The 143,158-nt window shown below is 41.1% G+C and overlaps 12 protein-coding genes and 3 pseudogenes across 16 annotated transcripts in view; 14 read left to right on the top strand and 1 right to left on the bottom strand.

Annotated features, from left to right (window-relative positions):
- Nucleotides 1–820: 820 nt before the first annotated feature.
- On the top strand, nt 821–6,025 carry LOC102705178 (cysteine-rich receptor-like protein kinase 10). The gene is made up of 7 exons (XM_006658591.3): nt 821–1,734; nt 3,364–3,501; nt 3,611–3,738; nt 4,554–4,761; nt 4,854–5,091; nt 5,193–5,343; nt 5,448–6,025. The coding sequence occupies exons 1-7, from the start codon at nt 930–932 to the stop codon at nt 5,721–5,723; spliced, it is 1,944 nt and encodes a 647-aa protein (XP_006658654.2). The 5' UTR covers nt 821–929; the 3' UTR covers nt 5,724–6,025.
- A 13,962-nt stretch (nt 6,026–19,987) lies between these two features.
- On the top strand, nt 19,988–26,006 carry LOC102715404. The gene is made up of 11 exons (XM_006657736.3): nt 19,988–20,100; nt 21,240–21,409; nt 21,583–21,764; nt 21,857–22,645; nt 22,773–22,829; nt 23,413–23,770; nt 23,849–24,048; nt 24,420–24,496; nt 24,729–24,830; nt 25,066–25,261; nt 25,632–26,006. The coding sequence occupies exons 2-11, from the start codon at nt 21,247–21,249 to the stop codon at nt 25,719–25,721; spliced, it is 2,214 nt and encodes a 737-aa protein (XP_006657799.2). The 5' UTR covers nt 19,988–20,100; nt 21,240–21,246; the 3' UTR covers nt 25,722–26,006.
- A 774-nt stretch (nt 26,007–26,780) lies between these two features.
- On the top strand, nt 26,781–30,694 carry LOC102704905. Of its 2 annotated transcripts, none has more exons than XM_040526062.1 (3): nt 26,781–27,636; nt 29,358–29,432; nt 30,376–30,694. In XM_040526062.1, the coding sequence occupies exons 1-2, from the start codon at nt 26,818–26,820 to the stop codon at nt 29,403–29,405; spliced, it is 867 nt and encodes a 288-aa protein (XP_040381996.1). In that variant the 5' UTR covers nt 26,781–26,817; the 3' UTR covers nt 29,406–29,432; nt 30,376–30,694. The 2 variants fall into 2 exon arrangements, with proteins under 2 accessions (XP_040381996.1, XP_006658653.2); XM_006658590.3 differs by having other exon boundaries at nt 30,311–30,694.
- A 1,233-nt stretch (nt 30,695–31,927) lies between these two features.
- Nucleotides 31,928–36,366, top strand: LOC102704631 (cysteine-rich receptor-like protein kinase 10). The gene is made up of 7 exons (XM_040525738.1): nt 31,928–32,847; nt 34,215–34,355; nt 34,441–34,571; nt 34,657–34,867; nt 34,951–35,188; nt 35,553–35,703; nt 35,825–36,366. Exons 1-7 carry the CDS (start codon nt 32,010–32,012, stop codon nt 36,167–36,169), a joined length of 2,055 nt encoding a protein of 684 aa, XP_040381672.1. The 5' UTR covers nt 31,928–32,009; the 3' UTR covers nt 36,170–36,366.
- Nucleotides 36,367–37,744: 1,378 nt separating this feature from the next.
- LOC102704352 (probable long-chain-alcohol O-fatty-acyltransferase 5) lies at nt 37,745–38,886 on the top strand. The gene has a single exon (XM_040525740.1). The coding sequence runs from the start codon at nt 37,745–37,747 to the stop codon at nt 38,789–38,791; it is 1,047 nt and encodes a 348-aa protein (XP_040381674.1). The 3' UTR covers nt 38,792–38,886.
- Nucleotides 38,887–46,353: 7,467 nt separating this feature from the next.
- Nucleotides 46,354–48,501, top strand: LOC102715126 (annotated as a pseudogene).
- A 14,715-nt stretch (nt 48,502–63,216) lies between these two features.
- Nucleotides 63,217–65,690, top strand: LOC102714843 (glucan endo-1,3-beta-glucosidase 12-like). Its single transcript, XM_006657735.2, has 4 exons — nt 63,217–63,372; nt 63,485–64,801; nt 64,902–65,156; nt 65,313–65,690. The coding sequence occupies exons 1-4, from the start codon at nt 63,234–63,236 to the stop codon at nt 65,348–65,350; spliced, it is 1,749 nt and encodes a 582-aa protein (XP_006657798.2). The 5' UTR covers nt 63,217–63,233; the 3' UTR covers nt 65,351–65,690.
- A 16,043-nt stretch (nt 65,691–81,733) lies between these two features.
- Nucleotides 81,734–83,715, top strand: LOC102714569 (annotated as a pseudogene).
- A 2,630-nt stretch (nt 83,716–86,345) lies between these two features.
- Nucleotides 86,346–89,303, top strand: LOC102703794 (annotated as a pseudogene).
- Nucleotides 89,304–102,862: 13,559 nt separating this feature from the next.
- LOC102703509 (glucan endo-1,3-beta-D-glucosidase-like) lies at nt 102,863–105,405 on the top strand. Its single transcript, XM_006658588.3, has 4 exons — nt 102,863–102,938; nt 103,032–104,354; nt 104,460–104,717; nt 105,195–105,405. Exons 1-4 carry the CDS (start codon nt 102,863–102,865, stop codon nt 105,227–105,229), a joined length of 1,692 nt encoding a protein of 563 aa, XP_006658651.2. The 3' UTR covers nt 105,230–105,405.
- Nucleotides 105,406–106,714: 1,309 nt separating this feature from the next.
- On the bottom strand, nt 106,715–109,909 carry LOC102714302 (putative receptor-like protein kinase At4g00960). The gene is made up of 8 exons (XM_040525739.1): nt 109,362–109,909; nt 108,843–109,270; nt 108,586–108,711; nt 108,385–108,506; nt 108,093–108,303; nt 107,580–107,817; nt 107,333–107,480; nt 106,715–107,186 (listed from the first exon to the last, which is right to left on the bottom strand). Exons 1-8 carry the CDS (start codon nt 109,796–109,798, stop codon nt 106,854–106,856), a joined length of 2,043 nt encoding a protein of 680 aa, XP_040381673.1. The 5' UTR covers nt 109,799–109,909; the 3' UTR covers nt 106,715–106,853.
- A 4,368-nt stretch (nt 109,910–114,277) lies between these two features.
- Nucleotides 114,278–117,311, top strand: LOC102703232 (cysteine-rich receptor-like protein kinase 6). The gene is made up of 7 exons (XM_015839181.2): nt 114,278–115,186; nt 115,454–115,588; nt 115,684–115,823; nt 115,917–116,127; nt 116,231–116,468; nt 116,571–116,721; nt 116,822–117,311. The coding sequence occupies exons 1-7, from the start codon at nt 114,319–114,321 to the stop codon at nt 117,104–117,106; spliced, it is 2,028 nt and encodes a 675-aa protein (XP_015694667.2). The 5' UTR covers nt 114,278–114,318; the 3' UTR covers nt 117,107–117,311.
- Nucleotides 117,312–124,197: 6,886 nt separating this feature from the next.
- Nucleotides 124,198–127,331, top strand: LOC102702956 (cysteine-rich receptor-like protein kinase 6). 2 transcript variants are annotated; one of them, XM_006658586.3, is made up of 7 exons: nt 124,198–125,059; nt 125,267–125,392; nt 125,487–125,626; nt 125,703–125,913; nt 126,020–126,257; nt 126,355–126,505; nt 126,767–127,331. In XM_006658586.3, exons 1-7 carry the CDS (start codon nt 124,201–124,203, stop codon nt 127,067–127,069), a joined length of 2,028 nt encoding a protein of 675 aa, XP_006658649.2. In that variant the 5' UTR covers nt 124,198–124,200; the 3' UTR covers nt 127,070–127,331. The 2 variants fall into 2 exon arrangements, with proteins under 2 accessions (XP_006658649.2, XP_015694811.2); XM_015839325.2 differs by having other exon boundaries at nt 126,717–126,798.
- Nucleotides 127,332–128,317: 986 nt separating this feature from the next.
- Nucleotides 128,318–130,914, top strand: LOC102702676 (glucan endo-1,3-beta-glucosidase 12-like). Its single transcript, XM_006658585.1, has 4 exons — nt 128,318–128,390; nt 128,675–129,982; nt 130,091–130,345; nt 130,862–130,914. Exons 1-4 carry the CDS (start codon nt 128,318–128,320, stop codon nt 130,912–130,914), a joined length of 1,689 nt encoding a protein of 562 aa, XP_006658648.1.
- A 4,404-nt stretch (nt 130,915–135,318) lies between these two features.
- Nucleotides 135,319–143,158, top strand: part of LOC102702397 (cysteine-rich receptor-like protein kinase 6) — an 11,979-nt gene continuing 4,139 nt past the window's right edge. For 2 of the 3 annotated variants that reach the window (XM_015839364.2, XM_015839363.2), the window contains exons 1-2: nt 135,319–136,186; nt 136,618–136,749. In XM_015839364.2, the coding sequence (XP_015694850.2) occupies nt 135,355–136,186; nt 136,618–136,749 (964 nt within the window). In that variant the 5' untranslated portion in view covers nt 135,319–135,354. The remainder of the gene's footprint in view (nt 136,187–136,617; nt 136,750–143,158) is intronic. The other variant, XM_015839365.2, reaches the window with a different exon arrangement.

Raw genomic sequence — 143,158 nt, 5'->3', positions numbered from 1 at the left:
TACCACGTACTAATTTGCCCTTGATGAGGCAGAAATGCACTCACTCAGTGGCACAAGATAAACACATATATACTACGTGCAAGTAATTTTTTAGCACACTTTAACTAGGGGATTTTTTTTAAGAAAGAAGAAACATGTAAACTCTGTACCAAACAGGGATCAATGAAGACAATCATTACAAAATACCTAAACGCTAAGAAAAGGATCAATGACAAAAGTCACAAAACCTTATCAATGTTAAGGTTGATCTAGAAAGGAGTGGAAAATCCATGACAACGAGATCTTTAAAAGCTTGGCCTTAGCGATAATGCCTCCAAGAACGAATATAAGCAGTGGATATAAATCCATGTTTTTCCAACAGAATTCCACAAACACGAATGAGGACGGAACAACTGCCGTGCATTCCACGACGCGGTAGAACCGTAGAACATAGTGTGGGGGATTGGAATGATCCACGTGATATCACCGTGAAGTTGCGAAAAAGATGTGTATGTGACACGATCAAACCATAATGAGTCAGCGGAAGACCGAATAATCCAATCATAATCGTTTTCTTAGCTTGATACATTATTGAATAGTACTCCATCCTTTTTAGGTTATAAGTCGTTTTGACTTTAGTTAAAATCAAACCACTCTAGACAAATATAATAACATATACAACACTGAATTAGTTTCATTAAATCTATAATTGAATATTTTTTTTATAATATGTATTTTTTAAGTTGTAAATGTTACTATTTTCTTATAAACTTAATCAAAGAGTTTAGTTTTGACCGAAGTCAAAATGATTTGTAACCTGAAACGGAGGGATTATTATTAATCGTCGATCTTATTTACTACAAGCTGATGGTTTTGTGTCTCCTCTCCCTATTTACGCGGTCTTATCCAGTTCCCGATCCTCCTCTGATCCTTCTCTTCTCCGTCACGCCATGCGTGTCGATGAACTATTATTCCTCGCCGTCGTCGCGCTCCCGCTGGCTGCCGCCCAGTGGGAGATCTGTGGCAGCAAAGGCAACTACTCGGCGAGCAGCACGTACCGGTCCAATCTGAGGCAGATCTCCACAGACATCACCAAGAATGCTTCATCTTCCCCGTCCCTCTTCGCCGCCGGCACGGTCGGCGCCGTCCCAGACATGGTGTACGCCCTCGCTCTCTGCGTCAGCGACAGCAACTCCTCTGCCTGTGAAGCCTGCGTCGCCACCGCCTTCCAGGACGCGCAGCAGCTGTGCGCCTACGACAAGGAGGTGTCCATCGCCTACAACCTCTGCTACCTCCGCTTCTCCGACGCCAACTTCCTCTCCTCCACGGACAACTCCGGCTTGATCGATCTCTACAACGAGGGAAACATCACCGGCGACGTCGGCCGCTACAACCGTGCGATCACCAGGCTGATCAACGCCACCGCGGTGGAAGCAGAGGTGTCGCCGCGGCTGTTCGCGAGGGGAGAGGTGCCGTTCGACGACCCCCAGTACCCCAAGATCTACTCGATGGCGCAGTGCTCGCCGGACCTAACTCGGGCACAGTGCGGGCGGTGCCTCGACAACCTGATAGGACGGTGGTGGCAGACGTTCCAGGCGAACACGGTGGGCACGAGGAGCATCGGCACACGGTGCAACATGAGGGCCGAGCTGTACTCGTTTGCGTCTGGGATGGTGCTTCTGCCGCCCGACGCAGCCGGGCCAGCTCCGCCGCCGGTGCTCGCTCCACCGCCGGAGGACCCGAATTCTACAACAGGTGATTTATCGATTGACGAATATAATACCGCTAAAAAGCCTAATATTAATCATAGCCATTCACGCTAAAGATTTTAACCCACGTCTTTTCTCTTCTGTTTATACTTATAAGACAAAATTTAAATCTAGAATAGATCTTAAGGTTTTCCATTAGAGATTATTTTTCAGTCTTGACTTTTAAATCGCTAAGAACGCGTATATAAATTTTTTATTCCCACCTTACCTTTTATTTGCAAATATGCCGTTTGACTTTTTTCTAAATAAGCCAAGCAATCACCCCTTTAACCACTGGTTTGATTTCAACGAAAAAACAAAGCATTTCAATTTCTCATCATTAATTTTTATAATTTTCATTTGGTTTCTAGAATAAATTATAGAAAAGTCAAAGTTTCTTATAACCTATAGGAGAAAACATTGAAATTTTTTGTTGACTTAAACCTTCTGAAAAAAAATTGGTGCACGCATTTATGTTCCTCTGCATTCTCTGAGTCCATGTGTTGAAACTCTGTAAGTATCTATTTTCCGGATCGAGAAATAGTTACCGCTCTCTTTATTCCAAAATATAATTATTTGTGAATCTTATACTTTTCACAGGCATTATCTTTTCCCATATTTAAGGTAAAAAATCAAACGATGTATGTACAAACGAAAAATAATTATGAATAAGATTTTTATATACGTGTTCTTGGTGATCTAAAAGTAAAAGAGGGAAAATAAACAACGGTTGAAAAAAACTCAAAATCAACTCCAAATTTAACATTGAAAATCAAATTTTGACTTATAAACATAAGAAAAAGCGAAAAGATGGGGTGATAGTATTACTCGTCACAATAATTACATTTTATCAAAATTGCTTCTGTTTTATACCACACCTACTGTTCAACCTCTATCAATGTAATACCCCAGTCAAGGTAGTGTTTTGGTCCGTTTGTGTGTTCTTCGGCTCCACCATTCTTATAGTAAAAAATATTTAAAAATAAACTATGATGAAAAAAACCAAAAACAACTCTAAAATTAAGTTTTAAAATTTAAATTTTTAACTATGCTTATAAGCTAAAGGGAAAACTATGGAGCCATAAGTCTTCCAAAGAAACTATTTTTACTCCTGTCAACTTCGCTGCACCTACTAAGCTAGCACATTTTTAACATGTTTCCTCCAGCAAAAATATATGTAATAATTTTGAAGGTGTTACTTTAATTTTTTTATTACAATAAGTTTATCAACTCTTTTAAGTTAGTGATATTATGATAATATTTTTCAAGACAAGTCTACATATATCATTTTTATATTTCCAAACTAAATTGATCAAATGTTATAAAAAAGGGCATATATTAATGACCATGGAGAGTAGCAAATATTGGACCGTACTTTTTTCTTATTTGACGACATTGACTTTGAGTTTTATATTTGACTATTCATCTGATTGATTTTTTTTAAATACACACAACTATAAATCATGCTTAAAGTATCTCTAATGATAAAAAATAAAAAAATAATTAGTAATTATATATATTTTTCATAAGACAAATGGTTAAAAGTATAAAAAAATTAACAGTCTCAAATGCAGGTTATGAACTCGTTAGGTCACCCATAATATTTGAACTTATTGATTTCCCAGCAAAAATGCAGGTAAAAATAAGCCGACAACCAAAATTCTGGTCATTATTTTGCCAGTAGTGGTCATTGCTTCCGTTGCTGCAATTTCCCTCCGTGCGTGGAATATGCGCAAGAAACGAAGATGGAGAAGAGCAGATAATTTCTCCGGACGTATGTCATCTGCACAAGTTGGCATAAACTCCTAAGAAATTTCAATTAGCATTAATTCTTTATGATTTGTATTTATTAACAGTTTAACATATCCATGCAAATTTTCCAGTTAATACGGCTGAGGACTTTGAAACCATCAGGTCAAACTTGCTATCTCTGTCATCACTACAAGAGGCAACGGATAACTTTGACGAAAACAAAATACTTGGTGAGGGAGGATTCGGTGCAGTTTATAAGGTATTGCAGCAATGATTGTTAATTTATCTTTTAGATTTGGCTTTAAGATCAATAAGAATACATATATGAAAGTTTTGTTTACAAATTATTTTTTATTTGCAATATGCCTTTGACCTTTTCACTCGAAAAGATAAACAATCACCCCCTTAGGCTTTATGAAATTCAGCTACTTATACAGTAATATATGCACTGCCATTTACATACATCTTCATCGGTAATTTTATTCAATATTACAAATTAATAAATATCAAGTTGAATTATTCATGGGCATACTCATAAAAAGCAAATTATTTCTTCTGTAATTATCGATTCTATTTTTTTGGTCTAAAAACATATGTTCCTACACAAATTAATTTACTAAAAATTGTTGTAGCTAGAATCTTTTTAATAAACTTTTTCAACTTCATTAATAATTATTTTCTCCATTCCATGTTATAAGACTGTCTGACCTTATCTAGATTTATTATTTGTGTGCTAATAAATCTAGACACATATACAAAACATATATGTTGATACATTCATAGATGTATACAAACCCAGAAAGTCTTATAATATAGAACGGGGTAATACAACATTAGAAATTAAAAATTATAAGTTCATTACTTGATTTCCACACCATATATTGAATAATTTTTCTTGGTTCATTACATATTATATAGTAGATCTTGCTTTTATTTTGTTATGGATTTGAAGTTCAAAAAATAATTAATACATAGTTGTACGGTCTTATTTTTAGTTCCTTGTTAGCTTAAATCATTCGGAATTAGAGGGTCAACTACTTGGATATTGATTATTTATTAAATCAATATATTTAGGGACTTCTTTCTGGACAAGAAGTGGCGGTGAAGAGGCTGTCAAAGGGTTCAAACCAGGGGCTAGAAGAGCTGAAAAACGAGCTAATTCTGGTGGCCAAACTACATCATAAGAACCTTGTTCGTCTTGTGGGGTTTTGCCTAGAAGAGGGAGAGAGGATGCTTGTCTATGAATACATGCCCAATAGAAGTCTCGACACCTTTCTTTTTGGTACTATTAATATTTGTGAATTTAGATATATATACCCTTTTCATGTGCAGCAATGACATTACAACAATGGGTTCTTATCTGGTGTTAATTAGATGCGGAGAAGAGGAGACAGTTAGACTGGGCAACAAGATTTAGAATTATAGAAGGTGTCGCACGGGGACTACAATATCTTCACCAAGACTCCCGAAAGAAGATCATTCACCGTGACATGAAGGCGAGCAATGTCTTGCTAGACGCAGACATGAACCCTAAGATAGGGGACTTTGGCCTCGCTAGGCTCTTTGGGCAGGACCAGACTCGAGATGTTACCAACCGTATTGTCGGGACATTGTAATTCAGTCCGTTACTCCATTAAACACCTAACACCTTTGTGCTTATATCTGGCTAAATGAACTGACCATGAAATATATTTTCCTTGTTGCTGCAAGCAGTGGTTACATGTCTCCTGAATACGTCATGCGAGGGCAGTACTCTATGAAATCGGACGTGTTCAGCTTCGGCATCCTCATCATAGAGATCGTGACAGGCCAGAGAAACAACAGGCCACACTTCTTTGAACAAAATGAAGATGTAGTCAGCACAGTGAGTATCTCTGCTAACTTACAGAGGAATATATATTGCCAGTAGCCGTAAATGCATGTCGTTGCCACTGAAAACTGAAAAGATATGTGTGCAAATAATGGTAGGTTTGGAAGCGCTGGTCAGAGGGAACAGTTGCGAAGATGATCGACCATTCCTTGGGTAAAAACTACCCCGAAGCCGAGGTGCTAAAATGCATCAACATTGGACTCCTATGCCTTCAGGAGAACCCTATAGATCGACCTACAATGGCGGATATCATGGTTTTGCTTAACAGCAACGCTAGCAGCTCTCTACCGGCTCCTGCAGCTAGGCCAACATTTTTCTTGGTGGATGGGAGCTCTCGCTACTCCCAAACCATAACACAGTTATCTGCCAGGTAGGGGCTAATTGCTAAAGCATATCTAGCGGGCATCGCTGGTTAATTGTCGCCTATCGTTTCGTATTGGAATTGCATATAGTATTATCAACTTTGTAATCCGGATAGCAAGTTCAGTTTTCGAGTGGGGTAAATTTGGTTGAGCCGAGGTGCAGCCCACTTCCTCTGCAATGCAGACTTGGATGGCTGATGCGTGTCTCAGGGTGAGAATGGTTAGATTCAATCCGTTTATCCGTTCGAATCTATCCATAATATTATCCAATGGAATTGAAATGGTGCCCCTAAATTTTAATGGACCAAATGGTTCTAACCTTAATAACCTTAAGATCTATGATCCATCCTTCTACTTGTTATTTTCATTTTAAGAATTTTATTCATACTCATTTTACCCATTTTATTCATATTTATTTAGTACGTATAAACTCAGATCTAAGATTTTAAACTCGCGTTCACACTATAAAAAATTATCAAATTTGACTAAAATTTAGTGAGATAGTTTATTATGTACAAGAGCAACTATGTAAAAATTTTGATCCATTTTTACATGTGAGACCCACATATGTCTTTTCTCCTACTAATTAGGTTATCCATTTGATTATACATGTATAACCTATTCACACAATGTATTTCATTAGCGATAATGGATTCCATTTTATCATAGCCAGTTTCCTCCCAATAGTCCAAAGGAAGATGCATATGCTTCCGAAATTTAATTGGGAGTATCATTGATGAGGTATACAGTAAAATCATCACTAAAAGACTTAGTCCTTATTTGTCTCTTGCCCCTCCAACGAGCTCCATTGTTATCCTTCTCGATAAGAAGTTAATGTGTATGTTCAGTTTGTTCTAGTGGTGTGATTGAGCTAGGAATTATTTTAGAATGTTGGCTAAAAATACTATGTGTATTCTTCATTGAAAAAATGTTCACAAAAAAGGTAGAATCACTAGACACCATATTTGTGCCAACATGCATGTCCGGTACCTCAGATTTAATTATTAAAAATCTATAAATACTGTTGTGGTGAGCATATCCCAGAAAGACACAATCCGTAGTCTTAGGTCCAAGATTACACATCTTAGTTATTGGTATATTGACTTTTTTCCAAACAACTCTGCATGCGCAAGACAGGTACTGGTTTTCTCCCAATCCATATCTTGTATGTGTTTTATTATTATTTCTATTAGAAACTCTATTTAACACATGATTTGAGGTCAACAATGTCTCCCCCACCATGCCTTGGGTAGTCCCATAGTTTTCAACATGACATTCATCAAATCAGTCAGCGTGTGATTCTTCCTTTCGATAATCCCATTAGACTCGAGAGAACAAGGTGATGTCCTCTTATGTATGAAACAATGTTCTTGCAGAATAAGTCCAATTCATTTGAGAAAAACTCCCCACCATGACCGGAACTAAGTCTTTATATCTTCTTATCAAGTTGATTTCGTCTGCCTTATAAATTTTAAAATAGTTTAGAAGCTTTCATTTTTAATAAATATACATAGCAAAATCTAGTAGAATTGTCAATCGATGTCATGAAATAACGTTTTTCATTCTTCGTCAACATCCCATTAATTTCACAATATCCAAATGTTGGAGTTCTAGAGATGCCAAGTTTCTCTCCTCAACAGTCTTGGGAGGCTTGCGAGATTGCTTGACAGCACACAACTATGACACTTAGAACCTTTGACAATGAAAAACTTAGAAATTAAACACATATTGAAAAACGAGACATCAAGCCAAAATTAATATGACATAAACGTAAGTGCCAAATGTTAGCCTCATCATCCGCACTGCCACAAATATGTTCACGGATATATTATAGAAATCAGAAACGAAAAAACAGAACAAGTCTCTACAGTCATAACCTTTACCAATAAAATATCCATGTTTAGACACGACTACTTTATTAGACTCAAATACCAACTTAAACATGACTACTTTATTAGACTCAAATACCAACTTAAATTCATATCTACATAGACGGGGCCACTAATGATATTGTTGTAGATAGTATGGACATGTTGGACTCTCTTCAACTTCATGATCTTTTCCGAAGTTAACTTCAAATCTACTGTGTCAACACCATGAATGGAGACATATGACATGTTTCCCATTAGGACGGAAGAATCCCGTGCAACCTGATAAGAAGAAAACAACAAGATATCAACAAAAAAAAATGTACATTGGCCCCAATATCAATCCACCAGTTGGTAGATTGATTAACTAAAAAAATAGTAGGCAAATTACCATAACCGCTTCTGTCTCTAGTGTTGCCAATGGTCACATAGGTATATTTAGTAGTCTGCCCTATAGGTGCCTTTATCCCCTTGTGTTGTGGGAACTTCCTGGCTAGATGACCAAGCTAAGCCACACACAAAGCAAGTTTTATCATTCTGGTTTAAATTGTTGTCATTCTTCTTCTTGAGTTGTTGGCATGTTTGGCTTTGAATTTCCATTTATTCTTGTTTGGGGCCTTGTGCCCCACATTGGCACTAAACTGTCCACCATCACCCATGGATGTGGTGCTTTTTCCCGAGATTTCTCTTTAACATATAGACGCTATCACCCTTAAACGGAGTACTCTTGTCTAGTGTAGTACCGAAACTTTTTCATGAAGTACGTAGTTTTGCAATGAAACACCCAACCACAAATTTGCCTAGTGAGACACACTTAAGTCATTCGAGATCTTTAGGCATGGCATGAATCTCATGAGCCCGCTCAACTACAAAACGATTGATAGCCATCTTGTAATCATTGAAATGCTCCATGGCATATAGATCACTACTAGCATCAGTGACACCGAATTTGACATTCAGTGCATTTCATAACTACTTAGCATCCTTCATGTGCATATATGCCTTGACCAGACAATCGCCAAGAATGCCTCCACAAAGATAGTAGTAGTCTACTCGAATTCTTTTTTTTAGCCGTAAGAACCTTAGATTTGCCATCACTAACCTAGAAGCATTTCATGGCTATCAGCTGTCACGCCCTGAGTTTTACCCTAACCAAGAATTAATTAAATAATACATTAAAAATATTTTTTTTAATTAAAGTTCAAGAGAAAATCCGGTGTAATTTAATTTAATTTAATTGGAAGCTTTTCGGATATTCTAAAATGTCCCGAAAACATTTTAAATTAATAACAGGATTTAAACTTGAATTGCAGTCAATAAAATTTGCTCAAATAAACTTAATAAAAATTGGCAAAATTGGAAGTAATTTCTTTTTTTCCTCCTTCCTTTTTCTTTTCTTTTTCCCTCATTTCTTTTTTTCCTCCTTCGTTTTTTCCCACCCGTGGCCGAACTCCTCCTTCCCCCTGTCGCACCTCCTCTCCCCTCCCTGGAATTGCGCGATCTCCCCACCTCTCCTGGACGCACGTCTCCCTCTGCCTCCAAGCCGTGCACGATCCCAACTCTCTCTCACGGTAAAACAAATCTCTAATCCACCACGACTCCAAATCTTATCCCCTTTGAAAACTCTATCTACTCCTTTTTAATGGGAGATGGATTCCTAGATTAATCTCTAGCGTCTCTCCTATAAATACCCCCTAAAGTCTTGCCTCTTTTCCTGTCTCTCTCTTCCGTGCACCTCCAACCGTCTCCTGTCCAGCAGCTGCACAACAAGTCGCAGCCATATTGCTCCCCGGTTGCATCCCTGTTCGCCGCAGCCCCGATCGGTTTTTCGCCACCAAATCTCAAGTTTGCATGTCTTTTCCTCGTGCGAATCAATCTAAATTAATCTACCGTTTAATTGTTTAGGTTTCCTAGCCGAACAGCGAGGAACAACAGCAATCCGTCGTTGATCTCTCCACCAAATCTCAGGTTCACGTATGTTTTACTCATGCGAATCAATCTATCTTTGATCTACTGCTTAATTACTTAGAATTTCTAATCTAATTAGCTAGCGTGAGATTGATCTACAGTATGAAATTCAATTTCATACACGTAGATTGGTTTTACGTTAAAGTCGTGAGATCCCTGTTTAGCGAGTGGTTAAATCTCGATTTAACGGGTCGTTAAATCCTATCGTTGTTCCGCTAACGGTTAACGGTTTCGTGTTTCAGATCTAATTCGTCGTACGAATCTCTAATTCGTGCACATTTTAATTCCATTTTGCAACTGTGCATTCTGTTCGCAACTTTCCCGAGCCGTGGCCCAACCCGCGCTCGAAGTCGCCATCGCCTCCTTCGGCCCACTCCTTTTCGCTCTCCTCCCGGCCACCCGGCTCACTCCACTTCGGCCCATCTCCCCTTCTCCTCTCTCCCGGCCTGGCCTGCTCTCCTCTTCTCTCCTTCCCTCTCTCCCACTGGGCCGGCACAAGGGCCACGGCCTGCTCCGCTCGCCTCTCTCTCTTTTCCCTCCCCGCGCCCGAAGTCCACCTTGGCCCCTCTCCCTCACACGGGACACCGATAGGTGGGCCCCACCTGTCGGGATCTACTTCAACCTCAAGTCGGCGCTCTGCCCGCACGTGCCGCACCATGCTGTGCGCTGCCGCATCGCCCCGCCGTTGCGCGCACATCGTCCTCCTCCAGCCCGCTGCTCCGGATGCGCTCCGTCACGCCCACGCCATCAGCATGCCCTCCGTGTCCTCCTGTTGCGCCGCCACGCGCTCGTGCACCGCGGCCGTCGTTTCGCCCACGCTTGCCCAGTTGCCGCACCGCGTCTCGACCGCGTTGCGCCCCCGCACACGATCGTTGGCGCCATATCGCATCCCCGCGCGCGCCCGCGCCCTCCCTGCCGATGAGTTCACCCGCTCACCTCGCCACTCGCGTCGTGCTGTCGCACCAACACCGCATCCGCCTCGCCATGCCGCGTCATCGGCCGTCACTCGTGCCGCTGCGCCGCCGAGCCGAGCCGCGTGTGCTCCGTAGCTGCGCCGCCGCGCTCGCTCGCGTGAACGGCACGTTGCCGCCTCCTCTGCCCGTGCCAGCCACACCCCGTCGTGTCCTCCTGCCACGTCGCCACCGCGCTCGTGCCAGCCCAACGGCCGTGCCGCTTTTCCCGCTCGCGCCGTGCAATAGCCGCACGTGCCATGCGCGTGCCCGCCGCCAACTACCTTCCCGTCTCCTCCGCGTCCGTGTGCCGCCGCTACCAACTACCCCTGCCCTACACGGCGCTGACGCGCTAGCCTCCCCCTTTAAAACCCCGAGAGCGTTGCCACTGCTCCCCCTTTGCGCCGTCGTTCCCCTTCTCTGCCTCTCACGCTCGCCCATCGCTGTCGCCGTAGGACACGGTCCCCTCCGTCGTCTCGCGTCGCGATGGCCGTCATCGTCACGCCGCCCTCGGGTTGCCGCCACTCCGCGTTGTCGTCACCGTCGCGCCATACCGGGTGAGCTCCTTCTCTCCTTTTCCCTTGCTCCTCCTTTTCTTCTCCATCCCGGCTGCCGTCACGCGCCGTCGTGAGCGCGTGTGCCGTCGTTGTTTCGTCGCCGGTCACCGCTCAGTGTTGCTGTCGTGCCACGCGACGTCGCGCTGTTGTTGCGCCGACACCGCCGCCTCTCCCCGGCCGCCGTCGCCACGACTTCCCCCCTCCCTCCATCCTCCTCTGCCTCCCCGCGCAAGCACTGCGCCGTCAAGCCGTCTAGCCGCGCCGCACCCTGTCGCCGCGCTGCCTAGGGCCGTGGCTCGCTAACCCTCTGCTGGCCGTCACCGCCATCTTCTTCCCGGCCAACGTCGCCGCCGTCCCTTTCTCCTTCCTCGTCCTCTCCTCTCCCTCGTACCACCGACGCCGCTCCGCGTCGCCGCTGCTCTACCCCGTGGTCGCCCTGCCGTCGATCGCCGCCTCCCTCCTCGCTCTTCCTCTCTTCTCCCCGTCTTGCTCCCCGCGCATCGCCTCATCCCGGCTGCTGCTCTTACGTCATCGCCGCCGCCCCCTCTTGGGTCGTCGCCGCGCCGCCGCATGGCCACAAGCGTCGTCGCCGCGTCAAGCCGTGTCGTCGTCACCGCCCGTTGGGCTGCGCCGCCGCCGCCCTACTCTCGAGCCGTCGTCGCGTTGCCGCGCCGCCGCGTGTGCATGCGCGCTTAGCCCCGATCTCTGGTGCCACCGCTCCCCGCCGACCATCGCCAGGCGTCCGCCGTCGCCGTCCGCCACCCCCGCCACTCGCCGTCGGCCACCACCCACCACTCGGTCGCTCTCTATTTGACCGAAGCAGAGCTCCCTCTTCCTCTCTCTGTTTTCCTCTCACCACCAAGTGGGCCCGGCCCGTCAGCCTCTCGCCCTCCTCTCTCTGACCGGTGGGGCCCGCTTGTGAGCAAGCCCCCACCGACAGCTCGGGCCCGCGTGTCGGCCCCCTCTTTCCGCCAGGTGGGGCCCGCTACGTCAGCTCCCTCCACATCTCTCTCCCCGTGGGCCCCCTTGTCAGCCCCTTTTCCCCTCCTGTCTGACTGTCCAATGGGACTTGGATGTTAGCCTCCTCTCTTTTCTGTGCTGATGTCATCGCCTCCACTTATTGCGTAATAATTTAATTAAGGTTTTCTGTTTAGTTTAAAACACACTTAATCTTCTAAAATTCATAACTAATTCATCTAATCTCCGTTTAGGCTCATTCAAGTTTCATTAAATCCAGGAAAATTCCAAGAATCTATTAAAAATAGTTTCTTTCTCTGTTTTAGTAGTTTTATAGCCTTTTTTACTCTGTTTGTCGTAGGTTTTTCGCCTATCGAAGCGCCGTTCGTTCTCGAAGTCGTCGCCAAAGTTTCTCGTGGGTCTAAACAAGGCAAGTAGCACCCGTCTTTGCTCATATTGAACCTATGATTATAAAATCCCCTGCTTTTACATTCAAACATGCATTATATTTTAATGTCTTTACTTTATTTATTTATTGGGCATTTACCTTTATATCTGTTGATTCCCACTTATTATTATTGTTATCCCAGGGTTAATTTGACTAGAAATAGGCTTAGGTAATGCTTAGCCTGGCTTAGTTCAACTAGCGCACCAATTATTATTTAATTATTTGTTAGACCTTGATAGACCTTTAATGGTTGTGATCATGATGAATTTCCCGATGTGAATTAAATACAACTAAAATATTGTTTAAGGTAGGCTGTGGTTGCATGGTTTTGAGAGTCGCACCTATGGCAATTAAGGACGGGTTCTCGGGAAACCCTGGAAGTCTTACCTGTACTAACCATAAGCCGAAATGGGTAACGTGGGATTTGAAGCATAGCTTCGAACTATTTGATGTACGAAGGCAAGGGTAGGCGTGATGGAGTATGGACGGGCAATCGTGGTGTAACGAAAGCCTCTGCTACTTCCGGATCTACCAAGGCACAAGAAGGGACTGCCCGACTTGGTGTAAAGGAGGGGGTGAAACCTGAAGTGCGGTGCAATTAAATATGGAGAGTTATGTGATGGGTCATATCACAGTTTCCTTTCCGTGGTATCGTGGTGATACACCGGCGCACATTCAAATATAGTGGAGCTATGTCTTGCGGGTAAAGTTGTACACCTCTGCAGAGTAAAACTATTCGAATAGCTGTGTCCGCGGTTATGGGGCGAACTTACAGATTCACTGGGATTAGTGAACCTTTTAATAACTTGATGAACTTGGAACTGGTTTGACCCTGTCAACGTGGTGTAACGTTGGCAGTGGTTTGGGTTGCAACAACGTTGGCAGTGATTTGGGTCTGTTGCAACGTGGTGTAACGTTGGGCAGAGGGTTGACCCTGTCGCTGCGTGGTGTAACGTTCGGCAGCGGTCTAGGTTTGTTGCAACCTGGTGTAACGTTAAACAATTGATGTTATTTTAAATGTTTACTTTACTTTTATTTCAGTTTATTTTATTTACTGTTTTGCTAAATACTGCCGCTTTTGTGTAAGTTAACCTTAGCATATCCTTTATACCCTATTGCATTTATTATTCTCCTTTCTTGGGTGTTACTTGTTGAGTACGGTGGTTTGTACTCAGCCTTGCTTAATTTTTCTCCCATCAGAGCAAGTACCAGAGCTTCAGTTAGAAGGCAGATCCGAAGGTTAAAGTGAGGTTCAGTCCACCGTCAAGAATGTCTGTGGTATGGAGCCGTCTTCACCAGCTGAAGTTGAAGATTAGATGGTTTTAGCTTCGTTATCTTTTTTGCTGCATTACTCGTTAGAATAAGTGCTATTTTCAGTTGTTTCTAAGAACGATGGTTATGTAATCAACATTATCTTTTTGTGTACCCTGGCTGGTCTTGGATAGGGACTTTAATACACAATTAATTTTAGAAATTCATGTGAGGAATTTTTGAGCGTGACATCAGCCATAGAGTGAATCTAATCTGCTATCTCTTGAAGTGCATGTTGGTGAATTTTTTCGCCCTAAGTGCATCAACAAAACTAGTCATATTAAAACCACAGTGCATATAATAAGGATTTTAGATTGTTGAATATATAAGCAAATGTTGATTTAGTTTATTTCATAAATAAATCATGCATAACACTAACCATGTAAACTAAAATAATCATATCACATGATCTATATATGTAATTAAACTCGACAGCGAGACATAAACAAATTGAATATAAGAAACATGGTGAACATGTACCGAGCGTTTTGGATATGTAGCACATCGTGTTACTACGTGAAAACAACTAATGATAACGCGGTACAAAAATGTAAAACCCCTGGATTGTGGTGGATAATTCATGTACATGGCAAAGCGAGGCAAACGCGCATGCGTTTCTCTTATAGTCTCCACAACATGCCTTAAGTGGCTACTAGGAGAGCATCCTCCCTTATAAGGAGGGTTTTCTCTCTTAAAATAGGTAAGTGGTAGTGTGGTACTAAACTCAATTATATGTTATCTCATCAGGTGTCTGTTAAAGAATTAATTTTCATATGAGCCTTAGTTCATATATTGATTCTAACGTATTATAAACGACTTATTAAAAAAAACATATTATAAACGGGATCGCTAGGGGATTGCAGTATCTCCATGAAGAATCTCAGCTGAAGATTATCCACCGGGGTCTCAAGGCAAGCAACGCTAGACTCCGATTTTAACCCCAAGATTTCGGGCTTCGGCTTGGCGAGGCTCCTACAACATCGATCAATCCACCAATCTCAGCATCGATCGTGAGCCACTCGCCTCATTATTGCTTAATGCAATCAAGCCATCTCCACGTGCCTCTCTCTCTCTCTCTCTCTGACCACTCAAGAAGCTGCCCATCACCTGACGCAGATTTGGGAGCACTGGACCATGGGGAACATCGCCGGTGGTGGACCGGTCGGTAAGCGAGAGAGCGTCGGCCGGCTACCAGATCGCGAGAGAGGTGCGTCCGCGCACGTCGGGCTGCTCTGCGTGCAGAAGAACCCGGAGCAGAGGCCGGCCGTGAGTGAACGTGATGCTCACCAGCGGCACGGTGTCGCTGCAGGCCGGCGTTCTCCTGGAAGACCGAGCTGGGACAGCGGCGCGGCCGCGGCGGCGGCGCCGGTATCGCCTAATGGAGTGTCCATGAGACCATGACCGAGCCTGGACCGAGATAGGAAAGAAATTGTCAAACCAAGAAATCGTCACACAAACATACAGTACAATAACAAAAAAAAAATCTTTTTGCCAATTTCTTGAAAGAAAGTCTAGTTATTATAGGTGTACATATAATCGTACAAATATATGCTACACAATATTGAGGTGTTTGCCATATATGGTTATTTGGAATATTACGTGGGTGTAACTATACAACTTTCAGTGGTTTTTTGGTGTAAAAATTTCAAATGTAGCTATAGTGTAATTGAAAGATAATTACATGGTAACGATACGCTTATATATAATTTGGATGTAATTAAACAAAAACAATTGCTTGACTAGCTTGCTAGCGCGGCAACCTGGCCTATAGTATCGGTAATATCCACTGGATATGAATTATTATCATCCAACTTTCCAATTGAATTGTTAGGTACTTAATTTGGGGGTGGGGTGTGGGGGGGGGTGGTAATCTGCCGTTTTAGCTGCAAGCCTATTGACGGCACAAGACCAATCCATCCACTGACCTGCCTAGCTTTCTCTTGATTCCGCATTTATTAGGAGAAAAAACTCATAAGAAAGCAATGTTGCCGTACAGACGTGCAGTACCACTAGCAAACATTTTTTGTACATCCAAAACTATAGCATCAAATATACATAAAGTCGCATGATTTACTTACATCGTAAATTGAATGACAAGCAGCATGAGTGTAAGTGGTGTCGAGAAACCAACTCACACATAGTTGACATCAACGAGAGAGCTGGTAGAGAAAGTACGGTACATCAAGGTTCACATCAATGAAGCATCATGGGAATATTGGTTGGCATACTCAATTTTCTAAGCTTGTTATAACATTTTAGCTAACTTGCTTGACGTTTGGCTAATAAAAATATAGCTACATTTTATCCAACATATAAGTACTTTATTTGTCATTGACATGTGGGCACTATACTAAAAATAGAATCTTGTACAAGTGTGGACAAACCAAACACAAACTTAACTTGATTACATTTGACTAACTTAAATTATGACAAGCTTATACAAGTTACGTTAGCTAGCCAAACAACCCCTAAGTGACGCATACATGATTTGGATGGAGAAAAGCACTGTTGAATAGTCCCACATTGGTTGTGGAGGGGTAAAGAACCTAAGATATAAGTGGGGGAGCCCCTCATCTCAATAGCTAGATTTTGGGGTGGGAGAGGCCATTTACGATCCTACAATTGGTATCAGAGTCTGGCTAGTTTAACACCTCTGGTCCGATGGACACAGTGTGCGAAGGCCTGATGGACCATGGGGTGCCTATGGAGCCTGTATACCTGATAGACCGACGGCAGGGGCCCGGATACGGTGAAGGGACGGTAAAGGGCTGAGGGACACCAATATGTGTGAAGGGGGAGGACACCAATGTGTGTGAAGGGGGAGATTGTTAAATAGTCCCACATTGGTTATGGAGGGACAAAAAGACCTAAGATATAAATGGAGGAGCCACTCATCTCAATGGCTAGCTTTTGGAGTAGGAAAGACCCTTTACGATCCTGCAAACACATTGCCTTTTCCTTCCTTCAGCTCCTCCCCATTACCCTCTTTCTCTTCTTTCCCTCTTCTCCCCTCTTATTTTCTTCCAATCTCCATAACAATAGAGGATGAGGATGACACTCTGATCCTTTACACATTTTTCATTGTATCCATGACTTAATATTGTATTGTTTACATATAAAAGTCACATCGGATTACTTTATTATGATATTAAGCCGAGTCTGCACTGACTCTGCACTGTGTTTGTCATCCAAAATAATCTGCTTTGTATCCACATCCACTTCAAATCTGCTTAAAAAGTTATGTTTTAGGATATGGTATAACCATTGTTCATCAAGTCCAATCCATTTTTACCCTTACTATTAAACTAGAATATTCAATCCAATAATACTTTGATAGTCGGATCCAATATGATCCAACGGTAAGAATAGCTATTCCAAAACATGAGCTAAGCTAGAAGATAAGAAAATTCTTAGGTATTGTTGACCGGATAGTTTTCTTTTCTGATTATCATACGCCAGGATTTTAGTTTTGTTTAGTTTAGGATTTTACTTTTTGTTACTATATCAATAGAAACTTCACCGTTGTTTGTTTTAAAAAATAATAATCGGTGTAGACAGACAGAACTGGTCCATCGACACAATGCAATAGCTGAAAAAGGAGACTGGGAGGTAGGGCTGGCAATGGATCCAATTTATAGATGGGTAAAAGTCCTATTAAAGTTAGGTTTATTCTCCATTTTTGCACCCATGTGTTGCTGGTTTGGGTTTAAAGTTGTAACTTGTACCTAACGGGCAAACCAGAACAGACTGCTTGCTTTGTCTATTTAACTGCTAAGACTATTACTCTCTCCGTTTCACGATGTAAAACTTTTAAGCCTTGACTAGATTCATATGGATACTAATAAATCTGAACATATATAAATTATGCATATTTATTAATTAATAAATTTAGACAAAACTATGAAATCTTACGATATGAAACGGATGTAAGATATGAAATGGAGGTAGTAATTATAAACACGTAAGACATAAGTTAACATGTTAGCAGGTACAGGCGCTTGTGGAAGCTGGCATGCACGGGCAGTGTTCTTAATCTGCTATCGTGTACTGATGGGAATATCCACATGCACCAATATGTTATGTAATTCTATCTTTGTTCTAAAAATTTATAGGTTATTTAACAAAGAATAAAATTAAGAAGAAAATATTATGATGTTTCTTAATAAATGAGGACCGGGAGAGAGTGAAAATGTAGGTGAAGATAAAATTGAAATAATCTAGAGTAAAATGATTGATGGGGCAATTAGTACCGAGAATAGTATATTATAAATATTTACTACCCTGTTTTAAAATATGAGTGTTTGTAAATTGTTAAGCATAGACTAAGAAGATGTTAAAATATTTTTTAAGTCGCTTTAGTTGTCAACTTTTGAATTTAAAATTGGTTAGATTCACTTCTAAGCATCTGATTAACTCTAAAATCATTGGAATAATCAGAATCATGATAATCGCTACATAAATGCTTATAGTGTGATAAAATAATTTAAACTCTAGCTATACTTATACTTTGAAATGAATGGAGCATATTTGATTTGTGATTTCAATTCTACAGTTACTTACAAGGGAGTAAAGTCGCCATGTCCCCTGCCTATGGGCTATGGCCATCCCTGCTTGGAGATGTTTTATCTCATCTCTGTCGTTTCTTTTCCATCTTGGCTGGAACGGAAGCTGCGTTTGTATCTGCGCTTCTGTGGGGGTGGGCCCTCTCTTTCTGCTTCTATCATGGATCCTGACATTTTGCATCTCTCTCTCCCTCTTTCTCTCGCTCGAGCTTTTGATGCCCGATCTTTTTGCTGCCAAGAGGATCATCTTTTTACTGTGCGTTTTGATTTTGTGAACAGTTTCTGCGTGTGTGTCGTCGCTGAACATGTACTTGTTCTTGTTCCCATCAACACGGCAGCATAATTTTGGTATGACTGCGACCCAACATGTTGGTTTTGGTAATTAGTAAGTCGATGGGGGCTAGTAGTAGCAGCCTACCACAGTCGACAATCGAAAAGGCTAACATGCAAACATTCATGCGTCTGTTACATTGTTAACTTATGCGAATATATATACAAACTTTATGTATATAAGCTCTCTGTATAAAAAGTTTATACTTCTTAGCATAATGATATTTTTCATGTAGATATTTTATCTAGGAGTAAATATCATTGTAACCACGAAAACATTTCCAGCCAAATGAAAAGGCTAAGGGTCAGTCTCCCATGCATTCTATGGGTAATAGAATTTAATCGATACCGTTGATTTATTTTTATCGGACGGTTGTGATTAAATTATATTACCAACACTATTACGTGTACTAGAAATTTAAAGGGGTAATATTGTTCTTTTTATTATAATCTTTATTGCCAAAAACAAAATTACACAATACTAATCAATTAATTAATAAAGTGCAAAATAACAATTTTAATCAATAGTTGAGATTAGTTCTACTGGTAGTATAATACTATCAGCAGAATATACCGGAGAAGGACCTAAAGGCTAACAGAACTAGATTAGATTTCGTTCAGACAGAGATCATTATAAACCATGATATCAGTTAATATCATCTGTGTGTCATGGTGTCATGGGAAGAGATAGCCGAAAGGACACAACGCAGGTGAGACACAGGACGATAGAAGCCGGTGGAGGGGAGTAGCACTGACAGAGTCATCGATGGAAGAGAGCAGCGCGGCGCGAGCGCACAGGGAGGCAACATGGACGGCGAAGGAGCATAAGGCGTCAGCGGCTCGTTAACTCTGTCTAGACGATGAGAGATTTGATTTTTTGACACACCTAAGATTAGGTTTGATTATTAGATACTGGTCTACTCAATGGTCTCATATATTGTACTCCAGAGTACTAACATAAATACTACCTCCGTCTCGAAATAAGACCATTTTTTAATTTTTAGATAGACTCTTTGTTTTATTTAAAATTTTTTTGTGATTAATATTTTTATTGTTACTAGATGATAAAATATGAATAATACTTTATGATGACTAATTTTTTTAATCTTTTATACAAAATTTTTAAATAAAACAAATAGTTAAAACATTAAGCACATGAATCGAAAAATAACGTAATAGTGTCAAATTATTAAAATTAAATTTGTGCAAGACGATAGTCCGTTCCGTACATTTTCTGAAGACCAAAATGCCCTCAGTCTTTTCTAGTACTACAGTCCTATATAGAGTTCTTTTCTCCGTCGTCTCTCTCCCGTACGCGGCAGGGACAGCCGGCCGGCGAGCTCCCCCAAACCGCGCTCTCCCTTGCGGCGGCCCAGGACGGGCTCCTCCTCCTTCCGCCTGCGCCGATCTTCCGCGAGCAGGGGCGCTGAAGTCACCGGTATCCATCCATCCATCCATTCATCCTGCTTTCATCTCAGCAAAAAAGGAAACTTGTTCGATGGCAGTGTGCTATTTCTTGGATTTTTGAATGAACTTTTACTCGAGTGGCATGGATTGGCTGCTTCCTGTGCTGCGATGCACGCAGGGCGCGGGTTCTTGAGCAAAAATAGGGTTTTGCAGTTTGTGCTCTCTTTTTTTTCCTTCTCTCGAGCACTTGTTTGGTTCTTGAATGGGATGGTTCGCTTGCTACTTCATTGATTTTACATGTGTGATCTTTGGCCTGTCACTAGATCGATGCAGTACTTGTTTGGTTCCATCATTGATTTTGCCCTGCAACCCCACATGAAAATGTTATGAGAGGACCGGGCCTTTTACTGATTCTTTTTACTGGGACATTGATTGAACTGGAGCGCATTTTGATTCTCCTTTTGAGTTCACTAATTTTTCGTGAGTTATTTCTCCTTTTTTTTTCTTCTACATATAAGCCATCAAGAAACAAGTTAGTTGCCTATGCCTTTGTTGGAACTCTTGCTTTGCATATTTCTCATAATTAAAACTTTGAGTTTGGTCATTTGAAAAAAAAAGAGAGGTCTATTTCAAAAAAAAAAAAGAAGAAGAAGAGAGGTTTCACTTTGCATTCTACTCACAGAATGGTGTGCTAAAATGTGTCATGCCTAGCTTTAATAACTCAACATTGCGCGCCCAGCTATAAAAATGTATCTCAGAGGGTTAACTCACTTTGATATGTCGATGTGCATTACTCTCTCGCCTATTGTGATTCAGAAACGTCTGAAATACGTACTGCACCAAATGCGAGTGTACGAGAACTTCTAGTGTGCAGTAGTAAGCTTCAGTAACATGGTTTGATTATGCTAGTTCTCACAAAATCATGTTCTTCTCCGTATAATGTACAAAATATGATTTGATTATGCGATTTCTTACAAAAAAGTCAAGTTCTTTTCCATTATCTACAAGAAAAAACCGGCTGATTAGACTCTGTTGGAGATTTGGAATACTTCGTTCTACTTTCATCTCTTGAAAATAATGTTAGGGATTCCTAAAGAGTTTTCCTTAAAAACAGAATCAGTAATACACTGCACTCAGTTTATTTCTTTTTGTTTGGTTCTCATCTTGTAGCATCAATATGATGGTGAAGAGAAAATCCTCTTGGAGCCAGATTGTGAAAAATGGGAGGCCCACAAACCTGTCTGTTTCAGCAAGAAACCTCCGACCACAAGACCTTGGAGCTGTAATATTTGGCTGCACAAACAATACCATCGCAGAATGCCACTCACGGCAACTTTTTGGTATGGTCTTGTCTTTGTTAATTCAAACTCTTGCATAAGTTATCTATTTGCAAAACTGAGTAATACAATTGACACATTCATTTCTTCCTGTGATTCAAGAGAATAAACCTTTCAAAGGATCGCAACTTCTTAGGTAATCCACCAACTTATTAGCTATTTGTGCCATGTTTCAGGTTTGCCAAGAACACATCTCTCGTATGTACAAAATATCAAGGAAGGACTACCTCTTTTCCTTTTCAATTACGATGACCGCAAATTATATGGTATCTATGAAGCTGCAAGCAATGGCAAGTTCTGTCCTGAATCAAATGCATGGACACAAGATGGCAAGGGAAAGACAAGCTATCCTGCTCAGGTACAATCTCTGATCTCTGTATCTTTGGAAGCCATATTCTTACTAAATCTCAATGAAATGACTTATGACTCCAACAATCCTCTCTGGTCTAGGTTGCCATGCGGGTAAAAGTGTGGTGTGTTCCACTAGCAGAAAGTCAGTTTAGAGAGGCTATTCTAGCAAACTACTACCAGAAGATGCCTGGTGCCCCTGGCCAGAAGCTTCATTTTTTCCAGTTTGAAATGGACCATGCACAAACAAGTGCTTTGATGGATATGTTTACCCCTTCACCTTCTACCAACAATTTCTGGACGCCTCCTGTTGCAAAACCAGCTAATGAGCCTGTGAGATCATCATGGGCACCATTGTACGAGGTGAACAATGGTCTTAAACTGGAGAAGGTTGTAAAGTCATATGCAGATGTTGTAAGCAAGAACAAATTTGAGCAAGGTGGAACAGGGAATGTCGATGCAGAGCATGCTAGCTCAGGTAATGAAAGTTTGAATGGTTTTGATGATCTGGGTTGTGGAGACACATCCCCAGACCCAGTGAGTGAGGAGTGTGTACTACCAGGTAAGGAGGTTCAAGTGCAACAGCAGCAAGAACAAGTACAACAACAACAACAACAGTCTGGTCAGCAGGATAAGCTTAGCTTCAAACGGGTATTGGAAAAGCTCAAAAGTTTGTCTGTCCAGCAGAGGAATTCTGATTTTTATGCAAATGCTACTCAAACTGAATGTGTTGATGCATATAGCTGTAAGCATGTGCAAGATGTTGAATGTGCAATTCTGGATGGACACTCTAATTTGCCAGATAACTTAGATTCTGAAGTAGATCAGCTCTCCTGGGATCCTAATTTGCTGATGCAACCATTGGTATCTGAGTCCTGTACAGAAACCAAGGTTATAACTTTGCTCATAGCTGCATCTTGTATTATCATCCTTGTTTTGTGTGTCTATTCATTCAATCTTGCTAACACTCAGCTTTTGCCTCTATACCAAATTTCTCACATTAGTGTTGTTTGTGCAGTTGGTACAAATAGTCAAAGAGTTATATGAGCGGATAGTGGTCATAGAGAAGAATCAGGTCTCCCTTGAAATTCCACCAACTTGTTATACTACGATTGCAATCTTAAAGTTATGAATTGTGTATCATATGCATAAAACAAGTGAGAAGTTTAAGAAAATTGTAGAGTTTCATTGATATAATATTCCTTTAGCATGCAAAGGCTAAAAGGTAAGGATGAAGAAAATAAAGGAGATATCATGTTGATTAAATCATTGTATATTAGTTTACAGATACTAAGCTTGGTTGCATGTGTTCAATATTCGCTTTCATCAACAATAGCTGATTATTGCAGTCTAGAATGGCTAGACCTGTTATGGTACTAAAAGGGAGAATAGATAAGATGTTTGCAGTGCATTTTACCTTTTTACCTACCAGCTTACCAGAAATAAAAGAGGCATTATGATATCTATGAATTTACTATTATGGTTATGAATTGGTCTCACATCTAGTTAATTTTTACTTAATGATTATATTTTAAGCAAACTTTGTTGTAGTCACTAGTCAGGTGAGGAGAATCTCATATATTCTCAAACTAAAGTTTGGAAGTCCTAGAAAATTAATCTTCCTTGGTGGTTGAATCTATTTTGTTGTCAAAATGCAGGCTTGGTCCAACAAAGAACTCAAATACCTACAAGGGGTGAATGAGAGGTTACTAAAACGAGTTGTAGAGCTTAAGGGCACGGTGAAGACATTGAATTCAAAGATAGATCCTTTAACCCTGGATGATTCCCTTAGCCAGTTTGTTGAACAATGTTTGGGATCAGAAGATGTCATTTATATAGTTGGTGGTTTTGATGGCTTCTCATTTTTGCCATCACTAGACTCTTTTTCCCCTTCATTGGACGTACTAACACCTCTCAAACCAATGGCTGTTGGAAAGTCATATGCCTCAACTGTTGCATTAGATGGCAAGATATTTGTTCTTGGTGGTGGTGATGGAGCCTGCTGGTTTGATACAGGTTACTATTGGATTCTCTATTTTGTTTCCTCTTTGATTTCTGTTGTCTAATTCTGCATTTACCTTTTCTTTCATGAAGTTGACTGTTACGACCGAAGGCGTGATGATTGGACCACATGCCCATCATTTAGTCATGATAAAGGGAGCCTTGCTGCAGTTAGCTTCAATGGAAAAATCTATGCATATGGTGGTGGTGATGGAAACGAGTGTTTCTCTGACGTTGAAGTATTTGATCCGGCTTACGGAAAGTGGACTAAATATCGGCCTATGCTGGAAAAGGTATTAGTCACTCTCTGGTCCCCACCACCCACTTGGTTCAGGAACTAAAATATTTGTGCTCGTGGATTAGTGAAGCTCTTAGTAGAATGTACACAAATTATCTAGGAAATGAAAAATTCTTCGAAAAATATTGATCATTTAATTCTGAAAATTCATACTTGCGTAGCGAGCAGCAAGCCAACAATTTCTCCTGGGAAACTCATACTTGTGTAGTTGTATAATGAGGCAGCAAATTCTTCCTTTTTGTGTACTAGATAAGGATTTTACTTCAGTTTCCTATACTATTTGTTTTGGGAAAATATTTTCTTCTGAACCATAGATCATGTGATGAATTCTTTTGTTTGAGTGACATCTTCCGCTTGGTTTTACAGCGTTTTGCTCTAGCAGGCGTGGAACTTAACGGTGCAATTTATGCAGTTGGAGGCTTCAATGGTATTCAATATCTTAGGTGATGTCCTTTTATGCTTGTAGTTCTTGATTTGTTCAGTTTTTTTCTGGTGCAGATACAATAAACATAACGAGACCTGCCTGCTAAAAAGATACCTCCAAATATCTTAAAAGCTTGGCTTAGTGTAAATGTACAATATTACTGTCCTATTCTTATGCCCGGGAAATTATTATTCCATTAAAGTGAGGAACACCTCCGAATTTTTTTATTCTAACACATGCTGTGTTACCAGCTCTGCTGAGAGACTTGATCCTCGGGAACCTGGTTGGAAAAGACTACCAAACTTGAGTACAGGAAGAGGTTGTCACACACTGGCAGTGCTTGATGACAAGATGTAAGTTTGTAGTTCTTTCTTTGTACTTCAAAACAACCAACTAAAGGTTTGTAGAATTCTCTTAAATAAGTTGTAGAACATATCTTTTTAGGATAATGAAAGCATTTATAAACTCATGGTCTCCTGGCCTCTGCAACAGAAGGTTGCAGAATGTACTCTTGAGGATTGAACCTGTCATGGTGTATATTACCTTCTATAGCTCTGTTGATGTATTTTGTTACTCGTTTTCATTCAGATTCTCGATTGGTGGTTACGACTCTGAGGCCAAAGCAATGGTAGCTACAGTCGAGTTGTATGAGCCACGAATGCCATCATGGGTGATGGTTGAACCCATGAACTACACCAGAGGATATCATTCTTCAGCTGTGCTTGGTGGCTCGATCTTCACGTTTGGTGGGGTGAAAGGTGAAGCAGATGCAATCTTGGATGTGGTAGGTAGCTACTGCAACATGCAAATTCTTACCATTTCCATACTGGCTAAGTGTCTATGTTACATCAATACTCAACTAAGCTCTAAGCTGACAGCAACTATGAAATATCTAAAACCTTGTATTTAGTTGCCAGTTTTTCACTGTGAGGCCATCACTGTGCTGGAATTACCAGTCAAGGATTTCCCTGTGTCTTCTGCATAGATCATTTGTTACCATGCCAGTCCCCCTTGCTATTGTCCACTGCATTTCAAATGATCATTGATTTTTTGCCTACCTTAAGCACTTGTTTTCATCATTCTGTTTTTCCTGTACAACTCTCAAATTTGTCTTGTGACTAAGAATTAACCCTTGATGCTGCGTGATTTATCAGGTGGAACGCTACAAGGAAGGGTGTGGTTGGGTGACTACTGAGTCGAGGTCAGTTGGCAGGAGGTGCTACTGCTCGGCCATTGTTCTCTGACTGTCAACGATATCGAAACTGTGAATTTAGTTAGATTCTGACAAGTAGACAGCAAACTGATAGTTAAAACTTAGAAGGCTCTTCTTTTGCGTGAACTGGGAGCTGTAGACATACATAAGCTCTTATTCCTCTTTCGCATGAAGCTGAAAACCGTTCAATGTTGAGATATTTTGATGATACTGCAAAACTGAATTGGTACCGAACAAGATGGAAATTCCATGAATGGATTATTTGATATATCCCTGTGAGGGTTAATTCATGGTGTTGAGCTTTGCTTAATTTTCCTAAAAGTGTGATGACATTTGGAGTGTCAGCACTGCTTGTTAGTCCCATTCCCATATGATGATCTCAAATGTTTTGATTTTTTTTTCATGAAATGGTGATTGCACATGCTGGAAATGCATTTCAAATGTATATTCAGTCAAGGGAATAATATTTCTCTCTTCAGTGAAACATTGAGGTCAGGTCAGCACAGCGATGCACAAACTGCACAGGGGAAGGGAAGGGAGACGTGCCTGTGTGCTCGTTGCCTGCTAGTGCGACCTGCGCCGTCGGGGACGACGCTGCTCCGTCGCTGCCCTTGCGGCGCTGCTCCGGCGCCGTGGGATCCGGCGACTGCGACGGCCTCCTCTTCGGCCTGGGTCAGGCATCGCTGCCACTTCCCCGACCACGGCGACAACGCACCGGCCCAGTTAACCCCCGCCTTGTCCCTCTCCACCGCCGGCCACTCCTCCCTATCCCACCACTCCTCCATCTCCGATCCGACCGCTTCAAGGCCTCCTCCGCCATTGGCTTCTCCTCGCGCCGCCGACGGCGCCGCCGGCGGCCACGCGCTCTTCGAATCGACTCGGAAATATGGGCCGAATTGACACGAATACTTGGGCCAAAATATTTGGCAATACGCTGAGCATCTATGGGCCGAATTGACTTGCACTTTTGGGTCGAATTGATGAGGAGAATTCATACGCAGTTTTGGGCTGAAACTACGCGCACAGTTGGGCTGAATTGACGCAAATATTTGGGCTGAAAGTACTGCCATTGACCCCTGGAGAGGGAAGGGGAAGGGAAGCCCACTCGATTCTCCAAGCCACCGCCGATGGCCGCCGGCGACACCGCCGCTCCGGCGGTGACCAAGATCTCCATCTCCGGCGCGGCCCTCGCCGCGCTCCTCCAGCGCTGCGCGATGGCCAACGGAGGCTGCGACGGCCTCCTCTCCGGCCGCGCCTCGAGCGTCCCGCCCCCGGCTCCTTCCCTCTCCGACTACGACGACCACGCGCCGGCCCAGTCCGCCCCCGCCATGTCCATCTCCATCTCCGGCCATTCATCCCTCTCCCGCCCCTCCACCCTCTCCGACCCCCTCGGTCGCTTCCAGCCCTCCCCCGCTGCCGGCCCCGCCACGATCGGCTTCTTCTCCTCCCGCCGCCGCACCGCTCTCCGCCCCTCCATGCGCGAGCTCTCCCTCGCCCGCTCCCTCTCCAAAGCCCTTGCGCTCAACCACCCCCTCCTTTTCCTCCTCGTCTCCTCCTCCTCCTCCCCCAACCTCTCCACTCACACCTACGACCACCGCGCCTTCCTCCTGATCGACTCCCGCCTCGTCCCGACCTCGCTCGACGTCGCCAATGTCGGCCCCGGCTTTCGGGACCAGTACCACTCCTTTGCCCCCGAGTCTCCGATGCCCTGGCTGCCACTTCCATGGCCCTCACCGTCGGCAGCAGCAGACGGCACGGACACCATTGGGGAGCAGAATGCGGTGGATGGGATGGTGGGCGGGTTTAGGCTAGGGAAGCTGCAGGGGATCATGGGCTCTGCGGCAGCACAGGTGGCGGAGATCGATGGAATGTATGTAGGAATGCTCAGGAGGTTGGAGAAGCTTGCCAGGGAGGTGGAGAAGAGCAATCTCCTTGTTCTTAAGCAGGTTATCTATTGATTTTTGCAGTTTATTAATGTTCATACTATAATGATCCCATTAACTGTTGCAGTTATTTCTAATTGGCTTTTCGCTTGAACTGTCTATTGAAATCCTATGCAAGGTTGAAGTAAGAGAAAATTCCTTGCAGTTAAAGCTAGAATGAATTCTTGCATTTCGGTCGATTTAGGAAACTTCTGTATATCTTGGTCCACTACCACAGTTCCCTAAAATGGACTCACATCAAATGCTGTGGTTTTACAAAAGTTGGTGTTGGATCGCCCAAACTATCCGTTATGCTCTTTGTTTTTTAAATCAACAACTGTGCACACTACTATTGGCAATTGGCTATTGGGACTATCTATTTGATAACTCTTGAAAACTTTCTTCCATTTTTGGTGAGGCATAACTAATAATGTGTCTAGTCTTTGATGGATATAATTATTATATTATCTACTGTATTTTGATGCATATGTTGTTTTTTACATTAACATGCGATGGAAAGAAAATACCTTGCAGTGCTGCTAATGTTCTTTCAAAATAAGCTGATAAGAATTCAGGCGTTGTACTCATATTCACCGTACATCACTGCTAACAATGGGAATTGGGATCAAATCTACTTTGCTTCAATAACAGGAAAGAAAAAGAATTGGAAATGGCAATCTCTATTCCAACACAAATTTACCACAATGTGGTTGCGACTGCAGTTTGGCTTGAGCCTCAGGATCAACTGGCAGGATACCTTAGCTTAGGGGACTCCGAAGGTTGGTGCCTGCGAAAATGACCCGTGCAGGGTATAATCATAAACTTAATCTCTGAGGTGGTGTTGATTGGATTTATGGCAAAATAACACTGGCTGGGCTTCAGGCCTCCATCTTATCTTCTTCATGGCAAGCAAAGGTGGTAGATGATGAGTTGGATAAAGGAGATTAGGAAAAATGGTGGTAGTTGGATTTTTTTTAATATTTGGGACTCTTACATGTAGCTATCTGATTGGTTTATTACATTAACCCTGTTTACACATCTGGTACCCTGTGAATGGTACCCCATAAAGACTTGTTTGGGTGTTAGAACACGAACACATGGCCCATGGGTAAATCACCTTGGCATGGAGGTGGATCACGTTCAACCGCATGGACAATAGCCCTGCAATGGAAAAAGAATTGAAGAATTCTTGGCTCCATTTGGGAGAAGTAAGATTAGGCACATGTCCAATTAAGTTCAGAAACTTCCATAACAATCAACGAATCAATGAGAAAACTACAATGTTGAAAAAAATCCCAACAACGTTTAGCTGTTCAATACAAAGAATTCACGCAAACAATCCTAATACTAGACAGAAACAATAATGACCATCTATGTGCATCTAAATCTACCACAGGGAAAGGTCTGGATTCTACTGGGTTTGGGCTTCCCAAACAAGTCCTAAGCTGGTATTCATGGGGCCCCATACGTTGTGCTTATTTTGTCTTATTTGGTGGATTTCAGGATCTAGAGTACTACAAGCATTTTTCCTCATAGGGAATTCCCTGAATGACTTTTCTGTTGAAGAAAAAATTTTGAGCTTTTTCCCTCTGATTACTGACTATTGTTTCTTTCATCTGCCTTCACAGTTACTGAGTTACTGTGCAACTGTTCACCAGTTATTCATTCATGCCCCTTTGGTCTGTTCTTTTTCCTTTGAAGTTAATTGAACTATCTCATATTTATTTTATTCTCATTTTTTGTAGGAAAACCGGAACCTGCTGCTGAGGTCCAGGTATGCGGGATTGGAATAGCATCAAAGCCTATTTGGTCTTAGCGAGGTATATCCTGGAATTGGGTTCTATTAAACTTATTTCTGTATCTGATACCTTTAATACTTATATATGTTCATTATTAGTTCAGTGTTTCCAAGTTTACTTCCATTTCAGTAATTGAATTTTTCTATAAGACGGGTGCATTCTTTTTGGATTATGTCCGGACTACTCATGCCACGCTTATAAAAGCATGATTTTGTCCAATAACTTTTAACATCAGCATTGCTTAGATAACTTATTCTAAAGTTATATTTTAGCTTTATAATACATAATATTAGTTGATCGCTCTATGCAATTGTCCATAATCAGTCCAACCATCTAAAAGGGCTAGTTTGTGACTGGTTGCTTTTGTTACCATAATTGATCCATTCTGAAGATATCCATATTTTAGGCAGACTACTTCTGTTATTTACCGCACTGACTATCTACTTTCCATAGTTCAATCCAAGGTGGGTTTTGCAAAGTTTGTCCACCCACGATTGTCACTTCTCCTGTACTCGTTACAGTTACCAGGTGTTTTCAGTTCTATTAAGGGTTTGAATCAGTAAAGAATGACATGATCCTGATATTTGAACTTGTCTAATTATGTGCTAGTCATGCAGCTCGTTAGCTATGCCATAAGAGAAGCTCTGCTCCTAATACCACCACACCAACCACAATTGTTCTCTTTGAGATTGATACATGGAAAACCCTGCCGTAGACTGACCATACTGGGATGCACTAAAGAACACTCGTGTGCTCCGCAGCGTGAATGATATGGCTGTTTGCACTAGTTCCGCTGGAAAGCTTTAGTTTAGCGCCACTTCATACCTTGTTTGCATCTTCCGTATACTCTACATGTTAACATGAGTGTGCACTGATCATTGTATTCAAATTATTTGCAGTGTGTATCATAATCAAAAATATATCAGTGCCAGTTTCCACGCTAAAGTCTTGATTGTGGCTTCAGCTTCGCTTAAGCTGGTTCTGAAGGAGGAGGCGAGAATCGTGACTCGTGACCACTTTGTATGGAAGAATCCAAGAAGGTGCATGGTACCGAGGATGAGAACGAGGGAACGCCATGCGGAAAACTGGTGTGGAAATGAAAAACTTATGTCGTCTGGTATGCGATGAAGCAGGTTGAGTTGTCAATTGCGTCACCATCAACACCCTTGTAGTACTATTTCTTCTTTCCTTTGTCATTGTCCATGTTGGCTCGGTCTAGCCTGTTTTGTTTGTTATGACAGCAGCTGTAGCCAAGGTTCGTAATGTCATGATTATCACCGTGGTAATCACGACAATCGGTCGTGCGAGGACATGATATCGATAAACCGCAGTTCGATTTAGAAAATATCACGAGAATTCAAAAATTCTGAAAAAAAAATGGAAGAAAAATTTTAAAAAATTATGGTGATATATCATGATAATCATGATATATTACGTGATTTTTCACAAAAATTATGATTATTGATATCGTGAAAACCAATATAATTATTTCCTTAGATACTATAATTATCATTTTCACCAAAACCGTAACCGTAGTGATAATGGATGCCTATTGTGTGATTGTTACTGAGCGGATTGGCTTCTAAAACCGTAATGATTTTATTCTAAAAATTTGAATTCCACTGTTTTTTTTTTTTTGCAGTTATCGTGATTATTGTCAATAACCATGATATGGCTAGCGCACTTCGTCTTATGAAACATAAGTGGAGTCTTGGCTGCAGTTTCTACTGCAATCTCTGGCTTCATAAAACAGTTTCAAAAGCTGGAAAACATAGCATTTAGACAATTTCAAAGGCTGGAAAACGTAGCATTTTTATATTTTGAGAAGCTGGTTTTTTACCGGCTACTTTTTAGAATGATAAGCTTCCTAAATAGGCCCAATATTGAAAACATGCTTGCTGTTGGACTGTTGTTACTTTGTTCTTTTCTTGCTAATTTCTATGTCCAAAATAAGTGATTACCTGATCATCAATTTTAGACAATGCAGTATTTCCTTCGTCTCAAAATAATTTTATTTTTCACTCACGCAACACATGCCAATACAAAAGCATAAATACTAGGGTACCTTTTAATTTATATTATTGTTACGATTATTCTCTATTTTATCTACTTTCAATGTATTTATTCTCTGCTGACATAAACTTCAATGCAATGGCTACTCAAAGATAAACGTATTCTGTAACAAACAATAAGTGTAAAATTAATCTTATTTAAGACATAGGTAAGAAGCAGTACACAAGTAAAATAATCTCAGTGTTTCTATCCATTTATTTTTTGGTAATAAAAATTGCAATAATTATGCATGTCCCAGTTAAATCTAGCATCTTTCTTCTGAACTCCAAATAATTGGAGTACTTATTTCGGGATAAAATTTTTGACCAGATTGAACGGAGAGGCCGGAATTGGACAAAAATATTAATGATGATGCTATGGCTGGTGAGACTGAGCCAATTCTCGCACGACTCGGAGTCAACCCCCGACGAAAACAAACAGTACAAAAATCTGGAAGCCACCCTGCAGTCCGCAGCCACCTCTTGACCTGTGACTCTTCCGCTTCTTCTCTCCTTTGTGAGCCTTCTCTTCTCCGACGACGACGCCATGCGCGGCGGCTCGCTCCATGGCGTGCTGCTGCCCGTCCTCGTGGTGCTCGCGCTCGCGCTGCCGCTGGCATCAGCCCAGCCGTGGCCGATATGCGGCAGCAACGGCAACTACACGGCGAACAGCACCTACCAGGCCAACCTCAAGCAGCTAGCCGACGAGCTCCGCAAGAACGTCTCCAGCAGTCTCTTCGCAGCCGGCGCCGTTGGCTCCGTGCCGGACGCCGTTTACGCGCTCGCGATCTGCCGCGGCGACGCCAACGCCTCCGCCTGCGCCGACTGCGTCGGCACCATCTTCCAGGACGCGCAGCAGCTGTGCGCCTACGACAAGGAGGTGTCCATCGTCTACGACACCTGCTACCTCCGCTTCTCCAACGTCAACTTCCTCTCCTCCACAGACAACTCCGGCCTGGTGAACCTCTACAACGGCCAGAACGTCACGGGCGAAGACATCGCCCGCTACGACCGCGCGGTCACGGGCCTCCTCAACGCCACCGCGGGGTACGCGGCGGACAACTCGTCCAGGCGGTTCGCGACGGGCGAGCTGGCGGGGTTCAGCGAGCAGTACCCCAAGATCTACGCCATGGAGCAGTGCAGGCCGGACCTGGCGCCGGCGCAGTGCCGGCGGTGCCTCGACGACCTGGTGGGGCAGCTGTGGCAGACGTTCGATCGGAACACCAAGGGCGCCAGGAGCGTCGGCGCGCGGTGCAACATTAGGTTCGAGCTGTACTCGTTCTACACCATCCCTTCCATGCTGAAACTGCAAGCCGAGGCCGTCGCGCCGTCGCCGTCGTCGGCTCCGGCAGGGCAGCCGCCTGCTGTGCCGGGCACCACACAAGGTGAGCAATCCATCTGTTTAATTAGCTTATGCCGTATGACTAGTGGCGCACTATTTAATGATTCATAGAAGCAACTGAACACGAATTACTCTGCTTCCATCTTAATTTTTGCCTCCTGAAAATATCGTACCCCGGTCTCAGTATGATTCGTCGAAGACTTGACGTGTAATAGCTAGACACGTTCTAAGGGAGTACAACTTGTCACGTCTACTAATGAATGGTTTAGACAACAAACGTCAGAATTTTCTACGGCCATGAACTAGAATAATGCCCCGAATTTGCAGGCTTCAGACCGGTTGCTCTCAAGCTAGTTAGCGTATTGCACATCACTACTAGGACTCCGTACTAGTTTAGCACTCGTAGTGTTGTTTGCCCATACAGTTTACCAGGTCAACTTTTTTTACTACCGACACATTTCTTAAAAACATTTTAAATCACAAATCTGGAAATTAGCCTAGACCTCAAGACAAAATGATGCAATATGATAATAGTAATATGTACTTGGTTTCTTTGTCGTTAGTTGCGTAACTTTCAGACCTCCAGTTGCTTGACCGGCTAATTGCTAATTGATTGCAAGGAAAAAGAAGCTTTCATCTTACCCGGAAAATATTTTACACTGTCCTTTCTGATGAGAATCTTGTATCATATAATTTCTCTGTTTCTTTGGGAACAGTTGTCTATCTGCTCATCTTCTGCTTACTGTTCTAGATTCAATTGCCGCTGGCAGCAGCACCGCCACATGTGCAATGCCAATCTAGAAGCTCTGACTTGTAGTCATGTTCATACAGCCATGCAGCTAAAGCAACTTTAGATTGGAAAATTCGTAATTTGTAGTTTAAACTAGATATTGCTAGTTAGATTAGTTAATCTATGCATTTCACTCGAGCAATGGGGGCTAGGGACTAGGGTGGAGCACTAGTCAACAAAGCTCAGTCAGTGTTATGGCCATAATGCATAACAATGATAGGGCAGTGCTGAACTTTCCAATGTGATGTCATGATGCATGATTACCTGTCCAGAATACCATCTTAGACAATAATGGTCTTGCGAAGTGATGGTTTAACTTATCTGAAAGGCCATCCTTGCTAGTTGCTTTTTGCTAGTCAAGTTCCAGACATAAAGGAAAAAAAGAACAAAAGAACTTTCAAATAAACTGCTATTGTTCAACACCAAACGGCAGTTTTTACACAAAGTTTGATTTTTGGAAACAAATATTTCACACAACTTCATCACATGGGAAATTTCAAAGATTCTGCAGTCGCTATCTCACTTTTCATGTGTGAATCCTGGTTTGCTTTCCGCTGACCGTGTCTGAAAATGTTGCCATAACCATACTGCTTTTTTCCATGTGTAAATACCATCTGCAGAGAAAAGGAGAAACGGAGCAGGTAAAATTCTTGCAATTGTAATGCCTATAGTTGCTGCCACACTGGCAGCCACAGTAATTGGATTCTGTCTGTGGAGGAGGAGAAGACCAGCAAAAACACCTCCCCCAGGACCGCTACGATGTGAGTCTTTGAATATCTAAATTCATGTAAAAACGATGAAATGGTTCATTTCTTCTATGTTCACTTCACAATTGATCTATGACAGATGCATCTCGTTCGGAGGAGATCGAAAGTATCGACTCCCTTATTCTTGATCTATCAACACTCCAAATCGCAACAGACAACTTTTCTGAAAATAACAAACTTGGTGAAGGAGGATTTGGTGTTGTTTACAAGGTATTGGCAGATTTTCAGCATTTTTATTGTAACAAATTAAAGCAGAGCATACGTGGATAACAGGTATATATATTCATGTGTGCAGGGTACCCTACCATATGGTCAAGATATAGCAGTAAAGAGGCTCTCACAGAGCTCTCTGCAAGGAATGGGGGAGCTGAAAAATGAGCTGGTGTTGGTTGCCAAACTCCAGCACAAGAATCTTGTCCGGCTGGTCGGTGTCTGTCTGGAAGAGCATGAGAGGATGCTTGTCTATGAATACATGCCCAATAGAAGCTTGGATACCATTCTTTTTGGTGCATTTCCCCCCTTCGCAAGAATTCACAATATGAATTTGCATATGCAATTGCCCTATTAATGCTTCTCATCTCCATTGCAGACTCTGAGAAAAGCAGTTTGCTAGACTGGGGAAGAAGGCTGAAGATAATAAACGGGGTTGCTCGAGGGATGCAGTATCTCCATGAAGATTCCCAGCTGAAGATTGTTCACCGGGACCTCAAGGCAAGCAATGTCCTGCTCGACTCCGATTTCAACCCCAAGATTTCAGACTTCGGCTTGGCGAGGCTCTTTGGAGGCGACCAAACACAGGACGTCACAAATCGCGTCGTCGGAACATAGTAAGCACTTACACAAACATTCAGTCATCCACCAACCATGAGTCCATGACAGAGAACAAAGAGTACGCATGATGAGCAATTGCGAAAGTTTATACCTCATCTTCTCGCTTCTGTGTATACCTATAAGCCAAAATAAATATTTGAATCCTTAAATTTGGAATTGATTTTAGAGTTTTTTCGCTGAAATTTAGTTTTTTAGCATTGACTATTTGACTTTTTTATCGTTAAGAATATGTATATAAAAATTTTATTCATATATTATTTGTCGTTTGCAAACATGTTATTTAGTTTTTTCTTGAAAATGCCAAACAATCCCCCTGTTAATCTTGTTTCTTGTTTCTTTTTTTTTTCCTTGTTGTTGCAGCGGATACATGGCGCCGGAGTACGCAATGCGTGGGCACTACTCCGTCAAGTCGGACGTGTTCAGCTTCGGCGTCCTGATCCTGGAGATCGTCACGGGGAAGAGAAACAGCGGCTCCTACTACAGCGAGCAATCCGGCGATCTCCTCAGCGTCGTGAGCACCCAGCATCTCTCTCACGCGTTCTTCCACGTTGCCTTATCCTTTTAATTTACCTCTCGTGGCGGCAAGCCGGCAACGCATCCAGTGAGTGAAACTGGTAAAATCCGTGGCGCAGATATGGGAGCACTGGACCACGGGAACCATCACGGAGATGGTGGACCGGTCCATGGCCGGCGGCGCCTCGGGGCGGGAGATCGCGAGGTGCATCCACGTCGGGCTTCTCTGCGTGCAGGAGAACCCCGCGAGCAGGCCGACCATGTCGGCCGTGAACGTGATGCTGAGCAGCGGCACGGTGTCGCTGCAGGCCGCGTCCAGGCCGGCGTTCTACATCCGGAAGGGCGGCGACGGCAGCACCGGCACGTACTCGGGCGGGTCGTTCGTGGGCACCCTGCCGTCGTCGGGGAGGTCGGCGCCCATGTCGCCCAACGAGGTGTCCATCACCGAGCTCGAGCCGAGATAAGAAACGTGGCCACGTCTCGGCCTCTCGGTCTCGGAGACCATGTATGCTGTTGTGTAAACGTTGGGAAAAAAAAAACTACGGAGTATAGCAAAAGGGCAATATTTTGCTAGGGTCCTGTTTTGAGGAAAGGAAAACAGAACACTGGAATGAAAACATATTGGGAAAACAAAAGGACAGGAACGAAATGATTGTGATCTTATTAGTTGGCATAGAATTAGAAGGACGTGGTCGTTAACATATGCACCTAACTGTCCCTAGATCTACATATCACTAATCATGTCATTAGAGATTTTGAGATTTTACGTCAGATAACTTCCGGTACATACTTAAAAAAAAAGGATCGAAAAGCACAACGGTTTAGGCCAAGCTCATCCCATCATTGTTGCATCATTTTCAAGGGAATGTTTCCCTTAGTTTGACCTCATTTTTATTTTCTCTGACTAGTATCTCATCAGTATAGATAGCCAAACAGGCCGCTCGGTCTGGGCATGACTAGGCCTGGGCCTGAGATTAGTTGGGCCGGAATAGCCTGATCTACACACCATGACGGTCGGGCCCACTTACTTGTTGCACCAACGGACCATGCATGATTCAATAAGACTCAAGCTATATAGAGCCGGTTCGGAGGAACGAAGGCCCATCATGCTCCTACATGAAGAAAGTCTATGTAACCTCTCTCGTCTCTTTGGTTACTACTTTATATTTTCTTATCTATTTTGACTCCCTAATCTTTGAACCGACCCATGTCGAGGTAGGGACCCAAACCTTATATGGCTATGCTAGGGCTAGGCCAAAAGCTCGTGCTGTGGGTTAGGCCGTCGGGCCTCAGGCTTTTCGGTTTAACTATACTCATGAGCGGCACCAGTATAGGGAAGATGCAAACAAGGAATGAAGTAGCCAAACTAAAGCTTTCCAATGGCACTAGTATCTCATCAGCGGTACTAGTATGTTTTGTATTCAAACTGTCATTCTTATAATTTTCCCGTGTTTTGCATTATGTGTTTTACCGTTTCCTCCGTTTTGTTAGTAGCCCTCCAAAAATAAATTCTTTGGTTGTCCAGATTTGTGTATAAATGTGAAGTTTATTTAACAAAGACATTATATCCTAAACAATCTAAAAATATTTTATTTACATTTCAAAACAGAGGGGTTATAAGATAGTGCTATTTCATTTCGGTGACTGTAGTGCACTTGTGTTGTTGCTCTCTTCGTTGTTTGCCGTTCCCCGGTTGATCAGTTCTAGCTTGAACATTGGGCTGGCTCATTGGCTCAAGGACTGGCACAGGTTTTGTGATTAGTTCAGATTAATGTTGCATATAGTAGGGACCAATCGTATGATTCCGCAGTGTTCATTAGAATATTGATCGATCTCGTAAACTTTCGTAGCCGATTCCACGGTGTGACAGATTGACATTGTACTGAGCAAATTCCCTTTCTTTAATCCTCGTTTGTGATCGGCGATTTGTACAGTGTTTCCATGATTCCATCACCTGTTTGAATCCAGGATCAGATCACCCTGTGCTGCTCGATCCAGATCTCCGGCCCGCAGCCGCGTGCCGTGGTCACCGCGGTGGCATGGCGTCCGAGCTGCGCGCTCTCGCCGCGGTCTCGGCCGCCAGCGCCGCGGCCATGGCCTACGCGCGCTTCGCCACCTCTCGCCTGGCCCCGGGCCTCCCCCGCCTCGGCGCCGTCCTCCCGGTGCTCGCGCTCCTCCCCGTCCTCCCCTTCGCCTTCTCCTCCATCCACCTCCGCACCATCTCCGCCTTCTTCCTCGTCTGGCTCTGCGCCTTCAAGCTCCTGCTCCTCGCCGCGGGGCACGGGCCTCTCCACCCGGCGCTCCCGCTCGTCCGCTTCGTCGCCTGCGCCACGCTGCCCATCAAGGTCATAGACGAGAAGAAGAAGCCCTCGTCCTCCCGGTGCTTCGCTCCGGGGTTCGTGCTGTCCTACGCGGCCAAGGCGGGCGTCTTCGCGGCGCTCGTCTCGCTGAGGTGCTACAGGGAGGCGATGCCGGCGTACGCCGTGGTGGCGTTCGACGGCGCTCACGTGTACCTGATGCTGGAGCTGTTCCTCGCATCCGCCGCGGCGCTCGCGCGCGGGGTGCTCGGCGCGGAGCTGGAGCCGCAGTTCGACCGGCCCTACCTCGCGACGTCGCTCGCGGACTTCTGGGGGCGGCGGTGGAACCTCATGGTCCCCGCCGTGCTCCGCCCGAGCGTGTACCGCCCCGTGCGCGCCCGCCTCGGCGCCGCGGCGGGCGTGGCCGCGGCGTTCCTCGTGTCGGGGCTCATGCACGAGGTCCTGTTCTACTACATCGTACTCGAGCCAGGCACGGGCGAGGTGACCTCGTTCTTCGCCATCCACGGCGCGTGCGTGGCGGCGGAGCGGTGGTGGTGTGCCCGCGGCGGCCCGCGGCCGCCGCGCGCCGTGGCGACGGCGCTGACGATGGCGTTCGTGACGGGCACCGGGTCGTGGCTCTTCTTCGCGCCCGTGACGCGGAGCGGGCTGGACAAGGCCATCGTCGCGGAGTGCGAGGGAGCCGTGGCGTTCCTGGAACAGGCCGCCTGGAAGTGCGGCCGCGCGTTTGGTTCCGTCGTGAAGCTCCGCTCGTCAACCATGTCCATGTAATCAGGGGCTCACTTATCGTTATTCCCTCTAAAACAGGGCGCCGGTGGAGAAATCGTACGAATTTCAATTCAAATTTTTTGAGAAAAGTTGTTGTAGTTTAGGTTGTCAAATGTACGATATTAAGCGATAATCACGTAATATTAGACGATTATCATAGTGGTTTTGGCAGTACACGGTAATCACGATAGTTTTTGATACTTATAATCACAGTTTTGGTACGAAAACTGTCTAATATATGGCGATATACCACCACGAATTTTTTGGTTTTTAATTGTTTTTTTAAAAAATATTCAATTCTCGTGATATTTACCCAACAAAACCGTAACGTATTATTCTCGTGTGCTAGCGACCTGAACGATTATCCGATAATCATCACAATTACCGCAATAAGTGAAACATGCAGGTAATCAGCGGATCGAGCAGCTGTGCCTCTATACGCAGGCTGTAGTTTTGTCATTTTCTATTATTTTTTGCCGAACTCATCCACCATCATCTTTTTGCTCCTGTTTATATCTATAAACCAAATTTTAAATTTTTCATCTTACATTTAAAATTGATTTTGATGTTTTTACGCTGAACCTTATTTTTTAAACTTGGCTTTTAGATCGATAAAAATATAAATAAAAATTTTTATTCTTAAATTATTTTTTTAAAATACGTACCATAGCTCTTTTCATCCAAAAAACAACCAATCGCCCCGGATATCGAAATATATGCGCGGAAACGGGTGGCAACGCGGCTCGCAGTCAACTGTATTCGCGTACAGTACTACTGTAGTACAATTGGTAGGTACTGTTATCGAAATAACTTTGATCACTCATGATTTTTAAATAATTAGATTACAATAAAAGATAGTTTAATAGTCATATTTAGTGTGTAATATGTTTCGACAATATGATATCCATCAAAAATATCTAGATTTAGAAAAGTATTTGAGAAAAGAGGAATATTAATAAAAATTTGAATATAGATAGCGCTTGGTGACAGGTATATAGAAATACAGGGAGTGTTTCTCTAAAACTCCTCGGTCTCATCACTATTCACTTGGCCCTTTTGTTCATCTATTTGTGTTAACGGACAACATTATGGGTTGCAGATATCAGGGCTATGAAGTCCATGGTAAGAGATATCCACTGACAATCATGGACTTGGATCAATATGAAATATCAAGTTAGGGTGAAAACTACTCCTATAAGTATATCATAGGTAAACTGATACATGAGATGTCTTGTAGCCGCAGTTGATGGCCGATTGGCCGGGGAGTATATAAAGAGGCTAAACTCTCATGTGCTATGAGATATTTTTCCAGAATAGGACTGGCATATAACATAAGAAGCATGCAAATGGACAATGCCAATGCGGCAAAGCAGCGATACCTTTTTACTTACAATATGGTCAATAGTATAACAACTGTTATTTATAAAAATTAACAAATCATAGTGAATCTAATAAGTAACTAATATAATAGTTATTTCTTATATTTATCTAGTTCACATCTCTCATGGCTTAGTGAAGTATGCACTGTAGCTAGATACACATTTTTCATGTTTGTCTCTCCTCTTCAATCCCTATAACATGCTCTTAAGTTGATATACTTTGAAATTTACAAACAACTTTGTGTCTAATTTCAAGGTTTTCCTCAACGTAGCCATATGTTATGATCACGGTGCCAGACGCCAAACAAAAATTACCTCAGTTCCAAAGAAACTTTATTTTTAGTCTATCTCATATAGATTTAGACAAACTACAAAGAATAGAATAATGCCATTTATTTTGTTCAAACTTTAATTTATATGTCTCTATTTTCCAAATGCCAGTACATGTATTCCTTACTTTACTAAATCTTAATACAAAAATTACTAAAAAAATAAAATCTTTATGGGCCAACCAGCTAGAAATGAACTCTCTTTTACGACAAAGACAATATAATAGTCTAATTATTAAACAATGGTATTCCGTAGATGACATGACCTAATTGAGCTCAGAAATGCGCCGTGTATCCTGGGTCCTGTGGTGCATTGCATCATGGAGCATGTACTTTGTAACGCCTGCTCATGATCACTAGTACAATTTGCCGAAATGCATGGAGGTCAGGTGGACACACGAGTCACCCACGTTGGTTGGTTGGGCTTCCACGATGTGGCGGCTACCAGACTCGCGTGCGTATGGCCATGGAAAATATATAGATGCAAGTGGTTATTATGTTATCAAATCAACAAGTAGCCACGCCTTTCATCGTGCTAATGCATGCGATCGAGTTGGAATTTTAATTGGTTAGTGTAGCAGGAGTAAAATTGCAAGGGCGTATCGGGCTCCCGAAAAATTGCTGCTTCAGTATATGCATGATATGCAATTTTGCCACTATGAAAAACTCACAGTATTCAGTAGCTACAAGGGCCGTTTTGAGCGCAGTAATGAAAACATTCACGGAATAATACATTGGTAATATAGTACCACTCCATCTTTTCACTTATACATATGTTTATATGTTTATAAGTCATTTCTAACCTTAAATTCTGAAATTGATTTCTAGTTTTTCCATTGCAGTTTATTTTTCCGTCTTTTCTTTTAGATTGCTAAGAACCTACATATATATAATTTTTTCATAAATTATTTTTTGTTATGAATATATTATTTCGTTTTCCTTACAAAAGCCAAAAGATGACCTTATATGTCTACGGAACTTACCGTTTAGATAATAAATCTATATATATCTATGAGAATGATTGTTTGGCTTTTTTAAGGAAAAACCAAATGGCATGAAAAATAATTTTTGAATAAGAATTTTATGTATGTATTCTTAGCCATCTAAAAGTCAAGACGGAAAACTAAACTATAACGAAAAATCCTAATATAAACTTTAAATTTAAAATAGAAAATTAAATTTTGGCTTACATACGAGAAAGAAAAAGATGAGGCCGCATGCAAGTACTTTATTGGTACACTGGAAAAAAAATCATGTCTCCAGGACAAATAGCAAAGAAATGTGGTCCTATCTCGGTGAGATCAAATTTTAACGACATGCTACCTCCGTTCCAAAAACTTAACTCAATTTAGATTTGGATATCGTCTTCGATATGTCATTTTGACCAATAATATATAGTAGTATAAAAATATATTATTTTACCTAAAAATGGTTATGCGATACTTATATGATCAGTGTTTTTGATATTTTTTATTAGCATTATTTTAAAGATAGCTATATTTTTGAAACAGATGTATTTAATCAATACAAATTTAGTGAAATTCGGATGTGTCACTGACCATGGTTGGGCTTGTATTAGGCATCGATCATTCGCGGACGTGTGCTTGTGATGTTGTGTGTATCGTATAATCGTGATTTTTTTTATAACATACATTAAAAGAAGAATACACATTATTTTTGTAAGAAGATTTCTATCTAAATATAGTGATTAAATATGCCTATCCATGTAGACTGTATTTAGATTAGAACAGGTCTACTTGCTGGTTATTAATTTTGAAATTAAATTAATAATATAAACAATTGATAATACAAGGTGAGTACAACATCATATATTTATCAATTCCAAATGGATTTGTGAAATCTATAGGAAAAACAGAAAATGAGACTCCATATCTAATACAACCTGTTCAAAATGGCACCATCTACAACTTTAATACGAGTTCATGTTGGTCATGACTTTCTAATCATTAAAGAATCATGAAACAAAGATGTATACTAAATTGTGGCATCGCGTACAAACTCAGTGCTTATTTATTTTGAAACGTAAAAATAGTATTCACAAAACCAATAATAACTTAGAAACCACGTGTCTTTTTGTGTACTATTTTTAAAATTTTGAAGTACTAAAAATAAAAATCAAATTGTTTCTTTTGAAATACAGTACAAATTTAAAAGATCAAAACACATATATAGTCACCGCAACAAAGACACATATCATACCCTTTTAGCACCGTAACAGGCTGAGCTGACATATCTTAAAATTGATGAAGTCATCATGTATGTTATTATTGATCGGTACGTCGGCTACAACTAAATATTGCATAAAGTAATCTAACCTGTTAAACCGCACACACTTCAAAGAAAAAAAAATCAAACTATTTATTTTATGGTACTCCATAATTTTTTATGTATATAACACTGTACAATGTAAATAGTCCATACGAATGAAATTAATGGTATATGTCAACCATATATAGAACAGACCCGGAAATTGATGAGACGTTCGGTTCGCTAAAAACAATGCGTGCAGGCATGCACCGAAAGAGACGGAAGGAAATGGTATATCTTAATAGGAGTATATTGTTTAGGCAGTGGCTCACTAACCAGTTTCCACACACAAAACAAACTGCATAGACCGCCACCAGCAGCAAGTTGCACCATTGGCCGCCCGTGGGTTTTCCCTTCTCTGCTGCTGTGTCGTCTTGTCCCGACGAGGGGCTGCATACGCATGAAGAAGGTAAGGATGGAGGATGCAAGTGACGAAGGCAGATTAATGTGGGCATAAGGCTATGTTTTTTTTAATGAATGATGAGATATTTATCTGATTTTAGATAGCTATTTAATAGTATATATTATGACATTAATTACTACAAAATTAAAATATATTATATAAAGATCAGATGATAAACTTTTATATAAAAGTTATTTAAAAAATACTTTGTTTAATAGTTTGTGAAGTATGCATGCAAAAAACCAAGAAATAATATAAAAAAATAGTGAAAACCAAGTGGAGAACGGGAGATCAGGATAGGCAGCCAGAGGCAGATTTGGAGTCAACAGCTAAGCAAGCCAGATATATATCGAAGCATATAGGTTAAGAGGATGGATTGAGTCCACTAATTAATCATGGGAATGCAGAGAAAGCGAACCAAAAAGCAGAGTTTCGAGACATGGTGCGTGGCAGAGCAAGCGCACTGCACATATACATTTTTGTGGGGGCTTGACCATAATATATAAGCACATTTGCTAATTCGGAGCGACTCATGCGAGTGGTAAAGATAAGGGGGATGAAGCCAGCTCTCTTAACAAATGCTAGTTGCAATGATGAAAAAACAACAACGAAAGTAATATCCAAACAGAAATTAATGGTAAATATTTCGATATTTTCAGCATATATACGTATATTCCATAACTTCGCTATATGGCAACAGTACAAGCGACTGCGATTTTCTATTTACATTAATTCAGATACGTGATACATTTCGGCAGGATTAATTCATCCATACTAAAATATAATTAATACGATATATATATATATATATATATATATATGTCAATATAAATGCAAAGACTAAAAAAATAAAATACGATGAAAAAATTCTCAAAATAAATTTAAAATTTAAAGTTTGATTTATAAGTATAAACATAAGCGAAAAGAATAAACGAAAAGATGATATTGTTCATATTTAACCTACATCACTATACTTGTAGAAAACTATAGAGACTAAAATGCTTTTTGCTTTTACCAACCTCAATGCATTTATTCACTGCCTTTTAAAATTATAATACATTTGTCTACTACTTTACCAAGCTTCAATGGCTTATGTTTCTGCATGAACCAAAATTTGTTTTCTGAATCTTAATTTATGAGTTGATTTTAGAATTATTTTATTATAGTTTTACTTTCTAGACTTAATTATTTTAGTTCCATAAGAATATGCACCCATAAATTATTCTTTAATGGTTAATAAACCATTTCTCTCCTGCTTTATTTCAGCGAAATAATGAGGCTCGGACAAACAACACGAGCCAAAGATGAATAGCCTCATCATTTTGCTTTTTCTTATGCTTATAAGCTAAAATTTAAATTTTCGACATTAAATTTTTAATTGATTTTGGAGTTTTTTTTTGTTGTAACTTATTTTTCAGTATTTGCTTTCAGATTGCTAAGAGCATATATATAAAAAAGTTTTGTTCTATCATTTATTTTTTGTTTATAATATGCTAATGATCACCCCTAAAATCTTTTTGGGATGAAGGTAGTATGTTATATCTAGAATCATGAAAAAATATCTCCCCTCCCATAAATCTATGCCAAATCATGCAAAAACATACTTTCACGTCATATAGTAACGAACAAAACAAAACAAATTGCACCGTGAAATTGTCAATTCTATATCCATCCCTCTACTTCCAGGTTTTTTGTCTGTATGTTTACGATATTCACCAACTTGTTTAATTTATTGTTGTTTTTTTAATTTCTCTATTAGTGTCGTTACTCGTAATACCTTGAATAGTTATTTGATTTTTTATAGTTATTTTCCTCTACCAGTGCTACTTAGGGATGACAATTTTCCCTATAGGGCCATGAGCCCCGCTCCGACAGGGGCGGAGAGCATTTTAGCCCCACGGGAACTCGGGGTCGGGACTGAGGAAAGGTTTAGATCCATGGGGACCCGAGGAGGTATACTGAACTATAAAAACTAGAGGAATTAAAAGGCCAATACAACTAAAAATCCCATTCAAATACCAAACCCTAACAGGCTAACACTGGTTACACTGCTCTCTCTCACACACCCTCCCACCCAGTCACCCCTTCATTCGCTGGAGCAGGCGGTGGCAACGGCGGCACGATGGCATGGTGGTGGGGCGACCCGTGGTGACTGGCAGCGGGCGCAGCGGCGGGGTGAGGTGACTGACGACGGGGCGGGGCAGGGCGGCCGACGGTGAGCACGGTGGCGGGGCGGTGACCTGGTGGCGCGGCGACGGCGAGTTCCTCGCTTGCAACCCACTCTCCTTTCTCCGTGCTGTTTTTGCAGGCGCCAAGGCCCGTTCGGGGACAGGGACCCAGCAGAGTCGGGGCCGTGGAAGAAATCAGCTCCGATTTCAATTTCAGCGCCGATGTCGGGGGAGAAATTGTGGGCTCGAGCTGGGGTCGTTGTTGTCCAACCCAGCCCTAAGTCATCCTGTTGCCAACCCTAGCGCCACTTTTATTTTCTTAGAGTTACTTATTATAATATGCCGTGAAATTAATTTTCTTAGTAAGCTAATATAGTGATTAATTAAATAAAGTAATTTCAGTATTTACTTGGAGTACAAATTCAGCAACATGTACTCTGTCAGAAAGGCCTCTCCTAATCTGACAGTGCGGGTACCTAAAAATAACCCTTTTAAATATATTTGATTCTGGAATTATTTTGTTACATATTCTGATGGTTAAGGAAAATAAAAACGCATATCATAAAAAAAACTGAAAAAAAACCACTAGTACTGGATGCATGCACTGGTTAAGCCCAACTGCCCAACACAAACCTGTTCATCAGTCGTGCTAGTAGTGCTGTGGTTATGTCACCATATCTTGGTTGCTAGTCGTGGCGTGCCAAAGAATTTCCCCCATCTTCTTCCTCGCCTGCCTGGCCCATTGCAAATTGAACAGGCTACACCGGGCCACTAGCACGACGCACAAACATCCACTAGTTGTCCATCATCGATCCTTGCTGTTTGCTCGCTATAAATTCCACGCCGCGCTCGTCGTCCAACCCTCGTCAAAATCTACCCTGATCTGCTCGCTCCCTCGGCCACTCGTCTTCGCCACGGCTCGCAGTGGCACAAATTAAGCTAGAGCCCGCAGGCGGGCATGGCGCTCGCTCATCTCGCTCGCCTCCTCCTCCTTGCCGCCGCATTGCCTCTGCTCTTCGTCTCCCGTGCAGCAGGTAAACTCACAAATAAGCCCTCGTTCGCTTTGCGCAGCGTGCGTGCAGCTGCAGCTAGCTCTGCATCAGCGGCGGCAGTGACGACGTACGTCGTGTGTGTGTGTGTGTTTGCTTTTGCACTGCAGATGCGGGCGAGGTGGGCGTGTGCTACGGGAGGGACGGGAACGACCTGATGGACCCGTCGGCCGTGGTGAACCTTCTCAAGGCGAATGGCATCACCATGGTGAGGATCTACGACACCAACCCGACCGTGCCCAGAGCGCTGGCCAACCAAAACATCAAGGTGATGGTGGCGCTGTCCAACAGCGACCTGGCTTCCGGCGCCGGCCAGGACGAGGCCAGCGCACTCGACTGGGTGAACAGCAACATCGTGCCGTACTACCCGGGCACACAGATCAACGGCGTCGCCGTGGGCAACGAGGTGTTCCAGCAAGCACCTGACCTGACCTCGCGGCTATTGCCGGCCATGAGGAATGTGCAGGCGGCGCTGGCAAGGCTGGGCCTCGCCGATGCTATAAAGGTTTCAACACCGATTAGTTTCGACTCGGTCAATGTGTCTCTCTCACCATCCACAGGTGTGTTCCAAGACGACATCGCGCAGTCGGTGATGAGGCCTATGATCGACTTCTTGCATCAGACTGACTCATACCTCATGGTTAATTTCTATCCATACATTGCCTATGCTAACTCTAATGGCAAAATCCCCCTCGATTATGCTACATTTAGCCCTAACGCGGCTGGTGTGGTCGATCCGTGGACTAGCGTCACGTACTATAGTCTCTTCGACGCCCAGTTAGACGCTGTTTATTCTACTATATAACAGGTTTTGCGTGCTAGCACGAGGGCTGCAATGGCCGTGCGAGGGGGCGGTCACAAACCAAGGGTACCCATCACATGTACGCAATGCCGCCCGAAACGAGTGGTGCCCGTCAAATGTTCGGAATGTGGGTACCCCTCCGGTGGTCATCTCTCCATGTTGGCCACACAAGCTGACGCTAAAGAGGACGTGGCTACAAAAGCCAACGCGCAAGCATTCAACAATGGTATTATCAGACGAGCATTGTTCGAAGCCCCTCGTATGTCTGATGTATCTGTGTACATCTTTGCTCTTTTTAATGAGAACGAGAAGGATGGTGCCTCCATAGAACGCAACTTTGGTCTATTCTATCCAGACGGAACTAAGGTTTATGAGGTTGACTTTCACGGCGGCGGCGGTAGTCATGGTTGTCCCACCAAGGTGACTTGGTGCGTAGCGAATCCTGTTGTTGGGAATGTTCAGCTCAAGCTGCGTTGGACTAGGCATGCAATAACGGTGCGGACTGCAGTGCAATCCAACAGGGCAAAGTGTGCTATGCACCAAACACCTTGGTCGCACATGCATCTTATGCGTTCAATGACTACTACCAGAGCAAGAACCAGGCTAGTGGTACGTGCAACTTCAACGGTGCTGCTTCCATTGTCTACAAGCCTTCATCAAGTAAGTTTTTGCTCCATCCCCTTTTTTAAGTGTTTAGAGTATAGTCATTTTCTGCATTAATTTCTTATGTATTCACTATTTGTTCACCGAAATGCATCCAGGCATCTGCGACCCTAACCCGAGCTGGTGCGTTGCGAAGCCAGAGGTCGGGGATGCATAGCTACAGAATGCACTAGACTATGCATGCGGCACCTGCGCGGACTGTAGCGCCATCCAGCAGGGAGCGCAATGCTTTGACCCCAACACCAAGGTAGCGCACGCGACCTACGCATTCAACGACTATTACCAGACCGCAGGAAGGGCCAATGGCTTGTGTGACTTTAACGGTGCTGCCTCCATTGTCTACCAGCAACCAAGTGAGTTCATGCTTATTTTGCATTACATTCTATTAATAAATCCTGTGCCACAAATATTTTATATTTATCTAAATTAAAATTTGTACACTTTTATTCCAAGTGAGAGTATATAAGTAAACTATTCTCACAAGTGTTTGTTCTAATCATATTTACAGATATTGGAAATTGCGTACTTCCACCAAACAACGTTTGATTCTGAAGAGTCTCCACACAATACCCACCATAAACTAACAAACCAGCAGGTCGGCAGGGAGGATGGGGTTGAAGAATAAGTCCATATTTTTGGGCAAATAAAAATAAGGATGGCGATGTATTTCTGGTTTGGTAACTAAATGTATCGTTCACTACTGTTGAAAATAATCAAACTCCAAAGCTACTCGTTCCAGAGTATACATCGAACATTTGGTGCAATGAAATGCACGGCATTGCAAATAGACTCATACACCCTAGGACCAGTGTTTGCCGTCTCCCTTCATTGAACATACTCCGGTCGACTGATGTGTGATGACTGATTGAAAATGCTGGGTTCCCCCTTGTTGAAATTGACGTGGGGGGGGTTGTTTTTTGGTTTTTTTTACTTCTATCTTTTGGTTTTTTCAGACATATTTACAAACAAAACATAATATACAAATAAAACTATTATATATGTGTGTGTAAAACCATAAGTGTTTTGATCCTGTTGTGATAGAAAATTGGCAAACTCAGTGTGTGTTGTATGGACTAACGAGAGTCAAATTATGAAATATGTGCTCGCAAAACGATGTTTTAGATTGTTTATGTGCAGGTGCTTGACGCCAACCTTGGTCAACGATAGACCAGGATCAAACTCAGGGGGCGTTGGTTGATAAGGTGGGACACAACTGTACTTAAAGGATGGGCATCGTGGCAGGATAACGATGCAATCTCAAAAGAGAAGGACCGAAAATGGATTTTTAAATCTCCAGTGTGCTAGTAAGAAGGCCCGGAGTTTATCTCTTGGCCCATTGTGCAAAAAGTTGTGAAGGGGGCTCAGATCTAGACTTCGTCAAAAGCAACGGACAATCCAACTCACAAGATTACTTCAGCTGACAAGCGAGACCCACCCAATCGGCTATGCCGCGTGCGAATGCATGCGCACGAGAAGCCGCGCATACCAGCAAGTGGGCTTTACGCATTTTGCTTCTCGCGTCACAGGTGGGAAAGGCACTGGCCGTAGCGTACGGACGCGTGGCGTTCTCTAGTTCGTGCCTAGCCCAAAGCGAAGTGTCAGGGAAGCAGGTGTGACTGGAGAATGAGACCAGCTGGAGAATGTGCCGGATGAGCTACAAGCGCGCGGGCGAGCACCAAGAATTGTCAAGGCCAATCCTCGTTTTGCTGGGCCGGAGTGGGTACGTTGAGTGGGCCGGCTGGGCCTTGTTGTTTCATGTATAAAGAGAGGAGAGGGCGATACAGACAGGCTGGCTAGAAACACGACGGCGTTGGCGGCGGCAGGTTGGTCCGGTTGGATCGACGTGTGCGTGTTCTTCCTTGTATCGCAAACTTTGTATTGCGAATTCTGAGTTTAATCCTCTCCTCCCACTACCGTGTTGCGATCCTTGTGGTTTCTAACAACTTGGTATCAGAGCATCTTGCTCCGTAATCTCTTAGTTCGATTGTAAAATTCCAGCGGTGAGATTGGTGGTGATCATTGATCGCCGCCACGAAAAGGAAACTTGCTCACTGCTGGTTGATCGAATCCGGAGCACGAGTGAGACGGTCCGGGCGAGAAGCTGGAGAAACCACGTTACGTCACCAAGCAGGCGGCGGAGATCATGGCTCAGGAGGAGAAGCTCGACCAGCTGATGCGCATGATCGAGGATAACGAGAAGAAGCGGGTGGAGGCGGAGACGCGAAGCCGAGCCGATTTCTCTAATCTTCATCAAGTGCTGGAGGTGAAGATCCCGGAGGTCGAGAAGAAGGTGGACGAGTTAGGAGCAGCTCTGGAAGTTTTGAACGACAAGGTGGAGCAGTTGGAGATTGCGCTGCGAATCAAACTCCTCCAGGCTCGCGAGCGCCGATAATTTCTTCACCTGGCTCTCTAGGGTTTGATTCGGGGTTTTCATAGATGGGGGTAGTGGGACATGTTCCCCCCATGCAGTGCCCACAATTTGTGGGGGAAAACCCGCAGATGTGGAGGGTGAACTGTGAGAAATACTTTGATGTATACGGTGTTCATCCTAACAATTGGGTAAAGGTGGCCACGCTGAATTTTGGGGGTATCGCAGCTTTTTGGTTGCAATCTGTTCACCATGATTTGGAAGGAATTAGTTGGCCGGATTTGTGTGATCGTGTTTGTTTCAAGTTTACCAAGGATGGACATCAAGCTTTAATTAGACATTGGTTCCATATCAAGCAGCTCACTACGGTGTCAGCTTATGTGGAGCAGTTTGATAGTATCATGCAGCAAATGCTTGCTTATGACTGTAACTTGGAGCCGGTGTATTTTGTGACTAGGTTTGTGGATGGTTTGAGAAAGGATATTCGCACGGTGGTGATGGTGCAACGTCCATCAGATATGGATGCTGCGTGTGCTATAGCGCTGTTACAGGAAGAAGCAATGGAGGGGGCTATAGTGCCGTTTAACAGGAAGCAGGAGAGCAGTTCCTACATCAAGCAGAATGATCGAGCGGTGATACCACATCCTTCATTCGGTGGCAGAAATTCTGGAACTGCTAGTCCTGAGGACAAACGGTCAGCTGAATCGTCCCATGCCCGAGACGATAAGTTGGTTGCCTTAAAAGCTTATCGCAGAGCGAAGGGTTTGTGTTTCATGTGTGGGGAAAGGTGGGGCAAGGAGCATAAGTGCGCTAACACTATTCAACTTCATGTGGTTGAAGAATTCATAGGAGCTGTTCTGTCTGATAATGAAGATGGCACGATGTTTGATTAGGGTGATGATGGAGATGGTACTTGTCTAATGGCAGTTTCGCAGCAGGCTGTTTCAGGTACTGAATCACCCAAGTTGATTCGGTTGAGAGGGTGGATGCAGGATGTGGAATTGCTGATGTCGGTGGACTCGGGAAGTACTCATTCTTTTGTGGATGTTGCTGTTGGAAATAGAATGCAAGGAGTACAGAATCTACTGAAACCCATTGTGGTTCAAGTGGCTGATGGAGGTCATCTTACTTGCTCTCAAGTCCTGCATCAAGCACCATGGTGGCTAGATGGCCATAGTTTCACTACAGATTTTAGAATGTTACCACTGGGAACTTATGATGTGATATTGGGCATGGATTGGTTAGAACAACACAGTCCTATGAAAATTGACTGGGTGTCCAAATGGATGGAATTTCAGTATAACAATCAGATGGTGAGGTTCCATGGCATTTCAGCTCAAGTGAATCATTGCAAACATGCTTCTATCGACCAACTGCACGGCATGACTAAGGCCGGATCCATTATGTGTCTGGTTCATCTGGACACAATTGACACCGTTGCAACTCCCACAATACCAGCTGAAGTGGTACCCATAATTCAGCAATTCCAGGACATTTTTGAGGAACCAAATGGGTTACCACCAAAACGATATTGTGATCACACCATCCCATTGATTCCTGGTGCTACTCTAGTTAACATGAGACCCTATCGTTATAGTCCCGAACTGAAGAATGAGATTGAGAAACAAGTTACTGAGATGCTATAGTCGGGAGTTATTCAGCCTAGTAAAAGTGCTTATTCGTCTCCCAGACTTTTGGTCAAGAAGAAAGATGGTACTTGGAGGTTATGTATCGATTATCGCAAGCTGAACGATCAAACTGTGAAAAGTAAGTACCCAGTTCCAGTGTTGGAAGAAATCCTGGATGAACTGTTGGGATCTAAGTGGTTTTCCAAGTTGGATTTGCGTTTAGGCTATCACCAGATTAGAATGGCCGAAGGCGATGAATTCAAGACTGCTTTCAAACGCATTTGGGCCATTATGAATATAAAGTTATGTCATTTGGTTTAACAGGTGCTCCAGCCACATTCTTAGGTGCAATGAATGATACTTTAGCTCCAATGTTGAGGAAGGGAGTTATGGTTTTCTTTGATGACATTTTGGTATATAGCCCTGATTTGGCATCACATTTGATTCAGTTGCAACAAGTTCTACAGTTGCTACAAGAGCATCAGTGGAAGGTGAAGCTGAGCAAGTGTGCATTTGCCTAGCAAAGTATTGGCTATTTGAGACATATTATCAGTGCTGAGGGAGTGTCTACCGATCCTAAGAAAATTCAAGATGTGTTGCAATGGCCTATACCAACTTCTATTAAGAAATTGAGGGGTTTTCTTGGGCTAGCTGGTTATTAGAGACGATTCATCCGAAATTTTGGTTGTATCAGCAGGCCATTAACTTAGCTCCTCAAGAAGGATATTGAACTTAAGTGGACTACTGAAAGGGATGATGCCTTCAATTCTCTCAAACAAGCTTTAGTGTCAGCTCCTGTGTTGGCATTACTAGATTTTTCTAAACCTTTCACAGTGGAGACTGATGCTAGTGAGATAGGCATTGGTGCTGTTTTATCACAAGATAAGCATCCCATTGCTTATTTGAGTAGAGCATTGGGCCCCAAGAACAAGGGATTATCCACCTATGAAAAAGAGTACATGGCAATTCTGTTAGCAGTAGAACATTGGCGACCCTATTTACAATCTGGTGAATTCACTATCTTGACAGACCATCGCAGCCTTGACAGACCATCGCAGCCTTATGCACTTGACTGAACAACGGTTGCATACGGTGTGGCAACAGAAAGCTTTTACCAAACTATTGGGTCTGCAATATAAGATTTGTTACAGGACCGGATCTTCTGCAGTAGCTGATGCGTTATCTCGAATGGATGCCAGTGAAATTACTAACCATGTTCTAGCCATTTCTACTTCTTGTCCCTTATGGTTACATGAAGTTCTCAAGGGTTATGAAGCTGATCCTGACAACATTGCTTTGCTGGCTGAATTGGCAGTGAATGCGGCTACTCGACCACGTTTTTCTTTGAAGGATGGTGTAATTCGCTATAAAGGCAGAATTTGGGTGGGTAACAATCCTCAGCTACAAACCAAGTTGATTGATGAAATGCATGCAAGCCCTCTGGATGGTCATTCGGGATTTCTTGTTACTTACAGAAGAATTCGGAAGTTATTTGCTTGGTCAGGGATGAAAATGACGGTGAAACAACAACTATACAACTGTCAGGTGTGCCTCCAGGCTAAACCCGACCAATCCAAGTATCCGGGGCTGTTACAACCTTTACCCGTACCTTCTGGAGCTTGGCAGGTTATATCCATGGATTTTATCGAGGGCCTTCCCCAATCAGATCGCTTTGATTGCATTTTAGTGATTGTTGATAAATTTTCCAAATATGCCCACTTCTTGCCTTTAGCCTATCCGTTCACTGCAAGTGGTGTGGCTAAGTTATTTATGCAACACGTTTATAAGCTGCATGGACTTCCCCAAGCTATTATTTCTGATCAAGATCGTGTCTTCACAAGTCAGTTCTGGGGGCAACTTTTTGCCAGGTCAGGAACCAAGTTGAATATGAGTTCAGCTTATCATCCTCAGTCTGACGGACAAACTGAACACATCAATCAATGGTTGAACATACCTTCGATGTTTTGTACATGCTACTCCATCTAAATGGTCTTCGTGGCTCTATTTGGCTGAATTCTTGTACAACACTTCTTACCATTCCACTCTGGATAAAACACCGTTCGAAGTGCTTTATGGTTCTTCTCTGGTTCACTTTGGTATTACAACCACTGATTGTGTTGTCTCAGATTTGCAAACCTGGTTATCTGAACGTAACCTGATTCAGCAGCTATTGCAACAGCATCTTACGCGTGCACAGCAACAGATGAAGTCTTATGCTGATAAGCGACGCAGTTTCCAAGAATTCAGTGAAGGGGATTGGGTGTATGTCAAGCTGTAGCCATATGTTCAGTCCTCTGTAGCACCCAGAGCAAATCACAAATTGGCTTTCCGGTATTTCGGTCCCTTTCAAGTGGTGGCAAAAGTGGGTACGGTGGCTTACAGACTTCAGCTTCCCGATTCTAGCCAGATCCACCCGGTATTCCATGTCTCTCAACTTCGCTCGACCCAGGGGTTTTCACCGCAGACTCAACATCAACTTCCATCTCCTACTGCTTTGTTCCAAGTGCCTCTCCAAGTACTGGACAGACGAGTGGTTCGCCAAGGTAACCACAATGTGACTCAAGTCCTTGTTCACTGGACAAATACTCCGGCGGCCGATTCTACGTGGGAGAATCTGGAAGAGCTACGGATGCGCTTTCCAGGTGCACCAGCTTGGGGGCAAGTTGGTTCTCAAGAGGAAGGGCTTGTCAGGGAAGCAGGTGTGACTGGAGAACGAGACCAGCTGGAGAATGTGCCAGACGAGCTACAAGCGCGCGAGCGAGCACCAAGAATTGTCAAGGCCAATCCTCATTTTGCTGGGCCGGAGTGGGTACGGTGAGTGGGCCGGGTGGGCCTTGTTGCTTCATGTATAAAGAGAGGAGAGGGCGATACAGACAGGCTGGCTAGAAACACGACGACGTTAGCGGTGGCAGGTTGGTCCGGTTGGATCAACGTGTGCGTGTTCTTCCTTGTATCGCAAATTTTGTATCGCGAATTCTGAGTTTAATCCTCTCCTCCCACTACCGTGTTGCGATCCTTGTGGTTTCTAACACGAAGACACGCGCACGGTTGCACAAATTTTGCGCGCTCACCCGGGAGCGACACGTGAAGCACCTGGTTCGTCGCGGGCAGGCAGTGATGGATCTAGCCAACGAGATTAGAGGGGTCTGAACATGTTAGATAAGTTTTAGTCTTCCCTTATATTGATTTTTGGCATAAAATTTTAGGGGGATCTTTATGGGGACTTCAATGGCATTAACGTGGATGAGTATGTGGTCGACGCGTGGCCAGCCTAGCATGCATGCGATGCGACCTCGAGCAGGAGCTCAGTCCATCGTACGGGCCACGTGTTGGGTTTTTGTACAGCGCACAGGAGACAAGCCAATAGGAGGCTGGCACTTGGCAGGTCACTGATTCCCGTGTGCCTAGAAGACCGTGTGGACGGCTATGTAGATCAGATCTCCTGAGGCTTCTAGGATGAGTTGTGGCAATCCTAAAAATGGAGACGCGGCTTAATCTAGAGAGCTAGATGCTCATCAAACAATGGAAAAGTGCTCGAGTTGGAGCTATATTTTCAAGGGCACTTTGGTCTTTTCCTAGGGGTAACCAGAAGGAGGTGGAGGGCTAGTTTTGGAGTGCACCTTGAGTGGCTGAGGAAATATGTTATGAGAGTGATTTTGCTCTAATCGTTTGAGTTTTTAGTAGCTTAGGAAATAAATATAGGGGAGCTGTCTTGGAGAATTTTTAGGCTTTTAACATAGATTTTTGTAAACGTCATTTCAGTCCCTCTATGTGAACTTTAATTTATTTCCTGCATTTAAATTTTGAATTTACGCTTTTCGCATTTATTATCTGTTTGATTTTTTTCTCTACTTTATTTTATTTTTGATATCTCTATTCTAGTCTTTCTATCCAGTAAACAGATGTCTTTACTAGCTAGATTTCTGTCTTTTGATTGTTTCTCTCTTAATCTAGCGGGCTTCAATTCCTATGAATTAAGAGATAAAAAATTTGACAGGTATTAACGGGGTTGTTTAATTATGTCTGTATTTATCCTCCCTCTATAGTCACAAGAGATCCCACAATATGTTTATAACTACCTAAAAGGTAAGGCAGAAAAATAAACTACGATAAAAAAATCTCAAAATCAACTCTAAATTTAAATTTAAAGTTAAAACTTCATGTTTCTGTTAATGGACAAACTCACCGTTGCAGATATGTATCAGGGCAATCAGGCCCATGGTAAGAGATATCCATTGAGAATCATGGACTTGGGTCAATATGAAAAATCAAGTCAAGGTAAAAAATACAACAGAGGTATCAGTTTTAAACTAACACCTATGAGACATCTCTATTATTAAGGATTTTTTAGCAGCGGTTGATAGGCGTAGAATTAAGAGTGTAAACTCTCATGCACTACGAGATATTTTCCCTGAATAAGACTGCCATACAACAAAAGAAGCATGCAAATGGACAATGCCAACGCGGCAAATCATCGATACCTTTTTTGCTTACGATATGGTCAATAGTATAACAACTGTTATTTACAAAAAATAACAAATCATAGTGAAGCATCATGGAACTTTAATGCCTTCTATTTTTTTTCGAACTTTAATGCATATGTCTCTATTTTTCAAATGCCAGTACATGTATTCCTTACTTCACTAAATCTTAATACAAAAATTACTAAAAATAAAATCTATATGGGCCAACCAAAAGAAAAGCTAGGAGTGGACTCTCTTTTAGGACAAAGGCAATAAATAGTCTAATTATTAAACATAGTAGTTGATATGACCTAATTCATCTTAGAAATGCGACGTCTATCAACGGTCCTGTGCATCATGGAACAAATCCATAGGAACACCTACACAAGTACAATATGCCGAAATGCATGGAGGTGGACACGCGAGTCACCCACGCAATTTGGTTGGTTGGTTGGGCTTCCACGATGTGGCGGCTACCAGACGCGCGTGCGTATATATGGCCATGGAAAATATATAGATGCAAGTGGTTGTTATGTTATCAGATCAACAAGTAGCCGCGCCTTTTTCATCGTGCTAATGGATGCGATCGATCGAGTTGGAATTTTAATTGGTTAGTGCAGCGGAAAAAAAATTACAAGGGCCTACCAGGCGCTCGAAAAATTGCCGCTTCAATTCACTCTATGCATGATGATATGCAATTTTGCCAGTATTAAAAACAATTTTGCGCAGTAATGAAAACATTCACAGAATAATGGATTGGAAATACAATATCAGCATAATATTTTCGCTTATGCATATGTTTATAACTCAAAGTTTGAATTTTCAATCTTAAATTTGAAGTTAATTTTATGGTTTTTTATTGTAGTTTTTTTAGTTTTGCCATTAGATAGCTAAAAACACATATCTACAAGTTTTATTTATAGATTACTTTTATTTGTAAAAATGTTGTTATGGTTTTCCTTATAAAAGCCAAACAATGACCTTCTATATCTACAGCCATTTAGATAATAGATCTATATATATATCTATGATGGCTTTTTTAGATAAAAAGCCAAACAATATGAAAAATAATTTCTAAATACAAATTTTATATATGTATTCTTAACAATCTAGAAGCCAAGACTGAAAAATAAACTACTATTAAAAAATCCCAAAATAATCTCTAAATTTTACGTAAAAATTTAAATTTTAGCTTATAAACATGAGTATGAGCGAAAAGATGAAGCTGTGTACACGTACTGGATGGCTACTCTAGAAAAAAAAATCATGTTTCCAGGACCAATAGCAAATAAATATGGTCCTATCTCGCTGAGATTAAATTATAACAACATGCTACCACCGTTCCAAAAATATAACTCAATTTAGATTATTTTTTAAAAATTTTTTGGTATTAATAATCAAAGTTAAAATGTTTCACTTAGCCTTATTTTAAATATAGCCGTCTTTTGGAACAGGTGTAGTTTATCAACACAAATTTAGTGAAATTCGAAATGTGTCACTGACCAAGGCTGGGCTTGTATCAGGCATTATTCGCGGACGCGTGCTTGTGTTGTTGTGTGTATGAGTTTATCGTATAATCGTGATTTTTTTTATAACAACATACATTAAAAGAAGAAGCCACATTATTTTTGTAAGAAAATCTCTATCTAAATGAGAAAATAGTGATTAACTCTGGCTATCTATGTATACCGTATTTATACAATAACAATTAAGATTAGAACAGGTTTACTTGCTGTTATTTAATATGAAATTAAATTAATAAGATAAACAATTGATCATTACAGCATCACATATTTATCAATTTCAAATGGATTTGTGAAATTTAAAGGAAAAACAAAAAAAAAATGAGACTCCATATCTAATACAACTTGTTGTTAACTTCGAAATTATTTTATCAAAAAATAAATCGTAATGACACCATCTACAACTTTAATACGACTGCATGTTGGTCATGACTTTCTAATCATTAATATTGAATTTCAAGAATCATTAAACTAAGACAGATACTAAATTGAGGCATCGGGTACAAACTCACACCCCCGTGTTTTGGATTTTGCTTATGTTTGCAAGCCAAAATTTGAATTTTCAATGTTAAATATGAAGTTGATTTTGAGGTTTTTCTGTCAGTTTATTTTTCAGCTTTGACTTTTGGATTGCTATGAACATGCATAAAAAAGTTTTATTTGTAAATATGTGATTTGACTTTTTCCACCAACAAACCAAAAGATGATCCTATCAGTGCTTATGTATTTTGAATCTTAAAACTACTAAAACCAGCATTAATTTGGAGTCCATATTAATTCCTTTGTTTACTATTTATAAAACTTGGAAGTACTAAAAATCAAAATCAAATTGTTTCTTTTAAAACACAGTACAAACTTAAACGTTCATGACACATATATACTCACTTCCATTAAGACGCATATCCTACCTCATGAGCACCATAACAAGGCTGACCTGACATATCTTAAAATTCACTAAGTCACCATGTACATCTTATTATCAATCGGTATGTCGCCTATAACTAAATATTCATCATAAGTAATCTAACCCGTTAAACCATACACACTTCAAAGAAAATAATCAAATTATTTTCTTTCATGGTACTCCATAAATTTTCACGTATACAACAATGTATAATGTAAATAGTCCACGTGAATGAAATTAATGGTATATGTTAACGATCTACAGAACAGACTCGGGAATTTATGAGATGTTCGGTTCGCTAATTAACACCATGCAGCCATACACCGAGAGAGATGGAACAAATGGTATAAGTTAATAGGAGAATATGGTTTAGGCAGTGGCTCACTAACCAGTTTCCACACACAAAACAAACTGCATAGACCACCAGCAGCAACAAGTTGCTCCGTTGGCCGGCCGTGGGTTTTCCATTCTCTGCTGGCGTCGTCTTGTCCCGACGAGGGGCGCCTGCATACGCAGGAAGAAGGTAAGGATGGACGATGCAAGTGACGAAGACAGATTAAAGTGCGTATAAGGCTATGTTTTTTCAACGAGTGATGAAATATTTATCCGATTTCAGATAGCTATTAATAGTATTATTATAAATTAATTATTATAAAATTAAAATATATTGTATAAAGATGACAATAAACTTCTATGTAAAAATATTTAAAATACTTTATTGAATAGTTCGTGAAGCATGCGTAAACATCAAGAAATAATCTTTTAGAAAATAATGCAACCCACGTGGAGAGTGGAGATCAGGATAGATAGCTAGAGGCAGAGTTGAAGTCGACAGTTAAGCCAAGCCAGATATACATCGAAGCATATAGGTTAGCCAAATCTACATCAAAGTGTGCACTAGCCTCAAATAGATGTATTCATATCATGCATGTTGAGTGGACCCACGTTTATATAGCGGTTGTGTTTTTGTTGTGCAATATGTAGGTTAAATTTCATATTACATGCTTGTGGAGTGACAACTGACATTAGATTCTATGTTATTAATTTTTGCATAATTTTTTTAACATTTAGATGGCATGTCAGAGATGAGTTAATTATATAGATGCTAGAATTTACCCACGTATGCATATGAAATATGAACTAGTCACTCCAATTTAAAATATAAGGGGTAACTATATTTTTTCTATCGCGTAATGTAAGATGTGCATACAAGCATATCAGTATTGAATTTTTGCAAAAATGTGAACTGAATTTCACATTAAATATATGTCATAATTATGAGATAATACGTAACATGTTATTAAATATATACGTCATACATTTTGGCAGGATTCAAGAAATATCAATGGGATTTGAAGGGAAACTCGATAAACAGAATCAAATTAATTGCTGTCCAGTGTCCGTTAAATATTAATGCAACATATCTTTTTTTCTGAAATTAATATCTAAATGTGGTCACACCCCTCAAATTTTGCGCTAAACGTATTAAGGACATGTATAACAGTGTTTATTAACTGGTTCTCTTAATCGCCACGTAAGCAAATTTGATGACGCAGAGGAAAGAGATGGAGGGAGAGAGAATAACCGTGATCGTGCATGACAACGGGATTAAAGGAAAACTTTCTTATATGAGGGTTGATAAAAAGAAAACTAGCGTAATAACAAATATTTTATTATATTATTGAAGAAATCATATCTAACTCTATCTTTGTACGTATCATTATAAGATAGATTCTTGTTGCTGATTTAAATCAGTTAAAAGTCAAGGTTCTACTTTTAAATATGCCCTAACAGCTAGATATCTAAATGTAGTACGGATAAATGCGAGCGTGAATCGGTGAATCGTGGAAACCCCATAGTAGCATTTTGAGCTGTCAATGGCCCACGTCGTTTCACCAATGTGACTACACGTGCACTAATTAGTTTTAAGCCGCCGTTTCAACAAATACAAAAACATATCATGTATCGATTACCCCCGCGTGACTGCGCGTTCTCGTGAGTTCATCTAAATGCAAAGTCTAAAAAGTAAACTACTATAAAAAGATCATAAAATTAACTCACTATTAAAATTTAAATTTTAATTTATCAACGTAAGCATAGTGAAAAATAAAATTATTCATTTTAACCTATAGAAAGCTATAGATACTAAAATGCCTTTCAGTTTTACGAACCCCAATGCATTTATCCACAACATTTTCAAATCACAAAGCATTTATTTGTCTTTTACTTTTTCAAACTTTAATGCAGTAATTGATCAAAATTTTCACTTATGTTTCTGCATCAACCAAAATTTGTTTTCTAAAACTTAATTAGGAGTTGACTTTAGGGTTATTTCATTATAGTTTATTGTTTAGACTTAATTTGTTTTTAATTCCATAAGAACATGCACTCATAAATTATTTTTAATGGTTAATTAATCATTTTTCTCCTGCTTAATTTCAGTGAAATAATGAGGCTGGGACAAACAACATGAGCAAAAGATGAAAATCTTTTTGGGATGAAGGTTTATGTTATATCTAGAATCATGAAAAAAAAATCTACTCGCCATAAATCTATGCCAAATCATGGGAAAACATACTTTCACGTCATATAATAAGGAACAAAACAAAACAAATTGCACCGTAAAATTTTCAATTCAATGCCCATCCCTCTACTTCCTGGTTTTTTTGTCTTTATTTTTACGATATCCACCAACTTGTTTAATTTTGTTATTTTTTAATTTCTCTATTAGCGTCGTTAAGTAATACCTTGAATAGTTATTTCCTGCTCTGGCAGTGCTACTTTCATTTTCTTAGAGTTACTTATTATACGACGTGAAATTAATTTTGTTGGTAAAATAATATCATGATTAAGTAAAGTAATTTTAGTATTTACTTGGACTACAAATAATTCAGCAACATGTAGTCTGTCGGCTAAGGCCACAATTTGACATCAGTACATCGCATACTCTGTCAGAAAGGCCTCTCTCACAGACAGTGCGCGTACCTAAACAAAAAAAAAACGCTTTGAAATATATTTAATTATGGCCTTGTTTTGTTACATATTATGATCGCTTAAACAAATTTAAAAAATAATATCTTGTTTAAGAGATATCAGTTATAAAAAATGAAAAAAAAACACTAGTACTGGATACATGCACTCGCTAAGCCCAACTGCCCAACACAAACCCCGTTCGGCACGTACGTACATTCATCCATCCATCCAGAGAGGAAAATGACAATTCATCAGTCGTGCTAGTGGTGCTGTGTGGTTATGTCATTGTCATCATATCTCGTTGCTGGTCGATCGACTGATCACTAGTCGTGCCGTGCCAAAGAATTTCCCCATCTTCGCCGTCCTCGCCTGCCTGGCCCAGTTGCAAATTAAACAGGCTACACCAGGAACTAGCACGACGCATGCACAAATTAACAGGAAAAAAATTTGGTGGATACCGGCCGCAAACATTGGCCCGTACAACCTTGATTTGGATGTGCGACACGTGGATGAGAGTGAGATGCCACGTTAAGTCGATCGGCTCCAGACTTCGAGAGGAAGGGAGAGATTACTTGGCTCGGCTCTCTTGCGTTGGCTACGGCAAACAGAAGCATGGTCATCGAGCAGGGCGACGGGCCGATCTAATGCGCAGGCAGGCACGCGCCTCCGCCGCATGAGATACGTATAAGGATATGTATACATACATATATACATACTTCATCCGTCCCTAAATATTTGACACCGTTAACTTTTTGACACATATTTGACCGTTTGTTTTATTTTTTAAAAAATATGTAAAGCTATATATATGCATAAAAATATATTAACAGTAAATAAAATGATATATAAATAATTAATCATTATGTAATTTTTGAATATGACGAATAATCAAACGTGTATAAAATGTCAACGACGTTAAATATTTAGAAACGGAGGGAGTATATATATATATATATATATATATATATATATATATATATATATATATATATATATATATATATATATATACTTTATACCTACTTTTTTCCATCAAATTTTTTTCCATACCTACTTACCGGTGAGAGTACACCTATTCAGACAAATTATATAAAGTTTATATGTATAAGGTTTACCTATATATAAGGCATATATGTATGTATACACCCGTCGTCCCGCTCAAGCTTCTGCTCGTTGTAGCCTACGCGAGCAAGCCGAGCCGAGGCGAGTATTCTCACCCAGCCTCTAGAAGTCTGGAGCTGAGCACCTGAACATCGGATCTCACTCTCATCCACGTGTCACGCATCTAAATCGGGATTCAAATCGGGGTTGCACGTGCTAATGTTTGCAGCCGGTATCCACCAAATTTTTTTCCAATTAACATCCACTAGTTGTCCATCATCCTTGCCGTTTGCTCGCTATAAATTCCCGCCGCGCTCGTCGTCCAATTAACACTCGTCACAATCTACCCCGACCGATCGTCTGCATGCTCCGCCACTCGATCTCGCCACACGGCTCGCAGTGGCACAAGCTAGAGCGCGCAGGCGCAGGCATGGCGCTCGCTCTCGCTCGCCTCCTCCTCCTTGCCGCCGCGTTGCCGCTGCTCTTCGTCTCCCGTGCTGCAGGTAAACGCACATACAAAGCCCCTCCTTCGCGTTTGCGTAGCTCGCTCTGCATCAGCGGCGCCAGTGACGACGTACGTGGGGTGTGTGTGTTTGCTTTGCATTTTTACGGCAGATGCGGGAGAGGTGGGCGTGTGCTACGGGAGGGACGGGAGCGACCTGATGGACCCGTCGGCCGTGGTGAACCTTCTCAAGGCGAATGGCATCACCATGGTGAGGATCTACGATGCCAACCCGAGCGTGCTCAGAGCGTTCGCCAACCAGAACATCAATGTGATGGTGGCGCTGTCCAACAGAGACCTGGCATCCGGCGCCGGCCAGGACGAGGCCAGCGCACTCAACTGGGTGAACAGCAACATCGTGCCGTACTACCCGGCCACACAGATCAACGGTGTGGCCGTGGGGAACGAGGTGTTCCAGCAAGCACCTGACCTGACCTCGCGGCTACTGCCGGCCATGAGGAACGTGCAGGCGGCGCTGGCGAGGCTGGGCCTCGCCGACGCTATAAAGGTGTCAACACCGATCAGTTTCGATTCGGTCAAGGGGTCGTTCCCACCATCTTTAGCCGTGTTCCAAGACAACATCGCACAGTCGGTGATGAGGCCCATGATCGACTTCTTGCAGCAGACCGGCTCGCACCTTGCGGTTAATTTCTATCCATACATTGCCTACGCTAACAACATTGGCAAAATCTCCCTTGACTATGCTACATTTGGCCCTAACGCGGCTGGCGTGGTCGATACGCGGACTGGCATCACGTACTATAGTCTATTCGATGCCCAGTTGGACGCTGTTTACTACGCTATAAACCAGGTTTTTGGTGATAGCGTGAGGGCTACCATGGCCGTGCGAGGGGGTCGTCGGAAACAAAGGGTTGACGTCAAATGTTACGAATGTGGGCATCCCTCCGGTGGTCAGCTACCTAGACTGGCCAAGCTCACTAATGCAGTAGAGGACGTGGCTACAAAAGCCAACGCCCAAGCGTTCAATAATGGTATGATCAAGCGAGCGTTATTCGGAGCCTCCGGTATGCCAGATGTCTCCGTATACATCTTTGCTCTTTTCAATGAGAACAAAAAGGGTGGCGCCTCTGTAGAACGCAACTTCGGTCTGTTCTATCCAGATGGAACCGAGGTTTATCATGTTGACTTTCACGGTGGAGATAGTGGTGGTCATGGTTGTCCCCCGAAGGCGACCTGGTGCGTGGCGAATCCTGCTGTTGGGAATGATCGGTTGCAAGCTGCGTTGGACTGGGCGTGCGGTAATGGTGCGGACTGCAGTGCAATCCAACAGGGCAAAGTGTGCTATGCACCAAACACCTTGATCGCACATGCATCTTACGCGTTCAACAACTACTACCAGCGCAAGAACCAGGCCAGTGGTACGTGCAACTTCAACGGTGCTGCTTCCATTGTCTACAAGCCTTCGTCAAGTAAGTTTTTGCTCCATCCCTTTTTAAGTGTTTAGAGTATAGTCGTTTTCCGCATTAATTTTTTTATGTATTCACTACTTGTTTACCGAAATGCATCTAGGCATTTGCGACCCAAACCCGAGCTGGTGCGTTACGAAGCCGGAGGTCGGGGATGCACGTCTACAGAGTGCGCTAGACTATGCATGCGGCACCTGCGCGGATTGTAGCGCCATCCAGCAGGGTGCGCGGTGCTTTGACCCCAACACCAAGGTAGCGCACGCGACCTACGCTTTCAACGACTACTACCAGACCGCAGGCAGGGCCAGTGGCTCATGTAACTTTAATGGTGCTGCTTCTATTGTCTACCAGCAACCAAGTGAGTTTACGCTTATTTTGCATTACATTCTATGAATACATCTCGTACCACAAATATTTTACATTTTCTCTGGATTAACGGTAGTACACTTTCATTCCAATGGAGAGTACATAAGTAAATGGTTCTCACAAATGTTTGTTCTAATCATGTTTACAGAGATCGGAAACTGCGTACTCCCACCAAACAACGTTTGATGTTTGAAGAGTTTCTACAGAATACCGGCCGTAAGCTAGCAAACCAGCAGGTCGGCAACGAGGATGGGATTGAAGAATAAGTCCATATTATTGGGCAGATAAAAATGATTATGGCGATGTATTCCTGGTTTGGAATTATAACTAAATGTATCGTTCACTCCTGTTGAAAATAATCAAGGTGCACAGTTACTCGTTCGAGAGAGTATACATCGAACATCTGGTGCAATGAAATGCACGGCAATGCAAATGCACTCGTACACCCTAAGGTCGGTGTTTGCCGGTCTCCCTTCGTTGAATATACTCCGGTTGACTGATGAGTGATGACTGACTAACAGCCATGCTGCTGGGTTTTCCCCTCTTTGAAATTAATGTAGGGGTTTTATTTTTGGTTTTTTTTCTCCGAACTTTTTTAGACATATTTGTAAACGAAAAATAATTTATGAATAAAACTTTTCTATATATGTTTATAGCTATCTAAAATACATGGTAGAAAAAGAAAATATGATGAAAAACACAAAGTCAACTCTAAATTTACAGAAAAAAAATCAAATTTTGGCTTATAAGCATAAACAACAACGAAAAAAATATTCAGGGGTAGCGTTTGATCCGTTTTTAAATAACTGACATTAAATACTATTATTTTCAAATTTTAACCATCCTTTTTCCTTAAAATAAAAATACTAGAAATGACACAATATTATCAAAGTATATGGCTTATTAAATACATTATTACCAAACTGTATGGCTTATTAAATACTACCTTCGATTTTTTCTATTTGACACATTGACTATTGCATCTATATTTGACTATTCATCTTATTCAAAAATTTACATAATCATTAATTATTTTACTGTACTTTATTTAGTAGGTTTTTTAAGCATGACTTATAAGTTTGCATATATGCACAAATATCTTAAATAAGATAAATGGTAAAACACATATAGATAAGTCAACAATATCAAATAAAAAATAAAAAACTGGAGGAAGTATAAACATAAAACTCTCATTTATCATGATAATTAGTAGTCAAATTGTTTATGAGTAATAAGTAGTCAAAGTTATAAGGGCAATCACAATAGAAAATTTCATATCCTCGCCATTACGAAAAAGCTAGTAGACAATAGTACACTACTATTTCAACATAAACACTACTGGTTTATATTTGAATTTAATGCTACTCATTTAGTTATACCTCAGATGCTGTGTACTCGGTCTAATAATCTACGATATGATTTTTCTCTTTTTCATTTACTCACTTGTCATATCATATTTTATTCTGTATAAGTCATTAATCATATAGCCACAATCCAATCATTGTATTGTGAAAAACTTACAGTGTAAATAAACCGTGATAGATATGCAAAAATGGATGAAGTAATACTGTATGGGGAGTACACCCTTATTTCTGACCTCTGAACAAAAAATTGACTAGTCGTTGGTTCCTTGAATATTTTTTTGATTCCGTAGTTTTTTATAGCTACTTGAGGATATAAATAACCGAAATAAAAAAATTCCGTTCATGCTTTCCCTTGAAATTTTTTAATTTTTTAAACCTATTTAAGAAATAATTTTATTACTAGTCCTCCGGGAATAATATTTTCACCGCATGAACCTTTTGGCCACGCCATCAACATTGATGTAGCCAAACGACTTACCACACCAACCGACAATGGCCTGGAAAGACTGCCACGCCAAGGCACGTCGATTAGGCTACGTGGCAGCGTTGTCTTGTCACGTTAATGTTGGTGACATGACCAAAAGGTTCAGATTTGAAAATATTTTTTCCGGAGATTTAGTAATAAAATTATTTCTTAAAAAGGTTTAAAAGATAAAAAAAAATTCGGATCCTGCATCGCGAGCCATTCACTGGCCTCCAATGCTCGCCCCATAGTAATGGGCCAGCTTGTATCTCCATTAAGCTTGTTCAACGTCGGCCTAGTCCAGCCTGGCCCAACCGTGCACCTTAGTGTGCCCAGGCTTAGTTACTGAAGCCCGCAACCCTGAAAAACCCCAATAAAGCCCTAGGGTTGGGCTGGGCTTAGACTTTGTTTTTCTCTTATCTGTTGGCCTTGGGCCTGTGTTTTTTGGCCCGATGTTTAAACATGCCTAATCTTAACTCTTAATTGGCACCTGCTGATACTCTCAAGTATCATAATATTTCTTTACTCACCGTATATTTCAAGATATCAATATTTTTTATGTAAAATTCGGTACCTATAGATTATCTCAAGTATCCTAAAATTTCTCCTATATAAATGATGTTACCATAAATCTGCCCACTTCGTTCATATGCTTTACCTTACTACGTTGTTTTGAAACAAAGGAAAAAACTATGAACTTTCATGGGATTTGAATCTTGTGGGAAAATTTTCTAAAACCTTTGGAGCAAAGCATTTAGCCCTAGAAATTATTTAAAATTATCATGATATTGGCTATTTTAAAGAAATTTTAGACAAAAATAAACATAAGGTTTTGCCTCATATTTCTTCTTCCTATAACCGTGGCTTGGCTAAATAGGCTTCTTGTAGTGATACCTATCACCCTAGATTCAAGTCCTAGTCTTAACAAGGGTACTTGTACGATATTATTTCTTCCTATAACCATAGCTTAGCTAACTAGGCTTACCACCCTAGGTTCAAATCATAGTTTTAACATGGATACTTGTATTTACGACTATTTTAGTAGTAGGTGACGTAATTGTTGCCAGCAAGGACACCATGATAACTTCACTAATCTCAAAATATACTGACACAATCTTCAAAGATGTTAATAGTGATAGGGTATACGTATGTATGTCCATCGAGCTCAATACATGGTATGAGATCCTGCCCTTTTACTGTATTTTGTATAAGAAAAAATCCAATAAATACCACTGACAAACATAATGTTTCCAAAAAGCCATCGATGACTACAGCTTCTAAGAAATGACATCAAACGAAATAACTTGTCCAAGAAATGTGATTGCTATTAGTACTCCGTTAAAATGACACCGTTAGACCATATGTAAAGATCATTTTACCCTTAGATGTATAATATATAAACTGAGACATTGTCTAAATTTTCACATAAAAAACTACATATGAATAAAGTCTCAAAAATTCACCAAATAAAGTTCATGACAATATATACTTCCAGTAATTTTTGCACAATATTTCTATGAAGCATGCACGGTAGCTAGACTCACATTTTTTATGTTTCTCTCTCCTCTTCAATCCCTAGAGCATGCTTACATCACGGGTAATAGTTGCTCTTAAGTTGATATACTTTGAAATTCAGAAACAACTCTGTGTCTAATTTCAGGGTTTTCCTCAACATAGCCATATGTTATGATCACGGTGCCGGAACCAAAACAAAAATTACATCAGTTCCAAAGAAACTTTATTTTTAGTCTACCTTATAGATTTAGACAAACTACAAAGAATAGAATGCCTTTTTTTTTCAGACTTTAATGTATATGTCTCTATTTTTCAAATGCAAGTACGTGTATTCTTTACTTTACCAAATATTAATACAAAAATTATTAAGGACCTATTCGGGTTACATGATTTTTATTGGATTTTTGGAGGAATTCTGTTCAAAGGAATTATTCCTTTTCCTATTATTCGGATCGCACTAGCCGCCTATGGGAAAAGCGAAGGAAAATTTCCCTCATGATTGGATCCACGGGAAAACACATGGAAATTCCATCCACTTCAAGCTAGTTTTTTCAGTTCCTTTGCACATGCCTGCGGCAATCAATCAATTAGAAATAGCTTATCAAACAAGACTACAGAAGATCCAACAACAAGGGGATAAGCGCAGTCCAATGGTATATTAACAATTATTTCTATCTCATTGTATGGATTGCTACATAAGCGAAATAATGACATGTCAATATAATTAATAAAGAAAGAAAGGAAAAAACTTAGAAATAGTTTTCCCATGAAAAAACCAAGTTTTTTCTTCACGCAATGCAGCAAGAAACCATGAATTCATCATTGGAGAAAAACCAATAGTTTTTAGGAAGCATGTGTCACACTTACTATTGATGAAAGAATATAAAGTTAGGAGAGAGGAGAAAACAATTATTACTCGAAGACACCTTCACCGTAAAAAAATGGTTTCTATAGATGACTTCTTATACTATGACAACCGTGTCAGTTTCTTCCATCGAGACTGCCCTAAGGATAGGCAACATAATGCCAATATCATTTATTTGCATACATATTCAAATGATTAATAAGATATTACTGTATATTTCCTATGTCTGTTTCCATGTCCATCCAAATGATTCTTCCTTCCTGTTTCCTACGTTTTTTGTTCATATGTTTTCCATGTGAATTCCTTTCCTGGTCTTATGATTTTTCTATCCTATGTTTTTTCGATGCAGCGTTCTGAATAAGCCCTAAAAATAAAATCTTTATGGACCAACCAAAAGAAGCTAGAAATGAACTCTCTTTTAGAACAAAGGCAATATAATAGTCTAATTATTAAACAATAGTATTTAGTAGTTGACATGACCTAGGCCGCTTTTGGGAGGGCATGCTAAGTTAAGCTTACCTCACTTGTTTTCCGCGCGCACGCTTCCCGAACTGCTAAATGGTGTATTTTTTGCAAAAATTTCTATAGGAAAATTTTAACAAATCATATTAATCTATTTTATATTTTTTAATAATTAATTTAATTATATACTAATTTACTACTATGTTTTTTGTGCCAGGGCATAAGTTAAACTTATGCCCATTAGCAGAATGCAGCCCTAATTCAGTTAGAAATGCGCTGTCTATCCTTGGTCCTGCGGTGCATCAGGGAACATGTACTTTGGAACGCCTACTCTTGATCACCAGTACACCATGCCGAAATGCATGGAGGTGGACACGCGAGTCACCCACGTAATTTGGTTGGTTGGTTGGGCTTCCACGATGCGGCGGCTACCAGACTCGCGTGCGTATGGCCATGGAAAGTATATAGATGCAAGTGGTTATTATGTTATGAAATCAACAAGTAGCCACACGCCTTTCATCGTGCTAATGCATGCGATCGAGTTGGAATTTTAATTGGTTAGTGTAGCAGAAAAAATAGTTACAAGTGCCTACCGGGCGCTCGAAAAATTGCCGCTTCAGTATATGCATGATATGCAATTTTGCCACGATCAAACACACACAATATTCAGTAGATACAAGGGCCGTTTTGAGCGCAGTAATGAAAATATTCACGGAATAATGGATTGGGAATACAATATCACCATCATCTTTTCGCTTATACATATCTTTATAAGTAAAAAAAATGAATTTTCAACCTTAGTTTTTATAGTTGATTTCATCATTTTTATTGTAGTTTATTTTAGATGGTTAAGAACACGTACGTAAAAATATATTCATAAATTATTTTGTGTTTGTAAATATGTTGTTTCGTTTTTTTTGTTAAAGCCAAAGGATGACCTACTATATCTATAGAACTTATTGTTTCGATTATATAAGGGTGATTGTTTGGTTTTTTTTTGGGGAAAAACCAAACGACAGAAATTTTATATATGTATTCTTAACCATGTAAAAGCCAATGTTCAAAAATAAACTAGGATGAAAAATTCAAAATAAACTCCAAATTTAAAGTTAAAAATTTAAATTTTGGCTTAAGAAAATAAGCATGAGTGAAAAGACAAAGGTCGCATACACTTCTTGATGGCTGCTATGATAAAAGAATCATGTTTCCAGGACAAATAGCAAAGAAATATGGTCCTATCTTGGTGAGCTCAAATTTTAACGACGTGTTACCTCCATTCCAAAAATATAACTCAATTTATATTTGGATATGGTCTTCGAGATGTCATTTTGGCCAATAATGTATTGTAGTATAAGAATATATTATTTAAATAAAAATAGTTGTCGTGATACTTATATGATCAATATTTTTTATCAACAGAAATTTAATGAAATTCGAGATGTGTCACTGAGCATGGTTGGGCTTGTATTAGGCATCATTCACGGACGTGTGCTTGTGGTGTTGTGTGTATCGTATAATCGTGATATTTTTTATAACAACATACCTTAAAAGAAGAAGCTACATTTTTTTTAAGAAACTTTCTATCTAAAAAAATGAGAAAATAGTGATTAAATCTGGCTATCCATGTAGACCGTATTTATACAGTAACAATTAAGATTAGGACATGTCTACTTGCTGGTTATTAATTTTCAAATTAAACTAATAAGATAAACAATTGATAATACAAGGTGAGTTGAACATCATATATTTATCAATTCCATATGGACGTGTGAAATTAAAGGAAACAAAAACTGAGGCTCCATATCTAATACAACTTGTTGTTAACCTCGAAATTATTTTATCAAAAAATAAATCAAAATGGCAGCACCTACAACTCTAATACGAGTTCATGTTGTTCATGATTTGCTAATTATTAATTTTGAATTTGAAGAATCATGAAACTAAGATGGATAGTACAGTGATGCATCAGGTACAAACTCAGTGCTTCCTTATTTTGAAACGTAAAATTAGTAATTCATAAAACCAGTACTAATTTAGAGACCACATGTCTTTTTTATACTATTTTGAAATTTGGAAGTAGTAAAAATCAAAATCAAATTGTTTCTTTTGAAACATAGTACATAGCATGTATATACTCACCCGACAAGGACGCATATCCTACCGTATGAGTACCATAACAAGGCTGAGCTGACGTATCTTTAAATAAGGACATGTCATTCGTATCTCAATGACATATAGAGCCCGCATGAGTCAATAACATGAGGGTCAGGATGATATATTTTTAATTTTATAAAATTATAATGCCATCCTTACAATTTTTCCTTAAATTAATTAAATTGAACTAAGCCATCCATACATCTTATTATCCATCGGTGTGTCGCCTAAACTAAATGTTAGGCCATAAGTATTATCTAACCTGTTAAATCATTCACACTTCAAAGGAAAAAAAACGAATTATTTTCTTTTCAGCCACTCCATAAATTTTCATCAATGTATAATAATGTAAATAGTCCGTATAAATGAAAGTAATGGTATATGTTAACTATGTACAGAATAGACCTGGATATTGATGGGATGTGTTCGGTTTGCTAACACCATGCAGGCACGCAGCGAAAGAGATGGAAGGAAATGGTATTTGTTAATAGGAGAATATGATATAATTAGGCAGTGCTTCACTAACCGGTTTCCACAGACAAAAGAAGCTGCATAGACCACCATCAGCAACAAGTTGCACCATCGGCCGGCCGTGGGTTTTCCATTCTCCGCTGTCGACGTCTTGTCCTGACGAGGGTCAAGGCGCTGCATACGCAGGAAGAAGGTGAGGATGGACGATGCAAGTGACGAAGACAGATTAAAGTGGGCGTAAGGCTATGTTTTTTTAATGAATGATGAAATATTTATATAATTTTAGATAGGTATTTAATAGTATATATTATGAAATTAACTACTATAAAATTGAAATATATTGTATAAAGATGAGATGATAAACTTCTATATAAAAATTGTTTTAAAAAAATACTTTGTTCAATAGTTCGTGAAGCATGCCTAACAAATAGAGAAATAATCTTTAAAAAAATAACGCAACCCAAGTGAAGAGCGGGAGATCAGGATAGGTAGCTAGAGGCAGAATTGAAGTCAACAACTAAGCCAAGCTTGATATACATCGAAGCATAGATGTTAGGAGGATGGATCGAGTCCATTAATTAATTAGGGGTATGCGGAGAACGCAAACCCAGAAGCAGAGTTTCGAGATATTGTGCGCGGAGGAGCAAGCGTACCGCACATGTACATCTTCGTGTGGGCTTCACCGTAATATATGAGCGCATTTGCTAATTGGGAGCTACTCATGAGAGTGGTCAAGATAGGGGTGGATGAAGCCAGCTCTCTTAACAAATGCTAGTTGCAATGATGAAAAAACAACAAAGAAATTTGACGGGCAGATTATGCATGGAAATGCTTCTTAAACCAAAGTGCGCCCTAGCCTCAAATCCATGTATTCGTATCATGCTCATTGAGTGGATCCACGTCCATGTTTTTCTGTGCGATGTATAGGTTGAATTTAACATAGCATGCTTGTGGAGTGACAACTTCTATGTTATTGATTTTTGCATAATTTTCATGAAAATTTAGATGGCATGCCACAAATGAGTTAGTTATTGTAAATTTTTTATTATCAAAACACCCAACTATATTGTGTGCATGTACACACAATGCAATCCAAATGAGAAGATGGTTTTAACTTTCTTTTATATCTTTGCGTTAGCTTTAGTTCTACGAAATATTTTAAACAAAGAGAATATGCTGGAAACATATAATTTATACTCTTATAAAAAAAAGTAGCGATGGATGGTAGTGTGATGGCGGGAAAATCAGAACGGTCCTACGGTGGGATCTATTTTCCGCCAATCGTTTGAGACAACTTAATTTAATTTAAAAATGCGAGAAAAAATAAATAAAAATCAGAAATGTGAATTCATTACTTCCAGAATTCATACATTTACATAAAAATCTTGTTAATTACATCTCCGAGGAGAAAACCCCTAATTAAGAATTCTAACATAAATAAATAAAGCTTACATGGATGCTATAAAGCTAAAAAGTGAAATTTATCCTAGAGCTCCTAATGTTTGTTGAGCCAAGCATGCATGCGTATGGTAGTACTTTTATTTGTAAGGTCCGCGCCGGCAGCACCTGTAAATGGCATGGTCGGTTTAATATATATTTTTTCTTTAAGTTATACGCGCAGACTTATTTTGGTGGCGATATAACCAAGACACACCATATGGAGCATATCATAGAATTGGAACAGTTATTTAGCACATGTATTAATTAACAACATGCCACGACATCGTGGCGCGTAAGCGAGATGGATTTTCGCCTATTCCGATAGTCAAATACCGCGACATTGCTATGAATTCATAATATCTCACTTTTATTTTTACTACGGCATGCGCGGTTGCCAATCCAACCCTCGAAATAGGTGGATGTGAAACATACAGATGTCGAAGTATAGTTATTTATGCTATGCATATAGCTTTAATTATCATAAAGGGGAAATGTTTTAGTTAATTAATTTTATCTATCACCCCATTCCTATTATAGAATGACGTGATCAATTTATGAATACTCTTTCACAACTCAAGGCAGGTATTCATAGCAAGTGAACCCATGCGCGAAGTGCGGCGATGATATAATCTGTTAGCTTATTTTGACATGATTTTTGGTATTCTTTCTTTTAATTATGATTCATGGCAGGTATTCGTGATGAGGGAACCCATGCACGGAGTACGTCGATGAAATATTTTATTATGTTATTTTACCTTGATTTTTGTTTCTTTTCATTACGACTCATGGCATGTATTTGTGACGATAGAACCCATGCACGGAGTACGGCGGTGATATATTTTATTATGTTATTTTAATTTGATTTTTGGTGTTGTTTCTTTTCATTACGACTCATGGCAGGTATTCGTGACAAGAGAACCCATGCGCGGAGTCCGGCGATTATACATTTTGTTTATCTCACTTTAACATGTTTTTTGGTTTTGTTTCTTTTCATTATGACTCATGGCAGGTATTCGTGATGAGTGAACCCATGCGCGGAGTCCGGTGATTATATATTTTGTTAGCTTTAGGAAGCATGATTTTGACACTTGCTCATGATCTCGTATCAATGGACCGAGTCAAAGAACAAGACTCATCCCACCCTGGCGTTGTATCAAAAGACGAAGCCAAAGATTAGGGTCTTCGTATATCCCATTGTGATTTGTCTCAAAAGACCAAACCTACAAACGGGGCCTTGATATGCTCTTGTTTTATAAGAGACAGCAATTAGGAGGAGGCACGAACCAAGAGGATGACAGGCTCCTTGGTTTTCATGAAGCATCGAGGAGGCATTGTCACTTTACCTGTTCACTACCTCGTTGCCGGTGGAATCACTGGTGCCTCCCTCCAGTTTGGAACGGTGGAGCAAGGAGACAGAACGGCAAGCTTGCAGCAGCGTTCTATCGTGTCCTGCAAGAGAAAAAAAAGCAGTGTGCCTCGCCCCTCCCAGCCTTCCTCCCTGCTCTCTTCTCACTTTGAACCTCTATTTATAGGGCAAGAGAGGAGAGCACTTGGATTTTTTTTGTGTATGCGTGGGTAGCTTTGTGGCATAGTGGGTTTGACTGCATGTATGCATGCAGGAAGTGGAGAGAGTGGACTTGATTTGCTTGTGAGTTTGTTTGGGTGACAAGTGAGCCCCTTTTAATTTGAATGGTTTATTAGTGAATATTTGCTAATCATGTATGCATGATGGTGAACGTGTGTGCACGAAGAGTCGATTTATTTTGGTACGCGCTAATTAATTTATTTACGGGACACGTGTATGCATTATATCAAAGTCTACCTCACATATTTTGTTTAGTACTGACAAACATATGGGGCATTTCTTTATTTCGCAACAACTAACCTGCACGTATATAACAAATTTTATTTATTTTAGTCACCGCTGGAGATAAATATTGTACGGTTCGTGTATTTTCCCCTCTTTTTTTTATTGCTATTGAGTATATGATATCACCCGCGGTTGAATATAATGATTTTGTGAGCCAACAAGATATGCCTATATATATATATATTTTTTACCACACGCCATGAATATTTTTATCCGCGCCGCGAATATTTTTATCCACGTCGTGAATATTTTTCTCCACGCCATGAATATTTTTTTATCCACGTCGCGAATATATTTTTTTTCCACGCCATGAATATTTTTATCCACGTCGTGAATATTATTATCCATGTCGTGAATATTTTTATCCACGTTGTGAATATTTTTATGCACACCGTTAATATTTTTATCCACGTCGCGAATATTTTTATCCACGCCGTGAATATTTTTATCCACGTCAAGAATATTTTTATGCACGTCGTGAATATTTTCATCCACATTTATTTTATATAACCTTTCCATCATTTCTATCATTTAGTCTGGATTATTATTTAAATATTAAATTCGTAGCGCATCGGGTACTATCTATTTAATTATATTTAATCCCGAGCCAAAACCCGTGTCAACATAGTGGATGGTGCATCTGACACCCACCCATCAACTCCTTATCTTTTCTAAAAGAAAAAAAATTGACCGTACGTTAACCACATCTACCAACTCTCTATTTTGGTTTTGTTGAAAAATATGTAATGAATAGGTTCACATGTCAGTATTAAATATATGCTGTAATTTATGAGATAATACATGCAAAAAATAATACTAGTAACATATTAATAATTTTTTTAATAAAATCCAGATGTATGGCAATATTATACTATGAATAGAGAATGTTAGCTTTGAAATACAGGCGCTACTTACGCTTTTACCCTCTATTGGTTTTGTTCCATGCGAGAATACAGAACTGCCATGCATGTTAGGCCATGGAGTCATCTATAGATTTTTCAAGCCGTTGGAATTGATGTTGGTATTGAGATACATGCACTAACCAATGGGCAAGCATGTATTCCCTCGTAAAAAAATAACGATGTTTTGACATATATGTTCATCAAAATATTAGTTTGGTTATCGGCTAATAGTATAAAATCTATATAAATATAGTCAAGCTATAGCATTTTGGAACTATTTTAAAGACAAATCGAACCATATCATCTTCAAAAGTTGGATTGAAATTAATATCCAAAAAGAAATTAATTGCAAAATTTTTGATATTTTAAGCATACGTATATTCCATAACTTCGCTATATGGCAACATGGATATACGGGATGTGTAACAGTACAAGCAACTGCTATTTTCTATTTACATTAATTCATATATATATATATATATATATATATATATATATATATATATATATATATATATATATATATATATATATATATATATATGTCATCTATCTACTACTCTCTCCAGTTTCAAATAACTAACACCAGTTACTATTCATTTGAGAGCTTTGACCATTCGTCTTTTTTAAAAAAAATTTATGTGTATCAAAAAATATGTTATATTTATGATGTATGACGTATAAATATATAACAGTACAATTTTCACTGGCAATCAACTGATCGTTTAATTGTTATCAATAGTTAAAGTTAAAATAGTAATGGTCTACAGTGTGACCAGTAACGAAGACGGAGGAAGTATATATATATATTAAAACCAGCTGGGATTTGAGGCCCCTGCGGCGCTTTGCTCTGTCGTGGATACTGCAGCTTGTTGACACGTCTTTCTTGGCCCTTTTTGCCTCTGGCCGTGGAAGGTGCACGGTGCACCATTTGGCTAACAGGGGGGCTCGCTTTCTCTGTTGTGTTTCTGCGGTGGACATGGTTCCTGCTCTGTCAGCATCCGCGTTGCTGTGGCAGAGAAATCCAAGCCGAGAGACGTGTGGTCCTGCAGTGAATACGATGGCCAGCTAAATTGCATATTTCAGTGCGACGAATGACCCCCGTTGCTCTGTTCGCTATGCTACATCTATCTCAAGTTATTAAAAAAAACATGGTGCTAGATTTGATAACAATAAATTTTGTACTCTTTGTTCTAATTCATCGTAATAGAACAGGACTATCCAGATTCATTGCCAAATTAGACCTAATTAAATTGCAGTATTTACCGAAAAATTTAGTTTCTATAGCCACACATAAATAAGGCATGGCTTCCAATATTCCAAAAAAATATATATCGGTAAATAGCGATGCACATAATTTCATTCCCATCATTTTTAAATAAAAATAATAGTATAACAATAATTCAATTTTTGTGTTTACATGTAAATTTAATATTTTAAGTGTCCACATTTTTTCATAGTACTTTATTGTATTGATTAAAACTTTGCATTGTGCGCTCAACTTTTGCATGCAGAGACAGAGGGCCGGTGCTTTGCCTGCATGACATGCGTTTGTATGCATGCGGCGTCATTACTTTACGTACTGCTCCCTCAGTTACTTTTTAATACATTGGTTTCATGTATACGTTTGACCATTTATTTTATTAAAATAAGAATAATATTATTAATTATTTTGTTATTATATGATTTGTTATTATATAAACTTTAATTATGACTGATAATATTATATATTTAGATTAAAATTTTGACTATGTCTTAATTCTTATTACGTAGGATTTATCTATTAAAAATATAAAGTGAAGGTTTTTTTCCAAAAAAACAAATTGTGGCAAAAGACGTGTGTTGCCCAGCCTGACAACACGACAAGTTCCGCGCGCAACGCGCGCATTGCCCTCTAGTATATACATTTTGGCAGGATTCAAAAAATATCAATGGGATTTGAATTGAAACACGGTAAGCAGAATCAAATTAATTGCTGTCCAGTGTACCTCCGCTAAATATTAATGGCAAAATATCTTTCTTCTGAAATTAATATCGAAATGTGGTCACACCCCTTAAATTTTAAGCTAAACATATTAATGGCTAAATATCTACTACTACCTCCGTCCCTAAATGTTTAACGCTGTTGATTTTTTTTACATATTTGACCATTCGTCTTATTCCAAAAATTTATATAATTATTAATTAGTTTTATATTATTTTATTTATTATAAAGTATACCTTTATGCATATATATATATAGCTTTACATATTTTATAAAAATTTTTGAATAAGACGAATGATCAATGATAACGGCATCGGTACGGAGGGAGTACTTCGGTACATATAAATGCGAGCGTGAAACCATGAATCGTGAAAAACTCATAGTAGCATTTTGAGTTGTCAAGAGTCCACGTCGTTTCACCAATGTGACTACACGGGCACTAATTTGTTTTAAGCCGCCGCCGTTCCAACAAATACATAAAGGCCTCGGTTTCGTTTCCAAATTTTTTTTCCAAAAACGTTACATCGAATTTTTGGACATCTAAATAAAGCATTAAACATAGATGAATCCAAAAAACTAATTGCACAGTTATGTAAAAAATCTTGAGATGAATTTTTTAAGCCTAATTAGCCCATTATTAGCCATAAGTGCTACAGTAACCAACATATTCTAATAACGGATTAATTAGACTCAAAAGATTCGTCTCGCGGTTTCTAGGCTAGCCGTGAAATTCGTTTTTTCATTCGCGTCCGAAAACCCCTTCCGACATCCGATCAAATATTTGACATGATACTTCGTCTAAAAAATTTTTCCAATCTAAATACCACCGAAACATATCATGTATCGATTTCCCCCGCTTGACAGCGGGTTCTCCTGAGTTCGATGCTCCTGGCCACGTCTTGCATCCAAATATATCCGGTTTATTCCAACAAATATTTCCACCGTCTTAAAATATAATTTATTGATAAAATTTTATGTACATATGCTTATCAATCTAAATACAAAGTCTAAAAAATAAAGTATGATGGAAAAATCTGAAATTAATTCAAAATTTAAATTTTAAAATTTTAAAATTCAAATTTTAGTTTATCAGAATTAGGCCATATATCCTAATGTAATTTTCATGGACACGATTAACTAGAGTGACATGTCATCTAAAAAGTTTAAAACTAGAATAAAACATCCCTCTCTCAATGCATAGTTTTATCTATTGTTGTTTCTTAGGTTACATATAAGACACAAGCTGTCTAAGTAATAGTGCATACAAGGTTTTATTCCTATGAAACTCATTTCATCTCCCTCTTCATTAATACGTTGTCATATCATCAAAAATATATACATGTCACCTTATTTGTTGCTCATAAAACTTCCACTCAGACTAGCCCAAGGATAATCGAGAAAGATAAAGTTATTCATTTTAACCTACATCACTATACCTGTATAAAGCTATAGGGACTAAAATGCCTTTCACTTTTACCAACCCCATTGCATTTATTCACTGCCTTTTGAAATCACAATACATTTGTCTTCGGCTTTGCCAAACTTTAATGCAGTAATTAATTTTTGCTTATGTTTCTGCATCAACCAAAAATTGTTTTCTAAAACTTATTTTAGGAGTTGTAGGGTTACTGTAGTTTATATTACGGACTAATTTGTTTTTAGTTCCATAAGAAGATGCACTCATAAATTATTCTTTACTGGTTAATAAATCATTTCTCTCATGCTTGATTTTAGCGAAATAATGAGACTGGGACAAACAACATGAGCCAAAGATGAATAGCCTCATCATTTTGCTTCTGCTTATGCTTATAAGCCAAAATTTAAATTCTCAATCTTAAAATTCTAATTGATTTGGGGGTGGGTGGGTTTATTGTAGCGTATTTTCCAATCTTTGCTTTTAGATTGCTAATAAAAAACACACACACATATATGTTTTCTTTATAAATTATTTTTTATTTGAATATATGCTAACAATCACCCTTAAAATCTTTTTGGATGAAGATACTAAGTTATATCTAGAATCATGAAAAAAATATCTCCTCCCCATATATCTATGCCAAATCATGCAAAAACTACTTCCACGTCGTATTATAAGGGAAAAAAAACAAATTGCACCGTAAAATTTTCAATTCAAGATTATAAGTCATTAATCATTAAAGTTTTTTAGTAATAAATCAAATCATAAAAAAATAATTAATAATTATATATTTTTTGGATAAGATGAATGATTAAAAACGTAAGCCAAAAGTCAACGCCATCAAATAAAAAAAAAGAGGGACTAGTTATTTATTTTTTTAGTTATTATCCTCATCTAGCAGTTCTACTTTTATTTTCTTAGAGTTACTTATTATATGACATAAAATTAATTTTCTTAGTAAGATAATATTGTTATTTTCAGCAACAAGTATTCTGTCGACTAAGGCCACAATTTGACATCAGTGCATCTTTGTCAGAAAGGCCTCTACCAACAGACAGTGCGCTTACCTAAACAAAAGAAATACGCATTTAAATATATTTGATTCTAGACTTGTTTTACATATTCTGACGGTTTACAAATTTTAAAAAATAATATCTTCTTTAAGAGATGTGGGTTAAAAAAAACCCTGAAAAAATACACTAGTACTGGATGCATGCATGCATGCACTCGTTAAGCCCAACTGCCCAACACAAACCGGTTCGGGCACGTAGGCACATTCATTCATCGAGAGGGGAAAATGACAATTCATCGGACGTGCTAGCAGTGCTGTGGTCATGTCACTCTTGGTTGCTGGTCGACTGATCACTAAGTCGTGCCGTGCCAAAGAATTTCCCCATCTTCGTCGCCCTCGCCTGCCTGCCCCAATTGCAAATTAAACAGGCCACACCAGGACACTAGCACGACGCATGCACAAATTAACATCCACTAGTTGTCCAACATCGATCCTTGCTGTTTGCTCGCTATAAATTCCCGCCGCGCTCGTCGTCCAACCCTCGTCACAATCTACCCAGGCCCGATCGATCGATCAGCTGCATGCCCAGCGACTCGATTTCGCCACACGGCTCGCAGTGGCACTACCACGCTAGAGCGCGTAGGTTGGGCATGGCGCCCGCTCATCTCGCTCGCCTCCTCCTCCTGGCCGCCGCATTGCCGCTGCTCTTCGTCTCCCGTGCTGCAGGTAAACGCACATACAAAGCCCCTCCTTCGCGTTTGCGTAGCTCGCTCTGCATCAGCGGCGTCAGTGATGACGTACGTCGTGTGTGTGTGTTTGCCTTGCACTTTTACTGTAGATGCGGGCGACGCGGGCGTGTGCTTAGGGATGGACGGGAGCGACCTGATGGACCCGCCGGCCATAGTGAACCTTCTCAAAAGGAAGGGCATCACCATGGTGAGGATCTACGACACCAACCGGACTGTGCTCCAAGCGTTCGCCAACCAGAACATCAAGGTGATGGTGGCGCTGCCGAACAGAGACCTGGCTTCCGGCGTCGGCCAGGACAAGGACAGTGCTCTCAACTGGGTGAAAAGCAACATCGTGCCGTACTACCCGGCCACACAGATCAACGGCGTGGCCGTGGGGAACGAGGTGTTCCAGGAAGCACCTGACCTGACCTCGCGGCTACTCCCGGCCATGACGAACGTGCAGGCGGCGCTGGCGAGGTTGGGCCTCGCCGACGCTATAAAGGTGACAACGCCGATTAGTTTCGAATCGGTCACGCATTCGTCCCCACCATCTTCAGCCGTGTTCCAAGACAACATCGCGCAGTCGGTGATGGGGCCCATGATCGACGTCTTGCACAACACTGGCTCGTACCTTGCGGTTAATTGTTATCCATACATTGCCTGGGCTAAAAACCCTAGCAAAATCTCCCAGGATTATGCTACATTTGGCCCTAACGCGGCAGGTGTCATCGATAAGGCGGGTAACAAAACATACTATAGTCTCTTCGACGCTCAGTTAGATACTGTTTACTACGCTATGATGCATGTTTCTAGTAGTAGGGTGAAGGTTAAATGTGTCGAAAGTGGACATCCCTCGGATGGTCACGTCACCAGCCTAGCCGCCACGCTAGCTAGTCCAGAAAGAAGGCGTGGCTACAAAAGCCAACGCCCGAGCATTCAACAATGGTGTTATCAAACGAGCATTGTTTGGAGCCTCTGGTATATCAGATGTCTCCGTGTACATCTTTGCTCTTTTCAATGAAAATAAGAAGGGTGGTGCATCCATAGAACGCAACTTCGGTCTATTTTACCCAGACTGAACTGAGGTTTACCCTGTTGACTTTCACGACGGAGGCGGTGACGGAGGTAGTGGTAGTCGTGGTTGTCCAACAAAGGCAACCTGGTGCGTGGCGAATCCAACTGTTGGGAATGGTCGGCTGCAAGCAGCATTGGATTGGGCGTGCAGTAACGGTGCGGACTGCAGCACAATCCAACAAGAGAAAGTGTGCTATGCGCCAAACACCTTGGTCGCACATGCATCTTACTCGTTCAACGATTACTACCAGCGCAAGAACCAGGCCAGTGGTACGTGCAACTTCAACGGTGCTGCTTCCATCGTCTATAAGCCTTCATCAAGTAAGTTTTTGCTCCATTTCTTTTTAAGTGTTCAGAGTACAATCGCTTTCTACATCAATTTCTTATGTATTCGCTATTGGTTCACTGAAATACATGTAGGCATTTGTAACCCTAACCCGAGTTGGAGTGTTGCGAAGCCGGAGGTCGGGGATGTACGGCTACAAAGTGCACTAGACTACGCATGCCGCACCTGCACAGATTGCAGCGCCATCCAGCAGGGTGCGCAGTGCTTTGACCCCAACACCAAGGTAGCGCACGCGACCTACGCATTCAACGACTATTACCAGACCGCAGGCAGGGCCAGTGGCTCTTGTGACTTTAACGGTGCTGCTTCCATTGTCTACCAGCAACCAAGTGAGTTCATATTTATTTTGCATTACATTCTATTAACATTAGCACATTTTCATTCCAAGGGAGAGTACATAAGTAAATGGTCCTCACAAGTGTTTGTTATCATCATGTTTACAGAGATCGGAAACTGCGTGCTTGCACCAAACAACGCTTGATTCTGAAGTGTCCCAACATAATACCGGCCGTAAGCTAGCAAACCAGCAGGTCGGCAGGGAGGATGGGATTGAAGAATAAGGATGACGTTGTATTTCCGTTTTGAAATATTACGTAAATGTATCGTTCACTCCAGTTGCAACGAAATGTATGGTAATGCAAATGCACTCGTACAACCTCGGGTTGGTGTGTGCCGTCTCCCTTCATCGAATATACTCCGGTCGACTGACGAGTGATGACTGATTGACAGTCATGCTGGGTTTCCCCCTTGTTGAAACTGACGTAGGGGGTGATCTTTTGCTTTTTTTTTTCATTCTTTTGGTCTTTTTAGACAAAAAAACTAAACATCATATTTAGAAATAAAAAAATAATTTGTGAATGAAACTTAAGCTATCTAAAAGCCAAGATAGGAAAATAAATTACGATAAAAACCCTAAATCGGATATAAGGTTAAAAATTCAAAATTATGGCTCATAAACATAAACAAAATAAAAAAGATGAGGGTGGTAGCTTTGATCTTTTTCAAATAACTAACATTAAATACTATTATTTTCAAATTTTAGCCATTCTTTTTTTTAAGAAAAACGCACGCCCAATAGTAATGGGCCAGTTTGTATCTCAACTAAGTCAATTCAACATGGGCCCGGTTTGTCCAGAAAAAGCCGAAGGCTGACCCAACCATGCCCTTGGGTTGGTTTAGGCTTGCTCAGCTACATCTAATCGTAAGAAATAATTTAGTAGCTCGAGATACTTTTTGTTGGGCCGAAGCAAATCTCATATGATTAGTTTTTTACCATCCTTGAAATAATACGTCAAGGTACTACATTTTTTATGCAAAAAGTGTAGTACCCTAATGTACTAAAAATTTGTACTAAAATTTTTTTGTATCTTGAGATATTTTGCAAGGACGGTAAAAAAAACCCCATATGACGTTCAACGATCATCGCAGCTGCCAATCGGAGGCGACGCTTGCGAGCGAGTCGATCATCGTGAAGAAAACTTTCTACGTACGCGAGAAGACCGGCAAAGATCGATACACTCGTGTATACATGCATAACCATATACTCCATATGCTAATAGCCTTGTTTTTGCGTCGTAATATATATGCTAAAAATAACATACAAGTTTGATGAGCCTATCAGGCATAGAAAGTTTTCAAAGGCGTACTTACAGCAGCCGTGGTTGCATGCGCTGAATGAATCTCCTATCGCACCCATGTGTTTGGGGTTTAGTTCAAAAAAATCACGTCCAATCTTTGAACAACTAAATAAAACATTAAATATAGATAATAGAAAAGCTAATTGTATAGCTAGAAAGAAATCGTGAGACGAATCTTTTAAATCTAATTAGTGCATGATTAGCTATATGTGCTACAGTCAGCTATATGTGCTAATGATGGATTAATTATGATCAAAAGATTCGTCTCGCGGTTTCTAGACGAACTATCAAATTTATTTTTTTCTTCGTGTTCAAAAAACTCTTCCGATATTCAGTGAAACGACCGATGTGACATTCAAATTTTTTTTTTTAACTAAACCGAGACAATTGAAGAGTTTGCTGACAACCATTTCCAAACTGCGGATGAGTGCTGCAGACGGAAGATACAACGGTTGTGACGACAGAGCATGGCCACCTTTTAAAAAATAGATTAAAGTCAAGGCTCTACATCGACACCCATCAGATATTGTAATTGCTATTGATTTCTTGCAAAATATTTCAATAACATTTAAATGCTATTCGATAGGTAAGTATGCATATGAAATTATGAACCAAGTAGAAAAAATGTGAAGAAAATATATAACAGCACCGATTGTTTGGTCTCCAGTTGATTAATTCTAGCACGTTTATCACTGAATAAAAAATAGTTTATAAATAAACTTTTACATTAATTAATAATATCTAGCATGTGCTAGCGATGGAGCACGTGGCACCGGTGACTCATTATCCATCAGTTAGCATACCTAAATTATTGTTCTGTTTCGTCCGAACAGGCCCCATTTTGTAGCTTTTCCCTATTATTTATGGAAGAAATTTCTATTGTATCTAATTATAGGTGTGAAGCAGTGAAACTCTGGATTTGTCAAATATCTATGGTTATCTTCTTTCGGTTATGAAAAGATGAAAGATAAAATATTATCTTCTTTTTTATAATTAATTAATAATATCTACGATGAAATTAACTAATACAGAGTTAAAAATCTAATCTAAAAAGATATGATAATGAACTTTTATATAGAAATTTTATTTTTAAAAAATACTATTCAGTAGCTTAGAAAATACATACATAAAGGACAATGAAAAAAACTAAAAAATAATATAAGTAAAATAACACATATCTAAATTCACCCCATCGGGGAGAGGAAAAATAACAAATCACCAGTCGTGCTAGCTAGGTCGTCTGCCTTGCCAAAGAACACCCTATGTCAGTTGCAAATCAACTTGCATCCCTGCGCAGGACCATTGGGCGGCCGGGCAGGCACACATGCACGCACGAACATGCATCTGAACCCACCAACCAGCAGGCCACGAGTCCACGAGCACTGCCGCTGCTGCCTATAAATTCCCGTCTCATTGCTCGTCTTCCACCAAGGCACCAACCCTCCCTGCTGCTCTGCTGCGAGTACAAGCGGCCATGGCGCTCGCTCTCACTCATCTCCTCCTTGCCGTCGCATTGCCGTTGCTCCTCCTCTCCCGTGCAGGTAACGGACATACGTTACGTCTGTTTGGAAATTATTACCTCTCTTCATATATATGTTTTAACCACCTCCTTTTGCCAGAAAAAAAATTATAAACACATACGGAGTAAAACAATCCGTATTATCAAAGTTGCTGCCTGCTAAACGTACATGACCATAAATCTTTCGTTCGTCATAGGCTCATAGCCTAAACATTTTATAATTATTATTGATCAAAATTAAAACAGCTTAAGTCAGAATTGCCAAGTAAGCACAAACGGAGAGTGCTAACTTCCTCCCTCCGTTCCTTGCAAATTACAATTTTAGTCGAAGAGTTTGTCCTAAACGGAGCACATATATATTTCTAACTAGGGGCTGAGTCCGGTGCATTCTACTGGTAGTAGTAGAATCTAATCTACGTCATTGATCTATTTTTATTAGACGACCATGATTAAATTATACTACTAATAATATTAGATGTAGTAGAAATTTGAAGGGATAATGTCATTCTTTTTATTATGATCTTTACTATAAAAAAAGAGTAGAAAATACTACTAATCAATTTATTAACAAAGTACCAAAATACACTTTTAAATCAATGGATGAGATTAGTTCTACTGGTAGTGGAACACTATCAGTAAAATGCACCGGAGAGATAAAATACTACTAATCAATTTATTAACAAAGTAAGTCGTTAATTTTATTTTCGTTTTAGTCACTGAACCAATATGTACTCCATCCTCCTAGCTCCTTGTTTCTTACAGATAAAATAGTGGTTTAACCTTCTTCTTAGTTTGCCTTTGACTAGCTAACACTACGGCATTATAATAACAGCAGCAAAAAATTGTTGCTTTACACTGCAGATGCGGGCAAGGTGGGGGTGTGCTACGGGAGGGACGGGAACAACCTAATGAACCCATCGTCCGTGGTGAATCTCCTCAATGGAAACGACATCACCATGGTGAGAATCTACGACACCAACCAGATTGTGCTCCAAGCGCTGGCCAACCAGAACATCAAGGTTATGGTGGCCATGTCCAACAAAGATCTGGCTTCTGGCGCCGGCGACGATCCGAGCAGCGCACTCAGCTGGGTGGACAGCAACATCGTGCCGTACTACCCGGCCACACAGATCAACGGCGTGGCCGTGGGGAACGAGGTGTTCCAGCAAGCACCTGACCTGACCTCGCGGCTACTGCCGGCCATGAGGAACGTGCAGGCGGCGCTGGCGACGCGGGGCCTCGCCGACGCTATGAAGGTGTCGACGCCGATCAGTTTCGATTCGGTCAATGTGTCGTTCCCACCATCTTCGGGCGTGTTCGGCAGCATCGCGCAGTCTGTGATGAGTCCCATGATCGACTTCTTGCAGCAGACCGGCTCCTACCTCATGGTTAATTTCTATCCATACATTGCCTATGCTAACTCTAACGGCAAAATCTCCCTCGACTATGCTACATTCGGCCCTAATGCGGCTGGTGTGGTCGATTCAAGAAGTGGCATCACGTACTATAGTCTTTTCGACGCCCAGTTGGACGCTGTTTACTATGCTATAAATCGGGTTTCTGGTGGTAACATAAGAGAAACAATGGCTATGCAAGGAGGCCGTCCGAGTCAAAGGGTACCCGTCGTATGTACGGAATGTGGGCACCCCTCGGGTGGTCGACTACCTAGGCTGGCCACGCTAGCTGACGCAGAAGAGGGCGTGGCTACAAAAGCCAACGCCCAAGCTTTTAACAATGGTATTATCAGACGAGCATTGTTTGGAGCTTCCAATATGCCAGATGTCTCTGTGTACATATTTGCACTTTTCAATGAGAATGAGAAGGGTGGTGCATCCGTAGAACGCAACTTCGGTTTGTTCTACCCTGACGGAACGAAGGTTTACGATGTTGACTTTCATGGCGGTGGTCGTGGTTGTCCCACAAAGGCGAGCTGGTGCGTGGCGAATCCAGACTTAGGGAACGATCAGCTGCAAGGAGCGTTAGAATGGGCGTGCAATAACGGTGCGGACTGCACCGCAATCCAACAGGACAAAGCATGCTATGAGCCAAATACCTTGTCGCACACGCATCTTATGCATTCAATGACTACTACCAACGCAAGGGCCAGGCCAGCGGCACGTGCAACTTCAACGGCGCTGCTTCCATCGTGTACAAGCCTTCATCAAGTGAGTTTCTGCTCCATGCATCTCTTTTGAGTCTTTAGAATACAATAGTCGTTTCCTACATCAATTTCTTATATTCTCACTATTTATTCACCGGCATATATGCAGGCATATGTGACCCTAACCCGAGCTGGTGCATTGCAAAACCGGAGATTGGGGATGCACAACTACAAAGTGCGATAGACTATGCATGTGGCACCTGTGCGGATTGCAAGGCCATCCAGCAGGGTGCGCAGTGCTTTGACCCCGACACTAAGGTATCACACGCAACCTACGCATTCAACGACTATTACCAAACCGCCGGTAGGGCCAGTGGCTCATGTGACTTCAACGGCGCCGCTTCCATTGTCAAACAGCAACCAAGTAAGTTGACGTAGTACGTTCTACAGTCCGTTAAATTTGTATGAATCTCGTACTAGCAATAATTTGTATTGTTTACCTAATTAAAAAAATCGGCCCCTTTCGTTATAAGGGAGCAGTAAATGTTTCTCACACGTGTTTGTTCAATCATATTTGCAGAGATTGGAAACTGTGTGCTCCCACCAAACAACCTTTGAAATGAACGGCCTCCACAAAGAGGAGGAGCCGGAAGCAAGCCTACCAGCAGCACGACAGTCAGAGGATATGGTTGTAGAAAGTCCACATTATTGGACAAATCAATAAAAATAACGATGTGATTGTATTTCCGGTTTGGAAATTTAAGCAAGTACGTACATGTACCGTTCACTTATGTTGAAATTAATTAACGAAATTTGAGGTTTAGACATTCAACCCAGAGAAATGTGTACAACTGTACACATCCAAACTTCTGCTGGCGACTGTGCACCTGGTCCGTTTAGTTTCTAAATTTTTTTTCCCAAAAACATCGTATTGAATCTTTGGACATATAAATAGAGCATTAAATATAAATAAAATAAAAAACTAATTGAATAGTTATGAGAGAAATTGTGAGACGGATTTTTTTAGCCTAATTAGTGCATGATTAGCCATAAGTGCTACAGTAATTCATATGTGCTAATGATGGATTAATTAGGCTTAAAAATTCGTCTCGCGGTTTTCAGGCGAGCTATGAAATTTGTTTTTTCATTCGTGTCTGAAAACTCATTTCGACATCCGGTCAAACGTTCCATGTGACAGCAATTTTTTTTGTTTTGGTAAACTAAATACACCCAAGTTGTCCGATTGGCTACAATGATGGCCATGCTCAGCTTTAAACTTCCCCTTGCTGAAATTGATGTAGCTTCTGACGTTGGGGGTGATTATTCAGGTGTTTCATTAAAAAAGTCAAACAATATATTTACAAAAATAATTATAATAATTTTTAAATAAAAATTTTATATACATATTCTTAGCAATATAAAAGGCAAGGCTAAAAAATAAACTTCGGTGAAAAACCTCAAAATCATCTCTATATTTAAGATTAAAAATTCAAATTTTGGTTTATAAGCTAAGCAAACAAAGCAAAGGTTATACGGAGCTTTCATAACAAATTATTTTTTTAGCTCCTATGCAACAGTACTCTCTTTATTTCGTATTATAAGACGTTCTGGTTATGGTTAAATCTATATATTGATTTAGGTATATTTTTTATATATATGTCTAGATTCATAAACATTTATATGTATCTAGTAAATCTAAGAAAGTCATATATTGGAAAACGAAGGGAGTAGGACTGATTAACTATCACAATACTATTTTTCTAAAAAAACAGTTAACACAAAGTGGCTAAACGTACAACACAAAATTATGAGCAATATAATGGAGAATTCATCTCCGGTTATCCCATGATTATACTGCTAATTTTATTTGTCACTGAACTAATAAAACAAAAGGGAAATATGATCGTAGTGGTTGATGAGATGAGAAACGAAGTGAGGTCAAGGAAACGTGATTCCAGGTACGCCCGTTCCTCTACATCATTTGTCTATCAAAGTCAGGTCAAATGTAGGTGAGTGTTGCTTCTCAGAAAACGCGTATAATAGTCTCATTGGCCCTCGTCAATGGGGCAAACGCGGAAGTGTATGCGTTACTGTACTGGGAAGCTAGCTAGTATCATACCACGTGGTGTGGATGTAAAATAGAGAAAAGGAAGTCTTGACGGACACTACAGTTAAGTGATCCATCCTAATTGATTCAATCATCATTTGTCCACATGCACCATTCTTGTTTTTTTGTTCATATGGTGCATGTTAAATTATTTGCGAAACGCTTCAGATCTGACGCTTTTTCATGTAATGCATTGTAAATTATTTGGAAAATGCTTTAGATTGGGTGCCCGATTTGATCAGAAATATCATCCACCTCTCGTGCTCCCTCTCACCCCTCGTCACTATGTGGCTTCTGTGGTAAAGCTGCTATAGCTGGAGGGGATGCAATAGGTCTGTTCGGAAAGCTTTAGATTTTAAGAAACTGCTGCTCGATAGCTAGCTTTGGAGAATATGTAAAAGCTACTAAACAGAGTTTTTGGATTCTTAGAATCTATAACTACAGATTCTCAGAAGCTGTGAACGGTTTGAGACAGCTTCTGTCAGAAGCAGCTTTTGGAAAAAGCTGCAGCTGGAAGAAGCTCCCCAAACAAGCATAATGGCTGCCTCTAGCTCCTAAAGTCCGCTTCTGTCGTCCTAGTCTTTTTGTTTCTATCTATTTTTATAAGTTAAAATTTAAATTTTTAATTTAAAATTTAGATTTGATTTTAGGGTTTTTAACAAAGTTTATTTTCTAGTGTTAATTAGCTTTTAAATCACTTTTAAATTACTAAGATTACGTATATAAAAGTTTTATCTATAAATTATTATTTTTTTTTGCAAATATGTCCTTTAACAGGAAAAAAGCAACAATCACCCCTAAAACTTGTTAGCTTGCGCTGCCAGGAGTTGACTTTGACGGAGGCAGAGCATTTTCATCGTGCCGCGGTTAACTCGTCGGCGCTGGTACTCCTTCCTTGACAACTGAAGAAGAGAAATACACTACATATATACTAGATAACATGGCAACTTAATATTTCGATGATTCAACCAATGTATATTAATATTTATATTGTTAAGAGATACTAAGAAAACCATATTTTACGAAATAAAATCTAGCACCTCTCATTATACCAGTTGCCAGCGGATACCAAACTATACATCAGAAAATGCAGCATCTTCTTTAATAGTAGAACTTCTCAAGTTATATTGTATGAGCATTTTTTTTCATCCTTCAGCAAGTACCACTATTTTCAATATAAAATTGGTACTATTCAAGAGTGGAAAAAATGTTCATATTGCACGTAGTATATATATTGGCCTGGCTACACTTTCGACAAAATCGATTCTCCTTTCCCTGTGAGCCGCCCACGATCCGGTATAACATTGGCCCTACGTGCTGTGGTAATATTGTCCCTTGTCCGGCCAGCGCTTTGTATAATATTGTACAAAGTTCGGTATTGGCGATTGCAAAATATTCTGTCAAGTACTCTCCCCCTTGACTAGATCAGAGAGTGACAGATAGTCGTTGGCTTGTGTAGCTAGGAGTATAAACAAACAGTGGAATGGAAAACAAACCAACCTGCCTTAAATTTTCCACACGGGTAGACGAAATGTGGAAAATAGCAGACCAAGTTAATACATATCTTCTTAATTCCAAGTCGTCGTCTTCGTCACGAGGAATAAATTCCTGCGTGCACCAACATGAGGATCGATACAATGTACAAGTTGGGCAATTGGCAAGGGAAGGTACGTACGTACAGAGAAACGTACAAGACCGTACGCACAGCTAGCTCTGACAGTTTGACGTGCTGTTTGGTTCCACGGATTGGCCGGATACTCTACTATCTACTAGTACGTGCTTGCTACATTTCCAAAACACAAAAAAAATATTAAGTATTTTTTTTAATATCTACATTTTATAAATAATATAAAAACACTTGTATTTTAGAACGCAGTAGTATCACTGGATTCTCAGGATTGTAACGTGCCTGGGTCTTATCGTGGCTTGGAATCGACCCCTTCAAGCTCAAATCCCGTGGCGCTCTCTCTCTCTCTCTTTGAATTGCGTCGTCCAACAGGACGCTGGATCAGATTGGCCTTGATAGCCAGGCCATGGATCAAGAAAAAAAATACCCGGGCTTTGAAAATCCCCTTCTTCGAATGTATTGACAAAGCTTTAGCCTACTTTCCTACAAACATACGGAAAAGTACGAGAAAAGTATATTTATATAAATAACCTTTCCAGAGGATGAGAGGAGTAAAGTATATGATATCAAAAGCAAATAATAGTTTTGTAAATAAATAAATAAATAAATATTAAAAAAAATCACAAAAGAGATAGGAATGGCCAACCTATGAAGTGCTCAAATGGGCCTATTTATATTAAGAGTAATTTTACCTTAATAGAGTACTACTAGAAGATATTGTACTTTGAAATTTGAGATATTAAAATTTTAAGTGTAAATATTTTATACGTAGAGATACTTTCTCACATAATGGAAAATTGCACTTATATTGAATTGGGCCATTTTGTGTCCATATTGTTTTAAGGCTTCACCCTTCTTTCTCCCCCAACCAATGATTGCTTGTTTATATTCATCTTCCCACCCTCTCAAAAATAGTTCGGCTTCATCGAATGGCCGAGCAGCTGAGTTCCATCTCTGGTTGTCCTCTCTGGCATGAACTGCTGAGCCGTATTTGAAGAGATTTGCTTCGGTCTAACAAAAAGTACCTTGTGATATCGATACCTCGAGGTAACAAATCATTTCTGATCGTTGGATCTAACAGTGTACATCCTACTCAGCTACATCCAATAGTGAAAAATGATTTGATACCTCGAGGTACCGGTACCTCGAAGTACTTTTTGTTGGACTTGATCAAATCTTATATTTGAAAGGTTTTCAAGAATATCGGAGTGTGCACTACAGCCTGTGAATATGATATAGATTAAAAGGAACGCATAGAAAATATTCTATATAAGTCAACATTAAATACCACCGGTTATAAATAGCAATATGCAATATGCGTGTGTATTAGACCAGGTTTGATATGTATAATATATCTAACCATTTTTTAATAGTAAGTGATTTACAATAGATACAAGTACAAAAATTTTATATTTTTGAAAGTTAGTTTTTGGATATATTTCGAATTTTTTGCAATGTTTTATTTAGTTCAAACAAATTAAATTTGATCAAAATCTTAATATGAAGACTCTTTTCAACAAAGAAAGTTTTATTTCCAATTTGAAAATTTTGAGTAACCCTTGTACTTAAAGAATTGAAATTTTTAACTTAAAATTTAAAACTCCCAACTCATAATTTAAAACTTTTAACTCATTTGTTTCAAAGAACACTACCAGATCTAGCAAATGAGATATAGCAATACATGCATGATCTATGTTGTCATTTTATAATTGGATCTACTTCTGTCTATTGCAATTATAAGAATAACAATATATATCATGCATGTGTTGCTATATCTCCTTTTGTGTGTTCCACATCTTTACATCGATCGTCAGTTTGTTGATGCCTTTATGGGGGTAAAGAAAATAGAAGCATTTTCTTATGAGACCTTTTACAACACCCCAACTAGGGATTGTAGTAGTAATAACAGTTTAGTAAAAATTAAATCGGTCAGTCGGTTGTCATGGTTTATTTTCGGCCACTGTTTGAACAAGGTGGAAGGTACGTTGTTTCAGTAATTTTGTTGTGCTCCCATCCGAGGCGAAGTAAGGGCTGCGATCGCTCGGCCCAGGTCGTGCGGGCCTCGGGCCCCCTCACTTAGCTGCCTACATGCATGCTTTACAACTTTGAACTCTAATGTGATTATCTTTTGGCTGTTTTGGTGAAAAAGAAATCAGATATTAGTGAAGGACCTAATATTAGGTAGAAGTGTGGCTTCAAATCCAAGCCGAACACACTTAGACGTTTTTCTTGGTGAAACAAAACGAAACAGTATAATTGCAAGCGAAAATTAATTTATGAATAAAACTTTTATATGTGTTGTAGCGTTGAAAAAATCCCACGTATAAACATGAGATGAAAGAAAAGTTGAGAATATAAGATTGTTGTCGCGCACTATTGTTGGGTGATTATTGCTCAATTTGTGAAAGAAATGGATATTGTCAAGAAGTAATTTTATTGAAATCAGTGGTAGGAGATTGTGAGCGAGCTTAATTAGTTGCAACGAAGTCAGCTCATGTCGTTCATGCTTTTACTACACATACGACCAGATTTAGCAGAAATAGATCGCCTCCATTGGATCTAATCTAATGGATGCACGGTTCACGACCACTCAAGGATACTCTAAAAAAAATCCTTCTTATGAGGGAAGGGAACAGAAATTCAGTGATATGGTTAATGCCCGTCGTTGTTCCACAACGGGTGATTGCTTGGGTTTTATGAAAAACCAATCGACAAATTTGTAAATAAAAAATAATTTATGTATAAATTTTTATATTCATATTTTTAGAGGTGTAAACGCTAATGTTGAAAATAAACTTTGGTAAAAAATATCAAAATCAGCTCTAAATTTAAGGTTGAAAATTTATATTTTGATAGGTTGAGTGTGCATGCCATTGACAGTCATATTGATATTCTACCACATAAAGTCTTCCCCTAAACTGCAAAGAAAATGATGGCCATTAATTGGCATGTATATGCATGTGGCGATAGCGCCTACTCCACTGGACTGAACAAAAGATATTTCTCTGAATGGGACCATCACGAAACGAAGGGATATGGTCTCTATGCACACCACTTAATTAGCATGGGCATATCCCATTGTTAGGCGCTCTACTTGACCTCTACTTGTTGGGCCTTTTTTCCACACGAGTAGACGAAATGTGGAAAAATGTCACAACATGTTAGGTTTCTGAGTCAATTTATACGGTTTTTCCAAGTCGCTGTGGCAGTGTCCCAAAGCAAAGGCCACGTACTCAAAGGAGGACCGGATACGTAGGATAGTATACAATAATTAACAAGCGTGCGTGCGTGCGAAAGAAAAGAAAATCATATATAGGTCAACTGATGCCAGTATGGTGCTAGCTAGCTTGCAACAATGCATGTCACGATCGATGTATTTGGAAGATCATACTGATGGACGTATCGAGTCCACTAACCACAGCAGCAAGCAGCAAGCTGAGGATATCGGATAGGATGATCGTCTGTGTTCTTTTACGTCTAGAACATAAAAGATAAAATATTACTCCCACCATTCCAAAATATAAGACAAAATCACTTTACTTATATTTCAAAATTAATATAAGACACGCATTAATTACATTGCCACATGTATTGGTAAAACAATAAACTAAAGCAAAAATAGATAGTATGCATTGGCTGGTTTATACTATGTAAATGTATGATTAAATATTTCTTGGTCTTTGTATATAAGGTGGTTGTGCCTTATATTTTAGAACGCATGGAGTATTTATTTTTTTATAGTTATTTAATATATAAATAATAAAATTAACAACTATAAAATTTAAAAACCTACTTCAAAAAAAATATAAGACAATAAATTCCTACGTAGAACTTTTCTAAACCCGTTCAAATAACGTTGGCAGCGCTACCGTAGCGGAGGCCAAATCCATGTGGTGAGTGTGTGCATGGGGTGGCCGCGGTATAGTGCGTGGTACGGGAGCTAGCGCATCGGACACAGGTGCGTCGACATCGACGACTTGACCAGCCCGTACGAGTCGCACACGGCCTCGTGAGCAGCAGTTTGTCAATCGGCAGTACTGCAATGCACGCTAGTCGTAATCATCATCTATCTGCAGGACCGGGCCACGGTCCTGATGAGACAGCGACCTAGGATTAGGAGCAGTAGTAGTATGATTTTTCTTCTTGTGCAACTGCAGTATTACTACTATTAATTTCAGCAGGATTGTGCTAAGGCCTTGTTTAGTACTTAAAAAAAAATTTCTAAAAACATCACATCAAATTTTTGGACACCTAAATAAAGCATTAAACATAAACAAAACAAAAAACTAATTGCACGGTTACGGAAGAAATGTTGAGACGAATCTTTTAAGCCTAATTAGTCCATAATTAGCCATAAGTGTTATAGTAACCAACATATGCTAATGATGGATTAATTAAGCTCAAAAGATTCGTCTCGCGGTTTACAGGCTAACCATGAAATTCGTTTTTTCATTCATGCCCGAAAACCCCTTTTGACATTTGGTCAAATATTTGACGTGATACTTTTTTCAAAAATTTCTTAATCTAAACATCCCCTAAGGACAGGTGTTCGCGAGACCACGGTTACCGTCAACGTAACCGCGACCTACGCCAAGGGTAGGTAATGGAACAATCACGTCAGCGATCAATAAATTGGAGGTGAATTTAAAAATTTGAGAAAATTTAGCAGAAAAAAGATGTGGTGCAGGTTGATTTATGGGATAGTATTGTGTGAGAAAATGATGAAAATTTATATTTTCTGACTATTTAAAAATCGTTAGTGAAAAATAACAACCAAAAAGAAAAATGGAACCGTTTATTTGAACACCCATCAGGATAGTGGCAAAGCTGCTCGAAGGAAGGGGTTCCGACGAACCCCCTCGAAAAAAATTTTAACTAAATTTTATGAATTTTCGCCATATATTTGTTTTTTCGATCCAAATTCAGATACCCGTGACACCCCCTCTATTTCGCTTTAGCTTCGCCCCTGCATCAGGACCGAAGAGAAGCAGGAGACCAAAATATATATCCCCACCCAATGGGCAATGGAGCAAAACGTGGAGAGGGATTAAAATATATCGTGTTGTATAATGCACACTACTATATTTGAACTATTGCTTTGTATTATGTTATGGACTATTCTCTACTTAGCATATTGTCTATGAAGTATAGGCAATAACTTATTTCTGGTTCTTCCTATCTGTTATGGTTTGAAATATGCTCGGAATATCACTTGCGTTGTGCAATAATTATGACTTATCATTTGTCATGAATATAATTGTTATAATGTCATGAATTTAATAAAGGTCGTGCCAAAATTTTACTTTTTCCCCCAAAACATATCCTAACTGTCAAAATTAAACATGTCTGCTATAAGCTATTTTCTTACAATTTTATGGTTTTTTCAGACTCTTTTATAATTTTCTACCATCAGATCATGCTTGCCACACAGTTTTGACCGACAAATCCACAGTTACCGTGGATTTTGAATTCAAAAATATGAAATTCAAATTTACGACGACATCCGCAGTTTTCGCGGTTACGGTCGGAGGTCCTCCTGGGGTCCTGCTTGGGATGGTCGGGCCGTATCTGGGCTTTATTTCTAGTTTAATAAATGCACAAAACTTTAGTATACGATGAATGCCCTTAGTGAGAGTATTCATAAAGTTGAAGTTAATTAAGCGCTGCAAGGAAACAATTAAACTGATGAACAGAAACACATCTAACGGCAAAATGTTTCTACCTCTGGTGCAGATGGTGGTATGATGTTCTGTCAACGATCGCCTCTAATTAGGGATGGAAATAAATTGTATCTAATTAGGGCTGAAATAAAGTGGATAGTTTTCGTCCACTCTAGATAAAAACGAATACATATACAATTCCTACCGGATAATTTTAGGATATATTGTAGATCTAAATACGAGTATGGATTTTTTTTTTGCGTACAAACACGAATATGGTATGACTGTTTTGACTGAGTGTGGGTAATATGGATATCTAGGTATAGGTATAGTTAGGCCGCGTTTAGTTCGCAAAAAACTTTTCGCAAAAACATCACATCGAACATTTGGACACGCATTAAATATACATGAATATTAAAACTAATTACACAGTTATGCGTGAAATCGTGAGATGAATCTTTTAAGCCTAATTAGGACGTGATTAGCCATAAGTGCTACAGTAACCAATATGTACTAATGACGGATTAATTAGACTCAAAAGATTCGTCTCGCGGTTTCTAAGCGGAATCTGAAATTTGTTTTGTAATTAGAGTACGTTTAATACTTCAAATGAGTGTCCAAAAACTTGATTTGATGTTTTTGCGGGATCTTAATATATGGATATCTGCAGAGCACTTAATGTATCTATTTCATGTTCTTTGCTCTTGTTGTCTAACTAACTTTCTTAAGTTTTTAAAATTATTTTAGTGTACAAAACTAATACATGCTATTTACATTATTTAACGTTAAAAACTGCCTGTCCAAATTAGACATGTTATACCAAATTAGCTTTGTTATACGTTGATAAATTGTATCTCTAAGAGCAATTTATGGGATTATCATGTTCTGAAAAATATCTGTGTTTGCATTTGTATTCTTTCCTTATTTGTATTGAAAACAATTCGTTTTTATTTTTTATCCGAGTTATTCGTATCATCTAACAATATAACAGTATGGGCTTTATCCATCCGTATCTGCTCGATCTGTTTTGTTCCATACCTCTTAGTGAAATTTTTTTGATTTGGTTCGATTGGATTCAACAACGTCACCATGTGCTAGTTTTCTTGTGAAAGGTTTTCCCTCCAAGACATCTTTGGATGAAAAATCTAACACTGGACATATTGGAAGACAAGTGTTGATTCCTTCTGGAAGATATTGCCACAGACAGTTTCCCATATAAAATGTTCTCATTTAGGTTTAACTAGAGTATTTTTACTGCATAGCAAGAAGGCATATGCACGTAAAGTTGACCAACGTTTTCTTCCCTCTTTTAGCTAGATACATCTCTATAAGGTGCACCCATAGGCCAGTTTAATTTCATATTAAATAATATATTATCCATTATCCGAAAGGAAGTAGGGTTGCTTATAGTGTTATAGAATGGTGGGCATCTAGGTTTTGCTTTTTCTTTCCATTAGACAACTATATCTAGTAAACAAAGAGGATGATCGTTTTGTTTTCGAGGTATTTATAAATAAAAAATAATTTATAAATAAAACTTTTATATATATTTAATTAGCGATCTAAAAGTAAAGACTGAAAAAAACTATGATAAAAACCTTAAAATCAATTTCAAATATAAAGTTGAAAAATTAAATTTTGGCTTATAAGTATAAAAAGAAGAAAAAAAACCTGGAGCTGAAAATAAGAATTGGTTACCTTATGAATAGGGATGGATGTTGGTCAATCCGTCGAAAATTTGTGACCAGCTCTAGTCCTACTACATAAACTAAGTTTTATTTTTTTCATGTCAACTTAATTCATCGAGTTAAGCTAAAACACACTCTGAATTACTCCTGTGCCGACTCACGCCTATCTCTACTCATGAATCAGCTGATAGATACCTGCACTCTCATGGGCAAAGCAAAAAAGGGCACCTATTCTCCTTGGTTTGTTGGTGGGTGACACACGGTTGTGCCAAACTCATTCGGTGCGAAACACTTACGACTATTAAAATTTTAAAACGTGTCTATATATAGAGAGAGAAAATGATCCTCCTTGGCAGAAGAGATATATTTGCTCCTACTTGGTGTAAACAAGATTACTTCTTCATCTTTAGAAAAAAAAAAAAGAAATGGGCCAGGCATACCTGAAGCCCAAAATGCCTTTTTACATGACAATGAAAAAACTCGTTGATAAAAAATCGTGCTAAATTTAAAATTTAATTTCTCATTAATAAGGTGAAACAGAGCAAATCTGTATAGCCTGAAGAGTGCAGGGCCGCAGGCCCTTTCTGAATTTCTCACACAGAGTTTGGGAGCTGGTCAGCTCTGGAGAGCGAGCAAAGAACAGAGCACTCACCTGGGTGTAGAGTGTCATTATACACCTTATGCTCCATATGTCACGGATGGAGATGGTAAATACGTATAGAAATATCAAATATATATGACTATTTTTATATAATAAATGGAAATTTAGATGATTCATAAATAAAATTAAACTTAGCATTCAAATCAGGATTTCTGCTTCAGGTGACTGGGCTCGTAGTTTTTCCTTTATTTTGTTGACAACCATTGTGTGGCAGTACCGTGGAAATGTAGGGGACTGGACATGGTCCCTCTTTCTTTGCATGTCTGTCCTAAAATATTAAGCTATTTGCCATTGTTTAAATTTGAGGACAAAAGGAAAAGAATATGAAACATCTTAAAAATAAGGGATGATTGAGAGCAGAGCAGTGGGATGTGGGTTGGGGTATGACTACATAAAAATTAAATTAGGATGGTTGATAGTGAAAGTAGTACTTCGAAACTGAAGTCATTATATTTTGGAACCACTTTACTTCCATTTTAACCTAAGTTTCTCATTCTGAAAAGCCATTTTATTGGCAACACCATGTTTATTTTTATGGACAGCCTCAAGGAAGACTTAAATGTAAAAATAGAACTTGTGACTTGTGACAGGTGGTGATCTTAGAAGCCCGCCTATAAAAACCATAATTTTACAAATGGACCTCTTAAAGAACCATCGATAATGAACAATAACCCTATCTTTATATCTAGACCTCCTTACAACACCACCTGTGAAAAAAACCTTACTAAACAAGGCAAATTTGATGCCCAGCTACACTTCCATCTCCTCCTTCACCTCTCTTATCTCTTAGATACCTTACGACCGGCTTTCTCTCACACATCTAACACTCACATGAGAGAAGAAAGGAAGCAGAGGAAGGAGGCACACTGCGGTGGGTGGATCCAAATGGGCGAGGAGAGACAGTAGTGGGGAAGACAAAGGGGAGGGATGTTGATCAACGGATCCTAGCAGGTGATGGTCCTAGATGGCAGGAGCAGAGTAGATCTAGGTAACCATGTTCACGACAAGTGCTCTAGTGCCATGATGGTGAGGTAGTTGGCCCCCTCCTCCATCCATGGTAATGACATTCTCGGTAGGCCTCAAGCTGTTGAGGGCTCAGCGTTATTTTGTGTACAAAGATAACAAGGGGTTAGCCTCGGCCCTCCATCCTATAGCACGGGACCAAATCTATCATCTTGGGGCCTATATTCGGCTGAAATCGCTTGTGTCGGGGTTTCTAAAATTTTTTCCACAACCATCGCCCAAAAGTAAAGTAGAAATGCCCACCAACGCCGTGGCTTTCTTCGTGGCCCTAAGGAATGCACGTCCTATCTACATCGCTACCGTCTTCTCTTCGATTCTCATGGTGCTTGTGGAATTCATAGGATTTATGGAGTCAATGATATTGATGAAATCTGTTGTGAACAATTGTGAATTTTTATATGGCAGGCCATGTGTTTGGATTTCTAATTGTGCAAATGATTTAGAAGTTTCTGAATTATAGGTTGTAATTATATTGGATTTAAATTTTCACTCTTTTGCAATAAAAAAATATATGCACAGTTGGTTCCCGTAGGAAAATATATTTTCGTAGGCGGTCGTGGAACTAATGGTAAAAATCGACGATTAGTACCAGCTTTTTACTACTGGAGGGCGCTCTAGCCTACGGTGGAGCTGCATTGTGCATGAGGGGTTCCCACAAACCGAGTCCAGAAAATTTTTACCTAAAGTTCATCTATTTTCATCGTATATACAACTCTCTAATCCAAACTCAATTACCTGAAACGATCTAAAGTTAGTTCAAAAAATTTAAAAGCAAATGCGTGCCACCCCCTGTAATTTGTTCTACTCCATTGATCCCTGACTAGCCACATGCAAAAATTGAGTCTAGGTGTCCACATAAACATATGAGATTGAATTTAATTTCTAGATGGATGAATAAGAATAGCAATTCATGTCCAATTGTAACTATTTACTTTGTTCCATATTATAAGATGTTTTAACTCCACCTACATACATCTATAAATCAATAAATATGTCTTATATATGTGTATAGATTTACATTCATATAAATCTAAACAGAACGAAAACATCTTATAATGTGAACCGAGGTAATATCTATGTTTCTCCACGTGCAAATCATGTCTTAAATGATCATAATTCTATATTTTTCGTAAGTAGTACAAAAAATGAGGGCAGAAGCTGTCAATAGTTTAAAATTGTTAATTTGGTATCTCCTTTTTTATTTGACGTCGTTTACTTTTTAAGTTACGTTTGACCATTTATTTTATAAAAAAATATATGTAATTATTAATTATTTTATTATGATTTGATTTATTACTATAAAAACTTTAATCATAACTTATAGTTTTGTATATTTGGATAAAAATTTTAAATATAATGAACAGTCAAACGTAGATATAAAAATCAACGGACTTAAATAAGAAACAGAGTTTGGTCTTTTTTTTTTTGGTCAAATGAGTTTGACCATGGTCGTTGCCGCCTTCGCGCACGCTGCACCTCCAGATCCTCTCATCCTCACTTCATTGCGTGCTATAAATTCCCGCCAATGTTTACCTCCTCTCTCACACACCTCGCCTCGCATTTGCCCTGCAGCTTGCTTGCCACCGCAGGAGTCATCACCAAAGCATGGCGACCTCTAATAACTTCCTCCGTATCGGCCTCCATGGCGCCGTACTGGCGCTGATGTTCTTCTCCCCTGCAGGTGAAGTTCAAGTTTTGAGGAATAGATTGAACGGCAAATGCAGCTTCGTAACAATTAATAACGACAACTAATTCTTCCTGGAGTGAACTGCAGAGGCGGGAGAGATCGGCGTTTGCTGGGGGACGGTGGCCGACAACCTGCCGGACCAGTCGTCGGTGGTGCAGCTGCTGAAGAAGAACAGCATCACGATGGTGAGGATCTACGACGCCGACCGGAAGGCGCTAACGCAGCTGGCCAACACCGGCATCAAGGTGATGGTCTCGCTGCCCAACGAGCTGGTGAGCTCCGCGGCGGCGAGCCCGTCGTACGCGCTGCAGTGGGTGAAGAACAACGTGGCGGCCTACTACCCGGCCACGCTGATCAACGGCGTGGCCGTGGGGAACGAGGTGTTCGACCAGGCGCCCAGCCTAACTCCGCAGCTGGCGCCAGCGATGAGGAACGTGCAGGCAGCGCTCGCCGGCCTCGGCCTCGCCGACGCCGTGAAGGTGTCGACGCCCGTCGCGTTCGATGCCATCAAGGTGTCGTACCCGCCGTCGTCGGGGGAGTTCAAGGACGAGCTCGTGCCGGTGATGAGCTCCGTGCTCGATTTCCTGCAACAGAGTAGCTCGTACCTCATGGTCAATATCTACCCGTTCTTCGCGTACGCCGCTCAGCCAGACAAAATCTCCCTCGCGTACGCGACGTTCGGTTCCAACGCCGGCGTGTTCGATTCCACGAGCGGCGTCACGTACTATAGCCTCTTCGACGCCCAGCTCGACGCTGTGTACTACGCGATAGACCGGGTTAATTCTGCAGGTGGTAGCCGTAGAGCGAGGGCATCGTTCGCGCAGGCAAGGGCAGGACGGCCGTCGCGCAGGGTGCCCGTCAGAGCGTCGGAGACAGGGCACCCCTCCGGTGGTAAGATCGGCGCGATGGCCACCATAGCCGACGACGACGACTCGAGCTCGGTGGCGACGAAAGCGAACGCCCAAGCATACAACAATGGCCTGATCAGGCGCGTGGTGTCCGGAGCTTCCGGGATGCCCGACGTCTCCGCGTACATCTTCGCGCTCTTCAACGAGGACGGCAAGGGAGGGGCGTCCATAGAGCGCAACTTCGGGCTCTTCTACCCGGACATGACGAAGGTGTACGAGGTCGACTTCGTCCATGGCGCCCCCGGCAGCAGCCCCGGCACGGCCGCGAGCTGGTGCGTGGCGAACCCGTCGGCCGGGGACGCGCAGCTGCAGGACGCGCTGGACTACGCGTGCGGCCACGGCGCGGACTGCGGCGCGATCCAGCGCGGCGGCCGGTGCTTCAGCCCGGACACCAAGGCCGCGCACGCGTCGTACGCGCTCAACGACTACTACCAGCGGAACGGCCGGGCCGCCGGGGCGTGCAACTTCGGCGGCGCCGGCATCATCGTCTACCAGGCACCTAGTGAGTAATTTGCATGCATTTTGCCATGGGACATAAGCTGCACAAACTAGACACAGTGATTCGTCACGCATCGTTACTTTTGTTTCCCCACTGTCTCGTCGATAGACCTCTGCGACCCCAACCAGGCAAGCTGGTGTGTGGCGAAGGCGGAGGTCGGCGACGCGCGGCTGCAGGCGGCGCTGGACTACGCGTGCGGCCATGGCGCGGACTGCAGCGCCATCCAGCGCGGCGGGCGGTGCTTCGACCCGGACACCAAGGTCGCGCACGCCACCTACGCCTTCAACGACTACTACCAGCGGAACGGGCGAGCCACCTCGGCGTGCGACTTCGGAGGCGCCGGCTCCGTTGTCTACCAGGCACCGAGTGAGTGTTTAATTACATGCGTTCGCCATCTCCAGCTCAGTGATTGTTAGTCTTATTCAGCAAAACATCAAACAACATATTTATAAATAAAAAATAATTTACAAATAAAAATTTTAGAGCTTTTTTCCTTTTCTTTTCTATGTAATTTGGTATTTTTTAGTACCTAAGATATCAAATTTTACATAAAAAACAGTAGTACATCTTGGTATCTTATCAAGAATGATAAAATTGCTCAAGTTTTTATGTATGGTTTTTTAGCGATGTAAAAAGACAATACTACAAAATAAAGTATAAAAAGATTCTAACATTTAATTTAAATTTAAGATTAAAAATTTAAATTTTGGCTTATAAGTATAAGTAGAAACGGAAAAAAATTGATATACCGCTGGCTAGCACTTGTCACTCGTGCAATTCGTTTCTTTGTCATGAATTTTTCACCGCAATGCGTGTGACTGGTGTTTGTTTCACTGTTAACAGCGATAGGCCACTGCGTACTCCCATCCAAGACCTGACCTGAAGAAAGGCCAAAAGCGGTATCGGAGCCGCAGAGACTGAAGGCTGATTACCTGTTCATGATATGAGATATATACATGAATAAATTTTGAGAATTTTTCTCATCCTTTAGGATGTTCCATAAGATATCATTATTTTCTATGTAAAATTTGCTATCTTGTAGTATCTAAGGTATCAAGAGAAACTAAATTTTTAATAGAAAATAGTGATATCAAAATTGCTCATAAATTTTTATTGTCATATACTTCCTAGCTTCCTAGAAGAACAGCTTTCAACATGTGCGAGTACGATGGGCAAAAGAAAAAGAAAAACTGTACATATGTATATATCAAGAGTAATTTTACAGTTATTAGAAGGTACCGAGAGGTACTAAGATTTTAATGTAAAATTTGGTACCTCCTAGTATCTAAGGTATCAAGAGGTACCAAATTTTACACTAAAATTTTGATACCTCCTAATACATTTTTAAGGATCGTAAAACTACTCATGTATCAATGTATGCATGCATGTATGTATGTATGCATTTATGAGCTTTTTATCATCTCTGAAAGAGTGGGTTCCTTTTCAGTGCATTCTAATGGTACTATTATATTACCAGAAGAATTAATCTGAGTTATTTATTAAAAGGAGTAATTTAGTACTTTGTTAATTAATTGATTAGTAATATTTTATAATTTAGATATTTTTTGTCAATAAAAAAATGTATTACGTACGGGAGGTTGGATGTCTGGCAGAGTAGATTGTTTGTGCATCATTGGTCACGGCGGCGTTCGCTTCAGCATCCCACGGCGGCGTTTGATTCGTCCATGTGTGCATCCGCCAAAATATCTTAGATTATTTATAATCACAGTAAAAATGATGATATTATCAGTATAATTCAATTATAGTCATCTGAAAAAATATTTGAGGTACCAAATGTTTCAATGTAAAAATGTAGTACCTTAAGACATAATATATCTTAAGGTACCAAAATTTTACATGCGTTTAATTAAGTGTTAACTATTATAAACTAAAAAATATAATTTTTTGGTATTTTAAAATAACTTCTACCTATAATTTTTTATATAAAATACACCGCTTACAAGTTCGAAAAACATGCTAACGGAAAACGATGCGATGCATTAACTCAACCAATAAGCTATTTAGGGCATTTCTAACCCATACACTAGATATGGTTTCTATAAACTTCTAATCATCAAGAAAGAAACTAGTAATAGACACTACTCTTTCAATGCAAACATTACTATTCCACATTTAAATTTAATGGTACTTATCTCACATGACGTCTTAGATGTTGTGTAGAAACCATGTCTCATATAACACATGGTTTCATTCTCTTTCCTTATTTATTCACTTGCCACATTATTTTTCATCCTACGTGACAACTTATTTAATGTTATGGACATCATCCTAGTCATTGGGTTGGGAATGCTCTTAGAATTGGTCCTTTTTTTTCTTTACTTGATCTCTCAAAACGAGCTAGAATTTATTATATTTTGGGACAGCCAGAGAGCAATTTTAATTAAGCCACATGCATTGTATACTGCATCATTTCATAGACACGGTTTGGTTCCATGATTATTACCCATTCACAATGTGACGACCAAATATGACTTATATCGGTCATCTAGGGTAAGGCTCAGTGAGTGTAACCCCGTTTACAGAAAGGTTAACAAAACCACATCGGTCGTACACGTAGCTGCGTTGTCCCCATGATGGAGAAGAGGAAGCTGATTCTCCCCCAAAGAAGAATGCCGGCTGTGCTGGTGGCTGGAGCTCCATGTTGTCCCTGGTTAACATGAAAATGACAGATGACATGTGAGGCCTGTCATCAGCGTCTGGCTGGACACACAGTAGCCCAATGTGGATGCATCGCAGTGCTTGGCTCTGAGAATCTCCGTCAAGCGATTGGTCAATCATTTGTGCAATCGTCCCTTTCGTCCAGCAGTTCCAGACCTGTTAGAAGAGTTGACATAAGTTTGCTATTGGAAGCTTGATATATAGAATACATTTAGGTCTGAAGTCATGAATATTTTCAGTACGCAAGTGCAGTAAAAATAGAAGCATATACTGGAGTAAGCTGAGCAGTATTCAGCACTTACCTCACTAAGGAGATTCACGAGATCGTTCTCACCAGAATCGCAGTTCTTCCTCCTCGTTACGATTTCGAGGACCAGCACACCGAAGCTGAAAATGTCAATCTTGGTCGACACATTTCCATCGATCGCATACTCAGGTGCCATATAACCGCTGCGGAAGATATCAACATTAGGCTTGGAAACATACATTCATTAGTAGTATCTGCTAACTGCTATGAGTGAAAATTTTATTATGCAGACAACAACTTACAATGTTCCAACAACTCTAGTCGTCCTAGTGTGAGTATGACCTTCTCCTAGCAGCCTTGCCAATCCAAAATCTGCAATTTTTGGTTCCATGTCCTCACCAAGTAGAATGTTGTTTGATTTCAGGTCCCGGTGAATGATCCTCAAGCTTGAGTCCTCATGAAGATACAATATTCCCTTGGCAATTCCAAGAATGATGCTGTATTGCTGCTCCCAATTTAATGGATTTCCCCTATTGGCATCTATTGGGACAAAATGTTCAACTTAGTTATAATGACTCACCTATAGAAGAATTCAGGAAGTGTAAATGCTGTCTTTAAACATGCCATGCAAATTTTCTTACACTAATTACCATCTGTGTTGCGCATGCTTTATTCTTGTCTATTGTTGCTGTATATGTTTGGTATGAAATAAAATATTTCTGGACACATTGTTGCAGTACAGACAACTCTACTATTAAGAAATGAGTGGCTACTGGATTTACGATCCATTAAGATGTAATTGAGAAAGAAATTACCGAAAAGAAAGCTGTCCAGGCTCCCGTTCCTGATGTATTCATAAACCAACAATGTCTCCCCCTGATGCAAGCAAAATCCATGTAGCCTAACAAGGTTCTTGTGCTGAAGCTCCGCCAATAACAGAACCTCGTTGTGTAGCTCATCCAATCCATGCCCAGATGTTCCTAAAAGTTTCTTCACTGCTACTTCTTGCCCATCTGAGAGTATTCCCTGTGTACTAGCTAGATTGATTATTCTTCTGAGAACAAATATTATATAGCCCTCAATCGAAGTTACTGTGATCTAACTCACCTTGTATACAGAACCAAAACCACCTTCTCCGAGCTTATTGTTCTCCGAGAAGTTCTCAGTCGCCTCTTGCAGTGTCGCCAGATCAAAAATCATGCACTGTGCTCTCGTTATCTTCTTTAAAGCTGTTGCCATTGCCAACAGTCATGTCAGGGAACAGTCAATTTCAGCTACTGCACAGACACTAATGACACTGCTACTCACGGTGGTCACTCTCGACGGCCTTAGTCCTTCTCTTGAAGCGAACGAACGCAAAAACTGAAAGGATCAACAATACCAGGACTGAACAAGCCAGTCCTGCAGCGAGTCCTGCTGCACTCTTCTTCTTCCCTGCTCAAACCAACCACGAACTTTCTACAATTTGTTGAAATTTTACTAAACTCTACGCATTGGCTTCGTTTTTTATGTCGTCTTTTTTTCTCTGCTGGAGAAGATAGTTAGGAATTGTAGGCCAGCCATACCTGCTCCAGGATCGGGAGTAACAACCGGAGTCTCGATGATCGCCGGCGGCGCCGAGAGTCGCAGCATCGGCCGGCCGCCGTAGAACGGCCGCACGCTGTACATCAGTCTGCCCCAAACCGAATAGGTCCCAACCCACCTGAGGCTTTTGCCCGTGTAGATTATCTTCGCCTGGTCGTGGAGGCTCCTGAGGCATTCCTTGCACTGCTCCGGCGTCAGCTCCGGCACGCACTGCGCCAGCCCGTAGATCTTCGGGTTGAAGTCCTCCTCACCCGTGGCGAAGTACTTCTTGGTGGTGGCCGTCGAGGTGTTGTCGCCCGCGGTGGCCCACGCGCGCTCGACCAGGGCGGCGAGGAGCTCGGCGACGGCGGCGTTGAACCAGCCAACCTCCGGCACCCTGACACTCGCCGCCGCTTGGTTGGGAAGCCAGCTGTTCGCGACGAGCTAATTAGTTTGGTTTTGTGTCTGGTTCTAGCAGGGAAAAGAATGGAGGGAGGGAGGGATTGGTAGTCTGTGCGTACATCATCTCGGACACCTGCCACTGGTCCGGCCTGAGGAAGTCCATGAATCTCTGGCCGGAGAAGCGAAGCACGCAGGTGTCCTCGTACATGGAGATGCCCTTGATGCCGGGGCAGCCGTCCTTGCCGTCGGCGAACGCCGCCGCGACGCACGCGCTGCAGGAGGAGGCGTTCGCGTCGCCGCGGCAGAGCGCCAGCGCGTATACCTGGTCGGGCGCCGTGCCGGTGGTGTTGAACGCGAAGCCGGCGGGCGAGGCGGAGGCCCTGGCGGGGAGTGCCGCGGCGAGGAGGTCGAGGTTCCTGGCGAAGGTGGTGTTGGCCGCGTATGTGTTGGCGACGCCCAATTCGCACTCGACGACGGCCGACTGCGCCATGGCCGGCGGCAGCATGAGTGCGGCGACCACGGCGAGGACGACGTAGGCATAGCCGCCGGCGAGCATCGCTGCAGTGCAGCAGATGGGGAGAGAGATTGATTTCTTGCCTTAACGAACGCCATGGTTTTACCGCAAGAGATGGCGTCGCGTCGCGTCGCGTCGGCAACTACGTGCCGAATTGAGAGAGCATGTGGAGTCAAACGTGACCGGCGGCACACGCGCAGTTTTCGATTTTGTCCCCGTGAAATCGTGATGTAGCGTTCAATCCACCTCCTACGTGGAAAACACACAAAAAAACAGAATGAAAAGGCAACAACTTGTATCAGTAATGCATTCTAAATTCTCGAAGGATGTCGAGTCCTTTATTACAAATCATCTAGTACATTTGTTTCTAAATATAAATATTTTTATATTTAAATTCTACGCTAAAATATAATTATTTCTGACACGGTTTATAAAACTTTCCAAGTAATCACTTACTATTAAAAATTTCTTTGTATTTTATACTCGTATATCCTTACACAATCAGTTGTTATTAATTTTTTAAGGACAACATAATTTGTTTTCCTTAACCTTAGCCAGTGTTAACGAACCTAGAATTGATTGTGTTTAAGAACGAATGCCGTAACGTTTTCTAAAAAAATTAAAATTTTGATAATATAGATTTATACAACATATGTCACCCCACATTCATATAAGGTTTAAGTATAATATATACAAGTTGTAAAACAATAACACATTGTCCTATCGAGAAGTGCTTAGAATCATTTTCCACTTGCATTACCATTTGGCATTTGCCACTATCGTCGTTTATTCCACGAAATGAGTATAGATCGCTAGTGACAAAGATAGTGACAAAGGCAGCGGGTGTGATTGTTCATATATTAACAAATAATAAATAATTTATAAATAGAACTTATATATATATATATGTAATTGTCTAAAAGTTAAAATAAAAAATAAATTTTGATAAAAATCTCTAATATCAATTTTAAAATTTAAATATTTTATAAATGTGAGAAGAAACGAAAAGACGGAGACGAGAGGATACGATGTTTTGCCTTTCCTGCCCGTGTGATCCGGCCGCCTTGGAAAACCACGTGCAGAATATTGTAGTTAGTGGCTTACCCCTACCCTCCGGCCGCCGGAAACCGTCGACCAGTGTTTTGACCCCAGACGAACGTCGTTGTCGTGGTACAGATACGGCCGGGAAGATATGGCATGGCAGCACAATGCTTTCGCTGAGAAAAAAAGCAAAATGTGATTGATTGATGATCTCCTCGTCGCCGCCTTTCAGACCATTTGAGGGCAGGCCGGGTGTGCGCAGGCAAATAGGCAATATGCGGCCCCCCACGTCTTAACTGTCTGAGCCTAAGACATGCACAGTACAAGTTTTCTGGTTGAGTAGCCCAAGCATGTCATGTAGGACGAAACTATATCTCCCACAACGCATGGTGTTTCAAGTGGGTCCCACCAAAAAAGTTAACAGTCTTTTTTATTTACTTTTTTCCCTCTCTCTCTGTCAGCTCTCTCTCTTTTCCCTCTCTCCCCTCTTTCTCTCCTCCCCTCTCTCGGCGCTCTCTCCCCTCTCCGGCGCCGGTGGACGGCGGGCGACGGTCGTGCTCCCTCCGGCGCTCTTTCTCCGTTTTCTCTCCCCTCTCTCTTCTCTGACAAAGCTGACACACAAAGTTGACAGAGCTACCGTCCCTCCGAGAGGGGACGCACACCCTGCTTGGGATGGCTCACGCCAAGCTGGCGAACCAGCTCCTACGTGGCGAGCTAGAGCTCCTCGCCACGTAGGAGCAATCTGCATGGCCTAACCCCGCCATGGTTTTTACCCGTGTTTTCCGGCGGATGGGGCGAATGGAAACGTTTAAATTCCAAGCCATCTAAATTCTGAAGTGAATCTCCTTGTAGGTAGATACTACTAGATGCTTGTGCCTGACCAAATTTGTGGGTTCAGCTGTATGGCTCCGAAATTTACGTTCCTATCTTTTCACTTATGTTTATACTTATAAGTCAAAAATTAAATTTAAACTTAAATTTCAAGTTGATTTGAGGTTTTTTCATCGCAGTTTATTATTAAGTCTCTACTTTTAGACTAAGAAGACGTATATAAAAATCTTACTCATAAATTATTTTTTAATCGTTAATAAGCGGTTTCACTTAAGCATCCAAATAGCCAAAAGATGGGGTTATAAGTTACTCTAGGACAGGGGGTATGCCTTAAAAAACGGAGTTATGACTTATGCTGCAATTTTGATATTTTGGTCATATTTAAAAACTTATTTTATAAATAGACCTCTCGAAAAACTTATGGCACGAACGGATCTTTTTGAGCGCGTGGTCATTGAAGAGGACAGCGCCAATATCGTTGGTGTTGTCCTCCGGCCACGTGATGGAGGACGGCACCAATCGTCCTATTCAACGACGGTACCGATAATGTTAGTGTGGTCAAAAAAGTTTATTCGTGCGATAAGTTTTTTTAAGGGTCTATATGTAAAATAAGTTTTCAAAAATATCCAAAATGTCAAAATTCCAGGTGATTTATGCAACGTAGTTGAGCGATGCAATATTTTCTTTACAGTGATAGCCGAAGATATGGTTATGAGTATATTCACTCTATTTCAAAATATAAGTATTTCTATTATCCAAATTTTACATCACACTATAAGTATTTCTACACTAATTCTTATAATCTCAACCATACCAATGATTGCAAAGCCAATTTCATACTTCGAAAGATAATTTAATCTATTCAGAATTCAAAAATTAAACACGGAAGTGACTAAAAGAAAATCTTTTGCCGTCTCCTTAATCTATACTACACAACGTATAAATATTTATACTTTGGGACGGAGGTAGTATTTATGAAGAGTTATATGTGAAGGCAAATTACTGAATAGTAAGTTCTTCATACTCCTGTTGTCGACATATTCATAAACAAGCATTGCTCCTGGTGCGAGCAAAATCCATGTAGCCCAACAAGATTCTTGTGTTGAAGCTCTGCCAATAACTGGATCTCATTGCATATATAGCTGATACAATCCATGCTCAGTTGTACCTAAAAGTTTCTTCACAGTGACCTTTTTTTCACTAAAGCCATGTAACAGGTAGCAAGGGGGAACCGGGGTTACCGGTGTTACATCAAAATAATCAAACAAGCTAACACACTGGAAAGGCCCTAACATTTATCACGACAGAGTCAAACCAAAAGGCCACTAGGGCTCTCTAACAAAGACAGCAGAACAGAAAACAACAGAAAAGAACGCATTTGTGTCAGCCAATCCTCGAGTATTGTTGGGTTCTTGAAACCTGTTGAAGAGCGAAGATCCAACTTTCTCAGTTCATCCACCAACAGCTTCCACTGCATAAGACGTAAATTATTTGGAAAAGAATATGAGATGGATATTGTTAGATCAAACGGTCAGAAATGATTTGGTACCATGAGGTACCGGTATCTGAAGATACTTTTTGCTAGTCCGAAGAAAATCTCTTAAAGAAAATATGTTTAGCAGCCTCGTAACAACTACATAACTAACAAAGATCTTAGCCCTCCCAACCCATTTTCTTGAGTTCCCCTGCAGACTGAATCCTTTTTCTCCAAGCCAGCCAGAGAAAGTGATTAAGATTTAGGGGAATGAGGGCGAGCCAAATCAACTGAATTTCTTTGTTCTGAATACCTCTAGAAGACAGAAAGTTATAAAGAGATTTGGTTGTATAAATCCCTTCTTTTGGTCTAAAGTCCACCTCAACTCATCTGATTCCATCTCAGAATTTGACCATTGGATGGAATTGATCAAGGCACGTAACTCTTCCCAGCATCTAAACTCTCCCTGATTTGAAGTTATTCTAAAAGTCAAAAAAAATTAATACCTCTCTCCTTAATCACTTGAACCATCACCTCTTGTTGATTGCAGATGTCAAAAGGATAAGGAAAAGTTGTTTCTAATGGAACCTCTCCAAATCAGATATCTTTCCATAATCTCACATGATTACCCTTCTCAATTATCCATTTAGAATCTTTATCAACCCAGATTTTGACTTTTGGGATACCTTGCCAGAACATAGAGCTGGGAGTATAATTATTTAGAAAAACACTACTAGAAGTCAAATATTTACTTCTAAGCACAGTCAAACATAAACTCTGGGCTGTGACTCCAATTTGAAAATCCATTTAGCAATAAGAGAGGTATTTATAGCTCTAGTATCAGTAAAACACAAACCTCCGGTCTTTGAGAAAAGCCATGTTAGCCCATCTAACCATGTGGTATCTTCTCTTAATTCACTATCCTAGTGAATTAAGAGCAGGGATGAGAATTTACATGATTTGCCCTAAGCGGTTCATGAATTAGCCCTTAATTCACTATCCTAGTGCCATGAATAATCAAGTGAAGAATTCTTCGGGTCCGTGTCATTGTGCCGTTTTAGCGGTATACATACGCGAGGATATATCATGGCATCATAGTGGCTTCTTCCAAAAAAGCAAATGCAATCGATGGTGGGTTTTCCCAGCCGCCCTTCCAACCATTGACCCCGCGCGCGCGTCCGGTCCGGCCTGCGCGCGGCGTGCGCCTGCCACAACAATGGCCTGCCATCTCGTCTTCTCCGTCGCCGTCGCGGCCGCGCTGCTGATGCACCGCGCTAAGGGGTACCCCTGGGCGCTGTGCGGCGACGACACGGGCAGGGGCGGCAACTTCCCGGCCAGGAGGAGCACCTACCTCGCCAACATCAACCTCGTCGCCGCCACCCTGCCCCGCAACGCCTCCGCGTCGCCGGAGCTTTTCGCCACCATCGAGGGCGCCGGCGCCGGCGCCGCCCCGGACCGGGTCTCGGCCCTCGCGCTCTGCCGCGGCGACGCCAACGCCTCCACCTGCCTCGCCTGCCTCACCCAGGCCTTCCTCGACCTGCCCAACGCGTGCGCCTACAACAAGGTCGCCACCATCTTCTACGACTCGTGCCTGCTCACCTACTCCAACGCCAGCATCATCGCCGGCGACTTCCGGGCGAAGGTTCCGGCGTACGGGAACAAAGACAGCGGTAGCGTCACGACGGAGACGGCCCGGTTCAACCGCGTCATGGCGACGCTGGTGAATGCCACGGCGGACTACGCGGCGTACAACTCCACGCGGCGCTACGCCTCCGGGGAGGCCGACTTCAACCAGGAGTTCCCCAAGCTGTACAGCTGGGCGCAGTGCACGCCGGACCTGACGCCGGCGAGGTGCCGGAGGTGCCTCGCCCAGATGACCGGGAGATATATTCCGCTATTGGAGAACTCCACCGGAGGATTTGTCCGTGCAGTCAGGTGCAGCTTCCAGTACAGTACCTTGCCCTTCCTCGATGGTCCAATGCTGGTACAGCTACCCGGAACGCCGGCGCCGGCGCCGGCACCGGCGGCTGTGGTGCCCGCTGTTAATGCGACGCCGCCAGCAGCCACGCCGACGCCTGAAGGAGGTGTGTCAAAGCGCCCGTTTATTCATTATGGTTATACTCTTGATTATACTCGCTCCATTCTAAGTTACGAGACTTTTTGTTTTTGCCTGACCAACGTATCAACGTATATGTTTTGCATACGTTTCTAAATTCATTAGCGCACATATAAATCTAGACAAGACCAAAAAATCTTATATCGCGAAACAGAGTACGTAGTATTACTGCAATTAAAATACACTGCTAGATTTGTGATTTTTATGTAGCCTGACATCTTACTTTGCAACACAGCTAATTCAGGGAGAAAGTACAGCGTCCCTGGATTGGTTCTTATAATTCTGCTGCCTACGGTAGCAGCAATGAACATTGTGGTTGGACTACGTTTCTGCAGAAGGAAGCGACCCGTGACAAAAGCAAAGCGCACATGTATGTCATGCAAAACTCTCCCGTTCACTGCGGTTCAAGCGACCAGAAATCACCACTCTTAATCCAATTTGTTTTGGCATTGGTATCTAAAACAGATGGCAATTACTCCAACGAAACAGAGGACATTGAAAGTCTAGACTCGATGCTCATCGACATCTCTACTCTGCGAGCTGCAACCGGTGATTTCGCAGAGAGTAACAAGCTTGGAGAGGGCGGATTCGGTGCTGTGTACAAGGTATGAAGAAAAAAAGAAAGCATGTCAGTGATTCACCACTGTCAAGTGTTCATGCTCACTAAGCTCTACCATTCGGTTCACTCTTCTTCACAGGGCGTGCTCCCGGACGGGTACGAGATAGCAGTGAAGAGACTGTCAAAGAGCTCGACGCAGGGAGTGGAGGAGCTGAAGAACGAGCTCGCGCTGGTTGCGAAGCTGAAGCACAAGAACCTCGTCAGCCTTGTCGGGGTGTGCTTGGAGCAGCAGGAGAGGCTGCTCGTCTACGAGTTCGTTCCGAACCGGAGCCTCGACCTGATCCTTTTCGGTACTGAGTCATGTTGCTCCAAGAAAAAACTCTCCTCTGTTTTCTTATGTAAAGATTGGTGTCATCCATTGCTCTAAAAAACACTCTGTGTGATCCATGTCAGACACTGAGAAAAGTGAGCAATTGGACTGGGAGAAGAGGTACAGGATCATAAACGGGATCGCTCGAGGCTTGCAATACCTCCACGAAGACTCCCAGCTCAAGGTGGTCCACCGTGATCTCAAGGCGAGCAACATCTTGCTGGACGCGAACATGAACCCCAAGATTTCAGACTTCGGCCTCGCGAGAACATTTGGTCGAGATCAGACCCAGGCTGTCACGAAGCACGTCATCGGCACATAGTAAGTCTAGTTAAATTACTACCTATATTTATATATCTTTTGTGTTGCATCCAAGTAGGTAATTAGCAACTGTGACCGTAATTATCGTGCTGTTCCTTCCAGTGGATACATGGCGCCTGAGTACCTGATGCGTGGCAACTACTCTATCAAGTCAGACGTGTTCAGCTTCGGCGTCCTGGTCCTGGAGATAGTTACAGGAAGGAAGAACAACCACTGCTACAACTCCCAACAGTCTGAAGATTTCTTGACCATGGTGAGTGCTATTCTGAACATCTGACCACCATTACCCCGCTCGAGAAGAGCACGTCGGGTCCCAGTTTCGCTCACGGGTATCGCCTGCAACAACGATGCAGATGTGGGAGCGATGGGAGGCTGGAACGGTGCTGGAGACGGTAGACGCGGCCATGACTGGCTGCTTCTCGGAGAGCGACCTGGTGAGATGCATCCACATCGGGCTCCTCTGCGTGCAGGGGAACGCCGGCGGCCGGCCGGTGATGTCGTCGGTGGTGCTGATGCTCGGCACGGACACCGTGGAGCTCCTGGCGCCGGCCAAACCGACGCTCTTCGCCAGGAACGGCAGCGACAGGTCCGGCGTTGACACCGGCATGTCGATCGTGTCGTTGGAGGAGCAGTCGTAATCAAGTGCAGAAAAGAGGGAACTCTGGCTGTTTATCGTTGTTGATTCGGAGCAGTAGAGGAGTGTATTGTGCTCCTGTACCTATGCGTAGCAAGAAATGTCTGCTGGGTTTTTCGTCGGAGTGATCACGAAACGTATCAAACGATACAGAGATGTCTGCCTGACTTACCTTACTCCCTAAATACACTTGTTTTCTTTTCTGTTTATCTAAGTCATATTTCAAGTAGAACTTTTAGAAATTTACACAACAATTAGTTTGCTTATAGATTCAAATCATGTTGCAAACAATGACAAAAAAAATACTAATAAAGATGGAAACCGAGACGTAAGAGCATCCCTAAAAGCTTATCTAAATTTAATCATCTATATCTTTATTTAGATGATCATCTAAAACAGTTTTATCTTTCGTATCTCTTTGTACTCCAGCAGATCATCCATATATGATATCCTCCATATTTCTTTGAAGGATAAAGAGAACATCCAAATATGGAGTTTCTCTCTCATAATATGTATGACATCTAAAAATAGATAAAGAGATAGATGTTCTGATGAAGCTCAATTTCTATCTATTATCCTCTATTTTCAGGATGGATGATCAGATAGATGGACTGCTAGGGTTGTCTAAGGTGTAATGTCATCCATTGGATTTTCCTTAAAAGGCATCTTGTATGAACAAAAATTGAATTGCGTATAGTTTCAAATCATTTTGTTTAAATCAGACTTAAGAGATCTCCAATGTGATTATTACCCTCATCTTTTTACTTCTATTTACACTTATAAGCCAAAATTTAAATTTTGAACCTTAAATTTAGAGTTGATTTTCTGGTTTTCTCATCATAGTTTATTTTTCAATCTTACCTTTTAGATTACTAAAACATGTACATACAAATTTTATTTGAAAATTATTTTTTGTTTGCAAAATGTTGTTTGGCTATTTCAAAAAAAACGAAATGATCATCCCATATGTGAACAATGATGAAAAATTCCAGTAAACAGAAAAAAAAAAACTGAGACGTAAAGGTGTAATGCCATCTGTGCAGAATTTTGACATTTTGGCCTTTTGAAAAACTTATTTTATAAATAGATCTATGAAAAAAATTATTACACAAATAGACCTTTTTGACCGCGTCAACGTTATTGGCACCGTCGTATACAAAGACGGCGCCAATGAATGATATTGGCGCCGTTCTTCAAATGATTTTGTTGAGTTCGTGTGGCAGGAGGACGACGCCAATGTCATTGGCGCCGTCCTATATAACGACGGCGCCAATGACATTAGCGCGGTCAAAAAGGTCTATTTGTGCAATAAGTTTTTTCACAGGTCTATTTATAAAATAAGTTTTTCAAAAAGGCCAAAATGTCAAAATTGCAGTGCACAATTTTCAGTTCAAAGAAATCTTGTATAAAGAGAATCACAAAAGGAGAAATATTATTCAGTCACAGAGTGTGTTATTTTCAATAACTACTGTATTGCACGTATTTTATAACACGATTTTAACTAGATAAAATTTCCATTAACCAGTTACTATAATCAACTAGTCATCCAACCAGTGTGATACACCGACTATTGTTACTAATATTGTAAATATTTTGTTTTAAAGTTCTAATGGCACCTTTCATTCTAGTTTTGTTACCAAAACTTAAAATTATCAATTACCAAATTATACAGGTTATTTTTATTAATATTTTCTTTTGTTACCTTCAGTTTTCTCCACCACATGATTTTAGCATTAATAATTAATAGGCAAAATTTGCTACAGGACATCAAAAAATGCATAATTAGCCGGTGGACGCCGTAAGATCATGAATTTGCTGCGGGGCACCATCAAAATATGATAATTAGCTGATAGACACTCCTGCCATTACTTTATTAATTTTGAAGTAAAAAATTTTAAAAATAGTGAAATTGCCCTCGGTGGTGTCTAACCCATTATGCCAACTGGGTTGCTCTCGGCGCCGCACCCCTCCCGAACCGTAGCCTACAGGACGACTAAGCAGACGGCGGCGATGGCAACCCAGCTGTGGTGAGGGGGTGGCGACCCGGTCACCGAGGGCAATCTCATCATTTTTAAATTTTTATTCCAAAATTAGTAAAATAATTACCGAAGTGTCTACCAGCTAATTACCATATTTTTATGGTGCCCTACAGTAAATTCGTGATCTTATGGTATCCATCGGCTATTACGCTTTATTCGATATCTTGTAGCAAATTTTGCCTAATTAATAAGTACTAATTCGATCTTACGTTGAAGTCTCAGTATAGTATGTTTTAATTTAATCAAAAACATCGTAATCTAAAAGCTCTAATAAAACACGACGCAGAGTTTACTCGGTTTGAAGTCCTGACTATGGAGTTGCGATGATAACTCTTAAATCTGTAATTAAAACATTTGTAGCTATTTTTGGTTTGGAATCCGTATCAGCTACAACTTGCAAATGATAACTTATTTTAAATTTAGAATTAAATCTATAAATTTGTAAATCAGGAGTGAACGATGGGTATAATTATGTCTTATTAATTCCAAATTTCCAAATTATTGGTTGTTTCAAAAAAAATTAAAAACCCATATAGTTTCGGCGGCATATTTTATTATCCGTAGTATCATGTGGAAAATGGGTAACGTAAAAAAAATAAGAGAGAAACTATTATATCCCACTGACTTTGGTATAATTCCACGATTTGCCCATAATTTCGTTTAGTTCTGTAATATCACATCGACTTTTGCTTAACTCCTACGGTTTACCATCACCGCATGGTTAATCTCTATTAGTTCCGCATAATTTTATGATAATGACCAAAATAACCACAAGAAAAACTATCAAATTTGGACAAAAGTTCTGAAATATCAAATTTTATGTTTTTGGCCAAATTTATCCTTACGCTTACAATTTAATATTTTGAATTTTTGGTCCAAAGTTTGAAAGTTTTAAATATCATAGGGGCATTACTAACATAGATCAACTGAACGATAATGGGCAAATCGTACGAGTTAAGTGAAAGTAGATTGTATGGGTTTGTTTAAAAGTACCTCAAGGTACCAAAAATTTTAGTACAAATTTTTGGTACCTCAAGGCATCAAGTAACTTAAGGCACCATACTTTTTTTTCAAGGGACCTTGAGTTAAGTGTAAAAAGTATGGAACCTTGAGGTATTTTGTCAAGGGTGGTAAAAAAGCTCGGATTGTATATTATACAACTAATCGAAGTCAATGTTAAATTAATAAATACAGTGGTACATAGCTTGGGTTCATTTTCATTGCTATAGTGCGTATTATTTATCAGCTTTTGTGCACGCTTTTTAAATATAGTAGATTTTTAACTTTAAATAGCTATCAAAAGATTAGAGATTATACGGTCATGGTAGATTTTCTTAAAAAATAATGGGAAAAGGAATAGATAACAACAATATAATGCACCTCATAATAAATAACATGCTAGTACTAGAAAACCGCCTTATCGTCAATAGCAAGCTCGGTGCACCATATTCTAGCATTTTCGTACTAGAAAATAGTGATGAACTATCCCCCTATGTGGCACATGCACGGCATTGCAACGTTGCAATCTACTATAAGTTCTCTTTGGGCAAGTGGTGATGGTGATGTCGTGTGCAGGCGGGTAATAGCCCGTACCGTTCTGCAAATTGAGAAGGTGTTCCATTGTTTAGCATTTCTCTTTAATATAATCTATGCTTACGATCATATGGTCTATCTATTCAATGATAGGGTCACCCTAATTAACGTGAGAGCTCTTAAATAGTGTCTTGTTTACGTATATATCATTGTCAATGTATATCGTCTCTTGATTGCTACACAGTGTATATATTTTTACTACCGGTCTTCTCTTCCACACAAAAAGTGAGAGTAACAACATGATTGAAGCGTGGACCTTTTGATCCCACACTACTTTTCTTTTATGCTAAAAAAATAGAGTTGGACAGTTGGTGGTAGTGTGGTGCTAAATTCATGATTCACTATACAACTACTTATTTTTAAAACAATATAGATTTAGGGCTGTAGTATACTGAATAAATAGATCATGGTAGTAGAATGGATATTTTTGAATTGCACCCAACTTGCCATTCAATCACACGCGCGAAGACATTTAAAGCATGACTTTAATAATTGATGGTCAAAGCGAAAGGAACATTGGTCAACAAGTCCAATAAACGGAGAAAACATTGTTCTGTTTCCAGCAAATCGTTGAGTATCAATGCATAACCTTGACGAGTCAAACATGCATGACCAGCCGCCTGCAAACTTCCAAAGTTCCAGCATGATCATTTAGCTTTTTCAAGAAAAGAAAAGCAAAACAATATAGAAACGAAAAATAATTTATAAATAAAATTTATATATGCGTGTATTTAGCGATCTGAAAGCAAAGACTTCAAATAAACTACGATAACCAAACTCTAAAATCAACTTTAAATTTAATTAAAAATTTAAATTTTAACGTGTAAGTATAAGCATAAAAAAAAGTCTTTCATTGTGCCCAGATTTGCTACTGTGCAGTCCCCTAGACCATGATAAGATGCCACCTACAACTTGCATTGCCAATTGCAGCGGCGGTGATGCCACAGCCGCCTTCCCACTGGGAACCTGTCGAATCCACGGCTACTCGACATGAAGTCACCGATTAGTCTTTGGTCTTTGGCTTTTGCTATATCATTTTTCCACGGACGCGTGCGCACTGTTTCCATGGTTTCAATGGCATTTCCTGCGGACGTACACGGTACGTACACCACAGGCCGAATAAAAGGTAATGCAAATACAACCGACAACTCTAGTGGACCCCCTTTCGCTAATTTTGGCTGTTCGGATAAAGTTCACTATAGATTAATGAATGCTCAGAAACGATATACTTTATCTAGTCACAAATATTTAACATCGTAATAAAATTTGGTCGGTTTTTTAAAATTTGTACCACCATCAACTTTTAAAATATTGGATGGGAGGATACCATGCCATCGGCAGGGACACGGGCTAAGATTTATATACGCACGAACCTCTATAATATTATCCAAGTATTATAGAACCTCTGACTCATATAGATCATATACCATCTATAATGATAATTTTAAACTACATTGAATGGTATTATTTTGCAATAGTAACCGTACCGATACCATAGATAACCGTAGATACGTACGTGAAATCTAGAATACTCGTAAAAATATGAAATCGTATGTCAAGAAATAAATTCCATACATATACCATATACGGTATGATGGGCGGGTATCGAAAGGATACAACTAAGTCAAAATAAGGATATTGTGCACGAGTTGGAAAAAGAGTATTGGGTCTAGGGTTAGGCGTGTTCCTGCGCTCCTTGTGTCTGATTCAGCCTATTGCCACCCTAGTATAATGCTTTTCCAGCCATAACAAATGGCCGAATCTTCTCTTAAGTACTATGATATAAAATATCCTTATTCTTAATAAATATGATTTTTATCGTACTTTAAAAATATACCACGATTCTTCTGCCCTTATGCTACACGAAGTAAGATTTAACTAAAAAGTTAGGTGCATATGAAGGATAGTAAAATTTCTCTATTTACTTGACTTAGCTTAAAAAATCGTAGTATTGTATCGCAGAGAATTAGGGCTTAAATCCTACTGTTAACTATATGATCCCACTTATATCTTATCAATTCATCTTAGAAATTTTATAAATAATAAAGTATATACTAACTTAGTTCTATACTTGATTAGTTCTTGGTTTTGCTTAGGGATACTAATAGGCCTAACTATTTTGCCTACAAAATTTAAGGGCCGGGTTCAAAACGGGTTGAAAATAAAATTGTACAGAGTTTTGAGCTAAAAAATTTTTAAGAATTAAATAGGGTTGTGAAAAAATCCACGAACCTAGGTAATATCGCACTTTGCACGGTCCAAAACGACAATAAACAACATGACAAAAAAAGAAACGTTTTTAGAGGATCATGTCTCACGTAAAAGGGCTAGTCTAGGCGCTAACTCTTATAACTTAATTTCAATCCCTTAAACATTGAAAGTGGTACTAAAACATTGCTACAACTTCTTTCTAAACAACACCACAATTACCAGTATTATACATGAACATAGGTCTGGTTCATTTGAAAAATCTAATTAGCAAAATTTCGCACACAGGAAGAACTCGTGCAGACCTCCATTTTTTTTTCATTTTTTTTGGGTACTGCATGGTGTCTCCTTCTAATTAGTTTGTACACCATATGTTATACTTATTATATGTTCAATTCCGTTAAGAATTCCGACTCAACTTTTTTTTATGTGTTATGTTTACATGTCAAATGTTTTAATATATAAAGATATATGTGTTACGAGGGTTTTTTTTATCGGCCTTCAGAGGTATATTGATGTGCTAAAAAAATTAGTGTAAAATTTTTTATAACTTACGGTACAATTACTTCAAGATATTAAATTTTTTATACTGGAAAATATGTTATATCAAAATATTTTGAATGATGGTAAAAAAACTCATGTTATAAACTTTACATGGCAGTGCCTCGCGGTGGGGTTGAGCAAGGGCGAATTTGTTGGCACGCACACGTGGGTTGCATAGGAACACGTCCATTTGATCAACTCTGTAGTACGTGCGCTCCGGGGAAAAGGAAAGGCAAAGTGCCCCCGGGCTTGTCGCGAAAAAAAGGCAAAACGATTTACATGATCGTCTCCGACTCTGCCGTATTGGACGGGGATTACTCATTAATCATTAGCCACTAGCATTCCCGTGGACCCGTGCAGACCCCCTCTCGTTTGCCTTTTAAATTTATGTTTAAGTATTTGACTTATCTACTTATTTTAAATATATAAAATTATAAATCATGCATAAAGTTTATTTAGTAATAAATCAAATCATACTAGAATAATTAATAACTTTATATATTTTTAATAAGATGAACAGTAAAACCAAAAATTAGGAAAAATAGATAAATTAATAAATATATCTTACCAAAGTTTAGAATAAAATATTTAATATTTTTTAAAAATAAGTAGTTACATGTAAATTTTTCTACCATAGATGTAAAAGTTAAGTGTATTGAATAATAAAAAAACGGAGAGAGCAGCAAAGACAAACTCGTGCCTTCCTCTTTGCACAATGCGGAAATGGCCGATGGCTTGCCATCTCGCCCTGTTCGTGGCCATCATCGCCGTCGCACTGCTCGTGCCCCGTACGGCCGGGGAGCCATGGCCGGTGTGCGGCGACGACTTTGGCACCTTCACGCCGCAGAGCAGGTACTACGCCAACCTCATGCGCATCAACGCCACTCTGCCCAGTAACGCCTCCGCGTCGCCGGACCTCTCCGCCACCGCCGTGGACGTCGGCGCCGTCCCGGAGCAGGTCTCGGCCCTCGCGCTCTGCCGCGGCGACGTCGGCGCCTCGTCCTGCCTCAGCTGCCTCACCCAGGCCTTCGCCAACCTGGCGAACCTGTGCGGCAACACCAAGGCCGCCACGATATACTACGACAGGTGCACGCTCAGCTACTCCAGCGTCCACTTCCTCTCCGACGGCGACGACCCCAGGCAGATCCCGGCGTACACGGTGAACAACCACGCCGGCAACGTCACGTCGGAGCCGGACCGGTACAACCGCCTCGTCGCGGCGCTCGTGAACGCCACCGCCGACTACGCGGCGTACAACTCCACCCGGCGGTTCGCGTCCGGGGAGGCCGACTTCAACAGGCAGTTCCCCAAGGTGTACAGCATGGCGCAGTGCACGCCGGACCTGTCGCCGGCGAGGTGTCGGAGCTGCCTCGCCAAGATCGTGTCGCAAGAAATCTGGACGTACAAGGACACCATCGGGGGCAGGACGATGGCAGTCAGGTGCGCCTTCCGCGTCGAGACCGCGCGTTTCCTCAATGGCACGACGCTGGTCCGGCTGCCAGGCCCGTCTGGATCGCCGGCTCCGGCACCGGCGGCCAACGTGACGCCGCCGGCGGTGGCGGCGTCGGGACTAGGTGAGTCAAAGCGTGTATTACACATCTTCATGTGAGATTACCGACACAGGCGTACTGATATGCATAATTACATGTTTTTAGTTGTACCGCCGATACATTCGTACTGAATATATCGCTAGAAATCGAGATGTTTTCATATGATAATCTTGGAAATTTGTAACCTTTCTTTGACCTGATGTTTTTCATCTAATTTTGCTTGATTCGCAGAGACGAAGTACAAGGTTCCTCGCCTGGTTCTTGTAATCCTGCTCCCTATTTTAGCAGCCATAAACCTTGTGGTTTGCTTCTGTGTCTGGAGGAGGCGGCGTCCAGCAACAAAAGCAAAGCAGACAAGTCTGTCCTACAAAAAACTCTCCATTTTAAACATTTCAGTTGGCCAAACAACGCAAAAACTTATCCGGTTGTGGTGATTTTCATATTCAAACAGATGCTAAATATTACGCTGAAGCAGAGGATGTCGATAGTGCAGACTCCATGCTCATGGACATTTCTATTTTGCGAGCTGCGACTGGGGATTTTGCAGAGAGCAACAAGCTCGGTGAAGGTGGATTTGGAGCGGTGTACAAGGTACTTAAACAAACAAGAATCTCCGGATAACAAACCAAAAACTAAGTTAATTATCTCTTTCGTTGGATGTTCACAGGGTGTTCTTCCAGACGGCAGCGAAATCGCAGTGAAGAGGCTGTCAAAGAGCTCAACTCAGGGAGTGGAAGCGCTGAAGAACGAGCTAGCCCTGGTCGCGAAGCTGAGGCACAAGAATCTCGTCACCCTCGTAGGCGTCTGCCTGGAAGAACACGAGAAGCTGCTCGTCTACGAGTTCGTTCCAAATCGAAGCCTCGACCTGATCCTTCTCGGTACAGTTCAGACTGATCGAGTCTACAGTGATATGTTCTGCATGTCTGCAAAGATTGCTATCAGAATCATATTGATCTATGACACTTTTTGTGTGCTCGATGTCAGATACTGAGAAACGTGAGAAACTGGAATGGGAGAAGAGGTACAAGATCATAAACGGCATGGCCCGTGGCCTGCAGTACCTCCACGAAGACTCCCAGCTCAAGGTGGTCCACCGCGACCTGAAGACGAGCAACATCTTGCTGGACGCGAACATGAACCCCAAGATTTCGGACTTCGGCCTCGCGAGGATTTTCGGCCGAGACCAGACGCAGGCTGTCACGAACCGTGTCGTCGGCACGTAGTCAGTAAACCACATCACTACTATATTAGCAGTGGGCTCAATCTTAATTCCACTAAAGTTGTTAACCGTGGCCTTAATTATCTCTTCCTTGTTTCAGCGGGTACATGGCGCCGGAGTACATGATGCGAGGGAATTACTCTGTCAAGTCGGACGCGTTCAGTTTTGGCGTCATGGTGCTGGAGATCGTGACGGGGAGGAAGAACAACGACCTGTACAGCTCTCCTCAATCCCTAGACCTCCTGACCACGGTGAGCATAGCCAACAAAAAGTAGCTCGTGTCACCGGTACCTCATGATACTAAATCATTTTTAATCATAGGATTTAGCTAAATAGGACGAGTATTGTTAAATTCAACGATAAAAACGATTTGATATCATGAGATACCGGTATCTCAAGATACTTTTTGTTGGATCGTAGCAAATCTCACAAAACTTACACCTGATCATCTCTACTCTGAAGATTATAGCCTAGCTTTGGATGATGAACGCCAGTACCAAAAAATGGTGCAGATATGGGATCGTTGGACAGACGGGACCGTGATGGAGATGGTAGACCCGACCATGAGCGGCGATGCTTCGGCGAGCGACGTGCGGAAATGCATCCACGTCGCGCTCCTGTGCGTTCAGGGAGACCCCGCGGACCGGCCGGTGATGTCGGCGGTGGTGATGATGCTCGGCAGCGAGACGGTCTCCCTCAGGGTTCCCTCCAGGCCGGCCTTCTTCACCAGGAACGGCGGCGCCCAATCCGTCGCTGCGTCCGACGACTCAACCGCGTCGGTGACAGTGCCAACGGTGGAGCAGGATCGGTCGTAAGAGACCAGAGATTTGTACTCGAGGTAAACACATGGGAATTTTGAGCTGTTGATTGGCAGATGCGACCCTAAAAAGGGACGATAGTGTGACGGTACGGAGACGTTATTTTCCTGACAAGTTTCTAGCATTTTGGTCCAAATATTCAAGCAATGAAATGGTGTCAAATTAGGGGGTGTTTGGGACAAGAGAGTCCCTTCTCTCATTGGATGTTTGGATACTCATTATAATTATAGTTATACCAAGTTTACTCACTTTAGTCCCTTGTCCCATTTTTTAATGAAAATATAATTTTCTGTTTTCGGTTAACGCACCACGGCACAAAAGGAAAACATCAACAGTCATAGTTGTTCATTCTAAACTTAATCACGCTTGTAATGCATGCTTTGTGCGGAAACAAGCACGTCAACATAATTTCAAATTTGGAATATGTGAATCTACACAAATAAATTCAAACAATTTGGACATCACAAAAAACATTTTCTATGGCTTATATTTTTCTAAGAAAATACAGATTGGATTTTAGTGTCTATATCGTTGTTTTTGTATTTGATTCAAAAATCTGCATTGACGTGTTGATTTCTGACTCTAAATATGATTCCAAATTTTGCATCTAGAAAATATGAAATATAATTTACATAACATATTTTAAATTTTTATAACCCATTAAGTGACACCATTTTGTGCTAACAATTCCACCTTCCTTGTGAACAGAGTTAGCACATGCAAATAAATTAACACTTTTCTTATTATTGGTCTTACCACCAGTGAGTTAATAGATTACACCAACCGTTAGATTGAAGTCCAATGGACTATCCAAATAAACTTAAGAGCACCTTAAAAAAGTCCATGAATTTATTAGTGGAGCCAATGATTCATTCCTGGCTCGGTATCTTCTGGCATGTTAAAGTTGGAGGCGCATTTGTGATTACGTGATGTGATAGGATTTGTCTGCGGCATATGCGGCTTTCACGTAATGAAAAAGAAAGCGCAATGATAATCAGTTAAAACAAACGAGCAGTGCATCATTCTGTCCACCCCTAACCCCTAGTGGCATATCTGCTTTTCTTCACATCTCAGTTTGGTATCAAAGTATGCTTCATTCCCTGCTCTGTCCTGGGATCCACATCATAATCTACCTCAGCCATGACCTTTTTTTTTTTTTGCTGTGTAAACTCGCTATAAATTCCAGCACCGCGTTCGTCTCCCCATCCTCGTATTCGTCTTCGACTTCAAACACAGGATTAGAGCATGACATTCACTCACCTCCTCCGTTCCCTCCTCCTTGCCACCGCATTGCCGCTGTTTTCCATCTACCGTGTAGGTAATAACTAAGGCATTTTTTTTTCAGAGAATGGTATTTTACCCGGTCTCTATATCCGGTTAGATATACACAGTCAGTTTTTTAAAAAAAATTTGAGCTTAGCCCAAGTAGAGAACTTATCTCCAAATAATCCAATCCAAAATTCATGCTTATATAGAGATTTGAATCCAGAATCTTATGTGCTATTTAGATTATTAGTACCAAGACATAGTTAGGTATGCTTAAAATAAGTGTGGCTTTGCACCAACACAACCCGTGTTTTCTTGCTTTTTTTTCCACTGCAGAGGCCGGCGAGGTGGGCGTGTGCTACGGGAGGGACGCGAACGATTTGATGGATCCATCGGCCGTGGTGAATCTTCTAAAGGAGCACGGCATCACGATGGTGAGGATCTACGACGCCGACCAGGCGGTGCTGGGGTCTCTGTCCAACAAAGGCATAAAGGTGATGGTGGCGCTACCCAACAGGGACCTCGCTTCGGCGGGCCGGGACGAGGGTAGCGCGCTCGATTGGCTGGAAACATACGTGGTTCCGCACTATCACCGGGGCACCCAGATCAATGGTGTGGCTGTGGGGAACGAGGTGTTCCAGCAAGCGCCCGACTTGACCCCGCAGCTGCTGCCGGCGATGAGAAACATGCAGGCGGCGCTAGCAAGGCTGGGCCTCGCTGATGCCATAAAGGTGTCAACACCAATTAGTTTTGAATCGGTCCGCGCATCGCACCCACCATCCTCAGCTGTGTTTCAAGATAGCATTGCTCAATCGGTGATGCGCCCTATGATTGATTTCTTGGAACAGATTGACTCATACCTCATGGTCAACTTTTACCCATACATAGCCTGTGCTAAGTCTAATGGCACTATATCCCTTGAATATGCCACCTTTGGCCCTAATGCCGGTGTGGTTGATCCGAATAGCGACATCACATACTACAGTCTCTTTGATGCCCAGTTAGATGCTGTTTACTATGCTATAAATAAGGTTTCTAGTGATAGTGTAAGGGCCTCCATGCCCCAAGAAAGAGTACGAGGTCACCTGAAATCAAGGGTATCCGTCAAATGCTCGGAATGTGGGCACCCCTCTGGTGGTCGACTCTCCATGTTGACCACACAAGCTGATGCTGAAGAGGATGTGCCTACAAAAGCCAATGCACAAGCATTCAATAATGGTATTATTAGACGCGCGCTGTTCGGAGCCTCTGGTCTGCCCAATGTCTCTGTGTACATCTTCGCTCTTTTCAATGAGAACGAGAAGGCTGGACCATCCGTAGAACGTAACTTTGGCCTGTTCTACCCTAACGGGACCAAGGTTTATGAGGTTGACTTTAACGGTGGTAGTGTTTGTCCCATGAAGGCGAGCTGGTGCGTGGCGAATTATGCTATTGGGAATGCCCGACTACAATCGGCGCTGAGCTGGGCATGTAGTAATGGTGCAGATTGCAGCTCTATTCAGCAGGGCAAACCTTGCTTCGAGCCCAACACCATAGTCGCACATGCATCTTACGCATTCAATGACTACTACCAACGCATGGGCCAAGATGACAAGGCGTGTGACTTTGCCGGTGCCGCTTATATCGTCTACGAACCATCCAAAAGTTAGTCCGCCTAACCAATTATATATTCCTTAAGCTGCAACTTAATTTACTTAGTTCTGGCAACCATTTGATAATCTCACTGCTTGTCATCTACCGAGATGGATGTAGGCATTTGTGACCCAAATCCAAGTTGGTGTGTTGCAAACCCAGCGGTTGGGGATGCACGGCTACAGTCAGCACTAGACTACGCGTGTGGCAGCTGTGCAGATTGCAGTGACATCCAGCCCGGTGCTCGGTGCTTCGAACCTGACACTAAGGTGGCGCACGCATCGTACGCATTCAATGACTACTACCAGCGTGTGGGCCGGGCCAGCGGCTCATGTGACTTCGGCGGTGCTGGTTCCATTGTCTATCAGGCACCAGGTGAGTTCAAGCTCAACACTACAGTGATCTTAATTGGCTAGCTAGCTCTTTTTTGAAAATTACCAATGCATTTATTCTCGCATATGTCTTTTTGTCAAAGCAGCCATTCGTGTCCCATAGAGTACTACCTAAGAGCAATTTACAATCCTTAAGTAGGTACCGAGAGGTACCAAAATTTTAGTGTAAAATTTGGTACCTCCTAGTACCTAAGGTATCAAGATGTACCAAAATTTACATAGAAAATTAAAGCTGGTACCTCCTGCAGGTACCTTCTCAAGAACTGTAAAATTGCTCACTACCTAATTGATCCCCCTGCTTTCCTCGCTCGCAATCATATGCCATTTTAGTCTCCATTGTACGTAGTATGTTTTGTTTCGAAAACGTCATTTTACAATGTATTCGAAACCTCCTACCGCAAATAATGTACATTTCCATGAGAAGATTACATCCTTTTGTGCACTAGTGATGATTCAAGTAGTTATATGTGATCTTAGGTGCTTGTTGACTTATTTTCAGAGATTGGAAACTGCGTCCTTCCACCAATGATAGAACTGGACAAACAGTACTAAAGTTCGAGAGACCTTACCCTCCATCAATACAGTAGTGGGGTGGATTGATGAAGTCCTTACAGTTTGGCAACAGTTGATATATTTGTACTAGTTTTTCCTGTGGTTTTGCTAAGTATGTATCGTTCATTCCTACTGTATGAAATTCCTTAGTTACATACCTAGAGGACATAGCTATATACTTACATCAGACCCGTAAGGCCCTGATGGGAAGACCAGTAGTCAGCCCCAAACCATTGTAAAATAAGATTTGCTCCAATTCAATAAAAAGTATAAAAGTATATCGAGGTACCGGTACCTCACGGTACCAAACCATACGCCTCAGCTAGATCCAATAGTGAAAAACGATTTAGTACCATGAGGTATCGGTACCTCAAGGTATTTTTTTGTTGGACCAGAACAAATCTCTTATAAAATACCAGCTGAAAAAAGTTTATACATTACATCCAAAATACATTGTTGGATGGGCTATAATCTATTAATTTCACCTCTACTTTTGGCCCAATCCCTCAGGGAAAAAAGTGTGGCCCTAGGAAGCCACGCTAATTTTCTAATAAGTGACAGGCTCGGCCTACTCAGCCGCTACGCCTCGAGTTCATGTTGCTTCACTGCGCTGTATGTTGTTCATCGTTTCTAGCCACCACCACTGCTTCGTTACCCTCCGCCGCCATCATTGGGGAGTCATCAATCTGCAGCACCGCCTTGGGATGGCCTTGATTTGCGCCGCCGACTATGAGGCCTCTATCTGCACCGTGTTTACTGCCGACGTTGACAACCACAATTGCCACCCATGTTTGACAAATACCAGTGAGATGTTCTACAAGCACTCGTAAGACATGCATGAGAAAGGAAACATCTATAACAAGAGAGGTTGGGGGAGAAGATAACATGCTTGACCCATCAGCCGTCAGTGGCCTCTTTACTAAGCTAATTCGTTGGAATTACTCCAATCAAGTTAGGAGAAAGTTGTATTGAGACGGTAATGAGATCTGAGCTCCATTTGGCTAGGGGTGGACAGGAAGCTCGCGGCTCGTTAGCTCACTCGACTCGAATCGTTTCGTTTTTCTAACGAGCCGAGCTAGCATTTTAGCTCGTTAGAGATAATGAGCCAGCTCGAGCTGGCTCGTGAGCCTAACGAGCGAGAGCCCCCACAATTGCCACAAGGCCCACAATCCATTCCCACATAAAATCCCAACAAGTGATAGGCCCAACAAGTACCAAACCCTAGTCAAAGGAGTCAAAGCCTCGAAAGACGTTCCCAGCCAGCCAACCTCCTCCCGTCACTCCCGTCCGTGCGTCCTCCCGTCACCCGTCGCCTCCTGCCACCCCCGTCTCGTCCCACGCTGCCTCCGCCTCGTCGCCGCCTCCTGCTGCCCCCACCGCCTCCACCTCGCTGTCGCCCGGTGCTCCCGTCCCGTTTCACCGCCTTCGGGTACCTTCGTTGTGGGTGTCGGCGCCGCCGCTGCACCGGGCCTCGCAGCCAAGCGCCGGCCTCCCTGCCCATCAGCACCTCGATGTCTACTACCGGCGCCTCCGCCCTCCACCTGTCGTTCCGTCGATCTTGGCTCACGAGCCTAATGAGCCAGCTCGAGCTTTCAAACGAGTCGAGCCGAGTTGGGTTTTTAGCTCGTTAAGATAACAAGCTGGCTCGGCTCGGCTCGTTATCTTAACGAGCTTGACTGAGCTGAGCCGAGCCGAGCTGGCTCGATATCCACCCCTACATTTGGCAAATCAATTGTCATCGGGCCAATTCTAACCTTCCATCTAATTATATTGTAGGGTAAGTACCAACCTGCTAAAGGCCTCAAGGAGACTAGACTGAAAAAATGGTCCAGTGGGTCTTTAGGCATGCGGACCTTCACGGGATTAAGTCTTAACCGAAGAGATACCTTCGACCAGAGGAGACCAATCTAGTTAACCACCGAGTATGTGTTCCGCAAAGAGAGATTTTGGCTCCAAGGTTCTTCGCTAGAAGAGCCTTCACATGAAAGGTCCTCCACAGCCAAGACAAACTTCGGCACCGGGGGATAGGTGGCAACCAAACAAGGGCCCACAGGCATGTTGTCACTAGACTTGGTATAAGTAAGTCCAGACCTATGTGAACTCTATGTTGTACACCTGGAAATACTTTATTCACTTGTAATCAAACATATAACATAGAATACCCATACACGAGGTCTATAAATAGATCCTAATAAGGCATAATTCCCGTAAAACTTTTAAAGTTGGGAATCCTATTTTGTTTGAGTGTCCATTTCAACAATAAATAGTTCCACAATTTTGACATATCTTGTCAATTTGCACATTCTTGTTGTGATACGTTCAATTTGATGTTCTGCTCTCAAATTTGTTATTAGTGGTGAATTTTTTTTAAGGTCGGAATAGACGTTTTGATCTGAAGTTTGGATGTTTAATACTATTGTGGATCTTTTGTTGTTTTTGAGCTTCTTTATTTTTGAACTTCAGAACTAAACCCTCTCCAAATTTATTTTTGAATCCGAGCCTTTTGACCTGGCATGTTCAAATAATACTATCATTCTACTCTGAATGGTGTGGCAGCATTATTTGATGACGTTCGGTAGACTAGCGTGGTAGAAGAATACTGTCAGACCAACTACTTATGGCATGATAATGTTAGGGGTGTTTAGATTAAGAAAATTTTTAAAAGAAGTATCACGTTAAATGTTTGACCGGATGTTAGAAGGGGTTTTCGAACACGAATGAAAAAACGAATTTTACGGCTAGCCTAGAAACCGCGAAACGAATCTTTTGAGCCTAATTAATTCATCATTAGCACATGTTGGTTACTGTAGCACTTATGGCTAATCATGGACTAATTAGAGTCAAAAAGATTCGTCTTAAGATTTCTTCCATAACTGTGCAATTAGTTTTTTTGGTTTATCTATATTTAATGCTTTATTTAGGTGTCCAAAAATTCGATGTGATGTTTTTGAAAAAAATTTTTGGAACTAAACAAGGCCTTAGTTGGTCATGCTAGTTGATATGGCCAAAAGCTTTAGCCTCCCCTTGGCGATGGTGCTGTCTCGTGTGCCCTTCCTTTGATTCCCATTAGGGTCTGCTGATCAAGTGCTATATTCAAGTTTAAGAAGTAGGCTATATTTTAAAATGGACGTAAGCATTGCCAAATGCAGCGCGGTCATGGTTAGGACATCTTTAGGGTATATTATGTTAGCAAGTTATAAGCCTATACATGCTATAAGTTGCTAGTATGGTTAGCGGTGTTTCAATGATTAGACTAAGATGAGATCCACTGAGATAAAAGATGACATCCTGCTCACCTTTCCCCACCATTCAACATTAAATATTTAGCTAAAATATTTTTTAAATCTAAGCACTATTACCAAAATAAGCTATGGATGCTTAGAAAATTTAGTGTAAACCCTACCTCAATATATAGCATCTATCCCACGTACATATTTCTCTCTTCTCTACGTACTTTCTTAAGGCCCCGTTTAGATGGAAAAAGTTTTTGGGGAAAAGTCACATCAACACGTACAGTCACATATTTGAAACATTAAATGTAGTCTAATTACAAAATAAATTTCAGATTCCGCCTAAAAATCGCGAGATGAATCTTTTGAGTCTAATTAATCCATCATTAGCATATGTTGGTTACTGTAGCACTTATGACTAATCATGTACTAATTAGGCTCAAAAAATTCGTCTCACGATTTCCTCCATAACTATATAATTAGTTTTAATGTTCATGTATATTTAATGCTTTATTTAAGTGTTCAAAGATTCGATATGATGTTTTTAAAAAAGTTTTTAAAAACTAAACAGGGCCTAAAACACACATGTTAGAGGCTTAGAGCTGCTGAGCTGCCCTTAGGGCCGCCCTCCCATTGGAAGCTGTAATCAGCCCCGGGACCGTTGAAGTCACCGGTTAGTCTCTGTTCTTCCGCTGTTTTATCAGTTGTTTCCACGGTCCTTTGCTGGCTGTTTCCATGGATTTGACGGTGCTTCCTGCCAACGTGCACCAGCCCGAACAAAACATGACATCGGATATACGGTCATATATTTAAAATATTAAACGTAGTCTAGTTATAAAATAAATTATAGATTTCACAAAAAAACTACGAGATAAATCTTTTGAGCCTAATTAATCCATCATTAGCACATGTAGTTTACTGTAGCACATATGACTAACCACGTACTAAAGATTCATCTCACGATTTCTCTCATAACTATGTAATTAATTTTAACGTTCATATATATATATATATTTAATGCTCTATTTAGGTGTCGGAAAAAATTTAATAGGACGAGAAGTTGGTAGATCCAACAAACGGAAGTCGGCAACGACTTTGAATGGTCGTCTCTGGCTAATTAATTTATCCCCATCCATGCCGCTGTCTAAGATTGTAGAAAGTGCAAAATCGATCAAACTCTTACTACATTCCGCTTCGCACGAAATGCCCGATGCGTTGCCGGCTCATCCTGTCACTTGCCATCTTCGCCGTCGCACTGCTCGCGCCCCGCACTGCCGGGGAGCCATGGGTGATGTGCGGAGATGACTTCGGCACCTTTACGCTCCAGAGCAGGTACTACGCCAACCTCATGCGCATCAACGCCACCCTGCCCAGTAACGCCTCCGCGTCGCCGGACCTCTACGCCACCGCCGTGGACGTCGGCGCCGTCCCGGAGCAGGTCTCGGCCGTCGCGCTCTGCCGCGGCGACGTCGGCGCCGCGTCCTGCCTCAGCTGCCTCACCCAGGCCTTCGCCAACCTGGCGAACCTTTGCGGCAACACCAAGGACGCCACGATATACTACGACAGGTGCACCCTCAGCTACTCCAGCGTCCACTTCCTCTCCGACGGCGACGACCCCAGGCAGATCCCGGCGTACACGGTGAACAACCTCGCCGGCAACGTCACGTCGGAGCCGGAGCGGTACAACCGCCTCGTCGCGGCGCTCGTGAACGCCACCGCCGACTACGCGGCGTACAACTCCACCCGGCTGTACGCGTCCGGGGAGGCCGACTTCAACAGTCAGTTCCCCAAGGTGTACAGCATGGCGCAGTGCACGCCGGACCTGTCGCCGGAGAGGTGCCGGAGCTGCCTCGCCAAGATCGTGTCGCAAGAAATCGGGACGTACAAGGACACCATCGGAGGCAGGACGATGGCAGTCAGGTGCGCCTTCCGCGTCGAAACCGTGCCTTTCCTCAATGGCACGATGCTGGTCCGGCTGCGGCTACCTGCAGGGACATCAGCTCCCTCTGAATCGCCGGCTCCGGCACCGGCGGCCTTGGTCGGTGAGTCAAAGCGTGTAGTAGTATAACATCATCAGGTATTGTTTAGTTGTTAAAATTTTTTTTCTAAAAACATCACATCGAATTTTTGACATCTAAATAAAGCATTAAACATAGATGAACCAAAAAACTAATTGCATAGTTATGTAAGAAATTTTGAGACGAATCTTTTGAGCCTAATTAGTCCATGATTAGCCATAGTGCTACAGTAACCAACATGTGCTAATGACGGATTAATTAGGCTCAAAAGATTCGTCTCACAGTTTCTAGGCTAGCCCTGAAATTCGTTTTTTTATTTATGTCCGAAAACCCCTTCCGACATCCAATCAAACATTTGATATGACACTTCTCCCAAAAATTTTCTCAATCTAAACACCACCTCAATTAATATAAACAGTAACTTGACTTGTTCGTCCCATTTCCCCTTTATGTAGAAAGGACGAGCAGGTGGAAAATAGCTGTATACGTTTCAGTGGCTACGTTTGCTGCCATACTGACAATTATTGCGGCGTGCTTTAGTCGTTGGAGAAGAATCACAAACACAGCAGCAAAACAACTACAACCACGTAAATTCTCGTAACTATTTTTCCTTCACAATGCAAGCAACCTTGATCTTTGCCTGGAAGGAATTTTTAGCTTTCAAAGTACATGAGGTATTTTCAACTTTCGAACTTAACAGTCGCATTTATATAGATGAAGATAAGCAAATTCAACATAATACTTTTTAGACTCATGGCCCGCGCACCTGCCCGCACTTGGTCGCTGCCGGCATGGCCGCCTACGCGCGCGACGGCCTGCTGTGCTCGCCGGCGTGCCAACCCATCAGCGCCGCGCAAGCCCATTTCGCTCCTAGGCCGCCGGCCGCTCACGTGGGCTGCCGCTGCGCCAGCATCCAAGAGGGCCGGCCACCTCTTGGCGCGCCAACTGGACCGCCGCTTCCGGGTCCGATGCCAGCGCCTGTGCCGGCCGGCCTGTTTGCGGCTAGGCTAGCCTCTGCTTTGGCTGCCTCCCCTCTCCCTCGTTCTTTCCCCATTTGTTTTCTTCGCTTCCTTACCGAACTCCTGCTTCGCACGATGTCTATCCACCAAGGGTCACTTTGGATCCAACCTAATCCTACCAGTCTAATCCTACCAGTGGATTATATTCCAATCTAAATCGGCTCCAATCTATTTTTTTACTAATTAGTCTACCAAACCAACCCGTACCAATTATTCTTCATTGGGATCCAATCCAAACTAATCCAAATTTGATTTTAGCCCAACCCGCACCAACCCATTTGGTTAAAATGGATTCAACCAACTCTTGCAAAATGGATACACCATTTGATATGTATAAACTCGGACCTAAAATTTTAAAACTCACGTTCACACTATAAAAGTTTATCAAATTTGACTGAAATTTAGTGAAATGATCTGTTACGTATAAAAGCAACATTGTGCAAATTTTGGTCGATTTCTACATGTGGGGCCACACGTATGTCTATTATTTTATCCATTAGCTATCCAATTAAAAGATCCATTTATCCTCCACGGGTTAAATCCATTTAGAACCTAAAATAACCTAACCAAATCCAGTCCATACTAATCCATGTTTCTATAACCCAATCCAATCCAGACCATTTAAAGTTACAATCCATTTGCACCTAACCAAATATAACCAAATTAAAACCAACCCATTTAACTCATTTCTATCCACCCCATTAGCATGCTTAATCCAACCTCGTCACACGACACTATAATCATTCCGGACCTCAACTTCTCCATGAGTTTAGTCGTGATCCGCCTTTGACCTTCGTTGATCTCCAACTCCTGCACATGAGTGAACCATCACAACTGTACGAGAATAGAGATAGCTCAACACACACGCACGTTGAGTCCGCTAATTTTTTCATTACAAAAGCACCGAAACACATTTTGGTTCTTCGTATGCCAAAAGGCATGATTTGGTCAGAAATTAAATGCCTGCCGAAAATTCTGGATATATTGGACGTAAACCATATAGTCACGCTGTAAAAAAATCAGAGCAACTAGGCTTGCTAATGGGTTGAACGGAGATGGATTAAATGTGTTGGTTTTAATTTAGATTGTCTTTGGTTAGGTGCAAATGAATTATTACTTTAAATGGTTTGGATTGAATTGGGTTATAAAGATAAATGGATTGGTATGAACTGGATATTGTTAGGTGATTTTAGGTTCTAAATAGATTTGACCCGTGAAGGGCAAATGAATTCTTTAATTGGGTAGCTAATGGATAAGAGAATAGATATAAGTGGGACACACGTATAGAAATTGATTAAATTTTGCACAAAGTTGCTTTTATACATAATAAATCATCTCACCAAATTTCAATCAAATTTGATAAATTTTTACAGTGTGAACACGAGTTTTAAAATTTTAGGTCTAAGTTTATACATACCAAATGGGTACAGATATACACGGGGGTGGCCTGATCTTTCGGTGAGTTATGATAACTACGATTTGATAAAAACGTTGACGATCCGACTACAACCGTACTAGACGTTGTGTTGCGCCTTAGCGATCGATACACCTCTCCATGAGTTGTTGATCTTGCCGGTGCAAATCAACCTTATTCCTACGAGCAAATCGAAGAAACAAGCAAGAACAAGATAAAAGCAATCTGATAGTGCAAATAGTAATTGAATACAAATGATAAGTTGGGGTTCCGAAGAACAAGTATCCGAGTGGTTGCGCCAACACACATATGTACAAGCAAATAGTAAAGGCTAAACTTTAATCTACCAAAACCCAAATAACCCTAAAGGGGTAGCTAGCTATTTATAGGAGTGGAGGAGGCCTTAGGGCCGTCCTCCCTGTGGTTGGGCGCAGTCTCCCTTGGGTCCCTCTTGGGCCAGGGTCCCAGATGAAATTACAAGCCTATAAGCCCACTACTGGTGACATGACGCATTGTTTTCGTGATTCCCGTTGACTCGGGTGGAATCTGACAAGGAGGCTGATCCGTTGAAAATAGGACTCCGAAACCTTTCCATCAAGTACTCATAGACCGAAAATGGAGCTCGTATGAAGATTTAGCGGCCGTTTGAACTTAGCAATGTAGCATGTGGCCGAATCGGATTCCAGCACTTGATCATAAGGATCTTGATGTGAGCAATGGTTGTATCCATGGTAATCGTGGTCACATCATCCTCCCCTTCTTCACGGAAAATCGTCCTCGGTTTTTCCATATGGTTCTCTTCACGTAGCGCATGATCTTCTCCATAGAATTGTTTACATGAAAACAAACGCAATAAACTTCCATCATGTAATATCATTAGTTCTTTAGCAAATAGGCTTAATCTCCTATGAAACGAATGTACCTGGTAATTAGGATGCACAACATTGTACGTACTAACTACATTGAGATTATTTTCTTGTAGCTCATCTCGCTCCCCTTCTTTAGAAGCAAAGTAAGGACATGATAAATTTTCAATGGTGTAGGGCAGCAACGTTGAGCGATATTGTTGCTCCCCTTCTTCAATACTAACATATTTCTTCAAATCAAAACAAGACAAACTCGAGATAATATGATTAGCAAGAACATGTATCTCTAGCTTGCATATTTTGTCCACATCAACAGGAGGTTCTAAATCTAAACAGATGTAAACTCTATGCACCAAATATATTCCTTTATCATTATATTTGCCAAATATATGAAAAATAGCACTAGTTGGACATGGCAAATCAGACTTGACAAATAATTGCTCCTTCAAATTGTTGAGCTCACAAAAACCATCAAACTGAACATAGCCCAAAGTATTTAAAGAAGATTGCAATTCGTGTTCCTCAACTTTATTAGCAACGTGAACAACGTGCTTAAAATCAGCGTAGAAAGAATTAACAACAGGAATAGCATGTTCATTCATTAGTTGCAGCATGGATATAAGTGAAGCATTATCACACAACTCTTCTTTATCACAAGGAACAGCCAGTAAATCAACTTGTGACAAAGGCATTTCAACAATTGGTTCTACTAATGATTGCTCTATGATAGCATGAAAAGTGAACATGTGTAGCTCTCCTTGAGAATACTCACCTTCATTTATCTTGACACCATTTAATTTACCTTGCAAATTTTCTTCAAACATCGCAGGTGCTTCATGCTTCTCCGCTTTCTTCTAAAGAACATCATTTTCCTCATTTTGTTGATGGTTCTGAACTCCCTGCAAAACGTTAGTAACAGGAGACACAAAAGATTGCTCCTCGTATGTTTGCACACCATCATTGCACAAGGATATAGGGGATTCAAAAACATGAGATAATTCACATTCTTCATGCTTCCTCTCATTCGATATGATCTGACTCTTACTCCTACAAGCAAGCATGAATATGTGTCCAATATAATTATATGTCACATTAGCAAGCATAACATGAATTTTAGAATTAAGACCATTGAAAAATCTAGTCATTGTGTGCTCATTGCTTTCTTTTAAACCACTATAAGTGATGCAAATTTTAAACTCATGAAAATACTCCCGCATAGTTTTGTCACCTTGTTTTAGATGTTCAAATTTCTCACAAAGGATACATTTGTAAGAAGAACTCACAAAACGCTTTCTCATCATGGTTTTGCATTCATCCCAAGTTTCAGGTTTGTTACTCAGATAAGTCCACCAAAATAATGCAGAAGAGGTAAACTTATTACTAGCAATCTTAATCATTTGAGCATCAGAAAAATCATAGTTATCCAATTCATTGTCTACTGCTAACTCCCAATCAATATATGCAACAGAATCATACTTCCCATCGTAAAATGGTAACTTAGATTCAGCTCGTGCAAAATTATAGCCCGATACCTCATATGCATCACGTGAAGAAGGCGTCATATCTCGTCGAAAATGTACAAGTCGATGTTCTCGTATTCTCTTGCGCAATCCTGCCATGGTTAGTAGAAAACAAGAAACACACACAAGAGTATGCACGCTCCTATCAACTACTAGGTAGTGGCAGCTCGATTATTACACACTGAAGCTTTAACCAAGCTCTTACAAGTTCTTACCAAAGCAAGCAGAAGGGTGACATACACCGACTCAACCAAGCACCCCAATGGAGGTTGGATGTATCGATGCCTTGGCAAACACTTGTTGTACGACTGTAATCAAATCTGTGGAGCTCTGGGTAGGCTTAAATATGTAGCAAAGGAGTAGCAAATGCTCAAATCAAATAATGCAAAGTTGAATGATGGTCAAAGTCAAGTACCGTGTTGGTCCTAGACTAAAACAATCTAGAAACGCGAGCCTAGACACAAACGATACCACAAGATAACATGACACAACTCAAGCATCACTCTGATATATAAAAGCAAATCCAAAGATACAATATGTTTTTTTTCTCTTCTCTTTTCTCTTTTTTGGGGCGGTTTTTTCTCTCTTTTTTAGCACCTTTCTGCCTTTTCTATTTTTTTTCAATTTTTTTTACCAGACCTGACCAAGGACCAAAACGCAGAGTTATAGGGACTGAAATGTAAATATAAAAAATTACAAGGACCTAAATGTAAAATTGTCATCCAAAAATATGGTCTATAAAAAATGGAGTCCTGATGAAATGACGATTCCGTTTTTACAATCTGATCTCGAATCCGACGACAAACAAAAAAGTTTCCAAATTTATTTGACACGACTCAAAAGTAGCGGGAGGGAGTTCGTGAAAGGGATGTGTACGGTGGAGAGGGGGAGGGGACTTCGGCCGAGCAGTAGGGAGCGGACTCAACAAATCACGTGTGTCGGGAATTGGAGGAAACATACTCGGCTATAGATGAAAACAATGATCTTAATATGCAGACTTTCCACAAAAAAAATATTTGTTATCCTTGAGTCAATCTAATCTGATATGTTACCCCGTCCATCTCCCTTCTCACGTGCAACCTCTGGGCATGGTAATGGCACAAAGAAAACTCTAGATGCAAACGACACAACTCCCAAACTAACCAATAAAAAATTCTCGAAACCACAAAAATAGAACAATGGCGGCGAGCCGATTCTGTTTTCATAGGTCCCGACAAAAACAAAGACACGACGATGGACAACAAAGGTGGTACTAGACATGAACAAAACTCGAAACTCTAGACGTACTAACCCTAAAACCAGCCACACGACTCGACGATGCAACGCAAAACTCAACAATGCAAAAACTGAAAAGAACAATGCAAGCCACAAAGATAGCTGGGTAAAGGATGAACTAATCTAATCTAATCTACTATTTTTTAGATGAACTAATCTAATCTATTCTACTATTTTTTGGCTATTTTCTTGTTTATGGGAAGATAAAAACTCACCGAGCAACGAAAGCTCTGATACAACTTGATGTACACGGGGGTGGCTCGATCTTTCGGTGAGTTGTGATAACTACGATTTAAGAGAAACGTTGATGATCCGACTACAATCATACTAGACGTTGTGTTGCGCCTTAGCGATCAATACACCTCTCCGTGGGTTGTTGATCTTGCCGGTGCAAATCAACCTTATTCCTGCGAGCAAATCGAAGAAACAAGCAAGAACAAGATAAAATCAATCTGATATTGCAAATAGGAATTGAATACAAATGATAAGTTGAGGTTCCGAAGAACAAGTATCCGAGTGGTTGCGTCAACACACACGTATACAAGCAAGTAGCAAAGGCTAAACTTTAATCTAGCAAAACCTGAATAACCCTAAAAGGGTAGCTAGCTATTTATAGGAGTGGAGGAGGCCTTAGGGGCGTCCTTCCTATGGTTGGGCGCAGCCTCCCTTGGGCCCCTCTTGGGCCAGGGTCCCAGATGAAGTTACAAGCCCATAAGCCCACTACTGGTGACATGGTGCATTGTTTTCGTGATTCCCGTTGACTCGGATGGAATCTGACAACGAGGCTGGATCTGTTGGAAAGAAGACTCTGAAACCTTTCCATCAAGTACTCATGGGCTGAAAACGGAGCTCGTATGAAGATTTGACGGCCGTTTGAACTTAGTAATGTAGCATGTAGCTCA

The sequence above is a fragment of the Oryza brachyantha genome, chromosome 7 (genome assembly GCF_000231095.2).
Source record: "Oryza brachyantha chromosome 7, ObraRS2, whole genome shotgun sequence".
Classification (NCBI taxonomy): Eukaryota; Viridiplantae; Streptophyta; class Magnoliopsida; order Poales; family Poaceae; genus Oryza; species Oryza brachyantha.
Note: the sequence above shows the minus strand (reverse complement) of the source record. Positions and strands in the feature narration are given on the sequence as shown.

Coding starts and splice junctions, on each gene's coding strand:
- LOC102705178 (XM_006658591.3), top strand. CDS start 930: ATGCGTGTCGATGAACTATTATTCCTCGCCGTCGTCGCGCTCCCGCTG. Junction 3,502..3,610: donor AGCAGATAATTTCTCCGGAC/GTATGTCATCTG, acceptor CAAATTTTCCAG/TTAATACGGCTGAGGACTTT. Junction 3,739..4,553: donor GATTCGGTGCAGTTTATAAG/GTATTGCAGCAA, acceptor CAATATATTTAG/GGACTTCTTTCTGGACAAGA.
- LOC102715404 (XM_006657736.3), top strand. CDS start 21,247: ATGATGGTGAAGAGAAAATCCTCTTGGAGCCAGATTGTGAAAAATGGG. Junction 22,830..23,412: donor TGGTCATAGAGAAGAATCAG/GTCTCCCTTGAA, acceptor GTCAAAATGCAG/GCTTGGTCCAACAAAGAACT. Junction 24,497..24,728: donor AATGGTATTCAATATCTTAG/GTGATGTCCTTT, acceptor CTGTGTTACCAG/CTCTGCTGAGAGACTTGATC.
- LOC102704905 (XM_040526062.1), top strand. CDS start 26,818: ATGGCCGCCGGCGACACCGCCGCTCCGGCGGTGACCAAGATCTCCATC. Junction 27,637..29,357: donor ATCTCCTTGTTCTTAAGCAG/GTTATCTATTGA, acceptor CATTTTTTGTAG/GAAAACCGGAACCTGCTGCT.
- LOC102704631 (XM_040525738.1), top strand. CDS start 32,010: ATGCGCGGCGGCTCGCTCCATGGCGTGCTGCTGCCCGTCCTCGTGGTG. Junction 32,848..34,214: donor TGTGCCGGGCACCACACAAG/GTGAGCAATCCA, acceptor TACCATCTGCAG/AGAAAAGGAGAAACGGAGCA. Junction 34,572..34,656: donor GATTTGGTGTTGTTTACAAG/GTATTGGCAGAT, acceptor TCATGTGTGCAG/GGTACCCTACCATATGGTCA.
- LOC102704352 (XM_040525740.1), top strand. CDS start 37,745: ATGGCGTCCGAGCTGCGCGCTCTCGCCGCGGTCTCGGCCGCCAGCGCC.
- LOC102714843 (XM_006657735.2), top strand. CDS start 63,234: ATGCTCCGCCACTCGATCTCGCCACACGGCTCGCAGTGGCACAAGCTA. Junction 63,373..63,484: donor CTTCGTCTCCCGTGCTGCAG/GTAAACGCACAT, acceptor TTTTTACGGCAG/ATGCGGGAGAGGTGGGCGTG. Junction 64,802..64,901: donor TGTCTACAAGCCTTCGTCAA/GTAAGTTTTTGC, acceptor AAATGCATCTAG/GCATTTGCGACCCAAACCCG.
- LOC102703509 (XM_006658588.3), top strand. CDS start 102,863: ATGGCGACCTCTAATAACTTCCTCCGTATCGGCCTCCATGGCGCCGTA. Junction 104,355..104,459: donor CATCGTCTACCAGGCACCTA/GTGAGTAATTTG, acceptor TCTCGTCGATAG/ACCTCTGCGACCCCAACCAG. Junction 104,718..105,194: donor CGTTGTCTACCAGGCACCGA/GTGAGTGTTTAA, acceptor CACTGTTAACAG/CGATAGGCCACTGCGTACTC.
- LOC102714302 (XM_040525739.1), bottom strand. CDS start 109,798: ATGCTCGCCGGCGGCTATGCCTACGTCGTCCTCGCCGTGGTCGCCGCA. Junction 108,304..108,384: donor GTTTTGGTTCTGTATACAAG/GTGAGTTAGATC, acceptor GCTAGTACACAG/GGAATACTCTCAGATGGGCA. Junction 107,481..107,579: donor ACTAGAGTTGTTGGAACATT/GTAAGTTGTTGT, acceptor TATCTTCCGCAG/CGGTTATATGGCACCTGAGT.
- LOC102703232 (XM_015839181.2), top strand. CDS start 114,319: ATGGCCTGCCATCTCGTCTTCTCCGTCGCCGTCGCGGCCGCGCTGCTG. Junction 115,187..115,453: donor CACGCCGACGCCTGAAGGAG/GTGTGTCAAAGC, acceptor TTTGCAACACAG/CTAATTCAGGGAGAAAGTAC. Junction 116,722..116,821: donor CTGAAGATTTCTTGACCATG/GTGAGTGCTATT, acceptor ACAACGATGCAG/ATGTGGGAGCGATGGGAGGC.
- LOC102702956 (XM_006658586.3), top strand. CDS start 124,201: ATGCGGAAATGGCCGATGGCTTGCCATCTCGCCCTGTTCGTGGCCATC. Junction 125,393..125,486: donor AACAAAAGCAAAGCAGACAA/GTCTGTCCTACA, acceptor ATATTCAAACAG/ATGCTAAATATTACGCTGAA. Junction 125,627..125,702: donor GATTTGGAGCGGTGTACAAG/GTACTTAAACAA, acceptor GGATGTTCACAG/GGTGTTCTTCCAGACGGCAG.
- LOC102702676 (XM_006658585.1), top strand. CDS start 128,318: ATGACATTCACTCACCTCCTCCGTTCCCTCCTCCTTGCCACCGCATTG. Junction 128,391..128,674: donor GTTTTCCATCTACCGTGTAG/GTAATAACTAAG, acceptor TTTCCACTGCAG/AGGCCGGCGAGGTGGGCGTG. Junction 129,983..130,090: donor CGTCTACGAACCATCCAAAA/GTTAGTCCGCCT, acceptor AGATGGATGTAG/GCATTTGTGACCCAAATCCA.